General features: G+C 41.3%; 2 protein-coding genes and 1 non-coding gene across 3 annotated transcripts in view; 2 read left to right on the top strand and 1 right to left on the bottom strand.

Moving 5' to 3' along the window:
• PROC (protein C, inactivator of coagulation factors Va and VIIIa) overlaps positions 1–8,498 on the bottom strand; it is a 10,253-nt gene extending 1,755 nt beyond the window's left edge. Inside the window, 8 exon segments of the mRNA XM_040227840.1 lie at positions 50–167; positions 1,085–1,233; positions 3,341–3,568; positions 3,571–3,714; positions 3,833–3,857; positions 5,396–5,562; positions 7,049–7,135; positions 8,423–8,498. Of these exon segments, the coding sequence (XP_040083774.1) occupies positions 50–167; positions 1,085–1,233; positions 3,341–3,568; positions 3,571–3,714; positions 3,833–3,857; positions 5,396–5,562; positions 7,049–7,135; positions 8,423–8,468 (964 nt within the window). The 5' untranslated portion in view covers positions 8,469–8,498.
• Positions 8,499–42,671: 34,173 nt separating this feature from the next.
• MAP3K2 (mitogen-activated protein kinase kinase kinase 2) lies at positions 42,672–141,370 on the top strand. The gene is made up of 17 exons (XM_040227813.1): positions 42,672–43,173; positions 93,908–93,976; positions 98,775–98,893; positions 99,524–99,564; positions 104,048–104,147; positions 108,965–109,078; positions 109,461–109,548; positions 112,765–112,895; positions 114,121–114,200; positions 115,428–115,495; positions 115,665–115,757; positions 116,435–116,641; positions 119,164–119,312; positions 119,688–119,819; positions 123,786–123,915; positions 129,848–130,025; positions 132,488–141,370. The coding sequence occupies exons 2-17, from the start codon at positions 93,970–93,972 to the stop codon at positions 132,711–132,713; spliced, it is 1,863 nt and encodes a 620-aa protein (XP_040083747.1). The 5' UTR covers positions 42,672–43,173; positions 93,908–93,969; the 3' UTR covers positions 132,714–141,370.
• TRNAS-GGA lies at positions 128,166–128,237 on the top strand. Its single transcript has one exon. It is a non-coding gene; the product is annotated as a tRNA-Ser (tRNA).
• Positions 141,371–144,179: the final 2,809 nt, after the last annotated feature.

Genomic DNA, 144,179 nt, shown 5'->3' with positions numbered 1-144,179 from the left:
ACCAGGCTCCCCAAACCCAGCCACCCTCCAGCCTGCTTCCAGCCCGCACCAAGCCTGACGATGAGCTTCTTATGGTTCTCCAAGCAGTGGGCCACCGTCAGCACCCAGGAGATGTGGATTAGCACTGCCCCACACACCAGCTTCTTCTTGGAGTCCAGCAGCACTGCCTGGAAGGGGTGGCGGGGTGGGCAGTGACTTTACAACACAGCTTTCTGACAGCTCCGCTCAGGCCCCCGGGGTCTTGTCACAGCCCTAGGTATGGTTCTCAAGCTCAACGCACTGGCTGCATAAGTAGGGCTTTCCTGGGTTCCCTGGTCACACAGCGTGGACTTTTGGGCACTTTCTCCTCTGCACGTTTGATAAGAGTTTGCCTGTTCCAGGGTGTCTTCCCACGTTTGCCCATGCTCTTCCTGTAATCACCCTCAGCAGCATGCAGAGAGTTCTTCCTACCCTCGATGGCTAAGGCTGGGCCTTGAGTCCTCTGGGTAGCTTTTGAGGCCCCCAACAGCTCTTGGGGGTCCCCCTCCAGGTTTCCTCAGCCACTGTCCTGCCAGCCATCCCAGCCCTGGTCCCGTTGGGTTGCTGTGTGTTTAGGATCCTGACCCTCCTGGGGGTGAGATCCCCAAGACCTACTAGTCCCCAGGTTATTGATCTCTGGGGACCCTAACCCCCAGTGCCTGGGAGTCAGACATCAAGTAAGTGTTAGTTTCCATGGGGAAACTGGAGAGGGACTCAGGGGTCAAACCTCCCTCCTAGCCTTTTGCTATGCAAACACTGTTCCCCTCAGCCAGGCCTCTGCCTGAAACACCACCAGCACAGCATTATCTTTCCAGCTAATTCTTAAAGCTATACTTCTTCCTGCTTGCTCTGCACCCAAGGGTGCTGTAGATACATACAGCTGTGCCCACCCCACCCTGCCCAACCGCTCCTCTCTCATCAGGTTAGCGCTATCTTTCTTTGGGACTTAGCACTGCCTCCCCTACGGCGAGCAAAGGCTCACTTCCCTCCCCACGGATGCCTCCACAACAGGAACTGGGCTCAGCGACTCCTGACCCAGATGGTGATCTGTTGCCTCTCCTCTCACCTGCCAGGGGCTGTCTCCCCATCTAGCCTCCTGTCCACTGACAATCCGTGGATCCAACTGGTCTTTTTGGTCGACTTGGTTTGTGTCACGTTTCAAGGTCTTGCGTTTTTTCTCCATTCGCTTCCCTAGCCTCCCACAAGGGAACGTCACTGAAGGCAGGAGAAAGCAGCTGAGTGCCTGCCAGGCACTGCTCCCAAGACTGCCCCCCATGTCTGTCTACCTCCTGCAAGCAGCCTCATTTACTGCCCTGTAGGATAAATGATGCTTAGACATGTAGTTCTATCAACTTGCAAAGCCCCTCAGGTCAGTCAGTCGGTTAAAAAACAGCGCCACTTAATGGCAAGAGTCAGACCAAGCAGCATCTCTGCCCAGTGGCCTGTCCTTAGGCAGCTTGTTCAAGTTCTAGGAGTTCAGTACACCCCAGGGCTGTTGGGAGTAATCCCTGGGATGTGCAGTGAGCTCTCATGCTGGGATGTTACCAAGCTCCTAACAGAGGTAAGAATTCATGAGTAGGGGGAGATGGGCACTCCTGGAGAGCCTTAAAGTGGCTCTGAGCACAGTTGTGCGGTCCTCTGCCAGGAGGAGAGAGCGCAGAACAGAACTGAGGCCAAGGCCCTTCACACTGGGTTGAGAGATTCAGACTTGCAGGAGCAAGAGGAAGCCATCAGCAGGGAGAACAGTGACAGCAAATGGAGATGAGACAATAGCAACAAAACTCCAGAAGCTGAGGGGCACAGTGACTGACTTGGTCGTCTGAGGAAGCCGAAACCTCAGCCAGTAGCAGGAGCTACAGTAGCAGGCTGCTTCGCCCAGAGATGCCCAGGAGGCCTCCATGTGTGTCTGAGGGAGCTGTGCAGGAAGTATGGCAGGAATGTTGAGAGTTTGTCAGAGAACCTGCCAGAGCCCCAGGCTTCTGTCTCGACCCCTCATCAGTGACTTGACTCCTCTCTGACGCCCGCAGAAGACCCTAGGTGTATGCTCTGAAGAGGGTGAACCAGACACTGTGAGCTCAGGACTCAAGGAGACGCCGCAGGAAAGACCGACACGCTAGGCTGGCCAGAGAAAGTCGCGCAGATACCTGCAGACTGGGCAACAGCCAGCTCCTCTCCCCTGCACCCCCACAAGGGGCTGGAAGCCAGGCTGCGACCACCCAAGCATGAGTGTGGATGACTCCTCTCAGAAAATGGCCTAAAGACCTAAGAATCTGGGCAACAGGGTCCTGTCAGTGACTTGAGCCTTCAGATGGTCTCACAGAAAAGTCCACTGGCCAACAGGCTCAGCAGGTCTTTCTTTGAAACATCCTGTGACTCTCTAATTACTTCAAAAGGAAAAGTTAGATTTTCTGTTTTTTTCAGTAAAAGGACTATAAAAGGACTGGACTAAAGAGTCGTGGTAAGTTCCCCCAAAAGAACACAGAATCAAAGAGATGGAAAACAGAAGGAAGAGATCATAAAACTAGAAAATCAGCCCAGGGGGAAGAGATCTGATTAGAAGACGCAGAAAGGGAGAACAGAGAAAGCAGGAAGGTCAAGCCACCAAGGAAGTAACTAAAGAAATGTTCCTAGAAGTAGATGTGAATTTCCACAAGAAAAAGGTGCCACACAGTGAATGAAAGAAGACCCACCCTGAGGAACGACCTGCTGAAATTCATGGTAAGAGTTGCAAAACTCCGATTGCTGTGCAAGTATATAACTCTGATAGAAATTAAAATGTACAAAAAGGAAAACAGAAAAGAAGCTTGCTCTCTCTCTCTTCAGAGAAGCCAGAGGTAAAGGGAGGTGTAAAGCCATCCAAGACGGTGGCTCAGCTGGTGAAGAATCTGCCTGCCGATGCAGGAGACGCAGGAGACTCGGGTTCAATGCCTGGGTTGGGAAGACCCCCGGGAGAAGGAAATAGCAACTTGCTCCAGGATTCTTGCCTGGAAAACTCCAGGGACAGAGGAGCCTGGTGGGCTACAGTCCATAGGGTCGCAGAGTCAGACACGACTGAGCATGCACACGTTAGATGTGGAGGGTGCTGGAGCCTCTACATCCGCTCATCCGAGGAGACACCTCTGTGCTCCTGCCCCAGGAGGCGTCCCCAAGGTGAGCGGTGGCGCCTGGAGAAAGTTGGGCAAGCGAAGGAAAGCGCGGGCAGGACACTCGCGACACCCGTCGGGGGACCCCCTCCTTCTCCCATCTCCCTTGCCGAGGACTCAGCCCGGTGGCTTGCTCACCGCCCGGGAAATCCCGTGCGGTCCCCGTTGAGGGAGCTCACCCTTGGACTCGCAGAGCTGGTGGTCGTCCTGCAGCCGGTAGCCGGGCGCGCAGCTGCAGTGGCGCCGGCCCTCCTCCTCCAGGCAGTAGTGGGCGCAGCCGCCGTTTTCCACCGAGCAGTTGGAGAAGCGCGCCTCTGGGCAGACACGGAGGGCGCCGCCAGGGCGCCGAGGCTCTACGCGCCCCGCCGGCTACGGGCCCGGGGAGGTCCCCGCCCCGCCGCCCCCGCCCCCTCACCGTGCAAGCAGAAGCGGCCCTCCCAGCCCTCGGCGCAGTCGCAGCGGAAGCTGCCCAGGCCATCGATGCACTTGCCGCGTCCGCAGCACGGGAGGTCGCACGGGCTCCCTGAGGGCCGCTCCTCGCACTGGTCCCCGTCTGCGACGAGGGGTGAAGAGGGCGTCACCCGGGCCGCCGGCCGGCTCCCGCTTCTCCAGCGACCCGGAGCCCCCCGAGGGGCACAGGTATGGCGGCCCGAGGTCTGGAGCGCACTCACCGCTATACTTGGACCAGAAGGCCATCTGCGGAGAGAAGTGGCGGCATCAGGGGCCGTCAGCCCACCTGTGTAAATGGGGAGCCCCTGGGACCCCTCCCCGCGCTGGCCCAGGTCCAGCAGGGCAGCATCTAAACGGGCAGGGGAGCGATTATCCCACACGAGGAGGGGTCAACCCCCTCAGCAGGGGAGGGGCGGGGCGGGGAGGCAGCTGTATCCTGAGAAATGCCAGGCTCCTCCTTGCCTCTCTGGCCATCTCCACATCCCGTACCTGACCCCCGTGCCCTGGAAGCTTGCTCTGGGTGCTGGCTGCCACCAAAGCAGCCGCTGCGGCAGCAGGGACCCAAAAGCTCCCCCACCCCCGGCGTGCCCCGCTCCGTCTCTTTCCAGCCCCTCCGTCCTTTCTCAACCTGTCTGGTCTCCCTGAGCCGGTGCGCTCAGAGCTGAGTGACCAGCAGGACCTTGGAGGTGAGACACAGCTTGCTAGTTCAAGAAGTCTGCTTTTGTAACCAGGTTTGGGCTTCCCTGGTGACTCGGTGAACAATCTGCCAGGAATTCAGGAGACCCGGGTACGATCCCCGGGTCACGAAGATCCCCTAGAGAAGGAAATGGCAAGCCACTCCAGTATTCTTGCCTGGAAAACCCCATGGACAGAGGGAGCCTGGCGGGCTACAGTCCCGGGGGTTGCAAGAGTCGGACACGACTTGGTGACTAGAACCACTGTCCTGGTGGCAGTTCTGCTGCTGGGCTGGGACCACCATTCCCTGAGATCCACTGCTTGATGCCCAGGCCACAAGCCCCCTGCTGGAAACCCAGGTTAGGTGGGTGTGATGTGCCCAGGCCATGCCTGCAGAAAGCCACCTAGGCATCTGCTGAGGAGGCCATTTGAGGAAAGAGTCAAGGTGGTGGAGGAGGGCAAGAGAAAAAGCCATCCAGAGTTCCCCCTTCAGCCCTGAAAGCCCTGAGTGGGAGGGCATGCCTACAGACAGCTTGAGGGGCCCCCAGGTGGTGGCACAGCCCCCAGGTCCCAGAAGCTAAAGTGAGCTCTTGAAGCTGGAGGGGATCCGAGCCTTGTATCAGGAAGCGACCTCCGGGGCCAGAGAGGATAGACCCTTTCCTTAGATGCCCTGAGCAACCAGGTTTCAGCCCTGGAGACTCTGAGGCACAGAGTGAGTGCGTGCAGAGACATCAGAGTCTTGGGTCGCCTGATGAGCAGTCAAGCAGGGGTGCGGCGTGGAAGCAGGGGTGGCCGTTTGGCCACAGGGAGAGAGGAGAGGTGAGGCAGTGGTGGCCAGTTGCAGGTGAACTGGGGCTGAATGCCTCCCGTGGGACTGAGTGGAAACCCAGCCCAAAGCTTCCCAGACTCTTCATGCTCATTGCAGAGCTGTTTCTTGGAGTCCTGTGTGCCCTGACCAAGACCATAGGGCCATTTACTCCGCAGCTGCACCCCAGCAAGCTGGGAGGGCAAGGGGCTGGCGTCCACTGCCCCCCTCCCAAGGGCCCCAGGCTGCTCCTCCAGGTCCCACCCCTGAGCCTCATGCTCTGCACCCAGTTGGGCGGCCTTACTGTGTCTTCCGTGTTTTGGAAAATCTCCCGAGCTTCCTCGAACTCACAGACCTCCTCTGAGCACTCACGCTCCACGCTGCCAGGCCGCAGCTCCTCCAGGAAGGAGTTGGCACGTTTGCGGATCCGCAGCACTTGGTGGGCACGCTGGCTGCTGGAGAACACTGAGTCTGGGGTGGGGATGGGGAGCTGACTTTGGTGGGGGGCCTGCCGCGAGGGGCCCCCACTGGGGAGAGACCCTGGGGAGGTTTGTATCTTGGGTCCCCTCCTCCCCTGCTCTCCTCCTTCTCCCGAAGGAGGTGACAAGTAATCTGAGGACAGGACGCTTGACCATTCAGAGTGCGTGCGCTAAGACCGTCAGACCTTCTGAACCCAACCCAATCTCCATGTGACCTTGAGCCAGCCTTTACCTCTCTTCACTTTGGTTTATTCATCAAAAGACAAGGATGAGATAATCATGTAAAACAAATAGCACAGTGCCAGGCGCAGAAAAGAGCAGCCAGTGACCAGTGCCACACGCTACTGCTATTACTGGGCTTCCCTGGGGGCTCAGCTGGTAAAGAACCCGCCTGCAGCGCAGGAGACCCGGGTTCCATTCCTGGGTCAGGAAGATCCCCTGGAGAAGGGAAAAGCAACCGTTCCAGTATTCTGGCCTGGAGAATTCCATAGACAGAGGAGCCTGGCAGGCTATAGTCCATGGGGTCACAGGGTCTGACGCTATTGAGCGACTTTCACTGCTCTTGGTATTGTTCAACTGCAGAGTTAAATGGGCTTCCCTGGTGGCTCAGAGGTTAAAGCGTCTGCCTCCAATGTGGGAGACCCGGGTTCGATCCCTGGATCGGGAAGATCCCCTGGAGAAGGAAATGGCAACCCACTCCAGTATTCTTGCCTGGAGAATCCCATGGACGGAGGAGCCTGGTAGGCTACCGTCCACGGGATCGCAAAGAGTTGGACACGCTGCCACCCGGGGAGCACCACGATACCCCCAGGCTCTGAAAGGTGTCTGCCTTGGATGCAGGGGGATAGCTGCGGTGGAGGGACCGACTTGGGGAGTGTAAAAGAGAGGCTCGGGGATGCCGTGGCCAGGAAGGGCATCCTCAGGGAACGAAGATGTGCTGGAACTGAGTCTGGCCTTAGGAGCCACACTGACCAGGGTTGGGGGTGGGGAGGAAGACACCCCAGGCAGAGCAGCCTCTCAAGAAGAGGCAGAAATGTAAGAAACAGCCTGTTGTGGCCCCAGGAGGTGGGGGAATGGCCTGCCTAATAAGCCAGGCGGCTCATTTCTCCCACAGGCCTCCCCTCCCCCTGCACTCTGGCCTCCGGTTCTCGGCTGTGTGGATCAGGGAGCAGCTGAACAGGGCAGCAGATGAGCATTTTAGGAGGAGAGGCCGCCCTGGGGTAGTACGGGTGGCAGCTGGGCCTGGAGTTCACACAGCTGAGGGAGGGAGTGGTGGAGAGGGAAAGCCAGGGGTCTGTGTGACCACTCCCCACCGGGGAAGAGGAAGGGCGTGCCCCAGGGGCTCCGGGTCGCCATCTCAGTACCCAGACCCTGCGCACCCTGCTGCTATCTCACCTCACCCTGAGGCTCAGAGGGGATGGCGAAAGGTATGAAGACCCCGAGGGTCCCAGGGAGTGGGGAAGGGGAGAAGGCCTTACCGGGAGGAGCTGGTGTGCTGAAAATTCCCCAGACAGTCACGAACAGTAAGAGGCTTGAAAGCTGCCACATTCTGAAGCTGCAGCCACCTGTCTGAGGAGGACTTCTGAGCTTCCAGCAGCCCCACCAGGCCCCACTCTGCCCACCGCCACCCCCTGCCCCCACCGTGGGAGCTGAGTGAACAAGCCTCCTCTGGGTGTGTGTGTGCTGGTCGCCAGGGCAGAAGCTGGGGTCAGGGGTCCCTCGTCACTATTCCTTCCGCTTCTCTATACAGAGCTAAGGTCACACGCCCTGAGTCTGCAGGGTGACGAGAGGAAGTGGAAGGGGCAGCAACCCAGGGAAGATCAAAGGGGACTCGGCACAGAAGGGTTTGTGCCCTCCCCTGATGAGGGCTTGGGGGTGGCGCCTCTGCCAGTGTACAGACCAGGCCAAGAGTAATAACTAACATTTACTGGACACTCATGGTGCCTTTCGAGCAATTTGTACCTGGTTCAGAGGGCGGGTCACCAAGTCAGAGCGAATCCCAGCTCCAGGACAGGGTTGCTAGGCAAGACCCCTTACTGCTCCTTGGTCTCCTTGTTTGTCAAATGGATGGGAAAACTGTATTTCTGCCTTATCTGGTTCTTGTGAGAATTAAAATGAGTTAATCTACATAAAGCTACTGAATAGGTTTGTGCATAGCAAATGCTCAGTAAGCTCGAGCTACTAGTATCTCAGCTAAGGCTCACCCCCACTCAAGAGGTAGGTATTCACCGTGTCACCCCATTTCACAGAATGGGGATTGAGGCTCACAGGAGAGAAGTCACTCTTCAAACACTCCCAACCAGGAAGTGGAAGAGTTAGTACTCAAGCTCAGGCCCGCGTGGCTCCAGGCCTGGAACTTTGACCCCTGCCCCAAACCACCAGGCAAGCCCCAAGGCCACAGACATAGCACTTCAGGCCAGAAACCTAGGCGCCCCGCTGCCCCCCAGGCTGAGAGGGCGCTGCACCAGGAGCCCCTCTCTGCTGACCTCCCACCTCCCACCTTTGCTGACTCCCTCTGAGGCTAGTTCTGACTTTTATTTAAAGGGTTTAGAAGTAGAGGTGGGGGTGGGGTGGGCACCCCCGGGGCTCCAAGCTGCCTCTGGTGATGGCTCAGATCTGGAGGCCCTCAGCCAACTCCCACCTCCTTCAGAGTCTGGGAAGAAGGCCCCTGGGAACCATGGCACCCAAGCCCGAGGAATGCCAACCAGAGCTTCGGCCTGGCTGCTGGCAGAGCTGCGATTTCCTTACGCCAAGCTCCAGCCAGCTTCTCGAACCCTGGCGAGAAGATCCCACCTTCAGGCCTGCTCCCCTCCTCCCGCCCCTGTCACAGACCTGCCTCGAAGGGGACTTACTGGGGTGGGCCACGGAGAAACTGCAAGGTGGCCCTCCTGCCGCCATGACAGCCTGGAACTCGAGTTAATCCACAACCACAAATATTTGCTTGGCCCTCGGTGCAGAGGCCTCCCTCTCCACAGATAAACAAACAAACTCCCAGCTCAGGACAGCTCTGTTTGCCCCAAGCCCCCTGTGCCCCAGCAGTGGGAGGGAAGCAAGGGCAGGCACCTCCAGGCGTGGCCTCATTGTAGCCTCAGAGCAGCTGGCCAAAGGAGGGACACTGTCCCCTTTTCGCAGATGAGGACATTTTTGCCCAGTGCTATTGCCGTTTGCCTCAGATCAGCACAACTGATAATGTTATTTCACCAAATCTAAGATGCCACTGGGCTTCCCAGGTAGGGCTAGTGGTAAAACACACACACAAACCTGCCGATGCAGGAGATATAAGAGATACGGGTTTGGTCCCCGGGTTGGGAGGATTCCCTGAAGGATGTGGCAACCTACGCCAGTATCCTTGCCTGGAGAATCCCATGGACAGAGGAACCTGGCGGGCTACAGTCCACAGCATCACAAAGAGTCAGACACAACTGAGCGACTTAGCATGCATGCAGGATGCCCTTAGTTACAAGATGCATCTATTTTATGTGTCAGCATAAAAGAAACATTGTTAATTATTCAATGGCCTGCCTTCCTGATAACATCAGGATGTGATGTAAAAACAGGAAAAGATTTGCCTCTCAGGCTGTCTACCGAATGGGTGCCAGTATTCGGCTAAACCCTCAACTACAGCTGCTCCTGTAACTGCCACCCTCTCCCACCACACACAACTGCACACCACTACTTCCATAACCTCAGTTTTTCAGATGAGGACACTCAGAAATCTTTTGTCATTGGACCAAATTCATGGAGCCAGTAAATGGCAGGTCTGGATTAGAACTCAGGTCTTTCCAGCACTTCTGGCACCTCTCACCTACTTTTGTGAGCAAGTGAGAAAAGTCAAGCAGAATTGTGGAAAGTCTGCAGTCAGTTTGTGGCCAGTATGTCAGAAAGGGCAGGAGCAGAAGTAAAGGGTTTGACCTGGATGACCTGGAACCTCGGCCCTGGCACTGCAGTCCATTAGCCCTTATCACGCATCTTCCTTCCTGTCCTAGAAATGCCCCGCTTCTTCCAAACCCCACTCCCTCCTTAGAGGACTTGACCACACTCCTCAGAGTCCCAGCCCTTGCACAGCTCGTGTGACTCTGCCCTGCTGACCTCTGGTGACAGCACCAGGAAGTCCTCTGACCCAGGAGTCAAACAGATTCTCTCCCCTAGCCCGCAGGAGTGGGGCATCAGTGTTACTCCACTGAGCACAGGATTCACAGGGTTTGAAGCCAGAGCCTAGATACGCACGTCTGGCCTTAAAGCAGAGGAGGCTGATGAGAAAAATGTAGACGTACAGAGAAAGGCTGAGACCACGAAGACCTGGAGAGTCTGGGTGAGGCGAGCAGTAACAGCCTACTTCATCATGACTGGGGCACACCCTGTGTTTGGCTTCATTGGGGTCTCCCTGCCCTCGTGGGAAATCCCCTCTTTCCTAAGTCTCCTTGCAACCAGACCCCTCCTCCTGGGGTACAGCACTGTTCCCGGCTGTGGAGTACAGAGCCCTTTTGCTGTCCACACGGCCCACTGGAGAAAACCAGAGGAACAGGGTGAACGTCTAACAAGGTAGGCACACTGTGCAGAGGCCGAGTGGCAGGCACAGATGGTGATGCTTATGAGAGAGAGAGGGAAATCAGCGCAAGTAGGGTGACCAGGGAAGGCCACCTAAAGGAGGCAGGGCTTCAGCTGGACAGCAGAAGGTAGGCAGGACCCAGGTAAGAGAGGAAGGGCCCTCAGGTGGGGAGGAGGAGAAGACAGCGCTTGGGATGGAGCTTCTGGCAAGTGGGGAGTCAGAGGCTGTTGGTAAGTTCTGGGGCTACTGCTTGGAGAAAGGAAGTCATGGTCCTGATGACTTGGGCAGGAAGCATGAAGACCATGTGCCCAACCACACAAGAGGGGCGGCTCTCACAGCCAAGGAACCTATAAAAATGCCCCCTGCACCCCCATGCTAGCTCCAGGGTCCTCCCCCATGAGTCTGCAGCGTCCCTCTACCCCACAGCCTGCTATTCCTCATTTCACCTTCCAAGTGCAAGGCGCTGTGCGTGTTCACAGGGACTCTGCCCGACTTCTCTTCCCTGCCATCTCCCTGCCTCCCGCCTGCTCCCCAGCCTAGCCCAGGAGGTCAGCTCCGTGTGAAGTTTACTTAGGGTCCACCACAAACCCTGACCAAGAATAAGGGACTCTTCCGGAGGCGCCCACCTCCAAACCAGCCGAGATGCCAAAGCATCATCAGCACCTAGAAGAACCAGGGCATCGGCAGTGGGGGTGCCTGCATCACCGCCTCCACGCTGGCTGCCAGCACAAGAGACTCGGGCCACCTCCCTGAAGCAGAGAAGGTCAGTGCCACCAGCTCTTGCCAAGTTCTGCTGACTCTGAAAGGCAGGTATCACCTGGAGTGTCCGGGTGAGTCCAGGTAGGCGGCATCTCTGCTCACTTGCGACAGCCTTCCAGCAGGGGGCGCTTCCCTGGTCCCGCGGAAGGGCTCCGGCCCGGGCTACAATGCGCAGCTTCACGGGGCGTGGTGGACATAGGCGACTGACCTTGTCTGTCTCTGGGGTTGCCCTTCCTACGTGTGAGTCACCCCACATTGGTCCGATTCAGTCAAGTTGAGTCAGATGCTAGAGCAGAACTCAGGCATTCCAGCTAGAGATGGTTGAGAGACGGGAAGGAGTCTGTGTGCAGGGAATTCCCCAAATTTGTGAGGACGCGGGAGAAGGTACGGGAAGCAAAGGTGTGAGGTAAGAAACAAAAGCCAGAATTATCAGGTGGCATCCAGCAGTGGGACGTTCAAAAACCTCCTCTTTGGGATCAGGCTCACGCGGGTTTAAGCCTCATCTTGGTTCCTTCCTGGCTCGGTTGTTTAACTTCCCTGGGTCTCGTTTTCTATTCTGGAAATGAGGCCAAGAAGAGCATCCACCCAGGTGGTTGTTATGGGGATCAAATAGTGTGTGTGTGTATAGATATACGATACATATGTATATAATATATAGATATATATTATATATGTGTGTGTATAGTTTATTTCTGGCTGCACTGGGTCTTTGCTGCTTTGCGCAGGCTTTCTCGAGTTGCAGCCAGCGGGGGCTACTCCTCACTGTGGCGCACGGGCTCCCCCTTGTGGTGACTTTTCTCGTTGTGGAATACTTGGGCTCTAGGGAGAAGGAAATGGCAACCCACTCCAGTGTTCTTGCCTGGAGAATCCCAGACGGGGGAGCCTGGTGGGCTGCCGTCTATGGGGTCGCATAGAGTCGGACACGACTGAAGCGACTTAGCAGCAGCAGCAGCAGGGTACATGGGGGAGAAGGCAATGGCACCCCACTCCAGCACTCTTGTCTGGAAAATCTCATGGATGGAGGAGCCTAGTGGGCTGCAGTCCATAGGGTCGCTGAGAGTTGGACATGACTCAGTGACTTCACTTTCACTTTTCACTTTCATGCATTGGAGAAGGAAATGACAACCCACTCCAGTGTTCTTGCCTGGAGAATCCCAGGGACCGCGGAGCCTGGTGGGCTGCCGTCTATGGGATCGCACAGAGTCGGACACGACTGAAGCGACTTAGCAGCAGCAGCAGCAGCAGCAGGATACATGGGCTTTCAGATCGTTTCTACAAGGTGAACAGGACCTGGGACTTAAGTGATTGATTGAAAAGTCGAAGTGTTAGTCGCTCAGTTGTGTCCCATTCTTTGTGACACCATGGACTGCAGCCCGCCAGGCTCCTCTGTCCATGGAATTCTCCAGGCAAGAATATTGGAGTGAAAAAAAAAAAAAAGAATACTGGAGTGGGTTGGCATTTCCTTCTCCACGGGATCTTCCCGACCCAGGGATCGAACCTGGGTCGCCTGCATTGCAGGCAGATTCTTTACCCTCTGCGCCACCAGGGAAGCCCAGGTGATTGATTAACGGACAAATTTCTCTTCCCTGCTCCCCAAATATCTCGGAGAGAAGGGGAGGATCAAAGCCCAGTGGGAAAATGGGGTCCCCTTTCACAACTGCCTGTGGAGGCGGGGAGGGGGTCCTGCAGCTGCCATCTATGTTGCAGGTTACCAGCCATCAGCTCTGAATGCTGAGTCACCCCAGATCCCTGGGGTCTGGAGGGCATGCCTACCTAGTATCGGGTCAACTCTGGAAACAGGTGTCAGAACCCAACGTGAGTTCAGGTACTGGCCAGAGTGATTAGAGGTGAAGGCTTACGGGGAGCCTCCGCCCTCACCCCCTGCCTCTCCCCTTGCCTGGCGTCCATTCGTGTCTTCTGGCATAGAAGCCAGGCTACTCAGGGCTCACCCTGGGAAGGGTGAAGAGAGGAGACAGTCCTGGATGGGTGGGTTCCCCGTTAAGAAATGGAGATGAGTAGATGCAGTCCAGTGTCAACAGCACAATGGCACATTGATTCTTTTTAATTTTGTATTGGAATATAGTTAATTCACAATGCTGTGTTAGTTTTAGATGTACAGCAAAGTGATTTAGTTACGTTCATATACCTGGCTTCCCTGGTGGCTAAGCTGGTAAAGAGTCTGCCTGCATGCAGGAGACCTGGGTTCAATCGGCAGACCCCCTGGAGAAGGGAACGGCTACCCACTCCAGTATTCTGGCCTGCAGAATTCCATGGACTGTATAGTCCATAGGGTCTCAAAAAGTTGGACACAACTGGGCCAGTACTCTTGCCTGGAAAATCCCATGGATGGAGGAGCCTGGTGGGCTGCAGTCCATGAGGTCGCTAAGCGTCGGACATGACTGAGCGACTTCACTTTCACTTTTCACTTTCATGCATTGGAGAAGGCAATGGCAACCCACCCCAGTGTTCTTGCCTGGAGAATCCCAGGGACGGGGGAGCCTGGTGGGCTGCCGTCTGTGGGGTCGTGGAGAGTCGTGCAGACGACTGAGGCGACTTAGCAGCAGCAGCAGCAGCAGATCTTTTACACATTCATATATCTATGCTTTTCCAGATTCTTTTCCCATATAGGTCATTGCAGAGTACTGAGTGTAACTCCTGTGCTCTACAGGAGGTCCTTGTTGACCTGTTTTCCTTTTAGTAGTGTGCGTGTGCCAGGCCCACCCTCCCAGTTCATCCCTCTCCCACCTTTCTCCCTTGGCAATCATAAGCCTGCCCTCTAAGTCTGGGAGTCTGATTCTGTTCTATAAAAAAGTTAATCTGCACCATTTTTAAAGATTCCACATATAAATGGCATCTTTTGATATTTGTCTTTCTCTGTCTGACCTACTTCACGTAGTATGGTAATCTCTAGGTCCATCAATATTGCTGCAAATGGCATTATTTCATTCCTTTAAAAAACAATAGGTGTGCAGTATAATTTACAAGCAGTAAAATTCACTCATCTTGAATGAACGGTTCTGTTTCGACAAATGTATGTAATAGTGTAACCCCCTGCAGCACAAATATTAAATAGGTCATTTTTAACACCCTCACAAAGTTACCCTGTGTCATCCCCAGCCCCTAGCAGTCACTGATCTGATTTCTGTTATTTTCTATAGAATGATATAAACATGGAATCCTTACAGTATGTAGCCTTTTAAAACTGGCTTTTTCATTCAACATGAAACTTTTCAGATTTATCCATGTTGATGTGTGTAACAGTAGTTTCTTTCTGTTGCCGAGTAGTTTCCATTATACAGAAGTGACACATATTGCTATGTTTGCCTGTTATGGGCTATTATTAAATAAAACTGCTAGCACACTCACACATAGGGTTTTGTGTGGGTATATGTTTTCTTTCCTTGTAGGCAAATATCTAGGAATGGGATTGCTGAGTCATATGGTAAGTACATGTTTACTTAAAAAAAAAAAAGTGAAAGCAAAACTGTTATCAAAAGTGGCTTATACCATCTTGCATTCCCACCACCAACATTTTGTTGTTATTGTTCAGTTGCTAAGTTGTGTCCAACTCTGCAGCCCTGCGGACTGTAGCACGCCAAGCTCCTCTGTTCTCCACTATCTCTTGGACTTTGCTCAAATTCATGTCCATTGAATTGGTGATGCTATCTAACTGCCTCATCCTAACAGAAGCAGAAGAGCTTAAGAAGAGGTGGCAAGAATACACGGAAGAACCACGCAGAAAAGTTCTCAGTGATCTGGACAGCCATGGTGTGGTCACTCACCTAGAGCTGGATGTCCTGGAGTGTGAAGTCAAGTGGGCCTTAGGAGGCATCACTACGAACAAAGCTAGTGGAGGTGATGGCATTCCAGCTGAGCTATTTCAAATCCTAAAAGATGATGCTGTGAAAGTGCTGCGCTCCGTGTGCCAGCAAATTTGGGAGACTCACAACACATCCATGTTCTAATTGCTCTGCAACCTTCCCAGCATCTGGTGTGGCCAGTTCCTTGGGTTTTGTTTTTTAACTTTTAGCTATTCTAGTAGGTATGTTGTAGTATAATGCTGTAGCTTGAATTTTTACTTCCCTAATTACTAATGATGGGAAGCATCTTTTTCATGTGCTTACCTGACATTTATATATCTTCTTTTGGTTATGTGATGGTTTAAATCTTTGACCTATTTTTTATATTGAGTTTTGAGAATTTTTATATATTCTGGCACTAAGTCTTCTGTCACACAAATAAAATTTTCTTTCAGTCAATGGTTTGTCTTTTATTACTTAACAGTGTCTTTCCATGAGCAAATATTTTTAATTTTGATGAAGTCCAATTATCAATATTTTTTTGTGGATTTTTTTTTGTATCCTACCTAAGAAATCTTTGCCTTAGGGTGGGAAGGGGGTTCATGTTTGGGAACGCATGTGCACCCGTGGTGGATTCATGTCAATGTATGGCAAAACCAATACAGAATTGTAAAGTAAAAAAAAAAAAAAAAGAAAAGAAATCTTTGCCTTAGATCATGTAGCTCACAAAGGCTTTCTCTTATGTTTTCTTCTAGAAGCTTTATGGTTTTAGCTTTTGCATTTGGATCTCCAACCCATTTGGAATTTATCAATTTTTATCTATAGTCTGAGGCATAATTAGTGCTTTAATTTTTTTCTCTATATGGATATTGAGTTGTTCCAGCAGCATTTGTGACAAACACTATCATTTTCCAATAGGTGTCATCGCTTGATATTTTGTTAAAAATCAACTAACCATATATACATGTGTCTATATCTGCACTATATTCTACTGTTAAGAAAGATTTTATTTATCTTTGTCTATGCCAGGCCTTTGTTGCTTTGCCTGGGCTTTCTCTAGTTGCGGCAGCTGGCGGCTTCTCTTGTTGCAGAGCACCGACTTCACTTAGTTGCATAGCAGCCCCACAGTACATGGAACCCTTTCACACCAGGGATCGAACCCATGTCCCTTGCCTTGGCAGGCGGATTCTTATCCACTATGCCACCAGGAAAGTCTATATTTTATTCTATTGATCTATCTGTTCCTCCTTATGCCTGCATCATATTGTCTTAATTTCCTGCTCACTGTTGCAAGACTCTACTGAATTATGAAATTAGGTAGTGTATATCCTCCAGCTCTGTTTTTTTTTTCAAAATTATTTTGGCTATTCTAGGTCCTTTGCATTTCTATACACCTTTTAGAATCAGCTTGTCAATTTCTACCTAAAGAATGCTTGCTGGAATTTTGACTGGGGTTGAGTTGACTCTATAGAACAATATGGGCAGAAGAGACATCTCAACACTGAGTCTTCTGATCTATTAGCATGGTATGTCTATTTTTTTTTAAAAGTCTTTGTTAATTTCTCACGAAAGTTTGATAGTTTTCAGTGTGCAGGTCTTAAATACATTCTGTTAAATGTACCCCTACTTAATTCATGTTTAAGATTTATCTATTTTTGGCTGTGCTGGGTCTTTGTTACTATGGGCTTTCCCTAGTTGCCGTGTGTGGGCTTCTCATTGTGGTGGCGTCCCTTGTTGTGGAGCATGGGCTCTAGGGGACCCAGTTTTAATAGTTGTGGCTCATGGGGTTCCCAGGTGGCTCAGACAGTAACAAATCTGCCCGCAATGCAGGAGACCTGAGCTCAATCCCTGGGTTGGGAAGATCCCCTGGAGGAGAGCACTACAACCCACTCCAGTATTCTTGCCTGAAGAATCCCCATGGAGAGGAGCCTGGTGGGCTACAGTCCAAAGGGTGGCAAAGAGTTGGCCACAACAGAGGGACTAAGCACAGCATAGCACGTGGGCTCAGTCATTGTGACACACAGGTTAGCTGCTCTGCAGTGTGTGGGATATTCTTGGACCAGGAATCAAACCCTTATCTCCTGCATCGGCAGGTGGATTCTTAACCACTGGACCACCAGGGAAGCTCTTATGTTTTTAAAATGTTATTATAAGTGGAATTCTAAAGATTACAACTTGGAATTGTTGGTTGCTAGTATATAGAAATCGGAGAAGGCAATGGCACCCCACTCCAGTACTCTTGCCTGGAAAATCCCATGGATGGAGGAGCCTGGTAGGCTGCAGTCCATGGGGTCGCTAAGAGTCGGACACGACTGAACCACTTCACTTTCATTTTCATGCATTGGAGAAGGAAATGGCAACCCGCTCCAGTGTTCTTGCCTGGAGAATCCCAGGGACGGGGGAGCCTGGTGGGTTGCCATCTATGGGGTCGCACAGAGTTGGACATGACTGAAGCAACTTAGCAGCAACAGCAACAGCAGTATATAGAAATACAATTGATTTTTTAATATGGAGACTTTTTTCAGTTTTATTGAGATACAGTTAATTAACATATAACATATTAGTTTAGGGTATACAACATGATCTGACATATATGTACATTACAAAATGACGACCACAATAAGTGTAGTAACCATCTATCACCTTATCTAGTTATAATATTTTTCTTGTGATGAGAACTTTTAAGCTCTAATTTCATTGCAACTTTCATACATGCAGCACAGCATTGTTAACTATAGGTACCCTGCTCTCTACATTACATCCCCAGAACTTATAACTGACCTCCTTCACCCATTTCCACCTCCATCGCTTCTGACCAACCTGTTTCCTTAATCTATGAGTTGTTCTTTTTCAGTTTCACACATTATACAGTATTTACCTTGAAGCTGAGTTCTTGATCCTGCAAGCATTTGCTATCATGAACAACCAACCCAGTTTGTCCGGGATTCTCCCTATTTTAGCAGTAAAAGTCCTACATCAGGTAAACTCTTCCCTGGGATGAGAAAATTCCCAGTTTTCAGTAATGGGCACAGAAGGTTGGGGGAAAGGTACAGCCCCCAAAGGTGACCCCAAAAAGAGAGGCTGAAAGCCATACTGGTTTTAGTACCAAACGGACATGGCACTTTCCCTAGCTTCTACCGCTGCTGATGGCAACCACAATTTGCAGTTCCTGAGAATGGATCATTCATTTTAACCACCCTTCCCGACCCAGGGATTCAACTCGAGTGCACTGTAATCTAAAGCATGAATATCCACTTTGCCTGTGAACTGACTGTTGTGATTTGTGTTGAGACGGTGCTAGTTCAATTTTTAACACGGTGAATACTGTGGCTATGTTTTTTAACAGTTCAGTTAATGAAAATGAGAATGATGACAATACCAATCAGTGCCAGCAGGAACCAGACATGATGATCATTTAGAAGTCTAAACAACTGTAACGTTAAAAAAATGCATTTATTTATTTACTTGGCTGCACTGGGTTCCAGTTGTGCTACATGGGTCCTCTGGTTGCAGTGTGTCGGCTTAGTTGCCCCATGGCATGTGGAATATTAGTTTCCCAATTGGGGATTGAACTCATGTCCCTTGCACTGGAAGATGGACCACCAGGAAAGACCCATAACTGTGTTCCTTTACTGACTACTGGCATAACATATGCAACTGGTTTAGGGAGGTAAATCAAAAAGGGCATGCTTCACAATATGCAGAAAAGAATTTGAGGTTGGGCATGGTTGAGAAGGGCTTCCCAGGTAGCTCAAGGCAACCCACTCCAGTATTCTTGCTCAGAGAATCCCATGGATAGAGAAGCCTGGTGGGATACAGTCCATAGGGTTGCAAAGAGTTGGACACGACTGAAGCAACTAAGCATGCATGCAAGCACATGGTTGAGAAAGGAATGTAAAAGTAGAAACTGATATTCACAACTCTTCAGTGAGATAGCCAAGGGCTTCTAAATTCATCAAAACTGGTTGGTTTTTTGTTTTTTTTTTTTTTGGTGTCCCCCAACCAATTTGCAGTTGAATATAGCAGCCACTGGAGGAAACATGCTAACTTCAGACTATACTACAAACCTACAGTAATCAAAACAGTATGGTCCTGGCACAAATACAGACACAAATCAGTGAAACAGTATAGAGAGCTCAGAAATTAAATCCATTCACTTATGGTCAATTAAGTTCTTACCTGCTGAGTGTCTTGCAAAATTGTCCACAGCACAACTACTGGAGTGTGGGTTGTTTCCTGGGATACTGAGGCTTTCATGATAAAAGGTGTGGTGACTTCTGTTTCCCCCAAACATGCAAAAGCATTTAATAAGCCACTTGAGTATCTAGAAATGGAAGAAGATGATCTCCTGCAGACATATGCCTACAAGACAGCTCTCACTGTGGTCAGTCATAGACCACAGTTAACCTGCCATAGATGTGAACAGGTTTATATAGAATGGATAAACAACAAAGTCCTACTTATAGCATAAGGAACTATATTCAATATCCTGTGATAAACCATAATGGAAAAGAATATGAAAAAGAATATGTATATAAAACGGAGTCACTTTTCTGTAGAGAAGTAATTAATGCAACATTGTAAATCAACTATAATTTTAAAAAAACTTAGCTTTCTACAAAACCATCTTTTCAAAGTGTGGGACAAGAGTAATGACTTTCTCTAACATGGGGATAGACTGAGAATGAGAATGGAGAAAAGGGTTGCAAGCAGAAATTTCTCAGCTGTTCCTCTAAAACTGTTTGATCTTTGAAGAGGCCATACAAACACTAAAAATGGGTGAGCTGACGGCCCCTGACTTGTTCAGTGTGATATGTAGGCAGTAACAAAAACTCATATAATGAAAAATGACTCCGTTTGGGGGAAATAAAACAAACATCACCAGAAAAGGACAGCCATTTTAAGCAGGACTTGATCATGTCTTTACTAAAACTGGAAATTATTTGTCATTCAACTTTAATTTCCCAAGTTCAGATACCATTGTGCTTAAAAACCATTTTTCCTAAGAAATAGAGGTTTAGCTTATGACATCCAGAGAGCATCAACATGTTTAAAAAGAAGGCTATTTTAGACATGGATATCCTACACACTGAATTTATAGATGTAAAGCTCACAAACAGCTGGTCTACCAAAACCAGCCCGTAGTACAAAGTGGATGCACATTTTTGGAGAGCTGGAAACTAATCCCTACCGTCTAAAAACCTGCTCTTATTAGTAAGACCCTAAGTATTCCATGCTCAAATGATTTGGTTGAGAGGATTGTTATCTTGATGCCATTACATTGGACTGATAGCCGGAATCAGTATAAAGTTGGCTTAATAACAGCAGAGGTGCATGTCAAAGAATTTTATGTTTAACCACATTGTTTGATCACTACATAAAGGGAGTGTCCCCTAAAGGCTGCAGGCAAGGAAATAGAGGTTAAAAAGGCCTTTGTATCATAGGACAGAAATATCATTGTTATTTTTTAAATTAAATATTGGTAATGAGTCCTATTATATTTGCTTTCTCTTTTTTAAAAGTCTTATATGTATCTTTTTTTAAATTTATTTTTGTACAGCAGTTTTAGGTTCACAGCAAAATCCAGGGGACCCCCACACATGCATAGCCTCTCCCATTATCTGCATATCTGACATAGTGGTACAGTTGCTACTATGAACCTGCGCGGACACAACCTCATCAGCTAAAGCCCAGAGTTTACACTAAACTCACTGCTGCTGTTGTGCTTCACCTACTCATCCCTGCCACTAGCCCCATCCCCAACCCCTGCAAGCTACTGATCTTTTCATTCTTCTCATAGTTCTGCTTTTCTCCAGAATGTCATAAAGTTGCCATCATACAGTACATAACCTTTCATATATATGTATTTTAATACAAAATTTAAGTAACACGTAATGGATTAAAATAAATTGCCCTATCAGAGGACAGAAACATTCTAAAACTATTTGTATATTTCTTTCTCCTGCATACTAGTTAATTCATCCTACTATGAATTATTGCCATTGTGACTAATCCTATTGTTTAAACAACAGCACTTATGTAACAGAAAAGTAAATACAGAATATATAATTTCAAATAAACACCTATTTTTCATATTTTAATAATGTGTAATTTTAATTGTATCATTTCAAATAAACGTTTTGGTCATTTTCTATATTAATACACAAAGCATAGAATATTTTTACATATTACTAAAGTGAAAGTGAAGTCGATTAGTCGTGTCCGACTCTTTGTGACCCCATGGAGTGTAGCCCACTAGGCTCCTCTGTCCATGGGATTTTCCAGGCAACAGTACAGGAGTAGGGTGACTATGGGTATAAGAACTGCATTTTTCACCTGTTACATTATTATGGTTTGGGCGATCTGGTACGCCTGTCTCAGGTGGGATCCCTAACGTTGGTTGCTCCACTACAAGTCTACCTCCTCCTGTCCCCGAGCGCTGTTTAAACCCCAGGGATGCAGAGCCTCCTGACACCCGGTCGCTGCCTTCCAGGGGCTCACAGTCTGGTGACGAAACCAGACTCGAAGGTGCCAGGAAGGATGCCCTGGCCACCTTGGGGCGGACCCTATCTAGCTCCTAGCAGGCCGGGTGGGAAGGCTGCCAGGAGGAGACCAGCCGGGGCTGGACCCGGGCGGAGAAGGCCGGGGCCGGGGCGTGTGCTCCGGTGGGCGGCGCCGCCGCCCGGGCCTCTGCTCCCCCGGGACCGGCTCCAGTGGACCCGCGCAGCGGGGGTCTCCCTCCGGGTCTCCGCCCGTGCGCGCTCTGGGTGTTACACGCGCCGGAGATGCACCAGGGGGTGTCGTAGTCCCTCCGGGCCTAGCCTCCAGCGTGGCCACTGCGCCCGGCAATGCGGGTTGCCCGGCCCCACAGAGGTCAGGATCCTGCAAAGCTGCTCCTGTGGCGGGACCTGCGCCCGGGCCCGCGCCGCTCCGACTCCGGCGCGGCCGCCGCCACGCCCCTACCTCCGCCGGCCGCGCCGCCCGCCCGGCGCCCCGCTGCCTGGCCGAGGCGTGTGCTGGATGCACGCCCGCAGCTGAGTCAGCCTGTGAGTCAGCGCCCCCTGACCGCTGGCCGCTGCGTCTGGGCTGCAGTTGGGGACCGGCGCGCGGAGCGGAGGAGGTGCGAGGGATGGGGGAGGGGGAGAGAGCGGGAAGGATAGCCGCTTCCAAAGCAAGGGTCTGCAGCCCACGGGCTACGGGCTGAATCCGACTGTTCGTGTTTTTGTTCAACCCAGGAGCTAAAAATGACTTTTACATTTTTAATGGTTTTCAAGTACCAAAAAAAATGATTTATTTTGTGACAAACAAAATTACATAAAATTCAAACCTCAGCGTCCATGAAAAGTTTTATTGGAACAGCAGTGCTCATTTGTTTCTGTATTGTCCGTGGCCGCTTTGCATGACAGCTGCAGAGCTGAGCACCCGTGAGGGGCTGTGTGGCCCCCAGAGCCTAGGCGCTTCACTTTCCGCCCCTTCACAGGAGGCACGCTCAGCCCTGGCTGTTAAGGAGGTCCCTTGGTTTGCAGAGAGCAAGTCCTGGGGTGGGGGTGGGAAGGGCAAACTCAGGCCTGAGGGGGATTACCACCCTGGGAAGCTTTCCAGGCCAGCTGAGCTGCCTCAGGGTTTGTCAGCAGGCGGGAGAGCCCCCAGGCCTCTGAACTTGCTCTGGGATAGAGGGCTCCCGGCTGCAGCCCTGGAAACCAGGTTCGTCCCACAGGACCCCTGGGAGCACTAACTGCGCTGTAGCAGGGGCCCCCACGGGGCCACAGACTCCCAGCTGAGTGGTTTTTGCTCCTGGTTACCCATTAACTGGCTAGTCCTCACGTAAAATTTCAAGGAAGTCAGGCCTGCATGTTTATTGCTAGGTGGATCCCTGGTGACGACCTACCCTATCACTTGCAGTCTGGGGAAAAGCATCTTGGAGAACCTTTATGACAGTTGTGGCTCAAGGCAGTGTTTTTCAAACTTTAAAACAAAAACAAACTCAACCCTCAGTAAGAAACATGTTTTACATGGTAACAAGTTTACCCTTAATATAGTGATGCATTCTTGCCACCGTCAATTCCTTTCTCTCTTCCTTCATCTCTCTTGAAAGACAAGCTTCCTAGGAGATACATTTTTACAGAGACTATTGTGGAAAGTCTCAAACACAGAAAAGTAGAATAATATTTTTCATGTACCCGTCCCTGAGCTTCAAGAGTAAAGTTTTGTCCAACTTGTTTCATCTCTTCCCCTCCTTTTCCCCCCAGAATATCTTTCCTATTTTTCAAAAATTATGATCATGAAAAAAAAAATCATGAAACACTAAATTGATTTTTTGACCTACTAATAGGTTGCAGCCTATTGCATATGTGTGCAAGTCCCTTCAGTCATGTCCAACTGTTTCTTACCGTATGGACTACAGGCCACCAAGCTCTTCTATCCATGGAATTCTCCAGGCAAGAATATTGGAGTGCGTTGCTATGTGTTCCTCCAGGGGATCTTCCCGCACCAGGGATTGACCTCTGTCTCTTACATCTCCTGCATTGCAGGCGGATTCTTTACTGATGAGTCCCAGGGGAAGCCCTGCAACCTATTAGTGCAACATAAATGTGTTTGATGGCATCCAGACATATCTGTCTCTTCTCTTTTCAGTTCAAAGCACAGCAGCAGGAAAGGTCCTCCTTCACTTATTGGAGGAGGCTTCTGGCTCTCAGTCGCCATGACCCTCCCTGACTTCCTTTGACCAAAGTCAGAGCCCCCAGCCTCTACGGGCAATAAATACATGTACTTGTTTGTTATTATCTGATGTGCATTGAATTCTTGGTTAATAAATGTGATAACCTGGGAGGGCAAGGATTCCAGAAATACATTTGCTTCATTGACTATGCTAAAGCCTTTGACTGTGTGGATCACAACAAAATGTGGAAAATTAAAGAGATGAGAATACCAGACCACCTTACCTGCCTCCTGAGAAACCTGTATGCAGGTCAAGAAGCAACAGTTAGAACCGGACTGGTTCCAAATCGTAAAGGAGTATCAAGGTCAAGGCTGTATATTGTCATCCTGCTTATTTAACTTATATGTAGAGTACATCATGCAAAATGCCAGGTTGGGTGAAGCACAAGCCAGATTCAAGATTGCCGGGAGAAATATCAATAACCTCAGATATGCAGATGACACCACCCTTATGGCAGAAAGCAAAGAGGAACTAAAGAACCTTTAGATGAAGGTGAAACAGGAGAGTAAAAAAGCTGGCTTAAAACTCAACATTAAAAAAACGAAGATCTTGGCATCTGGTCCATCCCCTCAGGGCAAATAAATGGGGAAACAATGGAAACAGTGACAGACTTCATAGTCTTGGGCTCCAAAATCACTGCAGATGGTGAGTGCAGCCATGAAATTTAAAGGCGCTTGCTCCTTTAAAGAAAAGCTATGACCAACCTAGACAGCATATTAAAAAGCAGAGACATTAATTTGCCAACAAAGGTCCATCTAGTCAAAGCTATAGTTCTTCCAGTAGTCATGTATGGATGTGAGAGTTGGACTGTAAAGAAAGCTGAGCACTTAAGAATTGATGCTTTTGACCTGTGGTGTTGGAGAAGACTCTTGAGAGTCCCTTGGACTGCAAGGAGATCAAACTGAAACCGCTTACCTCAGATTAGCACGCAAACCCAGCCAAAACCCACGGTACCTGGTTTCAGGACCCAGTGAAGCTCAGATTCTTGATGTCTCATCGCAGAAAGAATTCAGTGAGAGACAAAGTGATAGGTTCAGTTCAGTTCAGTCACTCAGTCCTGTCCAACTTTTTGCAACCCCATAGACTGCAGTAAGCCACCTTCCCTGTCCGTCATCAACTCCTGGAGTTTACTCAAACTCATGTCCATCTGGTTGGTGATGTCATCCAACCATCTCAACCTCTGTTGTCCCATTCTCTTCCCACCTTCAATCTTTCCCAGCATCAGGGTCTTTTCCAATGAGTCAGTTCTTTGTATCAGGTGGCCAAAGTATTGGAGTTTCAGCTTCAACATCAGTACTTCTAATGAATATTCAGGACTGATTTCCTTTAGGATGGATTGGTTGGATCTCCTTGCAGTTCAAGGGACTCTCAAGAGTCTTCTCCAACACCACAGTTCAAAAGCATCAATTCTTAAGTGCTCAGCTTTCTTTATAGTCCACTTTCACATCGATACATGACTACTGGAAAAACCAAAGCTTTGGCTAGATGGACCTTTGTTGGCAAAGTAATGTCTCCTCTTTTGAATATGCTGTCTAGGTTGGTCATAGCTTTTCTTCCAAGGAGGAAGTGTCTTTTAATTTTGTGGCTACAGTCACCATCTGCAGTGATTTTGGAGCCCCCAAAATAAAGTCTCTCACTGTTCTTACAATACACAGAAGTGATAGGTAAGAAGTGGATTTATTCAGATTCAGAGAGAAGCACATTCCACAGACAAAGTGTGGGCATTGCAGAGGGTGAGTATGGCTGCAAAATGTGGCATGGTTAGGTTTCATGAAGTGAAGTGAAGTGAAGTGAAGTCACGTCACTCAGTCATGTCCGACTCTTTGCAACCCCATGGACTGTAGCCTACTGTCCATGGGATTTTCCAGGCAATAGTCCTGGAGTGGATTGCCATTTCCTTCTCCAGGGGATCTTCCCAACCCAGGGATCGAACCCAGGTCTCCTGCATTGTAGACAGACGCTTAACCGTCTGAGCCACCAGGGAAGTCCAATAGACTGACTAATTTCATATGCTAATGAGTGGGAGGATTAGTCCATCTATTTTGGAGAAGGGGTTTGAGATTTCCAGTAATTGGGCCATGGCCCATTGCTTGGTCTTTTGACAGTGCCTCGGAATTGTCTTGGTGCCTCTGGGTGTGTCATTTCCCTTGCTGATTAAGGATCAAGGTCTAGTCTTGTCTGCCATCTTGGTTCCATTTGATTCTAATCCATTTATTACCTTGGGCTATGTCATTCTCTCAAAAGTTGTTTCCCTAAGGTTACAAAGCCAGTCAATCCCTAAAGGATATCAATCCTGAATATTCACTGGAAGGACAGATCCTGAAGCTGAAGCTTCAATACTTGGGCCACCTGGTGCGAAGAGCTGACTCATTTGAAAAGCCCCTGATGGTGGGAAAGATTGAGGGCAGGAGGAGACGGGAGCAACAGAGGTTGAGACGGGTGGGTGGCATCACCAAGTCGATGGACATGGGTTTGGGTAAGCTTCGGCAGCTGGTGAAGGACAGGGAAGCCTGGTGTGCTGCAGTCCATGGGATCGAAAAGAGGTAGACAGGACTGGGTGAATGACACCCTGGGAGGGAGGGCGGGGGGAGGAAGAAGCTGGGGATAGGAAGAAGACTTTTCACTGTTGTGTTCGAATTTTGTCGCATGTATGTTACTTTAAAATTTTTATTTAAAAATATTTCAAACCTACACAAAGGTGCCGGGAACAAATGTAACACCACCAAGCCCACATACTCGGCCTTCCTCCTTTTCTCCCTTCCGTCCCCCTCCCCACAGACAACTCCAGCTAGCCTCTCTACTGCCCAGTGGGAGTGGATGAAGCCAAAGAAATGCCATTCAGGGCAGCCCTGAGCTGAAAGTCATTTGCTATCTTGCAGGCTGCCCCCTCCCAGCACCCGGTCTTTTTATTTTGAAAATCCCACGTGTCATTTGCTTGTCCTGGCTCCTTGGTCTCCTCCCACCTGGGACCGTTCCTTGTCCTTGTCCCTGGGGCAGTTATTTTGTAAGCTGTTCCTCACTTTGGGTTTGTCTGATGGTTTTTTTTTTTTTTTTCATTACTAGATTGAGGTTATGCGTTTTAGGCAAGAATACCACAGAAGTGATGGTGTGCCTGTCTCGGGATGCCACGTGAGGTGTTGTGTCTAATTATTGCTCTTTGCTTTTATTGTACTTCACTTACGTTGCATTTTTTTTAACAGATTGAAGGGTTGTGGCCACCCTGCATCAGGTGCATCTGTTGCACCATTTTTCCAACAGCATTTGCTCACTTTGTGTTTCTGTGTCAGATTTTAGCAGTTCTCACAATAGTCCAACTTTTTCTGTATTATATTTGTTACGGTTGTCTGTGATCAGTGACCTTTCATGTTCCTACTACCTCTCACTGAAGGCCCAGAAGATAGTCAGCACTCTATACAATAAAGTATCTTTAAATTAAGGTATGAACATGGTTTTTTTTAGACATAGTGCTATTGTAAACTTAATAGACTGAGGTATAGTGTAAACATAACTTTTATAGGCACTGGTAAAATAAAGTGTGACTTGCTTTATTGCAATATTGGCTTTGTTGCAGCAGTCTGGAACCCAACCCAAAATATCTCCCATGTGTGCCTGTACTAGTCATGGTAACTTTAACTTTGATCACTTAAATGTGTCCTTGAGATTTCTCCACTGTTACTGTTTTCCTTTGTAATTAATAAACATCCTGTGGGGAGAACCTTTATGACTATGTAAATATCCTGTTTCTCATGCTACTTTTCCCCCTCTAAGTTTAGATTAGATCATACTTGTTTGCAACAGTTATTACTATAGTTTTTACCCAACGGTGGTTTTTCTAAATATTACTATTACTACATTGGTTCATTGGAATTCTGCTGTAAAAAAAAAAGAGCTGTCTCTTTCCCCCATTTATTTATGTATTCCATTATTTCTATATTTGTATGGACTTTTGAGTGTTTTTTTCATTCTATGAGTTATCAGTTCAGTTCAATCACTCAGTAGTGTCCAACTCTTTGTGACCTCATGGACTGCAGCACACCAGGCCTCCCTGTCCATCACCAACTCCCTGAGTTTACTCAAACTCATGTGCGTTGAGTAGGTGATGCCATCCAACCATTTCATTCTCTGTTGTCCCCTTCTCTTGCCTCCAGTATCAGGGTCTTTTCCAATGAGTCAGTTCTTTGAAACAGGCAGCCAAAGTAGTGGAGCTTCAGCTTCAGCATGAGTCCTTCCAATGAATATTCAGGACTGATTTCCTTTAGGATTGACTGGTTGGATCTCCTCGTAGTCCAAGGAACTCTCAAGAGTCTTCTCCAACACCACAGTTCAAAAGAATCAGTTCTCCTGTGCTCAGCTTTCTTTATAGTCCAACTCTCACGTCCATTCATGACTACTGGAAAAACCATAGCTTTGACTAGATGGACCTTTGTCAGCAAAGTAATGTCTCTGCTTTTTAATATGCTGTCTAGGTTGGTCATAGCTTTTCTTCCAAGGAACAAGCGTCTTTTAATTTCATGGCTGCACTCACCTGCAGTGATTTTGGAGCCCCCAAAATAAAGTTTGTCACTGTTTCCATTGTTTCCCCATCTATTTGCCATGAGGTGATGGGACCAGATGCCATGCTCTTAGTTTTCTGAATGTTGAGTTTTAAGCCAACTTTTTCACTCTCCTCTTTCACTTTCATCAAGAAGCTCTTTAGTTCTTCTTTGCTTTCTGCCATAAGGGTGGTGTCATCTGCATATCCGAGGTTATTGCTATTTCTCCCGGCAATCTTGATTCCAGCTTGCGCTTCATCCAGCCCAGTGTTTTTCATGATGTACTCTGCATATGAGTTAAATAAGCAGGGTGACAACATACAGCCTTGATGTACTCCTTTCCCAATTTGGAACCAATCTGCTGTTCCATGTCCAGTTCTAACTGTTGTTTCTTGACCTGCATACAGTTTCTCAAGAGGCAGGTCAGGTGGTCTGGTATTCCTATCTCTTTCAGAATTTTCCAGTTTGTTGTGATCCACACAGTCAAAGGCTTTGGCATAATCAACAAAGCAGAAGTAGATGGTTTTCTGGAACTCTCTTGCTTTTTCTGTGATCCAACAGATGTTGGCAATTTGATCTCTGGTTCCTCTGCCTTTTCTAAAACCAGCTTGAACATCTGGAAGTTCATGGTTCATGTACTGTTGAAGCCTGGCTTGAAGAATTTTGAGCATTTGCTAGCGTGTGAGATGAGTGCAATTGTGCAGTAGTTTGAGCATTCTTTGGCATTGCCTTTCTTTGGGATTGGAATGAAAACTGATTTTTTCCAGTCCTGTGGCCACTGCTGAGTTGTCCAAATTTGCTGGCATCTTGAGTGCAGCACTTTCACAGCATCATCTTTCAGGATTTGAAACAGCTCAACTGGAATTCCATCACCTCCACTAAGTTTGTTTGTAGTGATGCTCCCTAAGGCCCACTTGACTCTACATTCCAGGATGTCTGGCTCTAGGTGAGTGATCACACCATCGTGATTATCTGGGTCATGAAGATCTTTTTTGTATAGTTCCTCTGTGTATTCTTGCCACCTCTTCTTAATATCTTCTGCTTCTGTTAGGTCCATACTATTTCTGTCCTTCTGTCCAAAGCCCATCTTTGCATGAAATGTTCCCTTGGTATCTCTAATTTTCTTGAAGAGATCTCTAATCTTTCCCATTCTGTTGCTTTCCTCTATTTCTTTGCATTGATCTCTGAGGAAGGCTTTCTTATCTCTCCTTGCTATTCTTTGGAATTCTGTATTCAAATGGGTGTATCTTTCCTTTTCTCCTCTGCCTTTCGCTTCTTTGTAAGGCCTACTCAGACAACCATTTTGCCTTTTTGCACTTCTTTTTCTTGGGGATGGTCTTGATCCCTGTCTCCTGTACAATGTCAGGAACCTCCATCCATAGTTCTTCCGGCACTCTATCAGATCTAATCCCTTGAATCTATTTCTCACTTCCACTCTATAATCTATGGATAATAACCCATTACTATCACACCTTTATTTTCGCTCAGGTAGTACCACATTCAGCTATTGGGAACCTCTTCGAGTTGGTCCCTGTGCCTGTGATGTACCCCATCGCCATTTGAGCACTTCTTTATTGTCTGACATAAGATGCTCCAGGCTCATCTTGTACTTCCCCTGTTCCAGCTTTGGGATCAACTCTTTTTCTAGGAGGTCAAGTTTGTTTCACTGGAGAACAATATTTAGAAAGTAAAATCTAGGCAGGAGTCAAATTCAACTTGGTTAAATGACAATGCAGAAACTGGGCTGGCGTTGGGGCAGCTTGGGAAGGAGAGGGGCAAAGTGCAGGGCTGCGGAGAGAGGCAGAGGGACAGAGAGACTGAGAATGAGTCCCAGCTTGGCCCCTCAGTCCTTGGCTGGGAGCACCTGTGGGGCCCTGGCCTCTGAGCAGGTGAAAGGGTAAATTCAGAGCAGCAGTGCCCCTCAGTCCACTGGGCTCCACACAGAGCTTGCCTCTGGGAGTAGAAAGGGAGAGAATGATTTTTCTTTTTCTCCTTTGGCTCAGTACTATGTAAAAATTTTTTTAACCACAGCATCTATTATTTTTAAAGCAGTACAGAAAAGATCTACTATACTTCTTTTTCTTTAACAATGTTTATGTTGTTTCCTTTTCTCAAACTGAGGAACAATGGAGGGGTTCTGGATGGCTGTTACAGCAGGGTTCATCCACCACAAAAAGTGTTTGTGGGTGGTCTACCTGCACTTCAGTTCTGAAGGAGAGGGGCTTTCATACTCTCCTGATTGTCACCCAAAATTAAAAATATATATTACAAAATGTCCTACCATAAAGACACACACTCAATTTAAAATTTCACAACATAATAGTCATGTTTTGTGTGACATTTTCTACCCAATGCAGGTTATTTCCCACTACTTTGATTTCACAGCATACTAGTGAATGCATCAGGACCTGCAGTTTGAAAAATACCCCTCTAGGCCGACTTCTTATTGTGCATGCGGGGAAACGGAGGTCCTAAGAAGGGGAATGAGTGTCCAAATTGCTGTGGCTTTTTAGGATACATTTACTTATAACATTTAAAACTGCTTTTTTACAGCTGTTGGGGAGAAATAGGACTGAATAATAAAACTAGATTTTTTTTAAGTGTCCAGAGCTAGATGAAATTAGGCCAAGGGTCATGAACCAGAGATTTCCTGCCCTTATTCCATAGTCTCAAATTCTTAATGTTGGAGGCTTTTGGCTCTTTAAAATAAATGTTTTGGGACTTTAGTAGACCAGTGGTTACGAATCCACCTGCCAGTGCAGAGGACATGGATTTGACCCCTGGTCCAGGAAGGTTCCTCATGCCACGGAGCAACTAAGCCTGTGCGCCACAACTCCTGAACCTGTGCCCTAGAGCCTGCGAACTGCAGCTACTGAAGCCTGTGGGCCTAGAGCCTGCGCTCTGCAACCTGAGAGGCCACCGCATTGAGAAGCCTGAACACCGCAATGGTGAGAGTAGCCCTGGCTCACTGCAACTAGAGAAAGCCTGCATGCAGCAAATGACTCAGGGCAACCAAAAATAAATATAATTTTTAACAATAAAACAAACATTTTGTCCTTCACCTACCCATGCATCTGCTTACTCAGCAAATATACACAGCTCGTCCTAGGCAGAAACAGGCATGCAAGATGAAGCGGGGGTGCTTTCCCTTGAGGTGCTTTTGGTCTCACTAGGAGGCAGCTGTACAAGCAGCCACAGAAGGCCTTGCAGTGACAGAGATGAATAGGGTGAGAGTGAGACTGTCAGCCTGGCAGGAAGGGCGTGTGACTGTTGAAAAGTCGTCCTTCTGAGCCTCAGTTTCCTCCCCTGTAAAATGGAGCAGTGAAGTCCTGCCTCCTAGAGTTGTAGTGAGCCTGGGAGGGCCTCAGGAGAGCATTGTTGGGAGGCCTGTGGAGGGAGTTGAGGGAGGGGAGGAGGCGTTCAGCAGGGAACCTGCGGGCCTGAGAGGTGGGGCTGGTTGAGGATTTGGGATGAAGGGGTGTTGAGACAGACTGGGACTTGGGACCCTTTGCTGCAGTGCTTCCATCTGGATATATATCTCCTAGAGCAACCAAATGCAAAGAAACTCTAAGGGACTAAAAATAACTATATCCATATGCAGTTGGGACAAATTATGGACAATAAGAAACAAAAAGACCAAAAACCCCAATTGCCACTTCTGAAGAGCTGAGAGCAAAAGCAGGGGTCCGGAGCAAAAGCAGCGTAGAGCACTCAACACCACCAAAGGCGGTGGGCAAACCACGAAAGCCAGCCCTCTGGGCCCACCCTCACCTCCTATAAGGAACCAAGTCACTTGCAAGAGAGCAAGGGAACCCATTACTTGTTCTTGCTCCCTCTTGCTGCAGTAGGGCCCCAATAAGGCTTTCCTGAATTTCTTGTCTGGCCTCTTATCAATTCCTATTGACTAAGGAGGCCAAGAACCCTGGTCTGTTACAGAATGACATGGCCAGATCTGTATCCTTTACACTGACTCAAGAGATTCCTGCAGCTGTAAGGAGCCTGGTCAAAATCTGACATCATACAGCACTTGGAAGATAGCCTGTGGAGGTGAAGCAAGAACAGAAAAGGGAAACTGGTGTTTCCAGTGAGAGGAGACAGGCTGAGGCATGAAGGCAGCCACAGCCTCTCCCAGCCAAGTACAGGGACCATCTGCAAGACTCAGGCCTGGCCCTGATGTCAGAGAGAATTCTCCAGCCCTCCAGCTGTGGGACTGCCCTGGAGAAGTGCTGCAGGCTGAGCCCAGGAGCTCGGTCCCTGAACCCCAGGGGCACCTCAAGTGTGATGTCACAATGAAAAGACAGGGTGCTACACCACAGAGAACCAAGTTGGAATCCTGTTTCCTCCACCTCCAACTTTTAGGTGATTTGAGGAAAGTTAGTTTATTTTGCCCTGGACTAGTTTCCTCATTGTCAAATTCAATAGGGAGATAAGTGTGAATGAGGTAATATGTTTAAAGTCCGTTATAAGCCCCCAGTAAGGAGTCACTCTTAATGTGATCTCATAGGCTTCCTGTCATGATGAGGAGGCTGAGGTCAGAGAGGTTAAGGTTAAGGGACTGTGTAGCCCAAGGCTACACAGCTGGCAAAACCAGGAACCCAGCAGTGGTCTGACTCTCTGTACCTGATGTTCTTGCTGCTCCGGGCTCGGTTCCACAAGAGGAAGCCTGGCCGGCTGCACTCAGCCTGAAACCGCGTGTACCTGGTAACCTCGTCCCAGGGGCCACAGTGCGCAGGAATGAGTCACCGAAACCCACTCCCGCGAGGAGACCCCTGCTCCCCAGCCCGCTTGCGGCCCAGACCTGGTTGCCAAGCAACAAGACACAACACATATAAACACACTGCGATCCCTGGCTGTAACTGTGAGGCTGTCTCCGGCGCTGCTGTCTTTCCCTTGCCCCTCCCCGCCAGCCGGGGCCCTGGAGCAGAAGGTTTGATCCTCGGGCTAAGGGCTTCCAGACTGGAGTGAATGTGTATTCCCTTGTGTGGATGTGGGGCTCTGCCCTAGCGAGGAATGGGCCGACGCTGCACAGGGCAGGGTGCAGGGAGGGGCAGCCGAGGGCGTGGGCGGCGGCAGGCGGCGTGAACTTTCACCATTCCGGCCTGCTGAGGTGGTGCCCAGGCAGGACTTCCTGAGTCTGAACTGGAGGACAGCAGGGTGGCTCCGCAATGAGAGTGCGTGCCCATTTCCCAGGCTCGAGGAGCTTCTGATGCCCCGAGGGCGTTGACACCGTCCTGTGTGGGGCTCCGAACTCCGCAGTCCCTCCTTTAGAATCTGCCACCATGCGCTCTCCTCACTCCACCACTCAGTTCAGTTGCAAACGTCTTGAGAGGGTGGCTCCCCTGGGTAGCCTCTTGCCTACACATTTGCCTGCATGGTCAAAGACTGTGTGCCTGGTTAACAGCTATTATTTTAGATCTGCTGCCCTACTCAGGCACTGAACTCGGGGCTGCATATGTATCATTCTATTAACCCTCACAGTGACATTGTAAAGTAGGTATTTAAAAATCAGTTTTATTAGGCTTACTTTGCAACAAAATCCAGCAATTTAATGTATATAATTTGATGAATTTTGACAAAAGTACACAAGCTTTTCAACACCACCACACCACAATGTTCGTGACATATTAAATAGAATATTCCCATTATCCTTCTGCAGACAAGTCTCCACTTTTGGCTCCTGGCAACCACTGATCACTATAGCTTTACTTTTTCTAGAAAATATATAAATGGAATCAGGCACTGTAGTCTTTCGTCTAGTTTCTTTAGCTTAGCATAGTGCTTTTGAAAGTCATTCAAGGGAGCCCTGGTTTTTTCCTTTCTTTGCTAACCAGTTGATGAATATTTGGGTTGTTTCCAGTTTGGGGCTATCATAAACAAAGCAGCTGTGAACATACATGTGCAAGTCTCTGTGTGGACCTATGTTTTCATTTCTCGTGAGGAAATACTAGGAAGGGAATTGCTGATTCATTCAATAGGTATTATTATTATCATCTCCTTTATGCAGATGAAAGATTGACGCTCAGAGAGGTTAAGCAGCCTGCCTGAACTCACAGTTTGGCAGAAATTCAAAGTCAAGTCTGACCTGTATGCCAAGTGGCCGTCCATAGGAAACAGGTATTTATTGAGTTGAAAGTACTTCCTTGGTCAGTAATCAGTGTAGCAACGTGTGTGTGGCCCAAATTCATCTGCACTCAAGTTCGCAGCTTGACACTGAGCACGAGTTGCTGAGCACAGCATGTACACAGGGACAAAGGTCGCCCCTCGTGGAAGCCTAAGTGGCAGAGCTGCAGGGTATCTGTTTTGTGTGCTAAAGATGGTGTTTGCCAGGTTTCTCCATCATAAAGTTGCTGTTTCCCCTTTGTAATTAATAATTTGAGAAGAGAGACTTTGAAAGTGAGTATTGTATTTCTCATCACGCTTTCACCCACCTGTTTGAATATGCAACGTGAATTACCTAACCCCACCACTCCTTTTACTCATTAGTTGAATTCTTCTGCTGTGGAGGCTTTCCCTTCTTCTTCCTTTGTGTGTCGGTACGACTCATGGGTTATTTTATAATATGGGATGGAATTCACTGTTTCAGTGTTCAACGTGTCCCATATTTGGCCAGCAGCAGTTCCTTTACGCTGACTCCTGGCGCTGTGTAACATGCCTTTATGATCTTCTGAGCACTCCCTTGCTCTCTGAGGTCAGATGGTCCAGGGCCTCGCACGTCTGCACCAATCCTGATCCTGTCCGTGGAGAACGGCATTCAGAAACCCGACCAGGGCGCTGAATATACTCATCATTGCTGGGATGTCTGATCATGGGGCCCCTCGGGCTACTGGATCTTATGGCAGTAGAGTTAGGTGAAAGGCAGGGCACGGAGACTGGACTGGCAAGTGAACGCTCAGCAAAATCGGGCATCGGCCTGTACAGGAATTTATAGTAAAAGCCCGGCTCAGTGCCCGTGGGAACCCAAGCCAGACCAATCACAGTACGGTTTCTCTGCTCAAAAATGTCTCTATAACTTTATAAGCCTCTGGGGGTAACATCTTTCAGCATTTCCTGCTTTGGTGTGAATTACTTCCAGGGCAGAGGACGTGGGAGCCCGGCTCTCAGGGATGGTGGGAGAGGGTAAGGGAGAGTGGGGGAAGGATGGTCTCAGGGGCTCTAGATAGTCGGCTGTGTCTCCCACGGTGCAGAAAGTAGCACAGATTTCTCCTGGCACAGACCCCGTTCTGTGCTGCCAGCTGACTGGCCAGTTGGCTCATCAGGGCCTGAGCATTGGTGTGAACTCCAGGAACTAGAGGTGGTGACTCACAATGTGAGGCCATAACTACACCTTCCGGTTGTGTTGGGTGCCCTCCATTCCGAAGGGCCGGCTGGCTCTGCAGTCTACAGGGAGGGGCAGTGCTGGGCTTCTTGCGGGCAGCAGGTGGGGACACGTGCTGTTTCCCAGTGGCTTTCACATGCCTTACCGCACTGTGTCCACCACAACCCTGGGCCAGGATGCCTTCCTGTCTTCAGATGAGGATGCTGAGTGAAGTGGCCGAGAAGGCAGACACCAGAGTCTGCCAACTCCAGTGTTCTGTATGGTTCAGGCTGGCCCGAGCTACCAGGCAGAATGACTACCATTTGAGGGCACAGGGAGCCCCACTCTCTGAGACTGGTCTGAGCAGTCTGGAGGGCCTGAAGGCTCAGTGGGACACTGAACCCCGCTCTGCTCAGCTTCAGCCAGGCTGGTCTACAGTGTAGACCCAGGTGAAGAAAGGACACCAACCCTTGTGACTTGCCTTGCAGAAACCACTTGTGGAAGGAGCTATGTCACACTGGGTTGAGGCATATGATGAACCTTAAGGAGGGATATGGCTAACTCATCACTCACCTCTGCTAGTGTCAACCCACTTGATGGTCTACCATGGGGGCTGAGGGTCCTGCAAAGCAGATCTGAAATGGGGCTGGGAAGGCTTGGACAGAAGGACCATGGTTTCAGGAATGGTGAGACTGAACCTGGAGAGCAGAGCCCTGGTGCTGGGAGGGGCACAGGGCATTAGGCAAATGGAGGGAGCTGGCATCAAGGAGCCAAGTGAGACATCAGGCACAGAGAGGGCTGGACAGGAAGACTCCAGTTCAGGGCTGCTCCACCAGTCCCAGGGGCCTGGTGCAACCCAACCTTTCTCTGACAGTTTTTCCTCATAGGTAAATGAGGTATTAATTCTGCAACCTACTTCATAGGATGTTTGTGAAAAATAACTAAAATTTGATAAAGGAGACTGAGGTAGAGGTAGAGAGAGAAGGAAAAAGTGGAACGGAAAAGAAATAAGAAGCCAGTATAAATAAAAACAGGAGGAAGGGAAGAAGCAGCCAATCCTTGTTTTGTTGACAAGTCAGAAGGGAGGAGCCCACGGGCAGTGGTTCCATTGGGGGCTGCTGCAGTGGTGGAGGCCACCGGGAAGCCCCAAACAAATAGCCACCTTCTTAAAAAATGATTATTATTGCTCACAATTTGATGTTGTTTTTGAAAAAAATATTTATTTGACTGTGCTGGGTCCCAGCATCTTCAGTCCTCGTTGCGGCATGCGAACTCCTGGTTGCAGCATGCAGGATCTAGTCCCCTGCCTTGGAAGCACAGAATCTTAACCACTGGACCACACTAGGGAAGACCACACAACTTGAGGTTTTAAAAGCGTATCTTGGGGGACTTCCCTGGTGGTCCTGTGATTAACCATCTGCCTTCCAATACAGCGTTCAGTTCAGTTCAGTCACTCAGTCGTGCCTGACTCTTTGCGACCCCATGGACTGCAGCACGCCAGGCTTCCCCGTCCATCACCAACTCCCGGAGCTTGCTCAAACTCATGTCCATCGAGCTGGTAATGTCACCCAACCATCTCATCCTCTGTTGTACTCTTCTCCTTCTCGGTGTACTCAAGTTCAATCCCTGGATGGGGACTTAAGACCCCATACGCCTTGGGGCAACTAAGGCCAGAGTGCACAGCTGCTGCAACTAAGACCCAACACAGCCAAAAATAAATAAAGAAAAATATAGTAAAGGAAAAAAAAAAAACATATCTTAAGACTGCCCTGGTGGTCCTGTGGTTAAGACTCTGAGCTCCTAATGCAGGGGGCTTGGGTTTGATCCCTGGTCAGGGAACTAGATCCCACATGCTACAAGGTATGGCCAAAAAAAAAAAAAAAAAAGGTTATCTTTTAACTAGATAGTGTTAGAATGCACCAACTCATATAAAACATATGATTTAAATACCTCTGGGTCCTTTTCCAAAACAGGATATTCTCCCTCAATGGTAATCCATAATATTCTTTTGACCTTGTAAGCAAAATTCGATCATGCTGTGCAAGGGCTAACGGAATATAAAAGGGACAGTCGTTATCTATATGAGCTTCACTTCTCAGATCTAGCTGAACATTGGGATCTCCTGTGGTTGCTCTCACTGCTCAGACACTAAGCGAAAAAAAAAAAATCTCTAATGTGTCCCATGGCAGCCAAGAAGCCGTCATTGGCTCTACATATATCCATTTTGTGAATATTTTTCATTAAAAAGGTTAGAATAAAGGTAAAACTTTAAGTATATATGCCAGCTGTTCAAATTTGCTTGCAAGTATAAGAGAAAATAAAGACAAACTACTTCTGCTGTGTAAGTGAAAAAAGTAGGACATAAAATTACATGTGCAATTACTTAAAAACTATCTAAAAATGTATCTAAAAGTAAAAAAACACCCCTACCACAAAGCTCCATACATGGAGAAAAGATGGGATGGAAACAGAGCTACAGAACGAATTAGAGGGTTTTTTCCCCTTGTGTTTTCCACATTTTCTATTAATAACAGGAAATATATAACAATTTTAAAGAAATGTACGTATTAGCAACAGATAAATGAAAGAATTGGAGATGATCAGGATCACAGAAAATTCAAGATAATCCCTCTGTTAGAAATCCTTCATATGGCCTTTCACCAAACTCAGAAAACGTCGAGGGCTATTCTAAACAGCAGAAATCCCAGAAATGAGTTTTCTTTGATCGTGGAAGCACTGTTCACTTTTTATCAGATGATTTACCTTGTTAATGTTTTGCTTTTTAAAACAGCAAAGTTGAGTTTTAACCGCAGCTGCCCTGAGGATGACAAGGATAACAGATTTCCCACAGATCATTTACACAGTATAAGATAAGTTTAAGGGGCCCTGCTCTGGCTCTCCACATCCTGACTCTCCAAGCACTTCTCAGGTACACCCCATTGGCTACTACACAACAGCCATCCATTCCTCGACTCCCCTGCAACCTAACCCAGGTTTCTGTCCAGACATGGCCTGGCAGTGTTCCCAGTCCCAGGGGGGGCATCCTGTGGGCTGAACCCATTGTGGTAAACCTGAGTCCTTTGCGGGCACAGACACAAGGCCCAGCTCCTACCAATGAGATGCTTTTATGAGTAGGTTCATCTACTGGTGGCAAGTATTTACTCTTCTCTCTTGTGAAAGTATAGAGCCCTGAGAAGAGGGCTCTCCTTCCAGCTCCACCATTCCTGTTTTTCACTCTCCAAGAAGGCCAGGAGGTATTCCAGGATGGAGGAAGGGATGAAGACGGAGGGGCAAAAGCAGTGGTCTGTTGAGGAAAGATCTCTGAAAGCAGGTACTTGGACTAGACACTTTCATTGATTTCCTTTTAGACAGTACTTAGTCACCCAGCTATGATGAGTAGCAAGTGAGACTGGGAAATTGACTCTTTACTATGGGGCGGGGATGCTATGTACTCAGGTAAAATCTGATGACTTTGGAAAGAAAAGAATGAACTTGGGCCCACCATTGGAAGATCTTGCTGCAAAAACAAGAGGCCGCCTTCTCGGGAGAGCTGATGTGAGGATATCCTCAAAAGAGAATCTCAAATATACTCAGCATCAGATCTTTGTTTCTAATGTCATTCCCCAATAAAAGGAAACAGGGCTCCTTGGAGAAATGGCTGACTCTAGGACTAGGGCAGGAAACAGTCAGGATGAATTGGCTCTGGTAAGGCCAGAAAGCAGGGGAGTGCTCTAAAAGAAAAAACAAAACGAAACAAACATACTCAACATCCCCAAACAGAGCAGTACAAGCAAACATCCCACAGTGACGGGGATATGTCAAAGGGCGACACAAGTCAATGGAAAGAGTTCCTAATGCCCAAACTTGGGGTAACTTGGACAAAATAATGTATTGGATTATTGGTTCAGTTCAGTCGCTCAGTTGTGTCCGACTCTTTGCGACTCCATGGACCGCAGCACGCCAGGCCTCCCTGTCCATCACCAACTCCTGGAGTTTACTCAAACTCATTTCCATCGAGTCGGTGATGCCATCCAACCATCTCATCCTCTGTCGTCCCCTTTTCCTCCCGCCTTCAATCTTTCCCAGCATCAGCATCTTTTCCAATGAGTCAGTTCTTTGCATCAGGAGGCAAAAGTACTGGAGTTTCAGCTTCAGCACCAGTCCTTCCAATGAATATTCAGGACTGATTTCCTTTAGGATGGACTGGTTGGATCTCCTTGCAGTTCAAGGGACTCTCAAGAGTCTTCTCCAACACCACAGTTCAAAAGCATCAATTCTTCTCCACTCAGCTTTCTTTACAGTCCAACTCTCACATCCATACATGACTACTGGAGAAACCATAGCTTTGACTAGACGGACCTTTGTCAGCAAAGTAATGTGTCTGCTTGTTAATATGCTGTCTAGGTTGGTCATAGCTTTCCTTCCAAGGAGCAAGTATCTTTTAGTTTCATGGCTGAAGTCACCATCTGCAGTGATTTTGGAGCCCCAGAAAATAAAGTCTGTCACTGTTTCCATTGTTTCCCCATCTATTTGCCATGAAGTGATGGGACTGGATGCCATGATCTTCGTTTTCTGAATGTTGAGTTTTAAGCCCACTTTTTTCACTCTCCTCTTTCAACAAGAGGTTCTTTAAACCAGAGATAACATAAAACCCATGAGTCCATAGTAACATAAATAAACAATTCCATAAGTAAGTAACTGAGGGAGAAGGGACATATCTCCCACGCAGAAGAATTCCATGGAATTCATGTTGATACTTTGTACTCCAGGGAATGGAGCCTAACTCCCCACTCTCCAGGTGTGAGCAGGGTGATTTCTTTGCAGACAGTACTGCATGGAAAGAAGGCGAAGAAACCTGACAAATAAAACCACAAACAGGCAATCAAGGTCAAGCTCAATAGCTGTAAGTCATGTGGTCAGGAATGTCCTTGATAAGTCTGTGGTGAGAATGACACGTTACCTCAGTGATCTGCATCCCCCAAACCCGCAACCCTGGTCTAATCACCAGAAAAACAGCAGACACACTACAACGAAGGGATATTCCTCAAAGCACCTGACAAGCACTCCTCAGAACTGTCAAGGTCATCAAAAACAAAGGAAGTCATGGCCAAGAGCAGCCTGAGGAGGCACAATGACTAAGTGTAATGTGGTATCCTGGATGGGATTCTGAAACAAGAAAAGGACATTAGGTAAAAACTAAGGAAATCTGAGTCAAGTGTGGACTTCTGTTAATGACATTGTAACAATATTGGTCCCCTGATTGTGACAAATTACCATTTTAATGTAAGATATGAATTAAAGAAGAAACTGGGTGTGGGGTATATAGGAACTCTCTGTACTATCTTCTCAACTTCTCTGTAAATCTAAGACTATTCTAAATTAAAAGTTTATTAGTGAGAAGACATTCTGCCCTTTCCTGAATGGGAGGTCATAATGTCTGAAGCTGAGGCAGTCATATTCTGACTGCAGAGAAGACAATTCACAGCCCTAGCCAATTTTGGGCCCAGTTACTGCATTTTTGTTATGTGAGAAAATAAACTTTACTATTTAAGCTGTTTTGTTCCTTGCAGCTGAAAAAAATATCCCAAGCTCACGAATTTGTAATCATATATCCCCAAATAAGCTGGGATGCCAGAGATTTACAGTCTAAGCAAGTATCTCACCAATGTAAAAGAGACTGGAGAAAAAGAAAAAAAGAGGCTTTTATTAATATACACATGTGGTGGAAAATGGTGGATGAAGTCCCAGTTAGGGTAGGGAGAGAAAAAGTGAGCAGAGGTATGAAGAAAAATCCATCTCCATCTTGAGATTATTTTGTAAACAAGTATTTATTGAGTGACTACTATATGGTCTGGAGAAGGAAATGGCAGCCCACTCCAGTACACTTGCCTGGAACATCCCATGGATGGAGGAGCCTGGCAGGCTTCAGTTCGTGGGGTCACAAAGAGTCGGACACGACTGAGCAATTTCACTGTCACTATATGGTCAGGCTAGGAACCATGGAAAATAATATAAAAGTTTAAGATTTAAATCCTGCCCAAGTATATTGAAATCCTTTATTTTTCTGTGGTATATCAGGCTTAGACGTTAGAACCAAAAGCCATCTTAAAGACCGGTTTTCTGCATACATAAGCTTAAAAGTACTCTACTTTTTAAATTAGTGGCAGCAAAGTGCTTTTCTATTAGGCTTTGTATTTTTGAGGTCCTCCAGCATTTAGCCTTTCTTTGTGGTGGCTGCCTAATTCTCGGCAGAGCAAATGAACCATTATTTATCCGCTCAGTCGGAGTCATTTAGGTTTCCAGGCTTCAGCATTACAAAAACTTGCCAATGAACATCTCTGTTCTTGCTCCTTTGACAACATCGCTAGTGTGTCTGTAATAAAAATTTCACGAAGGGGATCTAGATATTTCATTACAGAACACCCTTTCCCTCAGTCCCTGCCCCACAGGTGCGATCTCCCCTGTTCTTCAGGGCCGCAGGTTGGGCAGCTGCTTACCTCTGGGTGGGCACCACTCTTATTTCAACTGTTTAAGTGGATATGAGGCAGGAAGCAGGTGGGATCCATAACCTACCAAGAAAGAACGCAGATGCTAAAGGAAGAAATGGCGCAGGAAGTTGTAAGGGGTATTTGAGGAAACAAGAGATGGGGCAGGGCAGAGACTCTCTGGATCATAGTAGTTTGGGCTGCAGACAATGCAGAATGCAGGTCAGTCACATGACAGAGACCTCCAAACCTAACGCGATGAATTTGTACTTAGTACTGCGGGGCGACGGGGCGTGAAGAAAAGACTCAGTGAAAGCGACTGGGTTTTAGACTCTGTCACAAGTCCTGGGGGTGGAGTGTCAACTCATCTTCCCGCGCCGAGATTTCCACATTTGTTAACAATTAAAAAGTAATACTTGCTGGGCCGACCTCGAATACATACAAGAAGTAAACAGTGAACTGTAAAACTTAGAAGGCCGATCTCCAGGGTAGTGGTTTACGGTCAGGTGACAAGTCGACAAAAAGTTCTTAAGTCGTTTAGGAAAAAATGCTGAAACCAGATCCAAAGACGAAATCTTTTCGTCTGCAAACGACTTGCTATGGACTCGAAGTGGGTCGCAGCCCCTTCTTGCTCCGCTGCTCTCGCTCTGCCAGAAGCCCGCGCGGGAGACCATTTTCGAGGTTTGTTTTGGCGTCTCGGCGCCAAGGACTCCCGTAGACGCGAGGGAACTGAGGTGCAGGTGTGTGCGTGAGAGCACAGGCCCGGAACCTCCGCACTACTGAGCCGGCGTGTGCCACCGGGCGTGCGTGGGCGCAGCCAGCCACTGCGCAGGCGCGGACACGCTCCCCCTCGGCCTCCGCGCGGCGCTCTGGGCGAGCGCGCGCCCCCGGCGGGTTCCGCTCCCGACAGGCGGAGGGCTGCGTGCGCACGAGAGAGCCGGCCGTGACGTGCGCCGCGCTACGCCCGACGTCACGGGTCCGTGTGTAGTGGCGGCCGGGCTGCCCTCAGCAGCGGCTCACGACGAGGGTGGTGCGGTCGCTGGGTGCAGTGTTCGGGGGTCCTGCGGCCCGCAGCGGCGGCGGCGGCGGCGACGACGACGACGACTACCGGGAGGCCCGGCGCTCCCAGCCGCGGAGTCGTCGCTCCCGCCCCTTCTCCGGCCTCGGCGGCACCCGGCCCGCGGCTTCCTCCTTTTCTGCCCAGCTTCCCGCGGGCCTCGGGGCCGCGGCGGCGAGAAGGAACGAGGGGCGCCGCGAGGCCCCGGCCGGCCGCCACGGTCCACGCGCCCGCCGCAGGCTCCATGTGAAGGAGGGCCGGGCCTGGCCCCCGGCCCGCGCCCGACTCCTCGTGCGCCCCTCCGGTCCGCGGGGGCCCGCAGCCTCCCTCGACCGGGGGGCGCGGTGACAGGCCGCGCGGGGGCGGAGGGGTGGGTCTGCGGCGCCCTACGTCCCCGCGGAGCGGCGGGTAAGTGCGTGCGTGTGTGTGTGTGTGTCTGTGTGCGTGTGTGTGTGTGTGTGTGAGCGCGCGCGCGCGCCCGCACAAGTGTGTGGCGGTGGGGGTGGGGGAGCGGGGAGGGGGCCGGACGTGAGGAGGGGGCCGTTACCGGCCTGGGCGCAGCCCCTGGGGCGGAGATCTGGCTAGATTGTTGCCTCGCTTGGGGTGGGCGGACCTTGGGTCCCTTGCATCCTGTCCTGAAGTCCAGGTCCGAGCGAAGTAGACTGCTGGGCGGTGGAGCTGTCAAGACGCGTACTCCGCCTGGCCTTTGGAAGGAAGATTGCGCCTGGTCCTTGGGAGAGGCAGAAATGGTACATGCAGGAAGCGAGAAAGTGCTTGTTTTTGCCCTGTAGTGCAATAGTGGTTGGGGTTGATGCCCTTTTCTCTTTATGGGCTTTAGCGAGCACTTGTTACGCCTCCGATACTTACCGTGCATTGTCTCACCTCACCTTCGAAGCCCAGTGCGGTGATACTGTCTCTCCATTATACGGTTGAAAACATCGAGGCTCAGATTGAGGAACTTGCCCAAGGTCACGCAGCTTGGTAATCTGGGAAAGCCTTGGTTCGAATATGATGTCTTTTTCTGTAGAAGTGTATTTCTCTAGTTCAGATCTTGCGAAAATAAATATGTGAGGAAAATGAGACAACCTGAAAAGTTTCTTCTTGGGAGTAAAATCTAAATATTTTAAAAAGTAGATCCAGTTTATATGCCCCTATTGTAGGTTGTTCAGTGTGTTTTGCTGCAGCCTAGCCAAATGATTTTCTTGATTCTTTCCCTCAAAAATTACTTTTAAAAGGTGACTCTAGGCACCTTAACCTTTTTCTTTTTTTGAGGTGGAACTGACCGAACAGAAAATATTTCCCCTCTTATCAAAAAGAAGAAATGGATTCAGTTAAACTCCGTATTTCTTGAAAAGTTACAATTTGTGCAATTTATGCTTGATGCATACAGGGAACTCACAGTTGGGTTATTTGCTTGAGATTTCCTTATTGCAAAATTTGCTTCTGGATTATGTGGCAATGACAACATGCTTAGTAATTTGTGCATTAACTTGTGCAATATCTCTGAGTGGAGAGCCAGAATTTAATGTGTAGAGTGTTGTAAAAGTTATCTTTTAATGATGTGATTGTTTTCTTTCCTATGTATGTAGCAAACTAATGAGTATTTATAAACTAACTGAAATCCTCATTTTAGCATTGACCTATACTCTGTTTCTTTGATTATGATTAAAGTTAGATAGCCTTTACATTTCTCTTTGCAGAAGAAAGTGTTGATAAAATTCTCTTGAGTAACTTAAGTTTCATGCATAGTTGTAAATGTTTAAGAAATCTATTGATGCCCCAAATTGTAGTATTTTATAATTTCCTTTAATGTATTATCAGGTTTAAGAAAATTTGTAGTTGAATGTCTTTGTGATGTCTGTAGAGAAAAGGTTGAATTATAGAGTTTAGAAGTGGATGGTTCACAGATTGATTTGTTGTTTGCTTAAAATACAAATGTGTGTTGAGTCTTGTTGAATGTAATATCATTATAGAATGGTTATCTAGTCATGCTCTCCATGAATCTCTCTTGACAGAAATAACTATTAAAGGTTTATTGTAAATAATTTGATGATTACATTGTAGACTCAGTCTTTTAAGTGTTTTAATTGAAACTTTCATCCCTTGTTTACCTTATTGCTACCAGAGGGGTAAACTATATTTAATAGATGCTGTGTTAAAATGAATTGTGTTTGGTTCTAGACAAGTCCCAGCTTTAGTATCAGATTGATTTTATTTTTCTTTGTAGAATTGGAGCTCTCAAAGCTCCCTCCCACCTGCCCCCCAATCCAACCCCAACTTTTTATTAGGACAGTTTTAAGTACACAGGAATTTGGTGATATCAGAATCCATATAGTAATCCTGTAGACTGATCTATTGGCATCTTGCCATAGTGTGTACATTACCTTTGGCCATGCGTGCCTGTGTGCTCACTCAGCCACGGCCCACTCTCTGTGACCCCATGGACCGTAGTCTGCCAGGCTCTGTCCATGGGGTTTTCCAGGCAAGAACATGGGAATAGGCTGCCATTTCCTCCTTCAGGGCATCTTCCCAACCCAGGGATTGAATCACTATCTCCTGCCTGTCTCTTGCTTTGGCAGGCAGCTTCTTTACTACTGAGCCATGTGGGAAGCGTTTTTGGCTATACCATTTGAAAACTAAACTGTGGACACTATGACACTTTACCCCTAAATATGCCAACTTGCATTTCCAAAGATAAGGACATTTTGTTACACAGCCAAAATATCATTATTGTTAACTTTCTAATTAATAGTTTCTTATTGTTAATTTCTTAATGTAATCTACTATCCATGTTTAAATTTCCCCATTTGTGCTGGAAAGATCTTTTATGGCTTTTTATACTTAATCCCACCAAACCAGGATTATTCACTACAAGGTTTATTCACTACATTTGGCTAAGTCTCTTTGATCTCTTCTAGTCTAAAACAATATTACCTCTCCATTTTATTTATTTATTTTTTTATCTTTTGGCCATGCCACACAATATGTGGGATCTTAGTTTCCCAGCCAGGGATTGAGCCTGTGGCCCCTGCTGTGGAAGCACAGTTTTAACCACTGGATGCCTTGGAAGTCCCATCATCTCTCCATTTTATAAAATGGATTTTTTTTTTTAAGTAAAAGAGATCAAGCCAGTTATTTTAAAAAAAAAACCAATCTGGGGTTTTTTTTTTCCCCCCCCCCCCCCCCCAACAGTGTAGTAGTTCCTCTAGCTAACTGTAAGCTAGATTTAAAGAATCGTTAGTTTCAGATTAAATACTTTGGGCAAGAGAAACTACTGAGTGTTTCTGTGTATTTTATATTGCTTCTCATCGGGGTCATATATTGTTAAGTCCTATTATTTGTGATCCTGAGTTCGATATCTTGGTTGTGGGGGTTGTTGTTCAGTTGCTAAGTCATGTCCTTGCAACTCCATGGACTGCAGCACACCAGGCTTCCCTATCCTTTACTGTCTCCCCAAGTTTGCTCAAACTCGTGTCCATTGAGTCAGTGATGCCATCCAACCATCTCATCCTCTGTTGCCCCCTTCTCCTGCCTTCAGTCTTTCCCAGCATCGGGGTCTTTTCCAGTGAGTCAGCTCCTCCCATTAGGTGGCTAAAGTATTGGAGTTTAAGCTTTAGCATCAGTCCTTTGAATGAATATTCAGGGCTGATTTCCTTTAGGGTTTACTGGTTTGCTCTCCTTGCTGTCCAAGGGACTCTCAAGAGTCCTCTGCAGCACCACAGTTTGAAAGCATGAGTTCTTAGGCACTGAGCCTTCTTTATGGTTCAGCTCTCACATCCCTACATGATTACTGGAAAGACCACAGCTTTGACTAGATGGACCTTTGTCAGCAAAGTGATGTCTCTGCTTTTTAATATGCTGTCTAGGTTTGTCATAGCTTTCCTTCCAAGGAGCAAGCATCTTTTAATTTTGTGGCTTGCAGTCACCCTCTGCAGTGATTTTGGAGCCCAAGAAAACAAAATCTGCCACTCTTTCCACTTTTTTCCCATCTGTTTGCCATGAAGTTATGGGACTGGATACCATGATCTTAGTTTTTCGAATGTTGAGTTTTAAACCCGCTCTTTCACTCTCCTCTTCCAGTCAGTTCAGTTGTGTCTGACTCTTTGTGACCCCATGGACTGCAGCACACCAAGCCTCTCTGTCCATCACCAACTCCTGGAGTTTACTCAGACTCATATCCATCCAGTCGGTGATGCCATCCAACCATCTCATCCTCTGTTGTCCCCTTCTCCTCCTGCCTTCCGTCTTTCCCAGCATCAGAGTCTTTTCCACTGAGTCAGCTCTTTGCATCAGGTGGCCAGAGTATTGGAGCTCCAGCTTCAGCTCTCCTCTTTAGGTGAGGTGTATTTTCCCCACTGCAATTGGCATGTGTTCTCCAGTAGTCTTTCAGTTTTCAGTAGATAGTAATATCTATTGCTGCATCTGTTGGCAAGCTAACTTCTGAATTTCAGTGTTAATAATCTTTTGTTGGTCTGTAGACAGCAACAGAATCGCAGGAATTGTAAAAATATTCTGTGTCGCTGTATTAATCAGGTTCTGATTTTGCAGCTGTATTTATCAGGTTCTGATTTGGGGGATTTTAAAATATTTTTAATAATGAACTCAAGGTCATCGCCAGTTATGAATAAAGAGAGACCTGACTTGAGAGAACAGAGGACAATTCAGTTTCTGTCTTTTCCTGTACTCTCTCAAAGACTGTGTGTGTGTGTTGGCTGTACCGTGAGGCTTGTGTGGCTTGTGAGACATTAGTCCTCACTGAACCTTGGTCCTTGGCAGTAAAGTCGAGGGGTCCCTATCACTGGACCATCAGGGAATTCCCTCCATATGTTTCTTTTAAGTCTTAGCCAATATTTGTTGCTCAGAAATAGCTGAAATACAAAGGAGAGTTACTTGACTAAAAAATATTTTGAGAAAACTGTTTTCTGGTGTCATGCAAAGGAGAACTGGATTGAGAATCAGAAGGTCTAAACCCTAGGCCTAATTCAACTGTTCTATGAAGTTCAAGGGTTATAAACTTTTTAATGTCACTCTGTGTTCTCATGTCATAGTGATTGTTAGTAAACATGTTCGTAAACATGTCAGGAGGATAGGAATAAACTCTTCTTTGATGTTCTTCCCATAACTAGCCCACCACCTTTCTTGTAAGTGCTCAAGAATGTTATGCTTGAGAGTCATAGTACTATAAATTTAAAAAGCACTCTGTAGTTGTTAAACTTTGGAAGTTTTTTCTAGGGTAATTTCTCCCCATTTGTATAGTTAGTCATTTAGTATGGACTTTAATAAATTAATAGTGACAAATTAAAAGAGTAGTTTAAGGTACGATTTTATCAGTGTTTTTTCGATAATTCCCAGATTGTGCCTGCTCAGCACCACTGCCTCAGGCAGGCTGCCCCTTGAGCGCTCTGCGCTCGCCTCCGCTGCCCTCGCTGCCCTCTGACTGCACAGCCCGGCGGTTGTCTCTGTTCTCCGCAGAGAAATTAGCTCTTCAAGCACAAGGCAGTGCTGTGTTGATTGTAGTGCCCAACACCTAGCACGATACCTGTTGCCAAATGTTTATTACATGGATAGGTAATTGACAAGAGGCCTCCTTTTACAGTGTTCTCAGATTCTTAAAAGATGGTAGCTACATGAGTGGAACAGGGTGGGGAAGTTCAAGAAAATGTTTCTGTATTCTCAGAGAAAGTCAAGCATTTGTGAACAGCTCTACCACAGAGGCAAGGCTGTGGAAAAGTTTCTAAAAATTAATAGGAATCAGTGGGAGAATGTTAGATAATACTTATTATTTTTGAAAGTCTTTGAGAACAGATCTGCAGTCTAAGCCGAAATTTCAATTCTTTCTGTGCTATTTAGTAATAGTTATATGCTCCCAACTCATATTGTATTTTAGGTTTGTGACTTGAAGATGTTTCATTATTATTATCATTGTTTGATAAGTTTGTCGTTACCCTAAGTTTGACCGACTTAGCTACATGCTTCCCTGGTGGCTCAGACGGTAAAGCGTCTGCCCGCAATGTGGGAGACCTGGGTTTGATCCCTGGGTCAGGAAGGTCCCCTGGAGAAGGAAATGGCAACCCACTCCAGTACTTTTGCCTGGGAAATTCCATGGATGGAGGAGCCTGGTGGGCTACAGTCCATGGGGTCGTAAAGAGTCGGACACAACTGAGCAACTTCACTTCACAATGGTATTTATGGAGTTTTAACTCAAAATATTTTGTTCTTTTGTTTTAATATGAAAGAAACGAGACCAATGTTCTCTGACTAAATTTTGTGGAGAGATTAATGTCATGATTTATATGATTGCTTTAATGCATTTTAAAATCAGTTTAGGCATTTTTAGACCTGTTGACTACTTTGTAAAATTAGTAATAGTTATTATATGGTATGACATAATGTATAAAAACAGTACGTCAAAGAACATTTACAAACTTTATTATTTGGTTAGATATTATAAGGAAATGAAACAAGTAGTAGGTAGCTAGCTCAGCCTTGGTGTTGATAAAGATCTACTTTGAGAGATGGTGTATCATTAACCTCCAGTCTGTTAGCAGTACCTGACTGCATTTGGTTGATTTCAGCCCCAAACCACCATATACCTTCATTATAAATCTTTCCCTATGATTTGAGAAAGAGTAGATTAATTTTGTGTTCTGAGATCATGTAATGTGTATTAATCAGCATCTCAAAGTTTTGTCCCATAGTTATGGACTGTTGCATACTGCCTTAGGGTTAAAAGATTTACTCAGGGATGTACCTGAAGAGTTTTCTTGCCTACAATGTTCCTGAAGTGAATACACAGACTGCAAACTGTATTTCATAGTAGGTAGAAAGCCTGAATTCGGTCTTAAATCTGCCATTAATTAGAAGTTGACTGTGACAAAGTGACTTCAGTAATTTTTTAAAAAACATTATCTTAGCACATAGCAGGTACATGCAGGTCTCTTAGCGCATAGCAGGTACACGCAGGGCTCTTAGCGCATAGCAGGTACACACAGGTCTTTGCTGTGTTATGTGAAATCTTTCTTTGTAGCACACGGACGCTAAGTTGTGGTCCATGGGCTCAGTACTTGCAGTGCTTCGGCTTAGTTGCTCCACACCATGTGGGATCTTAGTCCCCAGACCAGGAATCCACTCTGCACCCCCTGCATTGCAAGGTGGATTCTTAACCACTGGACCACCAGGGAAGTGCCTAGTTCACCATTTCTGAATTTGAAAAAGTTGCCCTAGTTGATTTCTTTTTTAAAAAAGTTTATTTTTTGGCTGTGGTGGGTCTTTTTTGCTGCATGGGGCCTACTCTTCATTGCAGGGCCTGGGCTGCTGCTTGCAGTGGTTTCTCTTGCTGTGGAGAGCACAGCCTCGAGGTTCGTGGGCTCCGCAGTTGTGTGCACAGGCTTAGTCGCTCTGCAGCACCCGGGATCTTCCCTGACCAGGTATCAAATTGATGTCCCTTGCATCACCAGGTGGACTCTTAAACACTGAACCACAAGGGAAGCCGCACCCCGCCCCACCTAGTTGATTTCTTAAGGACCTATATAATCTGTGATTCTGTGAGATCCATAGCATCATAGAAAATAATAGAGTCAAAAGAGATTCAAGTTTTCTTGCTTGGGAGATTATTAAGATGACAACTGTCCAGGGAAGATTTGTTACAGGGCAGCATTTGGAAGATAAATCGCTCTGTTTAAATGTGATTAATTTGTCAGAATGACATCTTTTACTTAAAGATATTTTATAGCCAGGTAGCTTGTGTTGAACTGTGATAATCTATAGTGGGTTCACAGTAAATACTTGTTGAAAGAGTAGATGAATAACTTCAGGACTGATATGATTGAAATCAGAATCACCTGATGATATTTTAGTGATAGAAATCCAGGACAGTAACCATTGAATTCTAGACAAGAACTAAATTATTCTCATGAATGGGCACTAAGACAAGTGAAATACATTTTTTGAGATACTTTAGCCAAAAGTGAGGGAAGATCTTTTTGGAAAAGGAAAAAAAAAAGAGGTATTGGAAAAATTTTACCTGCAGTCTATGCCCACTAGAAATTTTAAAATAATTCTATGGATGAACTGGATAAACCCCAAATGATTAAAAAAAAATTCTTACTTCCCAATGGAAAAAACCATTTGGGGCAAACCATACATCAGCAAAAAAAATTTTAATATATATATTTATTTTTGTGAGGCTCTGTGGAATCTTAGTTCCCTAACAAGGAGTTGAACCTGTGCCCCTTGCATTGGGAATGTGGAGTCTTAACCATTGGATCACAGGGAAGTCCCAGCAAATTTTTTTTTCTCAGAATCTCTCTGCTTCTTTATTCTTCCTTTCTTCCATCTTTGCATCTCTAACCAAAGCATAGAAGTACATTGTGTTCTTAGCTTATTTTGTTCTTAGGTAATAAATTGGTATTGGCATTTGTTAAACTAGAGCTTCCCTTGTGCTCAGATGTTAAAGAAACTACCTGCAATGCTGGAGACCTGGGTTCAATCCCTGGGTCAGGAAGATCCCCTGGAGAAGGGATTGGCAACCCACTCCAGTATTCTTGCCTGGAGAATCCCATGGACAGAGGAGCCTGGTATGCTGCAGTCTGTGGGGTCACAAAGAGTTGGACACGACTGAGCAACTAAAACTTTTGTTAATCTGATACCCACTCTAGTGTTTTCTCTCATATAAATCTTGCTCTTTTGCAGATGGGAGGATCAAGTTTGGATGATATGGCTTCATAGAACGAGGGCTCTTCATCCTGTTTTCAAAGATTGGCAGCTGAGAACTGATAAAAGAAGGCTTGATTGGAGATTATGAAAGGACTAAGTGGCTTAGATTTGGTTATGCAGGAAGATCTCTAAAGGAAAAGTTGCAGAGATCTTGGTCAATAGGTGGAGGGGAGGCTTCAGTGGTTGCATGAGTTAGGGTTCAATCACAGAGGAAGAACAAACTGCTGCGGTATCATGGAATTAAGGAATTTATGAAAGGTAGAAGGCCTTATGGAGTTGTGGGAGAAGCTTGGAAACCAAAGTCTGTAAGGGGGAATTGGCAGATCAGAGAAGTCACTAACCAGCCTTTCTGAGTCAGTGGTGCAGTCGGCAAGTCAGAGTTTGCAGGGGAATGTGAGAAGCTAGTTAGGCCCAGCTACGGAAGTGTGGGCGCACACAGTAGAGCTGGTGGAAAGTATAGAAAGCTGTTGTCTCTACATAGCTACCCCTTCTGTGGTCTTGAGTCAGGCTTTTGATGGTGGGCCTGAGGTTGCTGTTTGGTTGGCAGGGTTGACAATAAGAAAGAGCTACATGCAGTACCGGGGAGAGCAGAGACACAGTGAAATACTCTGTCAGCTCTGCACCCATCTGACCCTAATGCTCAGAGAGCAATGTCCGCGTTTCACCGTCTCTAACCAGGAACCTGGTGGGAAGAGGATTCTGGAAATGTAGTTTGAACTTAAAAGTTGAAATGGTACAAACCGTCACAGAGGGTGAGAATGGAGGGTGGCTGGGAAGTCACAGTGAGGACTGTGATCGCTGTGGCGGTCCACGATGATGTTTCATCTTCTGTGAGGGAGTAAGTTCTTCAAAATCTCCAAGCCTTTCTCTTCCTCTGTGAGATGGGAAGATAATACCTACATTAGAGATTATTGTGAGCATTAAGTGAAATGTTTTGTATTTAGCAGACTGTCAGCACAGTGTAAAATAATAGCTTTTATTATTAGTAGTAATTGTGGTAGTAAAGAAGATGGATTGAGAAATAGGAAGGGTGTATTTTGAAAGAGAGGGGAGAAGTAGAGAAGATGAATGGAGATAAGAGAGAAGTAGAACACGTAGTTCCTGGAATTGAGAATGCAGTAATCCAGCTGCGGAGGACACATGCCAGCGTGTAGCAAGGTTGGGAAGGTGTTAAGTCAGATAACATCCTTTGAGACAAATGACTGCCACGATGAGTGGAGAAACGTCAAGTCCTGTCATTCCAGCGCACTCTTGCTCCATCGTCCACTCAAGTCCAGCTCTTTGCGACCCTGTGGACTATAGCCCACCAGGCTGCTCTATCCATGGGATTTTCCAGGCGAGAATACTGCAGTAGGTTGCCATTTCCTTCTCTAGGGTGCAGTTAAGGTTAAAAGTGGTAATGTGAAACTCCTAGTACACTATCAGTCCTCAGAGGTTATTTTTCACTTCTTATCATTTAGAAAGCTGGACAGATGAAGGGAGTAGGGAAGGCTGAAACTGGGTCCTTGTTTAGACAAGAAGGAAAGGAGGACACATTTCAGATAGCAGAAATAGGAGGAGGCATCCTCCCAGTGTGCACACTTCATAAGACAGGTTGGTGCCTACTGGCTCCTGATCTGTGCTTTTGGTAGCCTGTTTGTAGTTTCTTGATTTTGATTTGAAGGATTGCTTATGCTTGTATCACTGCAAGCAATCAGTACCCAGTAATTGTGTAGCACATAATGATACTTACTGTACAACAAAGCCAGAGTTTTTACCAACTGTGAACCCCTAAAGTTAGGTGTCTCCTTCCTCATCCATGGTCTATACCATGGCGTTTTCTCTTCACACTCAGTAGATTCATAACATTATTTACCTTTAGTGATTTCACTTGCTTACAGTATGAAGTGATGAAGATTGATAAAAAGAGAGATTACATTAAAAAAATAAATAATAAAGAAGAAAAAAGCAAAGCTTAAAAGAAATAGCAGCTCTAATTTATTTCTTTGTGAGTCTCAGGGCTCCTTAAGTGTTTCCTATTTTGGCTTTTCAAATCCAACCTAAGCTAAAATGATGAGATGTGGTAGATGCTGTTACACATACTCACAGTTTCCAAACACCCCAGTAGGGTAAAGACCAAAAGGAAGCAAAACTAAAAGAAGATAAAACAGGAGAGCTTGGTTTGATCCCTGGGTTGGAGAGATCCCCTAGAGAAGGAAATGGCAACCCACTCCAGTATTCTTGCCTGGAGAATTCCATGGAGCAAACACCCTCTTCCAAGAACATAAGAGAAGACTCTGCACATGGACATCACCAGATGGTCAACACCAAAATCACCACTAATTGATTATATTCTTTGCAGCCAAAGGTGGAGAAGCTCTATACAGTCAGCAAAAAGAACACCGGGAGCTGACTGTGGCTCAGATCAGACTTAAATTGAAGAAAGTAGGGAAAACCACTAGAACATTCAGGTATGACCTAAATGAAATCCCTTATGGTTATACAGTGAAAGTGAGAGATAGATTTAAGGGATTATATCTGATAGACAGAGTGCCTGATGAACTATGGACGGAGGTTCGTGACATTATACAGGAGACAGGGATCAAGACCATCCCCAAGAAAAAGAAGTGCAAAAAGGCAAAATGGTTGTCTGAGTAGGCCTTACAAATAGCTGTGAAAAGAAAAGAAGGGAAAGGCAGAGGATAAAAGGAAAGATATACCCATTTGAATGCAGAGTTCCAAAGATAGCAAGGAGAGATAAGAAAGCCTTCCTTAATGATCAGTGCAATGAAGAATAGGAAAACAATAGAATCGGAAAGATTAGAGATCTCTTCAAGAAAATTAGAGATACCAAGGGAACATTTCATGCAAAGAAGGGCTTTGGACAGAAGGACAGAAATGGTATGGACCTAACAGAAGCAGAAGATATTAAGAAGAGGTGGCAAGAATACACAGAAGAACTATACAAAAAAGATCTTCACGACCCAGATAATCATGATGGTGTGATTACTCACTAGAGCCAGACATCCTGGAGTGTGAAGTCAAGTGGGCCTAGGAAGCATCACTACAAACAAAGCTAGTGGAGGTGATGGAATTCCAGTTGAGCTCTTTCAAATCCTGAAAGATGATGCTGTGAAAGTGTTGCATTCAGTATGCCAGCAAATTTGGAAAACTCAGCAGTGGCCACAGGACTGGAAAAGGTCAGTTTTCATTCCAGTCCCAAAGAAAGGCAATGCCAAAGAATGCTCAAACTACCGCACAATTGCACTCATCTCACACGCTAGTAAAGTAATGCTCAAAATTCTCCAAACCAGGCTTCAACAATATGTGAACTGTGAACTTCCATATGTTCAAGCTGGTTTTAGAAAAGGCAGAGGAACCAGAGGTCAAATTGCCAGTATCCACTGGATCATCGAAAAAGCAAGAGTTCCAGAAAAACATCTATTTCTGCTTTATTGACTATGTCAAAGCCTTTGACTGTGTGTATCACAACAAACTGTGGAAAATTCTGAGAGAGATGGGAATACCAGACCACCTAACCTGCCTCTTAAGAAATGTGTATGTAGGTTGGGAAGCAGCCGTTAGAACTGGACATGGAACAACAGAAAGGTTCCAAATAGGAAAAGGAGTACATCAAGGCTGTATGTTGTCACCTGCTTATTTAACTTATATGCAGAGTACATCATGAGAAACGCTGGGCTTGAAGAAGCACAAGCTGGAATCAAGATTGCCGGGAGAAATATCAATAACCTCAGATATGCAGATGACACCACCCTTATGGCAGAAAGTGAAGAGGAACTAAAAAGCCTCTTGATGAAAGTGAAAGAGGAGAGTGAAAAAGTTGACTTAAAACTCAACATCCAGAAAACTAAGATTATGGCATCTGGTCCCATCACTTCATGGGAAATAGATGGGGAAACGGTGGAAACAGTGGCAGAGTTTTTTTGGTGGGGGGCTCCAAAATCACTGCAGATGGTGATTGCAGCCATGAAATTAAAAGACGCTTACTCCTTGGAAGAAAAGTTATGACCAACCTAGATAGCATATTCAAAAGCAGAGACATTACTTTGCCAACAAAGGTCCGTCTAGTCAAGGCTGTGGTTTTTACATTAGTCAGATATGGATGTGAGAGTTGGACTATAAAGAAAGCTGAGGGCCAAAGAATTGATGCTTTTGAACTGTGGTGTTGGAGAAGACTCTTGAGAGTCCCTTGGACTGCACAGAGATCCAGCCAGTCCATCCTAAAGGAGATCAGTCCTGAGCTGAAACTCCAATCCTTTGGCCACTTTATGTGAAGAGCTGACTCATTTGAAAAGACCCTGATGCTGGGAAAGATTGAGGGCGGGAGGAGAAGGGGACGACAGAGGTTGAGATGGTTGGATGGCATCACCAAGTTGATGGACATGAGTTTCAGTAAAGTCTGGGAGTTGGTGATGGACAAGGAGGCCTCCATGGGGTCACAAAGAGTTGGACACGACTGAGCGACTGAACTGAACTGATGGGCTACAGTCCATGGGGTTGCAAAGAGTCAGACATGACTGAAGCAGCTTTCATACTTGTAGTTTCTAAAGACTGTCCATGTTTGCTCCTACTTGGGCCAATTGCGCTCCTCTGGACCATCTGTTTTGGTGAGGGACTACACTGAACTAATTTGGTGACATTTAGTAATCAAGTGGGTGGTTGGAGGTTGTGTTTGTAGAAGGGATAAGCTTCCAGAAGAAGGCCACTAGAGTGAATCATTTAATTCAGTATATTAATTGATTAGTCAATTCAGTATAATCTACCTTGTTATTTTCAAGTTCTTCAAATTAAGCATTTTATTTTAATACAATTAATATGCAAGTTAAGTTTCTTTTTTTCACTTTTTCACCAATTTCTTGCTAGCTTTTGTTCTACTGGAATCACTTTCCTTCTTCATGAAGTATATCCTTTATCCGCGGTCTTTTAAAAAATACTTATTTATTGTGTTCGGTTGCCCGGGGGGCTTTGTTGCTCGCTTTTCTCAAGTGGTGAGTGGGGGCTTCTCTCTCGCTGCGGTGCCCAGCTTCTCACTGCAGTGGCTTCTCTTCTTGAGGAGAGCAGCTCTAGGTGCACGGGCATTAGTAGTCGTGGCATGCAGGCACATAGTTACGGCACATGAACTTAGTCGCTCTGAGGCACGTGGGGGTTTCCCGGGCCAGGGATTGAACCTGGGAAAATTCCACATGCCTCAGAGTGACCAAGTCTATGAGCCACAACTGTTGAGCCTGGGTCCAGGGATCAGACCCAGGGAGGGCATGGCAGCCCACTTCAGTGTTCTTGCCTGGAGAATCCCCATGGACAGAGGAACCTGCTGGCCTACAGCCCAGGGTTGCAGAGTTGGACATGACTGAGAGACTGAGCACAGCACAGGGATGGAACTCATGTACCCTGCATTGGCTGGTGAACTCTTAACCGCTGGACCACCAGGGGAGTCCAAAACCCATGGTCTTTTGTTTGTTTTTAAACTTTTTATTTTGTATTGGTGACAAATTACAGTTTTTGTTTGTTGGGAATCTTTAGCTCTTGTTCTTGAAGATATTTTAGTTGTGAATGAAAGTCTAGATTGGCAGTTATTTTTCCCTCACCATTTTGAAGATATTATTCCATTCTGTTTTCTACTGTATGCTGCTGCTGCTAAGTTGCTTCAGTCGTTTCCGACTCTGTGCGACCCCACAGATGGCAGCCCACCAGGCTCCCCCGTCCCTGGGATTCTCCAGGCAAGAACACTGGAGTGGGTTGCCATTTCCTTCTTCAATCCATGAGAGTGAAAGTGAAAGTGAAATCACTCAGTTGTGCCTGACTCTTAGCGACCCCATGGACTGCAGCCCACCAGGCTCCTCTGTCCTTGGGATTTTCCAGGCAAGAGTACTGGAGTGGGGTGCCATTGCCTTCTCCATTTCTACTGTGTAATCAGACCTAAAAGACTGTATGGATGTTTTTTTTTTTAAGTATTTTTGTTTATTTATTTATTTTTGATTCAGAATTTCTGGTGTAGTATGTCCTTATTCATTTGCCTGCATCAGGTCTCAGTTGCATCGTGTGGGCTCCCCAGTGCGTGGGCGGAGCTGCTGCACAGGATGAGACGTCTTTGGTCCCAGCCAGGGATTGGCCCACACTCCTGGCATGGCAGGGCGGACGCTTACCTGCTGCGCCGCCAGGGAGGCCCCTGCATGTTTCATCAACGAAAACTTCTTACTGTGTTGTTAGAGTATATAATTGATTTTCTTTTAATTTTTGAATTCATTTAATGCTTATTGAAAATATTAGGAATGTCTTAAGAATCAGTAAAATAGCCTTTAATAAGTTTGTTGTTGAGTTTTAATTGTTCGTGGGCACAATTATTACTAAAATGTTTGACTTCCTTCTGTGTGTTGGCACTGAAGATAAATGACTTGGTCGTTGTTTCTGTAATTATAGAACTCCATTCTGATGTGGGAGGGAGACAGACGTGCCCGGCCTCAGAATTTGTTAGGGCTGCCTAGGTGGCTCAGCTGGTAGAGAATCCGCCTGCAACGCAGGAGACCTGGGTTTGATCGCTGGGTTGGGAAGATCCCCTGGAGGAGGGAATGACTACCAACTTCAGTATTTGGCCTGGAGAGTTCCATGGATAGTCCGTGAGGTTACAAAGAGGTGAACACAACTGAGTAACTTTCAGTTTTCAGCCAGGTGGCTCAGTTCAGTTCAGTCGCTCAGTCATGTCCAACTCTTTGCAACCCCATGGACTGTAGCCTACCAGGCTTCTCAGTCCATGGAATTTTCCAGGCAAGAGTGCTGGAGTGGGCTGCCGTTTCCTTCTCCAGGGGATCTTCCTGACCCAGGGATCGAACCCCGGTCTTCCGCACTGCAGGCAGACACTTTACCATCTGAGCCACCGGGGAAGCCCTGGTGCACACAGCCTTTCTGCAAAACTCAAGAGGGACTTTGGGGATCGATTTGATGAACACTGGGTAGTCTTGGGTTTTGTTTTTTGGTTGGTTTTTGGTTTTGTTGAGTCCTCTGCTGCAAGGGCTTTTCTCTAGTTGTGAGGACTGTACGCTCTAGTTTCGGTGTGCAAGCTTCTCAGTTGCAGTTGCTTTTCTTGTTGAGTAACACAACATGCTTTAGGGCGTGTGGGCTTCAGTGGTTGTCGCTCCCGGGCTCAGAGCACAGTCTTATTTGCTCCGCAATGTGAAATTCTCCCAGATCAGGGATCGAACCCTTGTCTCTGGTACTGTCAGGTGATTCTTCACCACTGAGCCACCAGGGAAGCGTGGCCGTAGGGTTTTTTGTTGGAGTTTGAGGTTCCTGGCAATATATACTGACTTAAAGAGTTCTGACTGAGAAGTACTGTATTTCATATTTCTTGGCAGCTTTGATTCATATGACAAGCAATAGAAAGTGTTTGACTCCTGCCAGCAAAATGAGTATGCTCAACATAATCCTATTTTGACTATAACCCTGGCCATCATTTTACTCTACCAGTATAGGGTATACTTGTTTGCATACTTTTTAAGCTTTGGGTAGATTTTAGAATTTTAAAGAGACGTTAATATTTTAGAACTTGGTGTTTTGTTATTTTTTGAATCCAGGAGATTAGCAGGTGGAGCATATTGGTACACAGTAGGCATGGGCTAAGTGTTGGTTGAGCAAATGAGAGGCAATATAGTGTAGCATGTAAGAGTGGATTGCAAATAAGACTGTCTTGAGTTCCAAAGGTGAACTTAATAAATAAGTAAACTTAGCTCTTATTATTTTTTGAGTGTTCACTGTGCTTTGTTATTTTTCAAAGTGCTTTACAAGTAATATTTCATTTATGCTTTATAATATTCACATAAAATAGGTACAGTTACTGTTCCCATTTTATAGATGAGGAATTGGGCACTGAGAGCCATCACTATCATTATTATCAACGAATTTTGAGAGGTATTTTTGGTAAACTAATGATATTTTTTTCTCTCTGGTACCTGATAGAAATATCAGGGAATGACAAATACTTCTTCATCACCCTGCAGTAATTTAAGAGTTTTAATAAAAGCCTAAATTTCTTACGAGTGTTGACTGAAGAGTTACCTCATTCTCCGTTAAGATCCGTTTAATAAAATGTAGAAAAGAATTAAAATGTGTAGACATTTAAATTCCCCTACATGTATATGTAATGCTGAGGCCCTTTGCTGTCCACCTGAAACTATCACAGCATTGTTAATTGGCTATCAGTTTCAGTTTAGTCACTCAGTCGTGTCCGACTCTTTGTGACCCCATGAATCGCAGCACACCAGGCCTCCCTGTTCATCACCAACTCCCGGAGTTCACTCAGACTCACGTCCATCGAGTCTGTGATGCCATCCAGCCATCTCATCCTTGGTCATCCCCTTCTTCTCTTGCCCCCAATCCCTCCCAGCATCAGAGTCTTTTCCAATGAGTCAACTCTTCTCATGAGGTGGCCAAAGTACTGGAGTTTCAGCTTTAGCATCATTCCTTCCAAAGAAATCCCAGGGCTGATCTCTTTCAGAATGGACTGGTTGGATCTCCGTGCAGTCCAAGGGACTCTCCAGAGCCTTCTCCAACACCACAGTTCAAAAGCATCAATTCTTTGGCGCTCAGCCTTCTTCACAGTCCAACTCTCACATCCATACATGACCACAGGAAAAACCATAGCCTTGACTAGATGGACCTTAGTCGGAAATGTAATGTCTCTGCTTTTGAATATGCTATCTAGGTTGGTCATAACTTTTCTTCCAAGGAGTAAGCGTCTTTTAATTTCATGGCTGCAATCACCATCTGCAGTGATTTTGGAGCCCCCCCAAAATAAAGTCTGACACTGTTTCCAGTTTCCCCATCTATTTCCCATGAAGTGATGGGACCAGATGCCATGATCTTAGTTTTCTGAATGTTGAGCTTTAAGCCAACTTTTTCACCCTCCTCTTTCACTTTCATCAAGACGCTTTTTAGCTCCTCTTCACTTTCTGCCATAAGGGTGGTGTCATCTGCATATCTGAGGTTATTGATATTTCTCCCGGCAATCTTGATTCCAGCTTGTGTTTCTTCCAGTCCAGCGTTTCTCATGATGTACTCTGCATATAAGTTAAATAAGCAGGGTGACAACATACAGCCTTGATGTACTCCTTTTCCTATTTGGAACCAGTCTGTTGTTCCATGTCCAGTTCTAACTGTTGTTTCTTGACCTGCATACAGATTTCTCAAGAGGCAGGTTAGGTGGTCTGGTAGTCCCATCTCTTGAAGAATTTTCCACAGTTTATTGTGATCCACACAGTCAAAGGCTTTGGCATAGTCAATGAAGCAGAAATAGATGTTTTTCTGGAACTCTCTTGCTTTTTCCATAATCCAGCGGATGTTGGCAATTACTCCAGTACAAATAAAAAGTTTTTAGAAAGTTAAAAAAAAAAAAAACCCAATATTCTCAGTATGATTTAAGAACTAAGGAAGAGGGGGAAAAAAAAACTTATTAGATATCAACTTACTTTTAACAAATATTTGCATAATTATTACCAATATGCTAGGCCCATTCTAGGCACTTTAAAAACATTAACTTGTTTAATCTCCATGGCAATCTGGTGATGATTATAACTATATAATCATTCTAGGAGGCTATGTATTTTTTGTTACTACTTTTATAAAATTACTTAAAATGTTTTAGGAACACTCATAAAGCCCACGCTCTTTTTTTTCTTGTCTATGCCATGTGGCATGTGGGATCTTAGTTCCCTGACCAGGGATCAGACCCACACCCCTTGCAGTCCCTAAAATTCTCTTTAAATTTGAATTCTATATGGTTTTGAGTAGATAATCTGGTACAAAGTTCAGAAACTATGAATAGATAAACAATGCAGGTCTGCCTCCCCAGCTACCCAGTTCTTCTAACTAGAAGTGACCAGTGTTACTAGGGAAATACTCCCTTGAAATTGTGTTTAGAATTTTTGAATACCTGAAATAGGGATGTGTCTGACAAATGACATTTTATTTTTTAAAGTCAGAATTCATTTATAGTCTGGCAAATAAAGGGGCTACTGCTCTGTGTAATAGTTTTGCAGATCAAAAGCAAGGGATGTCCGTAAGGTAATGAGACTTGTGTAACTTATAAATTGGCTTAAGGTCAGTAGTCACAGTTGCAGTGCTAGTAGCATTATAGAATAAAATTTGTAGCTAGATTGAGATAATCGACAGACTACACATTTAAGGTATGTGATTTGGTAAAATCAGACGTGTATACAAGTGAAACCATAACCTCGTCAAGATAGTGACCATATCCATCACCCCCAGAAGCTTCTTCATGCCCTTCTGTAGTCCCATTACTGTCTTGCCTCCTTTTATTGTCCCGGGCAACCAGTGATCTGCTTTTTGTTATCATAAATTAGCTGCTCACCTGGTAATGGACATTTGAGTCTCCAGTTTGGGGCTGTTACGCAGTAATGCTACGAACATTTGTATACAAGTATTCGTGTGGACAGTCCATGGGGTCGCAAAGAATCAGACACAACTTAGCAACTGAACAACAACAGTGAACAGTTTGTGTGGACTTAAGCTTTCATTTTTCTCGAGTTAAATATCTAGGAGTGGAATGTGTGGGTCATAAGATTTTGCTGAACTGTTTCATAAAGTGCGTGTCCAGTCGTATACCGTTGGACATCTGACGTTCTTACCAGCACTGTGGACATCTTCACTGCACAGCATCCTTGCCAGCACTCCATATGGCCATGCTTTTGGAATCTCATTGTAATTTTCCCCCCTGCCCTCTTTTCCGAAGGTGAAAAGGAGGGAATTTTAAGGGTTTTTTTTTGAGCAGTTTTAGATTTACAGAAAAATTGAGCATAGAGTTCCCATTTACCCTCTCCCTTGCTCCAAGTTTTCCCTATCATTAGCATTTTGCATTAGTGTGATACATTTGTTACCTTTCATGACCCTGTATTGATATATTCTTATTAACTGAAGTTCATAGTTTACATTAGGGTACACTTTTTGTATTATTAATTGTATGAGTTCTGACACATGTTCAATGACATGTGTCTACCATTCTTACAGTATCATGGGGAATAGTCTCACTGCCCAGAAACTCTGTGGTCCTCTTATCCCTCCCTCTCTCCCTCCCTGGGTGCCATGGCAGCCGCAGATCTTTTGATTGTCTCCGTAGTTTTGCCTTATCCAGAGTGTAGTATGGTTGGAGGCACACAATATATAACTCTTTATACACTGGCTTCTTTCACTTTGTAATATGCATTTAAGTTTCCTTTAAGGTCTTTTTCATGGCTTGAGAGCTCATTTCCTTTTAGCGCTGAGTATTCTACTGCTCAAATGTATCAGTTTATTTATCCATCAACTTAAAAAAAATTAATTTTCATCACTGTTTGAGGGTTTGGAGTGAAAACAGGCTGATTAGACGGGAAGGTATTGGAGATAATCCCAGGCAAGAGATAGTATCATGCCTTGGAATGGAATGGTAGTAGTGGAGATGTATTTTTAAAGAAAAGCTAACAGGATTTGCTGATCAGCTGGAATGTAGAAAGAAGGAATAAGAGGACTCAAGCCTGTCCCCAAATTTTTGTCTTGAACGGCTAGAAAAGTAGAGAATTTTTTTGTGTGTGTGATAGTAAAGACTGGGGAGAAATACTAATGTTTATTTTCCCAACTTTGTTAAAAATTTTCTCTTTAGAAATTTTCAGAAGTTGAGGAATTTTTTTTCTTTTCATTTGAGAGTAAATTGCCAGTATGAGGCCCCGTGACCCCAGAGCACTTTAGTTTGTAATTGCTGTCAGCAAGGAAATTTTCTTACATATCTGGAATGAAACCATCAAAATCATGAAGTTAGCATTAATAGAATTAGTATCATCTAATCCACAGAACCCATTCAGGTTTTGTCAGTGGTTTCAGTAGCATCCATTTTAGCAAAATAATTCAGTCTAGGGCTGTATTTTGTTTTTAGTGTCTTTCGTTCTGGAACAGTTCTTTCATGTTTTGTTTTGTTTTGTTTTGTTTTTTCAATTAATTTTTAAATTGAAGGATAATTGCTTTACAGAATTTTGTTGTTTTCTGTCAAACCTCAACGTGAATCAGGCATAGTTATACATATATCTCCTCCCTTTTGAACCTCCCTCCCATCTCCTGCCCCATCCCTCCCCTCTAGATTGATACAGCGCCTGTTTGAGTTTCCTGAGTCATACAGCACATTCCCATTGGCTGTCTATTTTACATATGGTAATGTAAGTTTCCACGTTGCTCTTTCCATACATCTCACCTTCTCCTCCCCTCTCCCCATGTCCGTAGTCTGTTCTTTATGTCTTTTTCTCCACTGCTGCCCTGCATATAAATTCTTCAGTACCATTTTTCTAGATTTCGTATATATGCATTAGAATATGACATTTATCTTACTTTTTCTGACTCACTTCGTTCTGTATAATAGGTTCTAGGTTCATCCACTTCATCAGAACTGACTCAAAGGTGTTCCTATTTATGACTGAGTAATATTCCATTGTGTATATATACCACAGCTTCTTTATCCATTCATCTGTCAAATGGACATCTAGGTTGCTTCCATGTTCTAGCTATTGTAAATAGTGCTGCAGTGAACAATGGGATACACATGTCTTTTTCAATTTTGGTTTCCTCAGGGTATATGCCTAGGAGTGGGATTGCTGGGTCATATGGTGGTTTTATTCCTAGTTTGTTAAGGAATCCCCACACCATCTTCCATATGGCTGTATCAGTTTACATTCCCACCCACAGTGCAAGAGCGTTCCCTTTTCTCCACTCCCTGTCCAGCATTTTTTGTTTGTAGACTTTTTGGTGATGGCTATTCTGACTGGTATGAGGTGATATCTCATTGTAGATTTGATTTGCATTTCTCTAATAATAAACGATGTTGAGCATCTTTTCATGTTTTTGCTAGCCATCTGTATGTCTTCTTTGGAGAAATGTCTGTTTCAGTCTTTGACCCACTTTCTGATTGGTTGGTTCTTTTTCTGGTATTGAGTTGTATGAGCTGCTTGTATATTTTGGAAATTAATCCTTTGTCAATTGTTTCATTTGCTATTATTTTCTCCCATTCTGAGGGTTGTCTTTTCACCTTGCTTATAGTTTCCTTTGTTGTGCAAAAGCTTTTAAGTTTAATCAGGTCCCACTTGCTTACTTTTGTTTTTATTTCCAGTACTCTAGGAGGTGGGTCATAGAGATCTTGCTTTGATTTATGACATCAAGTGTTCTGTCTATGTTTTCCTCTTAAGAGTTTTATAGTTTCTGGTCTTACATTTAGGTCTTTAATCCATTTTCAGTTTATCTTTGTGTGTGTTCTTAGGAAGTGTTCTAATTTCATTCTTTTACATATAGCTTTCCAGTTTTCCCAGCAGCATTTATTGAAGAGGTTGTCTTTGCCCCATTGTATATTCTTGCCGCCTTTGTCAAAAATAAGGTATGCATAGGTGCGTGGGTTTATTTCTGGGCTTTCTGTCTTGTTCCATTGGTCTGTGTTTCTGTTTCTGTGCCAGTACCACACTGTCTTGATGACTGTAGCCTTGTAGTGTAACCTGAGGTCAGGAAGGTCGATCCCTCCAGCCCCATTCTTCTTTCTCAGGACTGCTTTGGCTATTCGGGGTCTTTTGTGTTTCCATATGAATTGTGAAATTTTCTGTTCTAGTTCTGTGGAAAATGCCAGTGCTAATTTGATAGGGATTGCACTGAATCTGTACATTGTGTTTGGCAGTATAGTCATTTTCACAGTATTGATTCTTCCTACCCAGGAACATGGAATATCTCTCCACCTTGGAACAATTCTTTCATGTTTGCCTGACTTTCATGATCTTGACAGTTTTGAAGTTTATAGAATAGTAGACTCTTAAAATATTCCTCAGCTAAGGTTTGTCTTTTGCTTCCCCTGTGATTCAATTTAGGTTGTATATTTTTGGCAGAAGCATTACCTGAGTGATCTGATAGTCTTCTCAGTACATCCTGTCAGGTGCAAATGATTTTACTTTGCCCATTCTTGGTGATCTTGATCACTTAAGCATTCTGCCAGATTTCTACACTAAAAAATACTTTTTTCCTTTATAATTAATAAATATTAGGGGGAAAAGTATTTTGAGACTATTTCATTCCTCATCACTTCACCTGGTAGTTTTAGCAGTTACTGATTTTTATTGGCTGAATTACTATTATTGATGATTGCAAACTATTTTATAATTTCATTAATTATAATTTATTAGTGAACACGCAAATACCCATGCCTTGAATGTCAAAAAAAGATAAAGCTTCTTTCTCTTCTCCTATTTACTGATTCATTTTTACTGTAGACTTGTGGGTTCCCTTTTTTTGTTGTTATTCAGTGGGTTGTAATCTATCATTATTTGTTTTGAAATCCAAATTGTCCCGTATTTGGCCAGTAGGAGCCCGTTTAGAGTGGTTTTTATGTCCTTTTCACATGTCCCATGAATCCTTGTATACTTACATTCTGGCACAGTAAGATGTTCTAGGGTTACCTTGCAGTTACATGGAAATAACCCGTATTTTCTTTTCCTTTTTTTTTTTTTTTAATTTTCTTTTTTTTTTTTTAATAACCCGTATTTTCAAGGAGCCTTATTCCTCTTAGTGGAGACTGATATTTAGAAACTGGTATCTAGCAGTTGTACTCATTGTGAGTAGGATGTCACTGCTTCCAGGTCTCCATAGCCAAAGCTGTGAAACACACATAGGTACAGATGTGTATATTTGTGTACATCAGTTTCTTTACATATTTCAAAACTGTGGTTTCATGATGATACCTTCAATTCCAGTTCCACACCACAGAGTTCATTCTTAACCTTACCCTTCCTATGTTTTCAAGACCCCAAAAGACGTTAGATGGGGCAGCTGTTGCATAGTGGGAGGTGGGCATAATAGCAACCCAGAGTGGTGCTGTAAATTATCCTCTTATCACTTCCTTACCTGTATTTTATATGATTTAACATGTTATATTTTTATTTAGTTGTGTATACTTAAAAATGTGTTGAGACTTTCTCGTTTAGCTGCAGATTATTCTTTACGTATGTTGTTTCACTTCCAAATGTTGGGAGATTTTTCCTGTTGTCTTTCTGTTATTACTTACTGCATTGCTTCCATTATGATCAGAGAACATAGTTTTTATGATTTTAAGTCTTTTAAATGTGTTACAATTTATTTTGTGGCCCAGGACAGGCCCAGGTCTACCTGGGTTAATGTTCCATGGGTGCTTGAAAAGAATGTGTAATCTGCCATTAGCCATTAGTGGGTGGAATGATGTGTGTGTGTGTATGCATGAACTAACTGTATACAGTCAAATGTTTTTTAAGGAGCTTAGGAGGAAAAATGCTAATCTTCGAACTTACTCTTATATTTAATTCTTTTGATTTAAGTATTCTTCATTTTGTCTGCTGGATTTGAGTTCCCTCCTCTAATGTCACTTCTCAGTCTGAAGAACTCCCCTTATTATTTCTTATAAGGCAGTTTTTGCAAAGAATTCTCTGTTTCTGTTTATCTAGGAATATATTTATTTCGTTTTCTGTTTTGAAGGATTGTCTTGTTGAATATGTGATTCTTGCTTGATATTTTTGTTTTGTTTCTCTCGTTACACATGCCATTGCACCTTCTTCTGGCTCAGTTATTTATGCTAGAAGTCAGTAGTTAATTGTATTTTTCACCTGTAGCAAAATGACTTATTTTTCTGCTTTTAAGATTTTATTTATCTTTGGCTTTCTGTAGTTTAACCATGATGTGTATCTAGGTGTGGTTCTCTCTCTCTCTCTCTCTCTTTTTTTTAAGATTTTTCAAATGGTATTTTAAAAGATTTAGGTATAGATCTCTTGATATTTATTGTGTTTAGGGTTTATTGAGCTTCTTGGTTCTTTAGATTCCTGGTTTTCATGAAATTTGGGAACTTTTCAGCCATTGTTTTCTTCAGACATTTTTTCTGTCTACATTTTTGTTTTTTCCTTGTGGGACGCACAGTGAGTGTTGGTCTGCTGTGTCTCACAGGTTTCCAAGACTTTGTTAATTTTCCTTCAGTCTTTTTTCTCTCTGTTCTTCAGATTAGTTGACTACTGCTGATCCTTTTGTGGAGTTTAATTTTTTTTTCTGCCATCTCAGATTTACTATTGATTCCATCTGATACATTTACCTTTGGATATGGTATTTCTTAACTCTAGAATTTGGATTTTTGTTTTTTTAATAGTTTCTATTTATTGATATTTCCTTTTGCGGAGTAATTTTCACCAGATTTTCCTTTAATTCTTTTAAATATATTTGTGATAGCTACTTTGAAGTCTTTAGGCTTCCCAGGTGTCTTAAGATGGTAAAGAATCCACCTGCAGTGTGGGAGACCTGGGTTCAATCCCTGGGTTGGGAAGATCCCCTGGAGGAGGGCATGGCAACCCACCTCAGTATTTTTGCCTGGAGAATCCCCATGGACAGAGGAACCTGGGAGGTGACAGTCCATGGGGTCGCAAAGAATTGGACATGACTGAGCGACTAAGCACAAATTCCAACATCTGGACCTACCCAGAGTTTGTCTCTACTGACAGCTTTTTTAAAAAGTCTTAAGTGTGGGTCCCACTTTACTCTTTGTTTGCTTACCTCATTTTTTTTTTTTTTTTTTTGGAAAATAATGTAGGAATTTTGGATTGGACTCTTTAAAAAAAAAAAAACCAAAAACTTTATTTTTAAAAATTTATTTATTTTAATTGGAGGCTAATTACTTTACAATATTGTCGTGGTTTTGCCGTACATTGACATGAATCAGCCATGGGTGTTCATGTGTTCCCCATCCTGAACCCCCCTCCCGCCTCCCTCCCCATCCCATCCTTCAGGGTCATCCCAGTGCACCAGCCCTGAGCACCCTGTCTCATGCATCGAACCTGGACTGGCGATCCATTTCACATATGATAATACACATGTTTCAGTGCCATTCTCCCAAATCATCCCACCCTCTCCCTCTCCCACAGAGTCCAAAAGACTGTTCTGTACATCTGTGTCTCCTTAGAACCAACTTTAAATTTAACTTAATCTGTGGAATACATCATTGCCCATGCTTGTTGGGCTGTTATTATATTGCTTAGTTATTTTTTGTTTGTTTTTCTGTCTGTATCTTTTAAGCCAGTCTTCCTAGGGGTTACCCTGTAATTGTGTAACTTAGTGGTCAGGCAGTGATTGGGCAGAGGTTGCATTCAGATACCTCAAAGATGACTTCAGCCATCTTCTGGTAGGTGTGTATGAATAGCACAAATTTAAGCCAACAGCCAAGTGGACCTTAGTTTTCATTTTGTACCTGGCCCTTTTGGGTCTATTCGTGTCTTGGGTCTATGCATTCATGTCTATGCGTGCTCATAGTTTCCTACTCAGCTGGAGATTTGTAGAGTCCATCGAGCACTTCTGTGGCTTTCTGATTTTCAAGATCTTCCTGTTAAATTTTTGGCCAGTCTGCCTTTGCCTTCACTTGAGGCACTTTTCTTCCTCCTCCTCCTAATAGAGTTACTGGTTTTCCCCATTCATTTTTACCGTGTTTTTTCCTTTTTTTTTTTGGTGTTGGTATTTAGTGTGACTTTTCATCTTTCACTCCAAATCACGTCAACCCCTCTAGCAAGAGTTGCTGAGTTTCAAAACTGTTGAAAGTTCTTATGTGGACCAAGCTAGGTTAGTGTTGGGAATCTACTGACTCCCACTGCTTTACTGAGGGTCTGGTAGTTTTCCATGAATAAATACTTCTCAATTTGTTGTTTATCTTTTGGTAATTTCCAAATCCCTGAAATAGTTTTTGGCAATTTGTCCAGTTTTATTCTTATTTTTGGAGACGAGGATATGCTGACTTCAGTATTCTGCATTAACTGGAAGTCTGAAATTCTTTTTTTTTAAAATAATTTTATTCATTTATTTTTGGTTGTGGGGAGTCTTGTTGCTGTACAGGCCTTTTCTGTATACCTGTGGTGACCAGGGGCTCCTCTTCGTTGCAGCGTGCAGGCAAGCACAGGCTCTGTGGTGTGTGGACTTCACCAGTTGTGGACTGTGGGCTCTAGAGCACGGGCTCAGTAGTCATGGCGCGTGGGCTTAGTTCCACAGGATGGGGAATCTTCCTGGCTCAGGGATCGAACCCCTGTCTCCTCCACTGGATGGTGGACTCTTTACCACTGAGCCACCGGAGAAGCCCCCCAAGGTCTTTTTACTCTGTCTTCAAAATATGCCTTGAAGCCATCTTTTTTTCTCCATCTTCCCTGCTGCTATATTATTTTAAACATTTTAATGTATAATCATCTCCCTCTGGACCTAAGTAATCTTATAACTAGTTTTTGCTGCTTATGTTCCTTTTACAGTTCATTCTTTAAATAATTTTTTGAGTTTGCAAATGTTCTAGATTTACAGGAAAGTTTTTAAATAGTTAAGAGGGTTCTTGTACTCTGTATCCAGTTTCCCTAGTGTTAGCATCTTATGTATACATCTGTCACAAGTAAGGGAGCAATATTGATTGTTTTTGTTGTTTAGTCGCTAAGTTGTGTCTGACTCTTTGCAACTCCATGGTCTGTAGCCTGCCAGGCTCCTGTTTCCATGGGATTTCCCAGGCAAGAATACTGGAGTGGGTTGCCATTTCCTTCTCCAAGCATTATTGATACATCATTATTAACCTCATACTTTATTAAGATTTCATTGTCCTTTCTCCATTGCAGGATCTCATCGAGGATACAGTGTTGCATTTGGTTTTTATAATGCTTTAATTCCTCTGGATTATGGCAGTTTCTCAAACATTCCTTGTTTTTAATGACCTTGATAGTTTTGAAGAATGTTGATCAGGTGTTTAATTGACTGTCTCTCAAATTTCATTTTGATCAATGTTTTCTTATGTTACTTAGTTTTTGAGTTCTTGGAGGAAGATCACAAAGATAAAGTGCTATTTTTGTCACATTTTATAACATCGTATTAAAGGCTGAGTATGGCATGACTGAATAAATGGACACGGACTTGGGCAAACTCCAGGAGATGAGGAGGGACAGGGAAGCGTGGTGTGCTCCACGGGGTTGCGAAGAGTCAGGCACACTTGGTGACTGAACAACAGCATAAACGTGATTTCCTCACTGTAATGCTGGTACTGGTCACCTAGCTGAGGCAGTATTTATAGTATTTCTGCTCCGTAAAGTTACTCGTTCCCTCTTTTACAGATGAAAACACACTGTAAGGATTCTTTTTTGTTTGCTTTTTTGCTCAACATATGTTTTTAACTTTAAGGATTTTTTGCTCAATATGAATAAATACCCATGTTTTATAACATGTATATGTAATAAAGTAAATGATCAAACTAACATTCAGTGTTTGAATTTATAATGTATCCTGTCTGTGCCTGATACACATTTTGGCTATTTACTGAGCAACCAATGTGACATTTAAGAACAGATGAAAAAACAAACAAAACCCAACCAACCAAACAGGGAAAAACCCTCCGATCAAACGATGTCTTGTCTTTGCTTAAAGCCATCAGCAGCCTCTGCTGCATTACGCACTCTATCTGGGTCCCTTTACGGCCTTCCTTGGCGGCAGCTCTGGCTCAGGTTCAGTCTGTGTATTGCCGCTCCCCCTTTGCTTTGTGAGATGCTGATTCCACAGTTCTTCCTACAGTTCCTGGAGCATGCTGAGCTTTTTGGGCATTTGTGTGTGCTGCTTTCCAGCCTTGAGAGTTTTCCCACTGATCTTCTCAGTTTCAGAGGTTTTACATGTTTTCTCATTCACTGTTCATTTTCTTCATTGGCACTTTGTAGTCACGTTTGTCCTCCTCATTAAAGTGTAAGCCGCAAGAGAACAGCCGCAAGTGTGGCGCATAGTGAGTAGACACTTAATAAAGTGTTTTCTGTTTGTTTGTTTTTTAAGAAACTAGTGAATAGTAGTTCTCAAAAAGTGTTTGAAGTGGAGAAATTTACAGTGTTAGTAGATCATTTGAAACACACAGTAAATTCCTACATTGGAAAAGTAACTGGTTGCATTTGAAGGAAAGGACAGCGTAGGATCATGAGGGTTAGAGTTGAGTCTTGTTGGTATTTTGCAAGAAATAAGAGTTTTGGGGGGTTTTCTTGGTATTTTTAAAAATTGTGGTGGTGGTTTAGTTGCTAAGTCATGTCTGACTCTTGCAACCCCATGAACTGTGTAGCCTGCCAGGCTCCTTAGGCCATGGGATTTCCCAGGCAAGAATACTGGAGCAGGTTGTTTGAAATTGTGGTAAAATACAAATAACTTAAAATTTACCATCTTCACTATTTTTTAAAACTGTATAGTACGGTGACATTAAATATACTAGCATTCTTACATACCACTGCTAGTACATTTCACTGTCACCACCATCCATTTCTAGAACTCTTTCATCTTGCAAAACTGAAACTCTAGATTCATTAAACAAAACTCCTCCTTTTCCTCTGACAACTTTCTTTCTACTTTCTGTGTGAATTTGACTTAAATAAGTAGAATCATACACTATTTATATTTTTGTTGATTGGCTTATTTCATTTAGTAAAATGTCCTTAAAGTTTATCCCTGTTGTAGCATATGTAAAGATCGAATTCCTTTTTAAGGCTGAATAATTCTCCATTATATATATGTTTCTCTGATAGCTCAGTTGGTAAAGAGTCCATCTGCAGTGCAGGAGACCCCAGTTAGATTCCTGGGTCAGGAATATCTGCTAGAGAAGGGATAGGCTACCCACTCCAGTATTCTTGGGCTTCCCTGGTGGCTAAGATGGTAAAGAATCTGCCTGCACCGTGGGAAACCTGGGTTTGATCCCTGAGTTGGGAAGATCCCCTGGAGGAGGGCATGGCAACCCACTCGAGTATTCTCGCCTGGAGAATCCCCACAGAGAGGGGCTTGGTGGGCTACAGTCCGTGGGGTTGCAAATAGTTGGACACAACTGAACGACTAAGCACAGCACAGAATGGTAACTTAGTTTTTAATTTCTGAGGACCCACCATACTGTTTTCCATAGTGACTGCACATTCCTACCAGTAGTATACAGGAGTTCCAAATTTTCCACATTTTGCCAACATTTACTTTCATTTTTCTTAACAGTAGCCATTGTATGGGTGTGAGATGATATTTCATTGTTTTGATTTTGTGTTTGTTTCCCTAATGATTGGTGATATTCTTTGGAGAAATGACTTGAGTCCTTTGTCCATTTTTTAGTCTTGTTTTTTTGTTGAATTGTAAGAGTAACTGATAAATTTGGACATTAACCTCTTATCAGATAAATGATTTGCAAATATTTTCTCCCATTCCATGGATTATCTTTTCACCCTGCTGATTGTGTCCTTTGATGCACAGAAGTTTAAAATTTTTTTAAAGTTTTATTGAGGTGTAACTGGTAAAATAACTGCACATATTTGATGTATACAGTTTTTGAGTTAGTACATAAATGAACACTCAAGATGCCGTTGCCACAATTGGAGTAATAGAAACGTGCAGTGCCTCCCCCAAATTCCTTGTGTCCCTTTCCCTGCTTTCTTTTTTTGGTGGTGGGAAAGGAGTAAGTCAGGGCTATATATTGTCATCCTGCTTATTTAACTTAAATGCAGAGTACATCATGCAAGGGCTGGATGAATCACAGACTGGAATCAAGATTGCAGGGAGAAATATCAACAATCTCAGATATGCAGATGATACCACCCTTATGGCAGAAAACAGAGAGGAGAGCCTCTTGATGGGGGTGAAAGAGGAGAGTGAAAAAACTGGCTTGGAACTCAACATTCAAAAGACAGAAATCATGGTATCTGGTCTCATTACTTCATGGCAAACAGATGTGGGAAAAGTGGAAACAGTGCCAGATTTTATTTTATTTTCTTGGGCTCCAAAATCACTGCAGATGGTAACTACAGCCATGAAATTAAAAGATGCTTTCTCCTTGAAAGAAAAGCTATGACAAACCTGTACAGCATATTAAAAAGCAGAGACATCACTTTACTGACAAAAGTCCATATAGTCAAAGCAATGGTTTTTCCAGTAGTCATGTGCTGATGTGAGTTGGACCAAAAAGAAGGCTGAGTGCCAAAGAATTGATGCTTTCAAACTGTGGTGCTGAAGAAGACTCTTGAGAGATCAAACCAGTCAATTCTTAAAGGAAATCAGTCCTAAATATTCATTGAAAGGACTACTGCTGAAGCTGAAGCTCCAAAACTTTGGCCACCTGATGAGAAGATCCAACTCTTCGGAAAAGACCCCGATGCTGGAAAAGACTGAGGCCAAGAGAGAACGGGGCGGCAGAGGATGAGATGGTTAGATAGCATCACTGACTCAATGGACATGAGTTTGAGCAAGCTCCAGAAGATAGTTGAAAGACAGGGAAGCCTGGTGTGCTGCAGTTTATGGGGTTGCAAAGAGTTGGATATGACTTACAACTGAACAACAACAAGAATACTTCCCATGATATCTACCTTCTTAACAAAATTTGAAGTGCCCAATACCATATTAATAACTTGAGGCAATATGTTTTACAGCAGATCTCTAGAACTTAAATCATCAGCATAACTGAAATTTTACATACATTGAATAAAAATGCTCCATTTTTGCTACCTGACAACCCCCCCCAATCCAACAACCACAGTTTTATTCTGTGCTTCTATAAATTTGACTATTTTAGATACCTCATATAAGTGAAATCATGCATTATTTGCCTTTCTCTACCTGGATTATCTCACTTAACATAATGTCCTCTGGGTTTATCCATCCATTTTAAATTTTGATTAACTCCAGTTTCTCTATTTTTTCTCTTGTTGACTGTGCTTTTGATGTCACATTCAAGAGATTTTTGCAAAAATGGTTTCCCTTTATACTTTGAAGAGTTCTGTTGTTTTAGCTTTTACATTTAGGTTTATGATCCATTTTAAGGCAGTTTTTGTGTCTGGTGTAAAGTACCAGCTACTTTTTTTTTTTTGCATGTGGATATTTTCCAGTTTTACCATCACCATATTATTAAAACACTGTGCTTTCCCTCTTAAATAGTCTTGGCACTCTTGTCAAAAATTATTTGACCAATTATGCAAGGGTATAATCCTGGGCTCTATTCCATTGGTCTTTATTACCAGTACTGTGTTGTTATGATTACTGTAACTTTGGAGTGAGTTTTAAAATCAGAAAGTGTGAGTCCTCTAGTTTTTTTTTTTTTTTTTTCAGGATTGTTTCGATTATTTGGGATCCCTTGAGATTTCATATGAACTTTTGGATGGATTTTTCTGTTTCTGCAAAAAATGTCATTGGGATTTTGATAGGGTTTGCATCAAATCTATTGATCATTTCGTGTAGTATTGGCATCTTAGTATTAAGTCATCTAATTCATGGATATGTTTCATTTATTTGTGTCGTTTTAATTTATTTAGCAGCATTCTGTAGTTTTCATTGTGTAAGTCTTTTAGTACCTTGGTTAATTCGTGAGTACTTTATTCTTTTTGATGCTATTGTAAATGGGATTTTCTTAATTTCATTTTCTGATTGTTCATAGTGTGTAGAAATGTAATTGGTTTTTGTGTGTTGATTTGTAACAATACACACAGTGTTGTTGAATATGTTTATTAGCTTCAGCATCGTGTGTGTGTGTGTGTGTGCATAATCTTTAGGCATTTCTGTATTTGAGGTCATGTCACCTTCACATAGAGATAATTTTGCTTCTTTGATTCTGATTTGGAAGTCTGTCTGTTTTCATGCCCGTTGCTCCTACTAGAACTCCCAACACTGTGCTGAGTAAGAGTGGCCAAGTGGACATCTGAGTCTTGTCCCTGGTCTGGACAGGAAAGGCGTAGGGAGAAGCCTTCAGTGGTTTGCCCTGACTGTGATGTCAGATATAGGCTTTTCTTATATGACCTTCATTATGCTCAGGAATTTCCTTCAGTTGCTAGTTTCCTGAGTGTTTCATCATGAAAGAGTATTAAATTTTGTTAAGTGCTTTCTATGCATCAATGGAGAGAACTGTTTTTTCCCCTTCCTTCCCTTCATGTGATTTATGACATTGATGTTTGCACGTGTTGAGTCATCCTTGCCTTTTAATAAGCCATCCCGCTTGACTGTGACGCATAATCCTTTTGACTTGCTGCTTAGTTTTGCTTCCTAGCACTTTGTTAAGGGTTTCTGCATCAGTGTTCATAGGAGATAACTGGTCTGTAGTTTACCTGTAATGACTTGGTCTGGCTTTGGTATCAGGCTAATGTTGGCCTCATCCAGTGAGTTAGTAGATTTTCCTTCCTCTTCAGTTTTTTGGAAGAATTTCTTCTAATGTACAATATTACCAGTGGAACCGTCTGGACCTAGACTTTTCTTTTTAGGAGGTTTTTGTTTATTCATTTGGGTTTTTTGTTGTTGTTTGTTTTTTTAGCTGTGCCACACGGCATACGGAATCTTGGTTTCCCAATCAGAGATTGAACCTGTGTACCTCCTACAGAGGAAGTGTGGTGTCCTAACCACTGGACTGCTAAGGAGTTTCCTGGTTATTTTTACTTCTGTAATGTAATGTTTCCTCTTTCATTTTTTATCTTAGTTATTTGACTCTTTTCTCTCTTAGTCTAGCTAAAATTTTGCCCATTTTGTTGATCTTTTTTGAAGAATCACCTCTTGGTTTTACTGATTTTTCTTTTATTATTTATCTCTTTATTTTGCTTCTCTCTGCTCTGATCTTTATTATTTCCTTTCTTCTGCTAGCTTTGGGTTTAGTTTGTTCTTTTTCTGGTTCCTTAAGATGTAAAGTTAGGTTGTTGATTTGAAATCTTCTTTTTTAATATGTACATTTACAGATATAAATTCCTCTCTTAGCACTGCTTTCACTTCATGTTAGCTATACATTTTTCTTTTAGCACTGCTTTTACATATGGTGGTGTATATGTTTCCATACTGCTTTCTCCAATCATCCCACCCTCTCCTTCCCAACCCTCACCCCATGTCTGTAAGTCTGTTCTTTATGTGCCTGCATCTCCTCTGCTGCCATGCAGATAGAATCATTAGTACCGTCTTGCTCGATTCCATATATGTGGATTAATATGTGATACTGGTTTTTCTCTTCTGACATACTTCATTCTGGTAATAGTCTCTAGGTCATCCACCTCAGTAGAACTAACTCAAATGCATTCCTTTTTATGGCTGAGTAATATTCCATTGTGTATATGTACCACAGCTTCTCTATCTGTTCATCTTTCGATGCACATCTAGGTTACTTCCATGTCCTAGCTACTGTAGATAGTACTGCAGTGAACATTGTGGTAAATGTATCTTTTTCAGTTACGTTTTTCTCAGGGTATATGCCGAGGAGTGGGGTTTTTGGGTCATGTGGTAGTTTCATTCCTGGTTTTTTAAGGACTGTCCATAGTCTTCCATAGTGGCTGTATTGATTTACATTCCCTCAAAGAGTGGAAGACAGTTCCCCTTTCTTCACGTGTTCTCCAGCATTTATTGTTTGTCAGTTTTTGATGATGGCCATTCTGACCAGTGTGAGGTGTTATCTCCTTGTAGTTTTCATTACTGCGTTTGTCTAATAATAAGCAATGTTGGGCATCTTTTCTTGTGTTTATTAGCCATCTGTATGTTTTCTTTGGAGAAATGTCTGTGTAGGTCTTTTGCCCACTTTTTGATTGGGTTGTTGTTTTTCTGGTTTTAACTTGTATGAGCTGCTTGAATATTTTGGAAATAATCCTTTGTCAGTTGTTTGATTTGCTGTTGTTTTCTCCCATTCTGATGGTTGTCTTTTCACCTTGTTTTTAGTTTCCATTGCTGTGAAAAAGCTTTTAAGTTTAATTAGGTCCCACTTGTTTATTTTTGTTTTTATTTCATTATTCTAGGAGGTGGGTCATAGAGGATCGTGCGGTGATTTATGTCATAAAGTGTTTTGCCTATGTTTCCCTCTAAGAGTTTTATAGTTTCTGGTCTTAAATTTAGGTCTTTAATCCACTTTGAATTTATCTTTGTATATAATGTAAGGAAGTGTTCTAATTTCATTCTTTTACATATAGCTTTCCAGTTTTCCCAGCACCACTTACTGAAGAGGCTGTCTTTTTTCCAGTGTATATTCTTTCCTCCTTTGTCAAAGATAAGGTGCCCATAGGTGCGTGGGTTTATGTCTGGGCTTTCTATCTTGTTCCATTGGTCTGTATGTCTTTTTTTTTTTGTGCCAGTACCATATAGGTTTGATTGCTGTAGTTTTGTGTATAGTCTGAAGTCAGGAAACCTCCAGATCCATTCTTCTTTCTCAAGATTGCTTTGGCTCTTTGGGGTCTTTGGTGTTTCCATATAAATTATGAAATTTTTTGCTGTAGTTCTGGGTTATTTGATGAGGATTGCATTGAATCCGTAGATTGCATTTGGTAGTGAGTCGTCTTCACCGTATTGATTCGTACACGCCAGAAACATGGAATATCTCTGTTTCTGTGATCTTTGATTTCTTTCATGAGTGTCTTACAGTTTTCTGTGTACAGCTCTTTGTCTCCTTAGGGAGATTTATTCCTAGGCATTTTATTCTTTATGTTGCAGTGGTAAATGAGCTTGATTCCTTAATTTCTCTTTCTGATGTCTTATTGTTCATGTATAGGAATGTAAGTGATTTCTGTGTATTGATTTTTGTATCCTGCAACTTTAGTAAATTCACTGATTAGCTCTAGTAATTTTCTGATACTATCTTTAGGGTTTTTTGTGTATAATATTGTGTTGTTTGCAAACAAGAGTTTTACTTCTTTTCCAATCTGGCTTCCTTTTATTTAATTTTCTTCTCTGATTGCCATAGCTAGGACTTCCAAAACTGTGCTGAATAATAGTGGCAAGAGTAGGCACCCTTTTCTTGTTCCTGATCATAGATCTCTTTTAACTTACAATTTATTCATATCAGGATGGAGACTCCTAATCATTAGTCATTTCTTATAAATGTGAAAGTCATTAAAATCTTGTTAGAATGGTTTGATACATTTAGATTGAGTACCACTTTTGCCTGTCATTTTTAGGTGAAACATATGATCTCAATTCATAATCTACTTGTGGATGGGAGATATGCACTTACTCTTAAGTTATTAATAGTTGGAGTATAGTATGGCAGGTACTATCACACAGTGGGCTATTTCTTAACGTGTATTTTAATGACATATCTCTGTTAAAATCCATAATACTACAGCAGTGTCTTTTTCTCTTTTCTTTATTGGTCCATGGGCTTTTTGAGTGTGGAGTACAAAACTGTCTTACTAATGTCTTACTCATTTTCTTAGTATCTGAGCAATTGCGTAGATGTCCCTGCCCCCCCCCAACCCATTCTTTTAGAGTTAGTTTTTTGATCTTTGCAAGATAACTCCTGTCTTCTCTTATTCTCCACCTCCCACTTTTTAAATTTTTCTTTTATTCTGAAATACCCAGCACCTTCTATGAGCCATGCACTGTTCTGTACATCAGAGGTGCAGTGATCAGTCATATCAACAGAGTCTCTGTTCTTAAGGCTCCTGTGTGCCAGTGGGGATGGAGGTGTAATAAATAAATAAACTGACTAAAAGAATTTTTATATGATGATATGTTTTATCAAGAAGCAAAAATAGGATGATGTAAAAAAAGAAAGTGAGTGAGTGAGGGAAATGTTTTATATTAGATGGTCAATAGACCTTAGCAGCCACTTAAAGACTTGGGGGAAAGACTCTTAGATGTAGCAAAAGTGAGTCAGGAGATCCTAAGTTGGCTGTTGTGAATTGAACAAAGTCTAATTGGTTATGCACAATTATTGTGTTATTTTAGGTAAATAAAGTATATAGCAATCAGTGAACTTCAATGAATATCAGCTGCTTTCTTATAATCTATTGGCTTATAGTGAAAGTAAACCTTAGACCAAATCCTTCCAAATATAGTAGACTTTTATTTTGCCATCATTTATTAGCAAGCAAGTTCAAAAATAGTAAGTGCCATCTGCTTTGTAAACATGTGAACTCCTCAGCTTCCTTATCTTTAAGGTACTTCACCCGTACCTTGCATGAAAGATTCAGTTGATGTACAGATGCAGCAAAATTTTAGAGGCAGGAGTTGGTTAATCTTATTGGTGGCATTAAATAACCAGACTCCTCAAAATGAATGACTGGCCTTGGCACTGTCTTTAAGAAGGTAGGCTTTTATAGAAATAAACCACCTACCTACAGTCAGTTAATCTAACAAAGGAGGCAAGAATATACAGTGGGAAAAAGTTAGTCTCTTCAGCAAGTGTGGTGTTGGGAAAACTGGACAGCCACATGAGCATGAGTGAAGTTAGAACACACCTTCACACCATAGACAAAAATAAACTCAAAATGGCTTAGAGACTTAAATATAATACACGATACTGTAAGACTCCTAGAAGAGAACACAAGCAAAACATTCTCTGACTTAAATTGTGCCAGCGTTTCCTTCGGTCAGTCTCCCAAGACAATTGAAGTAAAAGCAAAATTAAGCAAATGGGACCTAATCAAATGTGTAAGCTTTTGCATAGCAAAAGAAACAAAAAACAAAATGGAAAGACAACCTGCGGACTGGGAGAAAATATTTTAAAATGATGTGACCAACCAGGGCTTAATTCCCAAAATGTGCAGACAGCTTGTACATCCCCATAACAGAAAAACAACCCAATCAAAAAATGGGCAGAAGGCCTAAATACACATTTCTCCAAAGACGACATCCAGATGGCCGATAGATGCATGAAGACATGCTCAACATTGCCAGTTACTAGAGAAATGGAAATCAGAACAACCATGAGGTACCACCTCACGCCAATCATAATGTCCACCTTTAAAAAGTCTACAGATAATAGATGCTGGAGAGGATGTGGAGAAAAGGGAATGTAGATTGGCACAGCCACTGTGGAAAACAGTATGGAGGTTCCTTAAAGAACTACAACTAGAGTTGCCGTGTGATCCAGCAATCCCTCTCCTGGGCATATATTGGGAGAAAACTCTAATTTGAAAAGAAAGATGCACCCCAGTGTTCATAGCAGCACAGCTACAATAGCCAGGACATGGAAGCAACTTAAATGTCCATTGACAGGTGTAAGGATAAAGAAAATGTGAGATATATATGTGTGTGTGTGTGTGTGTATACACGCACATACACACATGCAAGATATTACTCAGCCTTAAAAAAAGAATGAAATAATGCCATTTGCAGCAACATGAATTGACCTATAGGTTATCATACTAAGTGAAGTCAGTCATATACAGAAAGAAAAATATCATGTGATATTACTTACATGTGGAATCTAAAATATGATACAGATGAATCTGCTTACAAAACAGAAACAGACTCACAAATATAGAAAAATAGAAAATAAGCTTGTTTAGGGTGGGAGAGGGATAAATTAGGAATTTGGAATTAACTGTTACAAGCTTCTATGTATAAAATTGAAGCTGTAGCTCCAGTACTTTGACCACCTGATATGAAGAGCCAACTCAATTGGAAAAGACCCTGATGCTGGGAAGGATAAAAGACAAAAGGAGAAGAGAGTGACAGAGGATAACATCCTTATCTCAGTGGACATGAATTTGAGCACCCTCTAGGAGATAGTGAAGGACAGGGAAGCCTGATGTGCTGCAGCCCATTGCAAAGAGTCAGACATGATTTAATAGCAACAGCAATGTATAAAATAGGTAAAAAGCAAGGTGTAGTACAGGGAATTCCAGTTGAGCTATTTCAACTCCTAAAAGATTTGTGAAACTCCGAAAAGATGCTGTGAAAGTGCTGTACTCAATATGCCAGCAAATGTGGAAAACTCAGCACTGGCCACAGGACTGGAAAAGGCCAGTTTTCATTCCAGTGCCAAAGAAGGTTCACACTACCGCACAATTGGACTCATCTCACACACTAGCAAAGTAATGCTCAAAATTCTTCAAGCTAGGCTTCAGCACTATGTGAACCGTGAACTTCCAGATGTTCAAACTGGATTTAGAAAAGGCAGAGGAACCAGAGATCAAATTGGCAACATCTGCTGGATCATTGAAAAAGCAAGAGAGTTCCAGAAAAACATCTACTTTTGCTTTATTGACTACGCCAAAGTCTTTGACAGTGTGGATCACAACAAACTGTGGAAAAGAGATGGGAATTCTTCAAGAGATGGGAATACCAGACCACCTGACCTGCCTCCTGAGAAATCCTTATGCAGGTCAAGAAGCAACAGTTAGAACTGGACATGGAACAACAGACTGGTTCCAAATTGGGAAAGGAGTACGTCAAGGCTGTATATTTTCACCCTGCTTATTTAACTTCTATGCAGAGTACATCATGAGAGACGCTGGGCTGGAAGAAGCACAAGCTGGAATCAAGATTGCTGGGAGAAATATCAGTAACCTCAGATATGCAGATGATACCACCCTTATGGCAGAAAGTAAAGAGGAACTAAAAAGCCTCTTGATGAAAGTGAAAGAGGAGATTGAAAAAGTTGGCTTAAAACTCAACATTCAGATGACATCTGGTCCCATCACTTCATGGCAAATAGATGGGGAACCAGTGGAAACAGTGACAGACTTTATTTTTTTGGTCTCTAAAATCACTGCAGATGATGACTGCAGCCATGTAATTAAAAGATGCCTGCTTGGGGCTGGTGCACAGGGATGACCCAGAGAGATGTTATGGGGAGGTAGGTGGGAGGGGGGTTCATGTTTGGGAGCGCATGTACACCCGTGGTGGATTCATGTCAATGTATGGCAAAACCAATACAGTATTGTAAAGTAAAATAAAGTAAAAAAAAAAAAAACAAAAACAAAAAGTGCTCCTTGGAAGAAAAGCTATGACCAACCTAGACAGCGTATTAAAAAGCAGAGACATTACTTTTCCAACAAAGGTCCGTTTAGTCAAAGTTATGGTTTTTCCAGTAGTCGTGTATGGATGTGAGAGTTGGACTATAAAGAAAGCTGTGCGCCGAAGAATTGATGCTTTTGAACTGTGGTGTTGGAGAAGACTCTTGAGAGTCCCTTGGACTGCAAGGAGATCCAACCAGTCCATTCTAAATGAAATTAGTCCTGTATATTCATTGGAAAGACTGATGCTGAAACTGAAACTCCGATACTTTGGCCACCTGATGCGAAGAGCTGACTCATTTGAAAAGACCCTGATGCTGAGAAAGATTGAAGGTGGGAGGAGAAGGGGATGACAGAGGATGAGATGGTTGGATGGCATCACTGATTCGATGGACATGAGTTTGAGTAAGCTCCGGGAGTTGGTGACAGACAGGGAAGCCTGGCATGCTGCAGTCCCTGGGGTCGCAAAGAGTCGGATACGACTGAGCGACTAAACTGAACTGATAGTGTAGGGGACTTTATTCAGTATCTTGTAATAAACTATAATGAGAAAGAATATGAAAAAGAATATGTGTGTAAATGTATAACGGAATCACTTTGCTGTACACCAGAAACTAACACAATGTGGTAAATCAACTATACTTCAGTAAGAAATTTTTTTTAATTAAAAATACAATAAAGAATATAGGCTTTTATATTTTGTTCATGCAGGGTAGCGGAGTGTTTCTCTGGTATTTTAGCCAGCCCATATATTTGAATTCCCACCAGTTTTGTGGATAAAAGCTCATTACTAATATGTCTTTTATGCCAGTTAATAACCACCAGAACCCACATGCACATTTCTATCATAGCGTAAATAAATGTAGGAGGATAGCAGAGACAATAGGAACTGGAATGTAGCCTTTCTGAAGAAATAATTCCTATACATATTCCAGTTTTGTCATTTGACCTGATAATGGCCCATATAGCAGTTTCTCTCTGGTATAGGATCCAATCTAGGTTTAGGAAAGATCAAGTTGCTGTGTTTCTTTACTCTCCTTGAATCTGCAACATTTCCATAGCCCTTCTTTGACTTTTATCTGATTGACATTTTGAGGAATGCAGTCTCTTTGTTTAAATGCAATGTTTCTCATTTTGTCTGAGTTTTCTTTATTTAATTATATTTAGGTTATACAGTCTCAGAAAGCTGGTTAGTTCATGCTGTTTCCTTCTCAGAGTATTAAACCTTGAGACACAGAATGTCCATCTGTCTTTTATATGTGATGCTAATCTTAATCACCTCATTAAGGAGTTGCCCAAATTCTCCACTGTATACTTACTGACTGCATTAGATTTGTTAGAGTGAAGATATCATAAACAAAGTGTAAAGATAAGACATAGACCGTAGACCATAATGAACATATCCAACAGAGTTCTTGTGTTTAAAATTTTTAAATGTGCAAAAGGCTTGTTACATAGTCACTTTACAGAAGAGTGTATCAGAATGGCCAGTAAATGAATGAAAATGGTACTCAACATCATTAATCACCAGATAAGTGTAAATTAAAACTATAGTGATAAATACATTACACAGCCACCAGAATGACTGCTAGGGCTGGTGAGGATGTGGAAGAACTGGAACTCTCTTGCATTACTGATGAGAGTATCTGTGTTTAACACAGTCGCTTTGAAGAAATGTTCCTCCATAACTGCTGAAGGTAATTATATGCATGTCTTGGAGATTTAGCAGTTCCCTCCTTGGATATGTATCCAACAGAAATATGTGTGTATGTTTACCAAAAGGCATGTTCAAGAGGTTCATAGAGCTTTTATGTGTTAGCCAGTAACTGGAGACAGCCTTCATGTCCACCAGTAGTAGAATGGGTGAATTAGTCGAGGTATAAGCTTATAATGGAATATTGCACGGTGATGAAAGTGAATAAAATACTTGTACAGATTATGTTGAAGAATTTCAGAGACATAAAATATCAAGTGAAAATAGATACAGGCAGTTCCGTGGTGGTCCAGTGGTTAGGGCTTCACTGGCTTTCACTGCCGGGGGCATGGGTTCAGTCCCTGGTCGGTAAGCTAAAATCCTGTAAATGGTGCAGCACAACCAAAAACATAAAATAAAAAAGAAAAATACAAAGATATGTCTTGTATGTTTCAATTAGCATGGAATGTTAAAAGGCAAAACTACTCTACGGCAGTAAATGGCAAGATGAAGGTTCCCTTATGGGGAAATGGTGGCTCACATGGGACAGGTACAAGGGAGTCTTCATGGGTCCTGGAAATGTCTATAGTTTTATCTGTTGTGGTTATGTGGGTGAATGCATATGTAAAATGTATATTAAAAATGTGTGCCCTTTAGGTAAGTTCTGCAGGGGGGTAGGTAAAATATGATGTTTATACCTGTGTTCCCTTCTAAGTTTTTATACATTTAGCTTTTCCATTTTGTGTTTGGTCCATGTTGAATTAATTTTTGCATAATGTGTGAGGAAGGGGTCTAACTTCCTGTTTTGGCCTGTGGCTATCTAGTTGTCCAGTACCGTTTGTTGATGATCATTATCTCCCCAGTGTCTTGGCACTCATTCAGCCATAGATGTTTGAGCTCTCACTTCTGTGTCACCAGTTTCTTGCCTTATTTCGGTACCCCCACTGCTTTGATTGCTGTAACTTTGTAGTAATTTTTAAAATCAGAGAGTGTGGGTCCTCCAATTTTATTTTTCTTTTTCAGTATTGTTTTGGCTCTTCAGAGTCTCTTTTAGTTCCATATGCATTTAAGTATCACTTTTTTCATTGCTGTAAAGAAAGGTCATTGGAATTTTGATAGAGATTACATTGAATCTGTAGGTGACTTTGAGAGTTTTACCATCTTAAAAACATTTTCTTCCAATCCATGAACATGGAATGTCTTTCCAGATACTTAGATCTGTTTTAATGTTATTCAGAAGTGTTTTATAGTTTTCAGTGTACAAGACTTGTTGTTGTTAAATATATTCCTAATAATTATATTATTTTGATGGTAATATAAGTGGAATTTATTTCTAAATTTTAGTTCCAAATTGTTCATTGCTTGTGTGTAAAAATACAACTGATTTTTTAAATTAATTTATTTTTTATTGAAGGATAATTGCTTTACAGAATTTTGTTGTTTTCTGTCAGACCTCAACATGAATCAGCCATAGGTATACAACTGATCATTTTAAGTGTTGATCTTGTATCCTGCAACTGTGCTGACCTCTTTCATTAACTCTAATATTGTTTTTGTGAACTTAGATTTTCTGTATACAAGACTGTCATCTGCAAATAGGTATAGTTTTGCTTCTTACTGAGTCTGAATTCCTTTTATCAATATTTCATTTTCTTGCCTCATTTTCTGACTAGGACTCTAGTACAATATTAAATAAGAGTGGCAAGACTGAAATCTGTCTTGATCTTAGTAGGCACATATCCAGTTTTTGCTGTGGATTTTTCATGGTTGCCCTGATCAGCTGCAGAAGTTCCTTTCTCTTCCTAGTCTTCTGAGTAGGCAGTTGGATTTTGGCACTTGCATTTTCTTTGTCTGTTGAGGTGATTATGTATCTTTCTTTTATCTGTGTTTTATTACATTGATGTTGTATGCTGAACCCACCTTGCTTTTGTGGGATATATCCTATAGGTTTCTGGCGTAGAAGCCCTCTTTTTAATGTTCTGGATTAGATTTGTTAGTGTTTTGTTAGTATTTTTCTATATTCACAAAGTTATCAATCTGTAGTTTTCTCTTACAATATCTTTGTCTGATTTGATTATCAGAGTAATACTGGGTAATAAAATATTAATAATGGTGGTAATTCTTCCTTAAATGTGTGAGCCATCTATCTGGGTTAGGACTTTTTATTTGTGAAAAGCTTTAAAATTTCTGATTCAATCACTTTATTTCTTCCAGGTGGTCTTATTCACTGATGTACAATTATTCATAGTATTCCCTTTTCCTTTTTGTTTCTGTAAGGTTGGTAGTAATTCTCTGATTTCTTGGGGAGGGGCATGCTGTGTGGCTTGTGGGATCTTCCTTCACTCACCAGGGGTTGAATTCAACATTGAGAGTGTTGAGTCCTAACCACTGGACTACCAGCAAATTCCCAGCAGTTACAAGTTTATCTCTAAATTATACTTTAGATGCATCCAATACTTTTCAGTATGTTTTAAAATTTTCATTCATTCAAAGCATTTTCTAATTTTCCACGTTACTTCTTTTTTGTCTCATTGGTTCTTTAGGAGTGTGTTTAATTTTCATGTTTGTAAATCCCCCAGATTTCTTTCTGTTACCAATTTCTCATTTCATTGTTGTCAGGGAACATACATCGTATATCTTTTTTCTTTTATTTCTATTCAATTGTATTTTGATTCTGTTGACCAAAATGAGGAAAAATCTGTTTGGCTTTATGGTTTGCCTTTTATGCATATGGTTATCTACAGTTCTATATTCAAAGTTATAAACTTCTACAGTTAGGAAAGTCTTGATAACACTTTGCTTTAATAGATATTTTATAAATATTTATGATCATGGTTTACCAATAGTTTTTTTTTGTTGTTGTTGTTCATGCACATTCATTTACTTATTTTTGGTCTTTTAAGCTTTTTCTTTTATATTGAAGTATAGCCAATTAGGGCCTCCCTGGTGGCTCAGACAGTAAAGAGTCTTCCTGCAATGCAGGAGACCTGGGTTTGATCCCTGGGTTGGGAAGATCCCTTGGAGAAGGGAATGGCTACTCACTGCAGTATTTTTGCCTGGAGAATTCCATAAACAGAGGAGACTGGTGGGCAACAGTCCTTGGGGTCACAAAGAGTTGGACAAGACTAAGTGACACGTTCACTCACTACTATAGCTGATTAACATTTTAGAACAGTTTCAGGTAGACAGCAAAAGGACTCACCTATACATGCACCTTTCTCCCCCAAACTCCTCTCCCATCCAGGCTGCCACATAACATGGGGCAGATTGCCCTGTGCTCCACATTTGGACCTGGTTGTTATCCATTTTAAATACAGCAGTGTGTGCATGTCGATCCAAAACTCCCTAATTATTCCTTTCCCATTTTTTTCACCCCTGGCATCCATAAGTTTGTTCTCTAAGTCTGTGAGTCTATTTCTGTTTTGTAAATAAGTTCATTTGTATCATTTCTTTTTAGATTCTGCATATAAGGGATGTCATGATATTTCACCTTCTCTGTCTGACTTCACTCATTATGACAATCTCTGGGTCCATCCATATTGCTGCAAATGGCATTATTTCATTCTTTTCAATGACTGAGTGATATTCCATTGTATATATGAACCACATCTTCTTTATCCGTTCTTCTGTTGATGGACATTTAGGTTGCTTCTGTGTCTTGACTCTTGTAAACAGTGCTGCAGTGAACATTGGGATGCATGTATCCTTTCAGACTATGTTTTTCTCTGGGGTATATGCCAAGAATATTTCTTAAATCTATTTATACTTACTGAGACAAGTTTTATTGCCTAACATGTGATCTGTCCTGGAAAATGTTCTACATGCATTTGAGAAAAATGTGTATTTTGCTCTTTGGGGGTTGAGTGTACTATAGATATGCTCTTTATCTAAATAGCATTATTTTATCTATATAGCATTTTATAGCATTACTTAAATCTTCATTTTCTCATTGATGTTTCTATTTGTTTATCCTTTAGTGAAAATGAACCATTGAACTCTCTTAACTGTCCTATTTTAATTATTTCATATCTTTTTTCATGTATTTTGAGAGTCTGTTGTTACGGGCATACGTGTTTATAATTATGTATCTTGTTGATAAGTTGGCCATTTTTTCACTATAGATGTCCTTCGTTGCCATTAACAACCATTTTGTAATATATTCCATTTTTTTGCTAATAGTATAGCCTTTTGGCTACTGTTTGCATGGTATATTTTTTACAGTCTTTTAATCTATTTTGTGCTTGAATCTAAAATGTGTCTGTTGTAGACAGCATACAGTTGTCAAGTTTTTTAACCTAGTCTGCTCATTTCTGCCTTTGTTCGTCCTGCTTTTATATGTATATATAAAACTATGCATAAGGGAGGGTTACATCTGCCATTTTTGCCAGGTGTGTTCTGTGTGTTTTATATCTCTTTTTGTTCCTCATTCCTTCATTAGTGCCTTCTTTTTGTTAAATAGATATTTTCTAGTGTGCTGTTTTAATTCTCTTGTTTCTTTTGCCATTTAAATAAATGTGTACTTCAGTAGTTGACCTGGGGATTAAAATCAACATCTCAACCTACAACAATATAGTTTGAGTTAATACCACTTAATTAGAGCGGCATACAAAACTTTCCTTCTAACTCCATCCCTTGTCTGTCTTTTGTGCTACTGTCGTTATATAAATTATATCTACGTAATATACACCGAACAGCATGCTTATAATTATTGATTTATGCAGTTTCTTTAAACTTGTCTATTAATTTTCTCCTGCTGCTTGTGTAGAAAAGAGTTAAGGTAGACCTTGCTCCTTATCCTTGAAATAACCGCTTATGACGCCTGCTCATTGCTGGCATCTGAAAACTTGGATTTCAGGAGGGTTCCTACCTGACTAACTGACATGAATGGCTTACTGTGCCTAAACTGCTTATACAAACAATGTAGTTTATGCTGAAGGGAATCTGGAATTTTGATACGGGTCTAGTTAGTCTGACATTTGGGCTTCTTCAGGGTTGGTTTCTGTTGATTGCTTTTTCTCTGTGTATGGACCAGTGTCTTTGTATGTCTTTTTTTCCTTGAAAACTGGACACTTAAAATATTATAATGCACCACGTCTGGAAATCTGGTTCTTCTACCTCTGTATTTTTTGTTGTTGTTATAATTTGCTTTTTAATGATGTTTCAGAACTCATTTTTTAAAGTCTGTATTCTGTCATATGTGGTCCCTGAAGACTGCTCCTAGTTTAGTTGTCATCTCGTGATTAGACAGATTTCCTTAGACTTGGAACCTTTAAGTCTCACAGTCTTTCGGGGTGCGTGTGTGTGTGTGTGTGTGTGTGTGTGTTGGGGCTGGCCTTTAACATTCTCTCAGGCATTTGCAGTTCTACCACATCTTTTACTTTAGTTCAGTTCAGTCGCTCAGTCGTGTCGACTCTTTGCAACCCCATGAATCGCAGCACGCCAGGCCTCCCTGTTCATCACCAACTCCTGGAGTTCACTCAGACTCACGTCCATAGAGTCAGTGATGCCATCCAGCCATCTCATTCTCTGTTGTCCCTTTCTCCTCCTGCCCGCAATCCCTCCCAACATCAGAGTCTTTTCCAGTGAGTCAACTCTTCGCATGAGGTGGCCAAAGTACTGGAGCTTCAGCTTTAGCATCATTCCTTCCAAAGAAATCCCAGGGCTGATCTCCTTCAGAATGGACTGGTTGGATCTCCTTGCAGTCCAAGGGACTCTCAAGAGTCTTCTCCAACACCACAGTTCAAAAGCATCAATTCTTCGGCATTCAGCTTTCTTCACAGCCCAACTCTCACATCCATACATGACCACAGGAAAAACCATAGCCTTGACTAGACAGACCTTTGTTGGCAAAGTAATGTCTCTGCTTTTGAATATGCTATCTAGGTTGGTCATAACTTTTCTTCCAAGGAGTAAGCATCTTTTAATTTCATGGCTGCAGTCACCATCTGCAGTGATTTTGGAGCCCCCCAAAATAAAGTCTGACACTGTTTCCACTGTTTCCGCATCTATTTCCCATGAAGTGATGGGACCAGATGCCATGATCTTCGTTTTCTGAATGTTGAGCTTTAAGCCAACTTTTTCGCTCTCCATTTTCACTTTCATCAAGAGGCTTTTTAGCTCCTCTTCACTTTCTGCCATAAGGGTGGTGTCATCTGCATATCTGAGGTTATTGATATTAACTCCCGGCAATCTTGATTCCAGCTTGTGCTTCTTCCAGCCCAGCGTCTCTCATGATGTACTCTTCATAGAAGTTAAATATACAGCCTTGACGTACTCCTTTTCCTATTTGGAACCAGTCCGTTGTTCCATGTCCAGTTCTAACTGTTGCTTCCTGACCTGCATACAGATTTCTCAAGAGGCAGGTTAGGTGGTCTGGTATTCCCATCTCTTTCATTTTCCAGTTCATTGTGATCCACACAGTCAAAGGCTTTGGCATAGTCAATGAAGCAGAAATAGATGGTTTTTTTGAACTCTCTTGCTTTTTCGATGATCCAGCGGATGTTGGCAGTTTGATTTCTGGTTCCTATGCCTTTTGGAAAACCGGCTTGAACATCTGGAAGTTCACGGTTCACGTATTGCTGAAGCTTGGCTTGGAGAATTTTGAGCATTACTTTACTAGCATGTGAGATGAGTGCAATTGTGTGGTAGTTTGAGCATTCTTTGGTATTGCCTTTGTTTGGGATTGGAATGAAAACTGATCTTTTCCAGTCCTGTGGCCACTGCTGAGTTTTCCAAATTTGTTGGCATATTGAGTGCAGCACTTTCACAGCATCATCTTTCAGGATTTGAAACAGCTCAACTGGAATTCCATCACCTCCACTAGCTTTGTTTGTAATGATGCTTCCTAAGGCCCACTTGACTTCACATTCCAGGATGTCTGGCTCTAGGTGAATGATCACATCATACGTGATTATCTGGGTTGTGAAGATCTTTTTTGTACAGTTCTTCTATGTATTCTTGCCACCTCTTCTTAATATCTTCTGCTTCTGTTAGGTCCATACCATTTCTGTCCTTTATCGAGCCCCTCTTTGGATGAAATGTTCCCTTGGTTTCTCTAATTTTCTTGAAGAGATCTCTAGTCTTTCTCATTTTGTTGTTTGCCTCTATTTCTTTGCATTGATTGCTGAAGAAGGCTTTCTTATCTCTTCTTGCTATTCTTTGGAACTCTGCATTCAGATGCTTATATCTTTCCTTTTCTCCTTTGCTTTTCACTTCTCTTCTTTTCACAGCTATTTGTAAGGCCTCCCCAGACAGCCATTTTGCTCTTTGCATTTCTTTTCCATGGGGATGGTCTTGATCCCTGTCTACTGTACAATGTCATGAACCTCAGTCCATAGTTCATCAGGCACTCTGTCAGATCTAGGCCCTTAAATCTATTTCTCACTTCCACTGTATAATCATAAGGGGTTTGATTTAGGTCATACCTGAATGGTCTAGCGGTTTTCCCTACTTTCTTCAATTTGAGTCTGAATTTGGTAATAAGGAGTTCATGGTCTGAGCCACAGTCAGCTCCTGGTCTTGTTTTTGTTGACTGTGTAGAGCTTCTCCATCTTTGGCTGGAAAGAATATAATCAATCTGATTTCGGTGTTGACCATCTGGTGATGTCCACGTGTAGAGTCTTCTCTTGTGTTGTTGGAAGAGGGTGTTTGCTATGACCAGTGCATTTTCTTGGCAAAACTCTATTAGTCTTTGCCCTGCTTCATTCCGTATTCCAGGCCTAGTTTCCTTGTTACTCCAGGTGTTTCTTGACTTCCTAATTTTGCATTCCAGTCCCCTGTAATGAAGAGAACATCTTTTTTGGGTGTTAGTTCTAAAAGGTCTTTGTAGGTCTTCATAGAACCGTTCAACCTCAGCTTCTTCAGCATTACTGGTTGGGGCATAGACTTGGATAACTGTGATATTGAATGGTTTGCCTTGGAAATGAACAGAGATCATTCTGTCGTTTTTGAGATTGCATCCAAGTACTGCATTTCGGACTCTTTTGTTGACCATGATGGCTACTCCATTTCTTCTGAGGGATTCCTGCTCGCAGTAGTAGATATAATGGTCATCTGAGTTAAATTCACCCATTCCAGTCCATTTTAGTTCGCTGATTGCTAGAATGTTGACATTCACTCTTGGCATCTCTTGTTTGAGCACTTCCAATTTGCCTTGATTCATGGACCTGACATTCCAGGTTCTTATGCAGTATTGCTCTTTACAGCATTGGACCTGCTTCTGTCACCAGTCGCATCCACAGCTGGGTATTGTTTTTGCTTTGGCTCCATCCCTCATTCTTTCTGGAGTTATTTCTCCACTGATCTCCAGTAGCATATTGGGCACCTACTGACCTGGGGAGTTCCTCTTTCAGTATCCTATCATTTTGCCTTTTCATACTGTTCATGGGGTTCTCAAGGCAAGAATACTGAAGTGGTTTGCCATTCCCTTCTCCAGTGGACCACATTCTGTCAGACCTCTCCACCATAACCCATCCGTCTTGGGTCGCCCCATGGGGGTTTCGTTGATTTAGACAAGGCTGTGGTCCTAGTTGTGATTAGATTGACTAGGTTTCTGTGAGTATGGTTTCAGTGTGTCTGCCCTCTGATGCCCTCTTGCAACACCTACCGTCTTATTTGGGTTTCTCTTACCTTGGACTTAATGTTGCACAAAGCCTTAATGTTAGCCAGAGGTAAAAGCCGAAGGTTTTTTAGGCCTTTCTTGACTGTGCAACAGCCTTGAGAGTTTGCATAACTTCTAGATTTCTAGGAATCTGTTGGAGATTTTCAGAGTTCCCTACAGACATCTCATTCCTCGGCTTTTCTAGAAAATTTTTTTCTTAAAGTATTGCCTGCCCGAAATATTTTATCCCCAACCTCTGACAGTTGAGATATGTAACATTTGTTCTTGATTGATTTTCAGTAAATACCTCAAGCTCTTTGCATTGTAAAAGCTTTAAGTCAGGTTAAATAAAGGCAGCCTTTCAAATGGGGTCTATCAGCAAACCATTAGATAGGTCAAATATGATAGATTTGGGGGAATCCATTCTGCCTTCTCCAGTGGCTGCCAGGCTGCTCATTTTCATGGGGACTTTGGACTTGTCGGGGGTTTTTGTTCTTTGGCCACATTCTAGCATGTGGAGGCTTAGTTCCCAGTTGTATGTATGTGCTCAGTTGTATCTGACTCTTTGTGACCCCACGGACTGAGGCCTGCTAGGCTTCTCTGTTCATAGCATTTTCCAGATAAGAATACTGGAGTGGGTTGCCATTTCCTATTCCAAGGGATCTTCCCAATGCAGCAATCAAACCTGCATCTCTTGAAGTCTCCTGCTTTGGCAAGCGGATTCTTTACCACTGTGCCACCTAGGAATCTCCTTAGTTCCCTGACCAGGGCTCAAACCTGCACTCCTGCATTACAAGTACAGAGTCTTAACCACTGGACTGTCAGGGAAATCTCTGGGCTTGTTGGTTTAAATTGCTAATTTAGAGCTGGGAGTAAAGGGTGGAAAAGATTAAGAATAGGGAAGGTCAAAACACCACAAGGCTTTCTGTTTTTATTGAGACTACAGAATGCTTCCCAGATGGCTGCAAATTTTTGGTTCATTCCTTTGTGTTGATTCTGATAATTTTGTCTTAGATGGAGGAGAGAATTTTTGTAGGCTTTTACTACTTTGTTGATGTCCTCCTTTTGTCTCTAAACATGACCTTTTCCATGCATCTTTATGTGCCCCTGCCTTGTGGGAGCTTGAGTTTATTCAGTTATCTCTTAAGCTTTTTAACTGTCAAAAATTGTTCCATTTTGTTTTGCTTTAGTTTAGATGGACAGAAATCTGAACAATACTGAAATAAATTTAATATAAAGTAATAATGATTTTTTGTTCATTCTCAATAATTGAATATCTGGGGAAAGTAAGGCACTTTCCCCATAAAAATGTGTAAAATATGAATATTGTACATTCTCATTAGTGTTACTTATACTGATTTTTTTCTTTTTATGGCTCCCTCTTCTCTCTCTTCTTACTATTACCATGTTCATTTTTTACCTCCTTAGGCCACAGAGAATGCTGATGGGAGAACTATTTCCCTAATTTCCAAGTAGTCAAGCTGATTGCCATGATGGGTGAGTTCCAACTAAAAGCATTTCTTATCTATAATTAAAGGATAATATGGCGTGAGGGCTTTCTCTCTGTGTGTGATAAGCTTCTTAGGAAGAAATCTTATGATTTAGTAGGTTTATGTAATGTTTTACATTTATTTACTTAATAGAGTTTCGATTAAAGCACTTACTGTGTTGACTTTTACAGTTTTGGGATAACCAGTTTGTGCAGGACATGAGGTGGACATTCAAAAGAAGCTGTTAAGATGGATTGTGATTTTCTTTTTTTTTTCTCCCTCTTTTTTTTATTTATGTCTTTATTTTTTTGGATTGTGATTTTCTTAGAGACTGATGGCCAGATAAAATTCTTGGTAAAGAAACCTGACTTTTAAAGATTGAGTAAATGCTGAGGAATGAATTGTTATATAGTTACTCAACAGTGTAGTAATATAGATCAGTTCAGTTCAGTCGCTCAGTCATGTCCGACTCTTTGCAACCCCATGAATCGCAGCACGCCAGGCCTCCCTGTCCATCACCATCTCCCGGAGTTCACTCAGACTCATGTGCATCGAGTCCGTGATGCCATCCAGTCATCTCATCCTCGGTCGTCCCCTTCTCCTCCTGCCCGCAATCCCTCCCAACATAAGAGTCTTTTCCAGTGAGTCAGCTCTTCGCATGAGGTGGCCAAAGTACTGGAGCTTCAGCTTCGGCATCATTCCTTCCAAAGAAATCCCAGGGTTGATCTTCAGAATGGACTGGTTGGATCTCCTTGCAGTCCAAGGGACTCTCAAGAGTCTTCTCCAACACCACAGTTCAGAAGCATCAATTCTTCGGCGCTCAGCCTTCTTCACAGAAGATCTTCACGACCCAGATAATCATGATGATGTGATCATTAATCTAGAGCCAGACATCTTGGAATGTGAAGTCAAGTGGGCTTTAGAAAGCATCACTACGAACAAAGCTAGTGGAGGTGATGGAATTCCAGTTGAGCTGTTTCAAATCCTGAAAGATGATGCTGTGAAAGTGCTGCACTCAATCTGCCAACAAATTTGGAAAACTCAGCAGTGGCCACAGGACTGGAAAAGGTCAGTTTTCATTCCAATTCCAAAGAAAGGCAATGCCAAAGAATGTTCAAACTACTGCACAGTTGCACTCATCTCACACGCTAGTAAAGTAATGCTCAAAATTCTCCAAGCCAGGCTTCAGCAATACGTGAACTGTGAACCCCCTGATGTTCAAGATGGTTTTAGAAAAGGCAGAGGAACCAGAGATCAAATTGCCAACATCCGCTGGATCATGGAAAAAGCAAGAGAGTTCCAGAAAAACATCTATTTCTGCTTTATTGACTATGCCAAAGCCTTTGAGTGTGTGGATCACAATAAACTGTGGAAAATTCTGAAAGAGATGGGAATACCAGACCACCTGACCTGCCTCTTGAGACATCTGTATGCAGGTCAGGAAGCAACAGTTAGAACTGGACATGGAACAACAGAGTGGTTCCAAATAGGAAAAGTAGTACGTCAAGGCTGTATATTGTCACCCTGCTTATTTAACTTCTATGCAGAGTACATCATGAGAGACGCTGGGCTGGAAGAAACACAAGCTGGAATCAAGATTGCCTGGAGAAATATCAATAACGTCAGATATGCAGATGACACCACCCTTATGGCAGAAAGTGAAGAGGAACTAAAAAGCCTCTTGATGAAAGTGAAAGAGGAGAGTGAAAAAGTTGGCTTAAAGCTCAACATTCAGAAAACGAAGATCATGGTATCCGGTCCTATCACTTCATGGGAAATAGATGGGGAAACAGTGGAAACAGTGTCAGACTTTATTTTTGGGGGCTCCAGAATCACTGCAGATGGTGACTGCAGCCATGAAATTAAAAGATGCTTACTCCTTGGAAGAAAAGTTATGACCAACCTAGATAGCATATTCAAAAGCAGAGACATTACTTTGCCGACTAAGGTCCGTCTAGTCAAGACTATGGTTTTTCCTGTGGTCATGTATGGATGTGAGAGTAATATAGATAGACTAAGGAAAATAGCTGCATAAAAATAATGAATCATGAAACTTTATAACAGAATAGAGGAGTAAATCATTGGTGCTCAAGGAGGATATGTTTTACAACTCTTGTGAGTTTTCTGTGGTGTCATAATGTTAATGGAAAGGAAGGCCAAAGTATGGGAATGGATTGTGGGGGTTAAGTTTATATATCTTTTTGTTTTCTTCTGTACTTTCTTTTTTTCCCTCTCTTTTCTCCTTGGAATTGAGGGTTCCAATGTGAGGCAGGGATTGGACAGGGAAAAACTAGAAAGAAATGGAGCAAATGGCCTATCCCATCCTAATGGGGAAAAACACACAGTGTTTGGAAGCTAAGGTTTTAAACTTAGACCAGTATCTTAGACCGATATCTTAATTCTGACATGTATTTGCCAATGTTTGTCTTTGTCACAGTGTTCCTACCCCTTGCTTAACAAAGATATTATTCACTCTTATATGCATATACATGACAGTAGAGCCAAAGAGCTTAAATCTGTCCATGTGCTTTACTGGAGGGGCCAGCACGCTTAGAGTGTGTCTGTTGTGGCAGATGTGTAGGCACAGCCCCCAGCTTCCTGCTTTTTAAATATCTCCTCTGTCTGTAGCCAGGAGCGCAGCGCCGTCAGGCGGTCCCGGTGCTCCGCTTCAGTCACCTCACCTCCAGCTGTGAATTGGAACTTTTACTGAATTCATACCAGCTTTTCGTTTTTGTTGCTGCCACCATAGTGTGCAAAGAACAGTCATGGCTTAAAAACATTTACAGACGTAGTCTCAGGAAACTATGAATAGTTAAAAGGATGCATCACAGATACTTGAATTTTAGTTGAAGATTTTCTCCTGTAAATAGTTTCTTAAGTGTAATGAATTAACCATAAAAGGTAATAAATTAAGCATTTCTGATAAATCTTTTATTTGAAATTATTACCTCCCAAACATTTTCTGGGTTTGTGCTCAACAACCAAATGTCCTCTTAATGTGTGTCAGAAATCCACTGCTGCTTCTGTGTGGTTCCCGGTCAGACTGTGGGGTCCTCTGAGCAGCCTCTCTGCCATATAGATCAACTCATGATCCTGTGATGTTTATAACCCGTCTAATCTTCCTGGTACCTGTCACTACCATAGAGATTCTTAATAGAGTAAAATGGTCTAAGAATTGTTAGAACAGTGCTTGTAGTGTATGTTCACCGCTTTGCTTGATCCTTTTGGCATTTGTTAGCTTACATCTTATCAAAAGCAAGTTTCCCGTTGGGTATTTATGTAGCATCTGATTCTCCTTCAAACCAGAAAAAAGAAGGAGCTTGGGTGTAATGTTGAACATGAAATATTGTGAAAATGCCTAAATTCACATGCTTAAAGAAGAAAATAATTAGGACATAGATACGTGTAAGTATTAAAAGTTTTCCTCTCCCCAGTGTAGAATTACAGGTCTTACTTTTCATAAGAAAGCTATATCAGATAATTTCATTCCAATTCATAGTATTTTCAGCTTATTTTTCTAAGGAAGGATTATATTTTATCAATAAATGACATAGTCTGGCTTGGACCCATATACAGCACACATGTTGTAATTACGTTAGACCCATTTGGCTCAGTTACTGTTTGGCTAAGCTAATATTATATAGAAATTTTATTTCACAAACAATACTTTTTGAAGGATTAAAATTTTCTCTGGACCTGGAATTTGTTAACAAAACCTTTGGAACCATGATTTTAATTTTAGTATGCAAGTAGTTTCACTATAGAACAGAATATATTGAGTGTTGTAAAAAAATTAAATGTTAGAGAAATAAGCTGTTTGTGTGTTTGAAAGACTGATAAAGCCATTGACTTGCCAAATCCTTTTTAATGATCTCCCTTTACAGGATAAAGCATGTTTTAATTACTACTGCTCTGGAACATAAATTATTGTTACCAAAATGGTTACATTGTAAAATGTAAGCTGTAAAGTCCCTTAGTTCCTTTATTTACCAACTGTTGATTATCATTAGTAGAATTTTTTTACTAGTGAAAAATCAATTAAATTGTCCAGAGGTCATACAATTATCATTACTAGGATGCTCATGCGTATATAGTCTTAGAAATCTTTGGTATATTTGGAAAAGATTAAAAGTTCATGGTTCATGATTGTTTCAGTTTTATGGATTCAGTACTTTTTATAAGAGGTGAATTTTTCTTGCATTGATACCTTTTAAGTTGTTAGTGGTTGAGGTCATTGGTCTGTTAATGTAGTCTTGTTGAACGTTATGGTGAAGGTATTAAAAAAAATCACATCCAAATATCAGTAGGCCGCTTTTCTTTGTTCCTGACTTGAGGTACTGATGAAAGAGAAAAACTCTGAGAGGAATTCTGTATTTTAAACATAAATGCTAAATTATGATAGTATTTAGAGAAAGGTATTTATTTTTTCCCCACTCGTTTTAATTAAGATTTTAGATGTCTTGTTGATGTTTTGTTTAGGAGTCATAGAAAGGAATTTGTTATAACAGGGTTGTTTTGACCCATATCCTAGAATGTTACATCAGGAGAAGAGTCAGAACGACTGTACTTGCCTTATAAATGTCTTGTGTGAACACCTAGTGTGAGGCAGGTGCTTGATATAGTGCAGTTTTAAGTTACTTACGTTCAGTTTTTAAATAACTAAGCTTTTCTTTCACCAAAATAACAAATGCAGGCCTTGAAAGTGTTGTAGATGCATTGTTTTATTATAAATTTTATATTGATGTCTATGATAAATACGTATTGAAATCACAGTTCTCTGTGTGTTTTATTTTAAAAATACCTAGATGATCAGCAAGCTTTGAACTCAATCATGCAAGATTTGGCTGTTCTTCATAAGGCCAGTCGACCAGCATTATCCTTACAGGAAACCAGAAAAACAAAATCTTCATCACCAAAAAAGCAGGTATTTGTCTCAATAATATTTTAATAAACATATAGCTGTTCTGTGAATTATTTTCTTTGAATATCCTAATTGTATAGAGGATTTGTTTGAAGTGACTTGCTTTTATACTTTTGAATCAAGTATTTTGTTGTCATACATTTTTCTGTAAGGGTGTCAGTTTTTTTTTTAAACGATAGTTTCATTTGTGGTAACTTCTCTCTAGAATAGATATCTCATTCAATTCCTAAGGCATGTGACACATGCAAATGGCTTTTATTTAAATAATTGGCTATTCTCTATATTTACAGATGAAGACAATTTTATCCTTATACTTGAAATTTATCTGGAACATCTAACATAGAAAGTGGAAATGTGGTGTTCTGTATTGCTCTCTAAGAGAGTTAGTAAATGTCATGTGCTGGGGATCCATCACTAATAGATCTTGGTGTTCTTTCCTGTTGAGCCCAGATCAAGCAACCGAATTCTCTCAACTCAGCTCTTTGGTAGAAGCTGTCAGTTGATTGGAGTTGATGCTGATTGAAATCTCCTTCCCCCTCTGCTCTATCTTAAATGAGTGACTAAAAAGAAAAGTGATTTAGAAATTCTGGGAATTTTATCTGATCTCTGACATGACTTATCATTTCCTTACAGAATGATGTTCGAGTCAAATTTGAACACAGAGGAGAAAAAAGGTAAGGAAGGAAGCATTATATGTCAGTTCATTGATTTAATCAAATGCATTGCCTACTTAAGATATTAGAGGTTCTTTTTAGATTTTAATGTAGGTTTTCGTGGCTTACAGATTGAGAATGGAATAGTCCTTGTTAGTAACTGTAATGTGTACTTGTACTTAAGACAGAATCTATCAAATTTCAGGCTACAAAGCATCAGAAGTGAATCATGTTTTTAGTTTGCAGTATTAGGAAATAAGTAAGGTCATTGTGTAATGCAGCTTTAACTATTACCTTTTAAAAATATTTTTACTCAGTGGAAATGAAATATTTTTCTCCTTATAGTTCTGTCATCTCTTCAGATACTATACAGATTTTAGGTGTATGGACTTAAATTCACAATTTTGAGTATTCTGAAAAAACCTGAATCATTTGACCTGTATTTAATTAGTAGCATTGAGAAAAGTGTTGGACTGATGACTATAAATTATTTAGCAAAGGTGGAAGACTGCTCTTCAACTGGGCGTTTGTATCTCAGTGGAATGGTGGAAATGGTCGCAGTGGTAGGTGGTTGACAACAGAATTGCTGACAAGACCTCGTACAAGTTAAAGAAGATAGACTGTTATTTCTATTATTAGTGTCTCATTAATTTAATGAAAGATCTATCCGTCTTAAGGATTTTAAAAAGCTCACAGATCATATAACCTGAAGATGTAAAAATGTTTTACACAGAGATTTAAAAATAAAAACAGGAGGAGAGTCTTCCCTGGCAGTCCAGTGGTTAAGACCAAACATGCCGGGACTGTGGATTTGGTCCTGGGCAGGGAGCTAAGATCCTACATGCCTTAGGGCCAAAAAACCAAAACATAAACCGAAGCAGTATTGTAACAAATTCAATAAGGACTTTAAAAGATAAGTGAATAAGTAAACTGAAAGAAAAGAAGGGAGTAGGGGATGCAGACACATTATACAGGTATTGTCCTGCCTGCTTTTTCCCGTTTACAACGTTTATGGGCATATTCTCAATTTTTTTTTTTTGTTCATTGAGCACTGTTTATTGAGTACTCACTATATGCTGGGCTATACAGGGAATAAAGTTAACTGAAATATGCATGATGCCTCCTGTTACAAAACTTACAAGTCTAGTAGATAGTCTCCAAGCTTAGAGGCATGGTCCCTAGGGGCAACAAAGTCAATCCTTTGTGAAATAAGAAAATTCTAGGATTAAAAAATTTTAATTCTTTAAAAATATTTATTTGGGGACATGTATGCTTACGTGATATATATGTGTGTATTTGTGTGTGCATGCACGTGCACTCAGAAATACGGAGTTGATAACAGTTCAGAAATCAAAACTTGGATCCCCAAAGAACGTTGACATTCTAGGAATCAGTGGACTAAAACGGACTGGAATGGGTGAATTTAACTCAGATGACCATTATATCTACTACCGCAGGCAGGAATCCCTCAGAAGAAATGGAGTAGCCATCATGGTCAACAAAAGAGTCCGAAATGCAGTACTTGGATGCAATCTCAAAAACGACAGAATGATCTCTGTTCGTTTCCAAGGCAAACCATTCAATATCACAGTAATCCAAGTCTATGCCCCAACCAGTAATGCTGAAGAAGCTGAAGTTGAACGGTTCTATGAAGACCTACAAGACCTTTTAGAACTAACACCCAAAAAAGATGTCCTTTTCATTATAGGGGACTGGAATGCAAAAGTAGGAAGTCAAGAAACACCTGGAGTAACAGGCAAATTTGGCCTTGGAATGCGGAATGAAGCAGGGCAAAGACTAATAGAGTTTTGCCAAGAAAATGCACTGGTCATAGCAAACACCCTCTTCCAGCAACACAAGAGAAGACTCTACACATGGACATCACCAGATGGTCAACACCGAAATCAGATTGATTATATTCTTTGCAGCCACAGATGGAGAAGCTCTATACAGTCAACAAAAACAAGACCAGGAGCTGACTGTTGCTCAGACCATCAACTCCTTACCAAATTCAAACTTAAATTGAAGAAAGTAGGGAAAACCGCTAGACCATTCAGGTATAACCTAAATCAAATCCCTTATGATTATACAGTGGAAGTGAGAAATAGATTTAAGGGCCTAGATCTGATAGATAGAGTGCCTGATGAACTATGGAATGAGGTTCATGACATTGTACAGGAGACAGGGATCAAGACCATCCCATGGAAAAGAAATGCAAAAAAGCAAAATGGCTGTCTGAGGAGGCCTTACAAATAGCTGTGAAAAGAAGAGAGGCGAAAAGCAAAGGAGAAAAGAAAAGATATAAGCATCTGAATGCAGAGTTCCGAAGAATAGCAAGAAGAGATAAGAACGCCTTCCTCAGCGATTAATGCAAGGAAATGGAGGAAAACAACAGAATGGGAAAGAATAGAGATCTCTTCAAGAAAATTAGAGCTACCAAGGGAACATTTCATGCAAAGAGGGGCTCGATAAAGGACAGAAATGGTATGGACCTAACAGAAGCAGAAGATATTAAGAAGAGGTGGCAAGAATACACAAAAAAACTGTACAAAAAGGATCTTCACAACCCAGATAATCATGATGATGTGATCACTAATCTAGAGCCAGACATCTTGGAATGTGAAGTCAAGTGGGCCTTAGAAAGCATCACTATGAACAAAGCTAGTGGAGGTGATGGAATTCCAGTTGAGCTATTTCAAATCCTGAAAGATGATGCTGTGAAAGTGCTGCACTCAATATGCCAGCAAATTTGGAAAACTCAGCAGTGGCCACAGGACTGGAAAAGGTCAGTTTTCATTCCAATCCCAAAGAAAGGCAATGCCAAAGAATGCTCAAAGTACCGCACAATTGCACTCATCTCACACGCTAGTAAAGTAATGCTCAAAATTCTCCAAGCCAGGCTTCAGCAATACGTGAATCATGAACTCCCTGATGTTCAAGCTGGTTTTAGAAAAGGCAGAGGAACCAGAGATCAAATTGCCAACATCCGCTGGATCATGGAAAAAGCAAGAGAGTTCCAGAAAAACATCTATTTCTGCTTTATTGACTATGCCAAAGCCTTTGAGTGTGTGGATCACAATAAACTGTGGAAAATTCTGAAAGAGATGGGAATACCAGACCACCTGACCTGCCTCTTGAGAAATCTGTATGCAGGTCAGGAAGCAACAGTTAGAACTGGACATGGAACAACAGAGTGGTTCCAAATAGGAAAAGGAGTACGTCAAGGCTGTATATTGTCACCCTGCTTATTTAACTTCTATGCAGAGTACATCATGAGAAACGCTGGACTGGAAGATACACAAGCTGGAATCAAGATTGCCGGGAGAAATATCAATAACCTCAGATATGCAGATGACACCACCCTTATGGCAGAAAGTGAAGAGGAACTGAAAAGCCTCTTGATGAAAGTGAAAGAGGAGAGTGAAAAAGTTGGCTTAAAGCTCAACATTCAGAAAACGAAGATCATGGCATCTGGTCCCATCACTTCATGGGAAATAGATGGGGAAACAGTGGAAACAGTGTCAGACTTGATTTTTTTGGGCTCCAAAATCCCTGTAGATGGTGACTGCAGCCATGAGATTAAAAGACGCTTACTCCTTGGAAGAAAAGTTATGACCAACCTAGATAGTATATTCAAAAGCAGAGACATTACTTTGCCAACAAAGGTCCGTCTAGTCATAGCTATGGTTTTTCCAGTGGTCATGTATGGATGTGAGAGTTGGACTGTGAAGAAGGCTGAGTGCCAAAGAATTGATACTTTCGAACTGTGGTGTTGGAGAAGACTCTTGAGAGTCCCTTGGACTGCAAGGAGATCCAACCAGTCCATTCTGAAGGAGATCAGCCCTGGGATTTCTTTGGAAGGAATGATGTTAAAGCTGAAGCTCCAGTACTTTGGCCACCTGATGCAAAGAGTTGACTCACTGGAAAAGACTCTGATACTGGGAGGGATTAGGGGCAGGAGGAGAAGGGGATGACAGAGGATGAGATGGCTGGATGGCATCATGGACTCGATGGACATGAGTCTGAGTGAACTCTGGGAGATGGTGATGGACAGGGAGGCCTGGCATGCTGCGATTCATGGGGTCACAAAGAGTCGGACACGACTGAGCGACTGAACTGAACTGAACTGAAAGAACAACTTTATTTTTTTAACAGTTTCATCTTATGGCTATGACATAGTTAAGGTTAATCATTTTCCAAAATGAACATTTTACATTGTTATTTAATATTCTTATAAGTAACAGTGCAAATTATATACTGCAGAGTATTTTGAGAATTTCCTTTTTATAATTTTTATTAGGCTAGAAGAGACTTCAGAATTCTTGAACTTTGTGTTAAAATGTTAGTGTACCTGATCAGAAATAAGCCATTGTAATGTTTAAGTAAAGTGAATACTTATATTTTAACTTGATTTTGTATTTCTGTATTCAGGAGATAACTGTTACAAGTAAGTTATTTAACTGTGCATAAGAAAATAAAATATATTAAAATTCTGTTTACATAGAATCCTTCAGTTCCCCAGACCACTTAAACTGGAAGACCTGAGGTCTAAAGCTAAAATTGCCTTTGGACAGTCTATGGATCTGCATTATACCAATAATGAGGTAACCATGTGCACATTAACTTTCAATAATTCTTTTTTTGGAAAAATAGTGTGTTTATTTAAGAGATTGTTTTAGGATGGTTGTGCTTTTGTTTGGGCATTGATAAGGATGTGTTATTTTAGAGGAATAAGATATCAGTAGTAAATTTTAACTCATTAAAATGGATTTTTTGATTGTGGAGTGAACTGAAAGATGCTGCTGTGCAACAATTGAGAATCTGTTAGAGGAGGAAATGCGTATATTGCCTAGAAGTGTGCTGCTTGTTTATGTTCTGTTTTTCTTCTTTGTTCTTTATGAACTCTTTCCTTTTCATACTGTATACTTTTCTACAGAGACAACAGGGCTTTGGTAGTTGGACAGTTTAGTTAAAACTTAAAGGATTGCTTTCATGCTGCTAAGGATGTGAATAGATTGTTAGTTTATGTTTGGGAGTCAGTATGTTATCTCAGGGGCTCACTGTGACGCTAAGGAGCTCTGTGTTCTGGGGAATCCCTTTTGAACCTTCTGTAAAATCTGGATTGCAAATCTCTGAGATTTCTTTCAGATCCTGTGATCTCAGATCAAGATCTTGAGATTTAAAAATTTCTAGGGACAGTTTAGTTAATTGGTTAATTTATTTTCTTTTCCCTCTCAGAAATATCTGTTGAATTTGCAAGGCATGATAGTTATGATTTATGAATTGCAGCCCTAATGGAGTTTATAGACTTGTAGTAGGAGTAGACAGTTAGTAACTGAATTGTTTAAATATGTGAGTTCTCTGAAGGAAATGCATAAAATATTATGATAAAGGATAAAGGCAAGGGCAGTATATGTCTTATTTAGTTGGTACTAAGGAAGAGCCAAATGAGGTCATAGTATTTAATTGTTGAGATTTGAAGTATGAAAAGCCAACCCTACAGAGAATTTGAGTAACATTCATGGTAGAGAGCAGCTTGAGAGCAGAGCATACAGAGATCCTGGGAAGGAAAAGACTTGTGTGTCAGGAATAGAAAAAAATGTCAGTGGTAATGGAGTGACAGTGGGAAGTTTAGTAAAAATTAGAAAACGTGCAAGTACTTTGCAAACGTTAAAGCATTGTGCTAATAAAAATACTTGAAATATTAGATTTTCTAATGAATTATTGTCATTTTTAAAGCAAGAGAACATGCAAATACGGCTTGTCTAAAGATAGTATTTATAAAATGGAAAGTATTTTGAATAAGTAAAAATCCATATCGAAACAAACAATGTTTCTGAACAAAGTGATGAGTACCATTCTATAGTAATACCTTAAAATGTCATTTTTCAAATACTTTTTGGGTTTTTGGTTAGCTATGAACACCTCTTCTTGCCTGGCCCTGTCTTGGCACTTACTTGTGTCTGTGCTGGCCTGATTTCCAACTGGCAGTCCCTGAGATTCTGAGGACTTCTCAGAGATATGACTGTAGGGTGTAAGTTGAAGTATATAAGGGAGGGAATGGGGATTGGTGATAAAACGCTCAAGGATATGGCAGGAGATGGGGATGGATGGGCCCCACTTGCCCACCGTGCTAACTTGTTGGATGTTACACCCTTTATGGACCTCTTCTCTTCCTTGTCTTCCCGATTACCCTACCAGTGTTTCCTAGTATCTTTTATAAACATACTTGAATTTATCTCATGGTACGATTCTGGGGAACCCAGATATATCTTTGTTTTGGTTTTGTTTGGTCTAAAATTGTGTCATGGAAAACTTTTAAATGCCAAGGTACATTGACTACAGTATTGTCTTGACCTATGAGCCTAGTATGTCTGTCAAGAAAAGTTAGGTTAGTTTGGCACGATTTGTTCATATTGTTCCTATCTGAGCTCTTAAAATTGCTGTTTCTTTTTCTGAGTTCTCCCAGTTTGTTACAGACATACCTTGGAGATACTGCAGGTTCAGTCTAGACCTCTACAATAAAGTGACTGTTGCAACAGAACCAGTCACATGAATTGTTTGTTTTCCCAGTGCGGTTACGCTTGTGTTATAGTCTCTTAAGTGTGTGATATTAAAAAATACTTTATAGTTAAAAATGCTAGTCATCATTGTAAGCTTCAGCGAATTATAATTCTCTTGCAATAGTAACATCAAAGATCACTGAGCATAGATCACCATAACAATTATAATAATAATGAAAACATTTGAAGTATTTGGAAGAATTAACAGAAAGTAACATAGAGACACAGGGGAGTAAATGCTGTTGGAAAAATGGTGCCAATAGACTTGAGGCAGGGTTGCCACAAACCTTCACTTTGTGAAAAAACAGTATCTATGAAGAGCATAGGTGATGTGGTCTAAAGCAGGGGGTGCCTGCATATGATATTTTCTAGGGTTTTCTTGAGGATTGACATAGAGCTGATTGACTAGGTTTTAGCAACTTGCTCCCATTTTCCAAAAATTGGGAAATTTCTCCGTATCAGCTTCTTTTTCTCGTGCTTTCTGAGGGATTCTCAGAGTGGTTTTGCTGTTTATATCTGGGTGTCCTCTTGGCAAAAGTATGGCAGAGGAGGCATTAGGGTACAACATTACATTGCTTAACGTTTTCCTGCCACTCTGAGTGTGAGAATCTGTGGTTTCTGAGTTAGCTATGTTTTGATTCAGAGTGACAAGCCTGCTGTGTGTTCTTGGACAGTGGCGGTATTAGGGAGAGACTTACAAAATCCTCTGTTCTAAAAGAATTATTTTGGTTTACCAGAATTGAAACAGAGAAATTTAAGCTGGGATTGGATCTTTATCTTATAAAGTGTCAGGCAGGTATGTATTGTCACAGGGCATAGATGGGGATGTGTAGGCCAAGTGGATTTTCTAAGACTTTCTCCATTTTAGATGGGTAGACGGTGAACCTTTTTATGAACAGTTTTCATGTTTCACTATGTAAAGTTAAAAGATAATTCACTTATTTCAGATTTAGGTTCTATTTAATGAGATTTTAGACTCAATTTTTAGTTTCCTTTCCAGAAATTATTTTTGTTAACATACAACTGATTTACCAGTAATAAGCCTGAGGGAAATAGATTTTATGAATGAGACTGAAGTGAATTAACTGAACAGGAAAATATTGGGTAATTTATTTAGTATAATTTAGAAAAGGTGAAACTTGTTCTCGACTTTTAGTTATTCTTTTAAAATTTGTAACAGGTGCCCTTAGCACATATGAGAGATTACATCAGAGCTATAGACCAGGGTGCCACTTCAGGCTCCTCCAGAATGTCCAGATTTCACTCCAGCAAGCTGCAGAATCATTCATGTTAATATTTTGTTACTGTGATTTAAACTAGAGTCTTTTCCTTGGAGAAGTAAACAATACAATTATAAATAATGTGTAGTTAAAGTAAATATTCAGGTTTTCTCCTTAAGTGAAAAATTGGCAAAACCTTATCATTGCTTTAAAATGTTTTCTAGTGTTTAAAATATAATTTAAAAGCTATTAAAGATGGGAACAAAGGGTTCATAATTGATAGAAAATTGAAAGGAATTTAGTTAAGTAGATCAGATTTGTTTTTTGATATCCGTTAATATTCTGTTGTTGTTGTTTTTTTTAGACAAATTTCTCAGGAAAAAAAAAAAGGGCCTAATAGTAGATAAGTTGTAACAGTATAAAATTTGCTATGAACAGAAATTGGGAATATAATTTCAAGTACTGAGTGAGGGTAAGCAGATTGTATGATGTAATTCACATTAGTCCTGCTTTGTATTTGTGTTTGGCAGCCTTTCTTAAACAAGGAATAGTTTTCATAAAAGAAATCTACAGAGAATGAGTTCACACCATGTCAGCTAGTGGGTTTGAGTACAGATGAAGCTTTGCCCTATGATATTTATTAAACAGTATTTACCAAGAGTTTGTTTTTTGCTGTGCTCTGCCTTCATTGCTAGTTTAGGGAAATCCTTGTCTGCTAGGTGTTTATACTGTACAAGACCCTTAACTAGTTCACTGGGCCTTTACGTTAGAATGGCCTGTATACTGCGTGTGTCAGTGCAGGCTCACAAGTATGGAATATGTATGCTTGTTTTTATTCTGTCCTTTTAATGAAATGGAATGTACTTTGAAGATTATTGACAGAGTTGTCTTAAGCTAGTAAATTTACATTTGAAACAAGTATTTTGTTAAGTAGTATGAATCTTGCTTTTCCCTCACAGACCGTTTAGGTGCTTCTGTCCGTTATAACATCGGACCCCTGAGAGGACTGATGAGTGCAGGTTTCAGCATTCAGGGCTTCTTGCAGGATGGCTCACCTGTTTAGCTTACTTGTTTTAGATGGTGGTGGTCACGCTGCTGTGGTCAGAGCAGTGCAGGGTGGACTGTAGATTGCAGGTGCGTTACTGGTGGCACCCCGCCGTGGCGGCTGTCAGCAGTGCTTATTTGTGTTGTGTATGTTGGTAAGGACACTAGTGAGAATGCATATCTCTGCTTACTATTTTTTTAAAAATAAAAATTTCATCAATGCAGGTGAAAGATAATACTTTTATATAGTTTTGTATATGTTCCTTAATGCTGTTTTGAGGTGAAGAGACTATAACTTAAGTTTAACAATATTATGGAAATACCCTAGAAAATTGATCTTTAATCTTTAAATATGTTTTCTAGAAAAACTTAATGTATAATAAAGCAAAAAATTTATTCATATTCATTTTATGATTTCAGTGATGGTAGGATGAGAAGAAAAAAACCTAGATACATATATTCATTCAGAATTTCATTATACTGACAAAGAACAAAGTATTTTGAGGTTTATAATTCCATAATAATGGAGATACTCTTAGAAGGACTTGACCTGATGAGATGGCTACACAATTCCTTATGTTCCTTTTTGTTTAGTTGGTAATTCCATTAACCACCCAAGATGACTTGGACAAGGCTGTGGAACTGCTGGATCGTAGTATTCATATGAAGAGCCTCAAAATACTACTTGTAATAAATGGAAGTGCACAGGTATGAACTGGGAATTTTTTTGAGTGAGGATTCTAGGATATATGCCTGTAAGAAGTCAATGTATGAAATATAGTTATATTCTATAATCATTGATATATTATCAATATGATTAAATTTAAACTTACACATTGTAATTGCTATAGTTCAGTATCCTTGCTCCTCAAAACTATATAGCCAAAATTACAAATAAGTATAATATACTGTACATATGATGTTAATAGCAACTGAGAACCTGGGAAGAATTACATTAGAATTAAAATTGCAAAGAGTGAATTTGCTAAGACCCAGAGAGAGAATACTTGGGTTGTGTTTGATAGGGGAAGGAGTCTGATTAAAACCCTAAAGGAGAAGAATAACATTAATCTTCCTTTTTTCTCTTTAGGCTACTAATTTAGAGCCATTGCCATCACTAGAAGATTTGGATAACACAGTATTTGGAGCAGAGAGGAAAAAAGGACTTTCTGTAGTAGGTAAGAAAGCTAGTGTCTAAATCATGAAATGGGTTACTTCTCAGTTTCATCTGCATCTTTTAATGTAGGGCAACACCTGTACATAATCCTGATAAATAGTTTATCTCTTTATTCCTTGCAGTTTATTGCAGTTCTGATTCTAGTGTCTGATGTCCCTTGAAAAGTTACGTCGGGTATTAATAGGATTAACAGTCACCAGTTTAAATATTTCCTTTCTTTATATACATAGGGTATTTTGATTTTTAAAAAATTAAAACCTAAAAAATGTTTTAATTGTAAAAATAAAGTGAAGGGAAAAAATCAAAAAGTAATCCCAATATATTAAAGTTAATGGATGGACTAATAAATTTATAGGCCTTTCTCTAAGTTTTAATTATTGCCAAGAATGCTATCAAAATAAAGATTGCTAAGAATTTGCAGATTATGCTTTATAATTACTTCAGTAGTCATTAAAAATACAGTTATAATTAAGCTTATGATAGAAAAATGGATCCTATGTGCAATTTTTTTTTTTAAAGGAGGCTTATTAGAGAGACATAGGCTGGGCAGAGGTGCTTTGAACTCGCCAGTTCTGTGAATCTTCTTCAGTTTGTATAAAACATTGCTATTCTACATCTTTATATGATAAAAACATTATATTGCTCAAAAAACATTGGTATAAATGTTTTTAACAGATAGAGCACTGAATATGAGCATTAAAGGTAGCATGAAAACATGAGAGATGGATTTAAAGAAGGAAGGTAGAAGAAGATGAAAACATGAATAGGGAGAAAGTGGAAGGGAATCTAAGACTGGCGATAGAAGAGGATTGTCAATAATGAAAGAAAAGATTAAATTGGTGTGTGAACAAACCAGAACATTTATGAACTTGTTACTCATCTTCTGTCTTTTTCCCCAAAACTGTTTATGACTTGCTGCTGCGTGTGTGCTCTGTCATGTCTGGCTCTTCACGGCCCCACGCACTGTACCCTGCCAGGCTCCTCTGTCCATGGAATTCTCTAGGCACGAACACTAGGATGGGTAATCATTCCCTCCTCCAGGGGATCTTCCCAGCCCAGGGATCAAACCTGAGTCTCCTACATTGTAGCCGCGCTCCTTACCATCTGAGCCATCAGAGAAGCCCGTTTTATGACTGCGTCCTTCTAAGTGTGTTAAGTCTTACTTTGGGTTTCCAAAGTGTTAGAAATATGAGCAGCAGAGATAATATACAAGTAAACTAATAATATTTGTTTATCTTCATTTGTATTTATTTTTATATAATTTAAATTTTTGATAAAAGAAGTATCTGAGTTCAAATTCTAGCTCTCTAATTAACCAGCAACCAGTGACATTGTCCTCATCTTTAAATCATGGGATTATTGCAGCAGACAGTTGAGAGAACACTTTAAAGTACATTTAGCTTTTCAAACTAGAAAGCATGACTGTTACTAATCATTGATTTCTTTCTGTATTCCCTTTTATCATTATAGTACTTATCATTTTAAAGCAAAAAAATGCCAATTCGCCTTAGTTATATTAGATAGAACAAGTTAAATACATTAGTTAAATTGGCAGTTTTAATTCATTTTCATTTAAAACTTCTGAATGCCTCTCTGCTAATAATTATTCTTATCAGTGCCAGCATAAAAAGAAACGGAAATTGTAAAGTACAAAATTACTAGTCTTTTCTTGGCACCTCTTTAAGCTTGAAGTGGCTTTGATAGGTATGACCATTATCTTTTCCCTTTATTTATTGAAAATTATTTCCTTTAATTATTTTCACAAAAGATAGAGGAAGAACTTCCACAGGAGTAGATGCTGGTGTGGAGGTCTTGACCATTGAAATATGTAGTACTAACAGGTTCAAAAATATAGGTTATCAAGTAAGAAGATAAAGACATTTTCAAAGCCTTTTTTCTTCCCTGTTGTGCTTTGAATAATGAGTGTATTTATTTTCTTTTGTAAATAAGAGCTTATGGAAGGAATGAAAACATTAGGGACATTGTGATCATAGTTGTTACAAAGTCCAAATCAATTCCTGGCTCAGAGGCTTCCTAATAATTTTAGAATCAAGTGTAGAATATTATCTTTTTTATGCATATCTCTTGGTAATCATTTTGTTCTCTTTCTCCCTCTCTCTTCACTAACAATTCCAACATGTGTTTACAGTGACCCCTTTACATAAAGCAAGAGCCTTTTTTGCTTGAAATTTGACCAGAACACAAATGCTTACATAACTTCCTCAAATCTTTTTTTTTTTAATTTCAAAAAATTAGGAGGAAAGCACAGAAACTGTGATAATAAACATAGCACAATGAGATGAGCTATTTTAGTGTCTCTAGTTCTCTAAACTATGAAGAAATTTAAATTCCAGGAATATGGCTTGCCACCAGAAGCCTAATTTTAAGTATCCAAGGATAAAATCCAGCATTCCAAATTGGAAACATTCTAATATTGGCTAAATGACTAAGAAGTAAATCTCACTTTAGATTTCTAAAGATTAAAGAGAGGCAGTGCAAAGAACATCATGTAGACAAATGTGCACAGCATATGTTCATTATGAATAATTTTGCCATCATAGCACCTTTGCAAAGGAAAGATTTAGTCCCATGTTGACAGATGAGGAAACAGGTTCATGGAGATTAGATAGCTCTCCCAAAGACAGAGCTGGTAAATAACTGGAACTGGAATTTAAACCAAGGGTGGACTGTGAAGTTCATATACTTTCCACTAGATCATGGTGCCTTTCATAAATTACATTAAAAGGTAACATATATCAGGGTACCAGTGACCTTTGGAAATGAGGAAGCAGTGGCATTTATCTAAAAATTTTAAGATCCCCTGGAATGGTTTCTCACTCCAATGTCATTGCCTGGAGAATTCCTTATACAGAGGAGCCTGGCGGACTATGTAATGGGGTTGCAAAAGAGTCAGATACGACTGAACGACTTCCTTTTCTTTTTTTTTTTCATTGTGTTATCAACCTCATAATGCAGTTGTCAGCAGGCAGAAAACCATACTACCTAACAAGTATAAATGAATATTATATTAAGGTGGGAGTTTAGAAAAGACTGAAAAACATTTGAAGTTTTACAGACATGAGTGCTCTGATAACTTTTAATTAAAAGTGGAGATTAGTTGCTAAAATCAATCATTAAGTTCTGAGTGTATATTTAATTAAAATAAGAATTGGTCCCCTGATAGAATTTATAAAATCTATAATTTTTCTCTCTTGAGGTCCCACTAGTAGAGATAGAAGCTCCCCTCCCCCTGGATACATTCCAGATGAGTTACACCAGGTTGCCCGGAATGGGTCATTTACCAGTATCAACAGTGAAGGAGAGTTCATCCCAGAGAGCATGGACCAAGTAAGCAAAATTTGAACGTTGTTTTTCATGTCATTTAAAGGGATGTTGTCAGTGGATAGTGTGGTTTGGCAGGTGTATGGAGGAAGGTATTTGTTCTACCTCTTGTCCAGTCCCATATCTTTCTTTGTAAGTGAGCAAAATAGTGGAAATACAGGAAAACACCCACTAATTTACATATGTCTGTATTCATATATAAAGAAAGGTGGTATAAGGCTTATTTTCTTATGTTCATAAATTAATGAATGCATTTGTTTATAATCCTGATATTAACATTCAATTTAATAAATATTTAACTTTGTGAAGCTGAGGTTTGTCTACTCCCTAAAACATTAAAAAAATTTTTTTTAATCTTTTTAAAAAGATTTATTTTTTTAATTTGTGTCTTTGTTTTTGGCTGCACTGGGTCTGAGTTGCCGCAGACTGTCTCTCGTTGCTGCTAGCAGGGGCTGTGCTTTGTTGTGATGCATGGGCTTCCCGTTGCAGTGGTTCTTTTGCTGCAGAGCACAGGCTCTAGAGCATGCACGCTTCAGTAGTTGTGGCTCGCAGGCTCAGCAGCTTTCGGGTTGAGTGGTTGTAGCACATGGGCTGAGTTGCCCTGTGGCCTATGGGATCTTCCTGGACCAGGGCTTGAACCCCTGTCTTCTGCATTAGTGGGTGGATTCTTAACCACTAGACCACATGGAAGCCCTTAAAATGTTTTTTTAGTTTTGTAGTATTGAAGTATTTTTATGGAGTTGCTGTTGTTTTCTTATCATTACATTGGCTGCTTATATTACAGGAGTTTACATTTTCTACTAATATAGCAGTCATGGTGTCATTTATTTCAGTTTGGGTGGTGCTGTTGTTCAGTTTTCAGTAAACAAAATTTAGTGAAGTGTTTAGCTTTTAATTATTTAGATGATAATCCAAAGCGGAAGATACAGAAAATTCCTATTTTTTAATTAGTAAATTTTGCAGTTATAGTCCACCTACAGGGGACAGCTACTTTTAAAACATTTAAATAGGGTGGCTGCTATTGGATATGGAGTTTCTTTTTTGGGTACTGAAAGTGTTCTGCGATTTTGGTGAGAGTTACACATTCTGCTATTAACCACTGAATTGCATTGTATGCTCTAAAATGGGTGAATTTTATGATACATGAATTGTATCTCAACAAAGCTATTTTTAAAAACAGTAACTTCAGTTATATTCATGTAGAATCAAGGTGGACTTTTTATTTTTCTAGATGCTGGACCCATTATCTTTAAGCAGCCCTGAAAATTCTGGCTCAGGAAGTTGTCCATCACTTGATAGCCCTTTGGATGGGTAATGTTGATTGTAGTTGTTATTTTTTAATATATGTGGGTAAATATGCATATGTATTAATAGCATGTTGAATTATCAACTCTTTTGTGCTACATTCAGAGGAATGTCGATCATACTCATATATACTTAATGGCAAATTGATTTTTCCAGTCATCGGGCTCAGTATCTTTTTTACTTAAAATGATTTCTGATTATAGTATTTTGAGTTTCCTGCTTGGTAAATTTTGTGTTTGAAACTAAAGGCAAACTTTGAATTTATGTACGTTTACTTTTAAACCTGTGTTGGTGAAACTGCTGTCAAATTTTTCATAATAGGTTTAATTTTGGAGATTCTTTAATTTCTGTTGTTCAGGATTATTTTTATTCTGGTACCAAATTATAAGTACTGTACATTCTTGGTAATTATGTCCCAGTTTTGGTTGTCAGTTAAAATTTAAGTACTTTTTGTGAGGAATATACTTTTGTTCAGGAATATAAGCATGGTCAAGTTGCATCTGTGAATTTTTGTTACAAGTGCTCCCTCTCTCCTGGGCTCAGTAGGCCTGTTTTCACCTGTAGCATGCAGAGTCAGTACCTATTTACTGTCCTCTGAGACTGCTTTTGAAAGTAACTGCTGAAAATGTAACTACTATTGTATGGAAATATACATTTAATTTTCTATTATTCATGTATATGAAACCATTGTCTGTGCCCATGTCCGTCTCAAGAGAGATATTTAAAACATTTAAGGAATTCAGGGGAATAGTGATGTGAAAGCTACGTATTGAGTACTTAGTATTTGAAAGACAGTGTCCTGAGATAGACAAGTATAAAATTACTGAGTTAGTATTATCTCCTTGTTATAAATGTGGAAATCATTTCACAAAGATGGTTTGCCAGGGTTGCAATGACTAGTTTAAGTAGCAGAGCTAGGACTGAAACACAGGTGTTTCCATGTATCCATAATGCCAAAATGTATCTTTCTTAACCACTGTACTCTGTAGGTCAGTTTCAAAAGCCAGGCTTTTTGTGTGCATGTATCAAATAAGTGTTTGAAAAAAGTTTCCTTTTTTCAGTTAATGTTTCAGAGTGAGTGCTGTATCTGTGTATGCATATGTTATATATATATAAAATATGTATATTTGTATGTTTGTATATCTGCACATACATATTGATATTGCATAAAGATTTTTTTTTAATATCTTAAATACTTTCTCTTAAAATAATGACACTTTTTCTACTTTTTAGAGAGAGCTATCCAAAATCAAGAATGCCTAGGGCACAGAGCTACCCAGATAATCATCAGGAATTTTCAGGTTAGACTGTTCACATTCTAAATGTTTAAATATTTATGTCATTGAATAATATTTTGGCTGGGTGGGAGAGAGACTTTTTTTTAAAAATCAAAAATGTGTAAATGTGTTTTTCATGATTAGAAATATTTGATTTTTTTTAAATATATAACTTTCTTATGTGTCTTAATAGACTATGATAACCCTATCTTTGAAAAATTTGGAAAAGGAGGAACATATCCAAGAAGGTATCATATTTCGTATCACCATCAAGACTATAATGATGGTAAGTTTATTCGATCAACAACAGTTGTTAAAAATCTCGAAAACAATAAAAATAAGTTTGTTCCTATATGACTTAGTTTTCTACTTAAAACTTTTTTAAAAGACTTTGGATCGTAACTACAATAGCGTTTTAGCTTTATGCCAGCTTACCTCTTGAGACATGTCTTTCCTTAGAAAAGAAGTAGTTAAAAATGACACTAATTAAAAATTACTCCTTTAGTGATGAAATGCATACTGTATTCTTTTTTTTGGTATTGTCCTTCTAAGGAGAAAAAGCACTTCCTATTAACTTTGCAGTTTTTGTTTATATTTTAAATCATTATTGAAAATGAAATAAAATACATTTTTCTCCTTTTTATACAAACTGAGGGAGTTCTGTCTGTGCTTTTATGAATGTGTGAGTGTGTTAGCACAAAAGTTACTTGAACTTATATTCAGATTCTGTTTCTTTTTTCCCCATTTTTCATTTCTGCTTATACCTTTTTGTGTGTGTGATTCAGTGTTAGCTAGGGTGTTTCCTTGAACTCTTAAAAATATGTAAAATCAAATAATCATTGCTGTTTTAGCTTCTTATCCTAGTCACAGAACAAATTCTGTTCCTTATGCTACAAATTTTAAATACTTTGAATTACAATATATTATTAAAAGTTGCAGGGTAATTCTGTTTTCATTTTGTAGGTCGTAAAACTTTTCCAAGAGCTAGAAGGACCCAGGGGACCAGCTTCCGATCTCCTGTGAGTTTCAGTCCTACTGACCACTCCTTAAGCACTAGTAGTGGAAGCAGTATCTTTACCCCGGAGTACGATGAGAGTCGAATAAGAAGAAGGGGAAGTGACATAGACAATCCTACTTTGACTGTAATGGACATTAGCCCACCCAGCCGCTGTGAGTAATAGAAATTGGCATAGTGAAATGTGTGGCAGAACCTTGGCAGAATTTTATAATATTAATAATAGGAATAAATATAATGAAGCCAGACCTCAGGGTGAGATCAGGTTTTCAAAAGAGGTAAAAATGGTATTTCTAATGGTGTTTATAATGTTGGGTAAAAGCATGGTATTACTGCTAATTACTTTAAATGATTTACTATCTTTTGCTTTTTTTAGGAAAATTGTTACCAGTTACTCACTCATTCATTCCACATATCTTTATTGAATGCTTAGCTCTGAGAAATTTCAGATATGACCTTCCAGATGTAATCTAATGGGGAGAATGATGTGTGGCGAAATAATTATAGTATACTGTCTAATCAAGACCTTTAATGTGAGGAGGAATTCACTAGTTAAATAGGTGACATACACAGGAGGCCGTGATATATTCTGGGCTTCCCTGGTAGCTCAGCTGGTAAAGAATCCGCCTGCAATTCAGGAGACCCTGGTTCAATTCCTGGGTCGGGAAGATCCCCTGGAGAAGGGATAGGCTACCCTCTCCAGCATTCTTGGGCTTCCCTGGTGGCTCAGATGGTAAAGAATCCGCCTGCAACGTGGGAGACCTGGGTTCGATCCCTCGTTGGGAAGATCCCCTGGAGGAGGGCAACCCACTGGAGTATTCTTGCCTGGAGAATCCCCGTGGACAGAGGAGCCTGGCGGGCTACGGGGTCTCAGAGCTGGGCGTGACTGAGTGACTAGGCGCCCATGACATATTCTGAAAGCGAGAGATGGTTATTTGTTGGCTGAGGTGGGGGACATCTTACTTGAGGCAGCAGAAATAGAGCTAGAACGGTAACTAAGGCCAGATTGTGAATTATGTGACCTTTATCTTGTAAGCAATATATAAAAGATTCATGCTCAAGGATATTTTTTGCAACAATATTTGTATATCCTTGCTTTTGTGCTACTGTTGTCTTTTTTACTTTTATACCTGCAACTTGCATTACATTGCTGCTATTTTTGGCTTAGACAACTATATTTTAAAGTGATTAAAATAAGAGATGAATGTCTTTTATATATACCTCCAGCTTATTTTTATAGATCTTTATTTATATTGATCCAGGATTCTGTTAGGTATCGTATCCCTTTTGCCTGAAGAATTGTTTTTAACCTTTTCTTCTTTCTTTTTTTTAATATAATTTATTTTTTTTACTTTACAATTCTGTATTGGTTTTGGCATACATTGACATGAATCCACCACGGGTGTACATGCGTTCCCAAACATGAACCCGCCTCCCACCCCCCTCCCCACAACATCTCTCTGGGTCATCCCCACGTACCAGCCCCACGTGTGCCATATCCTGCATTGGACATAGACTGGCAATTCGATTCTTACATGATATTATATATGTTTCAATGTCATTCTCCCAAAGACATATGGATGGCTAACAAACACATGAAAAGATGCTCAACATCACTCATTATTAGAGAAATGCAAATCAAAACCACAATGAGGTACCACTTCACACCAGTCAGAATGTCTGTGATCCAAAAATCTGCAAGCAATAAATGCTGGAGAGGGTGTGGAGAGAAGGGAACCCTGCTACACTGTTGGTGGGAATGCAAACTAATACAGCCACTATGGAGAACAGTGTGGAGATTCCTTAAAAAATTGCAAATAGAACTGCCTTATGACCCAGCAATCCCACTGCTGGGCATACACACGGAGGAAACCAGAATTGAAAGAGACACATGTACCCCAATGTTCATCGAAGCACTGTTTATAATAGCCAGGACATGGAAACAACCTAGATGTCCATCAGCAGATGAATGGATAAGAAAGCTGTGGTACATATACACAATGGAGTATTACTCAGCTGTTAAAAAGAATACATTCGAACCTTTTCTTCTAATATGAGTCTACTGGTAACAAATTCTTTCAACTTTTGTTTGAAAAACTTTATTTATTTTTGAGAGATACATATATTTTTCTGGGTATAGAATTCTGGACATTTTAATGTTTTTCGTTCAGCACTTAGTTTCTCCGTTGTCTTCTGGCTTGTATGCTTTCTGAGAAGTCTGCTGTATTTCTTACCTTTGTTCCCTTGTATGTAATGTACTTTTTTTCTCCCATTGGCTGCTTTAAGGATTTCCTCTTATTAGAATGAGAGTGATGGTCTTCCAGCTTTCTACATTGTAGGCAGATGGAAAAACTTATTACAAATATTACTGCAATAAAGATTTGAAATAGCACATCTTACATAATCAGTGGCATTTTAAATTGAGTGAAAGATGCTATTATATTTATAATCAGGTAAAAAAAACACCTCGTCGGAAAAAATCAGTCCTAGGAAACTGAACCTTGTTTGGATTTACAATTCTTACAGTTTTCAAAGACGATGATCATTATGAATTTGGATGAACGTGATTTTCTCTTAATACCCAAGCATATTCAATTAAAGATATCACCAGTGCAATAGTCCTTAACCATTGTGTGCCATTGGGCTACTCCCATTTTAAGAAAATGTTCTTTTTTAGCACCTCGTGCTCCAACCAACTGGAGATTGGGCAAATTACTTGGCCAGGGAGCCTTTGGCAGGGTCTACCTCTGTTACGATGTTGATACAGGAAGAGAATTGGCTGTTAAGCAAGTTCAGTTTGACCCAGACAGTCCTGAGACCAGCAAGGTAAGAATCATTGAACAAGCTACTTTGTCACACTATGAGAACCATTTTTACGGAAATAAATATAACACACCGTAGAATTTTTTTGTTTTTCCTCAATGCAAATTATTTGAAAAAAATAGATAATAGATATGTTTATTTAGTGTGTACTCTGGATTTTCTGTTTTAGTACTCAGTTGTATTCCTAATCTGATTTAGTGTTGGTTTAGCATACCATCAAGGACTGTTACAGAATTATTGCTTAGAGACTTTAAAATGTTTATTCTTTGGGAAGTGGAAATTTCAGAATGAAATTACCTTGATGGTCTGTGATGTTTGCATTTTTTTTGCTTTTACTAGCAATGCTATAAAGACTTAACAGTGAGTTCTGTCTTTCAGGAAGTAAATGCACTTGAGTGTGAAATTCAGTTGTTGAAAAACTTGCTGCATGAGCGAATTGTTCAGTATTATGGCTGTTTGAGGGATCCCCAAGAAAAAACACTTTCCATATTTATGGAATATATGCCAGGGGTAAGTTAGTACATTCTTTGAAATTAGAGATACTCTATTTAAAGTCTTAGTTGAGGATAAAGAAAAACAACAACTTTGATTATAAAATGTTACAGACATTTTGGAAGAGTTTTAAATTTAATATAATTTTATTTTTCTATCTTCTTCACTTAACCTTTGTATTTTTTAATACTAAAGTATACTAAAATAGGTTATAAACATCATAGCAGTCTATACTCAGGTTTCCCTAAGTGCCCTAAAAATAACACACAATAACTGGTTTATCCAAACCAGGATTCAGCCCAGGACCACACATTACATTTTGCTACTATGTCTCTTACTCCTCTTTTAACAAAAAACAATTTTTAGGTGACATAGATTTGACAGAGAGACCAAGCTAGTTGTTCTGTTGACAGTCTCATCTTATCGATTTCTCTGATCACATCCTCATGGTAGTATTTAGTTTGTTCCTTTGTCCCTGTATTTCCTATAAACTCCAAGTTAGATCTAAAATCTAAATTATATTCAAATTCAGCTTTTACTAGCATGCATCCCAGATGATGCTGTGCATCCCATTAGAAGACATACAGTTTTTCTGGTGGTTCTGATAGTGATGTTAAGATCAACGGCTTGATTAGGGTGATTGACATCCTGTTTTCTCCATTGTAAAGTTTTGTTTTCTGAAGACCAGAAAGTAATCTGAGCTGTAGCAGTGGCACATGGGAATATCCAGTTCCTTTTCAGTCATCCACCTAAATGTTTTTAACACAGATTGATGATAATTGCCTGAGTCATTTCATTAGGAGGTGAAAGTGTGATTTGCAAAAAACTCTTTCATTCTACATTATTTTTAGTATCTGTAGAGTACATTCTAATACTAATGATTTTCAAGATGGTATATTTACTCACTTAAAAATACATTCATTCTCATAATAGGTGATATATGTTAGAAAAAGATTTGTGGATCTTTAAGGAAAGAGCTTATTAGAATTGTATGTAAAATAAAATATACATACTACAGCTTAATCTTATGGAACAACAAAACCGTGGACCAGTATCTGATAGTACAGTTGTCCCTTGGTATCCCCAGGGAATAGTCCAGGACCTCCCACAGATATCAGAATCCAAATATGCTCACGTCCCTTATCTAAGGGTATAGTATTTGCATATAACCTACACACATCCTTCCATATACATTGTCATCTCTAAATTATTTATACCTAATACACTGTAAAATGCTATATAAATAGTTGCCAGTGCAGCAAATTCAAGTTTTGCTTTATGGAAATTTTTTTTCCAAATATTTTCAGTGAGTAGTTGGTTGAATCTGCAGATGTGGAGTCCGAGAATACAGAAAACTGATTGTAATGGTTTTAACCATCCTCAGTCTTAGAAGAGCAACAGTAAACTTTATTTTGATTTTTATCTTCATGAATAATTGTTTATAGTGACATCATTGTTATTCATCATTGCTGCTGTTTTATTTTCAAAGATTATGTTGGCAGTGTAAAAATTGTTCTTTAAAATTTAGTCTACACAAATAATTCAAAAGAAGAAGAAAGTTGTGTACCTTTATTTTAGTACTGTCTGTAATAGGAAAAGTGGAAATATCAGTTCACTCAGTGGGAGTAAATTATGATGACATTGTACAAGAGAATATGTATTTAAAATTGTGAAAACCAAGTAACAAAGTTGGAGGAAGTAGGAAGTACTTTGAGAGCGGAAAAGAATATAAAATGCTTTTTATTATTGGTAATGGTATTTTAGAAGTATCTGTATTTGAAAAATAACAGAAGAAACTAAAAAAATGAAAGTGTATTATGTTGGTGTTGTGATTGATTTTTCTCTTATTCAGATTTCCATTACTGTTTGTGCAGTAAATATGTAAATTAAATACCTATGAATAAATGTGACTAGTGATGGAGACTATTGAATATAAAGTTAATTAAATTCGTTTGTTGGCTAGAACCAATTTATGTCACAAATAGAGATGTAAGTAATCTTTATATATTTAGCAATCTTAAGACTAGGACTATTCAGGAAAAGGTATTAGATCATATTTCTGATTAGATTTTATAAAGATAGCTATCTTTTCAAAGTATAGGTTATCAGTCCTTGAATTTGAAAAGCATGTTACTAGATTAATTATAGTTCTTGTATGATAAACCCATGGCATATATGGACTGGACATAAATGTTCCTAGACTTTGTTGAATCTCCAGGTCTGTGAATTCTGTATAATTTCCTTGAGTAGATTTGGTATAATGGACCCCTTTATGCCCCTAGATTCAAGCTTTGCCAGAAACGTCATTCTTCAATTTTCCCAAATATAGCATTCCATTTTTTAGTTAATCTAGAACTATTTTCATATCAGAACTGTACGTTTCTTTTATCTCCAGTGCCTGGATTAGCAGTTGACTTCTGTTACTCTTACACACACAGTTTATCTGGCACAGTGCTTTCCAGCCCACTCCAGTTGTTCACACTGAAGAAGGTAACATTTTCATGTTACATAGCAGTACACAGACTACACTGAGAGAGCTGTTAGCACCATGGGCCACTGGCCTAGCTGCCTGAGGACCCAGAGGATGCAAAAGTCTGACAGTCATTTGCAGCCTACAAGTATTTGGGGGCTTATGATTTGGAAAGCTCAGTCTTAGCTGTGTTATTTTGTGCATTACTACAATAGAGACATAGTAAGTTGACTGAACAATAAGCCACATTGAGTTATAGGTATGCCTGGTTGCCTGGCTTGACTCACTGTCTAAGGCTTTCAATACATGTCTGCAAGTCAGGGTTAGCAGAACAGCATCTTGCTGTCCCTTCAGGGATTGCTCAGAATAGTGGGAACAACATATGGCTAAGTCTGCAGAATCCAAGGATCTGTTTTTATATGACAGAGTATACAGTTTACAAGAATTGAAAGAAGAACAGGAACATTTCGATATATTTTTTCTTTAAAGGAAAAGATTTTGTCCCTCAGGAAGCATTTTATTTCTATCTTTTAAAGTGGTGGTTATCAAATTTGCACATTGGAATTATCAGAGAAGCTTTTTCAAAATTCAGATGCCTATGTCTTACCTCAGATTGATTCCCTGTTCTCAGAAATAGCACCTGCCTAAAAAGACTTCAGAAAATTAGAAATTCCTTTTAAATACATTTTTCTCATGTTTTGAGCTAAAATGGTGAGTATATAAAAGAAAAACTTTAAAATCTTATATGTGTTCTGATCTTCTAATCATACCCATTCTTTCCCCTGAGAAGTAAATTTTCAGATATCAATAAAACAGTGTTTTAAAAACAAAGCAAGAACAAAATAAATTTAAAGTAGGACATACATAGAAGAGCAAGTAGGAAAATTAAAAAATGTATTCAGGGCAAAAACAAGCAAGACAAAGGTACTGGAGAAGTTTAAGGATTGTAGTAACTGCAAGAGAACAGGAGATAGAACCAGCGCAGTCACAGAAACAAGGGTATCAGTCAGAAGTAATTTAAAGGCTTTCTTCAGCTATGCCACTTACTCTTTCACAGTTCTAGTCCAGAAATACAGTAGGGTTTTGTGTTAAATTAATGGCATATAATGTCCTTCCGAAGAATTCCTGTGTTCTTCAATTAGAGCCTTCTAGTCATTGACTAGGATTCTCTAAATTAAAACGTCTAGTTTTAAATAGTCATGGGATGTAATATATAGCATAAGGAATATAGTCAAATAATACTGTAATGACTTTGTGCAGAGGTAGATGGTTACCAGGAATGATCACAGTGGTGATTATTTTGTAATGTAATTAAATGTTGAGTCATTATGTTATATACCTGAAACTAACATGACATCGTATGTCAACTAAGCTTCAAGTAAGTAAAATAAAGAGCACTTCATTCAGTCAATAAGAATAACAGATAAGTATAGGTACACAGATCTTAAAAATATTTACCAGTACTTTTCCTTTCAAACCATACTATAGTTTTCTTTTGTTTTCTTCTTTCCTAGGGCTCCATTAAGGACCAATTAAAAGCATATGGAGCTCTTACTGAGAATGTGACCCGGAAATACACCCGTCAGATTCTTGAGGGAGTTCATTATTTGCACAGTAATATGATTGTTCATAGAGATATAAAAGGTAAGTAGTAAGGTGTTTTTTAAGTAATCAGTTTTTTTTTTTTTTAATGAAGATGTGCTATGGTTAAGAAATTTAACATTTAAATCAATTCACCTACCTCTGCAATGCCATAGGAAAACAATTCCAGGTAGTCCTGTTGTTCAGGTTTCTAAAAGAGGGAAGCTCTCCTGTGGAGATTCACAGAGTCAGTAAAGTTCAAATGAGCATAACAGTGAGACATATTTTCATACACAGTGCACAGGCTTAGAACATAGTGGTTAGGAATAGGGGTAAGGAGAGGGTGGGACAAACTGAGAAAGGAGCATTGAAACATACACATTATCAGGTGTAAAACAGATAGCCGGTAGGGAGCTGCAGCGTAACACAGTGATCACAGCCTGGAGCTCTGTGACGACATAGAGGGCATGTGGGAAGGGGTATGAGTATAGTTATGGCTGACTTAAGAGTGTGGTATGGCAGAGACCAACACAGATTGTAAAACATCCTCCAATTAAAAATAAATTAGGAAAAAAAAATTGGGGCTCAGATTTGACCCAGTTCACATTCAGGCTTTATCCATCATCACGTGTAACCTTGGACAAGACACTTAGTCTCTGCCTCGGCTCCTCAGTTTTTTAAAATCAGTTTGGCTGATCTGGACTTTCCTTGCTGCGCTCGCACTTCCTCTAGTTGTGGCAAGCAGGGGCTGCTCCCGGTGGTGGCTTCCCTTGTTTTGGAGGATGGGTTCTCGGTCCACAGACTCAGCAGTTGTGGCGCATGGGCTTAGTTGCTGAGGTGTGTGGAGTCTTCCCTGATTGGAGATTGAATCCATGTCCCCTGAACTGGCAGGTGAATTTTTATCCAGTGTATCACCAGGGAAATCCCCAGCTTCTCATTTTTAAGGAGGGTGATAACAGTATACAGATCACAGAGTTCTTACAAGGATTAAATTAGTTAATGTGTGTAGCATCCTTAAAATCATGCCTGATATCTAGAAAGCACTCAAAAGTTAGTTACAGTGATGATGTATGTTGAGATTGTATTTAAAGCTATGGGAAATGGACCTCATTACTTAAGAGAATAAGAGAGCCTAAGACTGAGCTTTGATAAGCAAGTTCTTAAAGTTTTTCATCAGTCTTTCTGGGGGCTTTTACGAGCTACCAGGAAGTTACTTCTTTCCTGTGGTGTGTCACACCCCGAATATGGCCATAGTCAGACTAAGGAGAATATTCGTAACCAGCGTTGGTCATGGAGTAGAGTCTGCTGTAGAATGCTGGAGCTGGGTCACATGTGCAGAATGGACCTGCCTAGTGACTCTAAGAGGATGGCAATGTGACTCATGATCTGAAAGAAATAGGAGCCTGTTGTTCACCTCATGATTTTCCCTGCTTAGGCAGACCTCAGATGTCAAGTTCCAAACCTGAAAGCCAAGAACTGCATAAGGTGGTCACCATCTTATAATGTGTAGAAGTATTGAATTGCAGCATTGTACGCCATGGAACTAACATACTGTTGTAGGTCAAGTATACTTCAATTAAGTATACGCCCTATACTTTGTAGGGAAATGATTTGTAAGTTATTCTATTAGTAATAATCTCTATTCAAGCCAGTTTCTCTTTAGCCTTCATAATAAGATAAGATAAAGGAACTGAGGGGGCTACCTGTTCAAGTGGATCCTCTTCTGACCTTGCCAGTAACATGAGGAAGTTGGAAGCAAGCTGATTTAAAAACATTATAGGGGCTGTTTTGCTGTGCATGACATGAGACAAGATGGTCGCTGTGGGTGTCATCAAAGCAGTGGACAAGAAGGCAGCTGGAGCTGGCAAAGTCACCAGGTCTGCCCAGAAAGCTCAGAAGGCTAAATGAATATTATCCCCAATACCTGCCACCCCAGTTTTAATCAGTGGTGGAAGAACGGTCTCGGAGCTGTTTGTCTCAATTGGCCATTTAAGTAATAGTCCAAGACTGGTTGATGATAACAGTGCATCATAAAACCTTCCAAAGGAAAAGAGAATGTTTTTGTGGATCATATGTTTTGTGTGTGGCAGTGTATTAGTTTTAAAAATCAGTACTTGTTAATGAAAACGACTTGAACAAAAATCTGTCACAGGATTTGAGACCCCTTAAAAAAAAGCTTAAAGAGAAAAGCACAAAGACAGAAAAACATAGGGCAAATATATTGATAAGAAAAATGTAAGATATAAAATTGAATATGCAGTATGATTTCAAGTTTATAAAATTAAAGTATGGCGTAGAACAATTTTCACATGACTAATGGTGGTTATTTTCAAGTAGCAGGATGAGTGGTAATTGTTTATTTCCTTCATATTTTTTTTACTTTTTATGTATTTTCTAAACTTTTTTAAAACTTTTTTCTAATTAAAGAGAAACCTTTTATTATTTATTTATTTATTTATTTTTGGCTGCTCTTGGTCTTCATTGCTTTGCGTGGGCTTTCCCTAGTGGCAGTGAGTAGAGGCTCCTCTTCATGGTGGTGTCCAGGGCTTCTCATTGCTGGGGCTTCTCTTGTTGCAGGGAACAAGCTCCAGGTGCTCAGGCGTCAGTAGCTGCAGCACACGGGCTCAGTAGGTGTGCACGGGGCTTAGTTGCTCTGCTACATATGAAATCTTCCCAGGCCAGGGATCAAACCCATGTCCCCTACATTGGCAGGCAAATTGTTACTCGCTGCACCCCCAGGGAAGTCCCATAATGAGCAGTGTTTAAATGGCAAGGGAAAAGGAAAGCTAGTTGCATCCTTTTAATTTAGACTCATGAGTTCATAATGAAAAGTAGGGGCCAGCTCATTATTTCATAATAGGGTTTCTTTATTTGACCTTTCTTTTATGAACTGTACTACTGAGGACTAAATAGAGGGTGACCTTTATAAAAATATTTTGGCTAACAAAGAGGGAAAATGACATAATAGTACCATTTTACAGCTGCTAATGGGATTAATAGATATATGCACTAAACATTAATGGTTGCTAACATCACCTCACAGAGACAGTCTATCATCGCATACTTCCTATTTGTAGACTATGTCTACAAAGCAGTTTCCTAGCCGGGGGGGGCGGGGAGGTCTTTTTGAACCTGAGTCTGATCAAGCCTCTAGATTCAGCTACCAAATTGTAAAATTATGGAACGTTTATAAAGAACAGATCAGCATGTTAAATGACTCCTTAGGATGGGCTCGGCAAAACCTAGACAATAAGAAAGCTGTAGGCAGACAACTTAGATTCTTCATAAACTGCAAAGAATAAAAAAAGGATTGGAAGGAACTTTAGGAAAGACTTAAAAGATGTATCAGTGATTCTCAACATAAGGTCCTTGTTTGGATTCGGATTTTTTTTTGAGGGGAAAAAAAAAAAACAGGAAAACCACTGAGTATATATTTAATAATATCAAGGAATTATTGCCTGTTGTCTTATGTGTGATAAGAGTCCTTGTCTTTTAAAGATATGTACTGAACTGTTTATTGATCATGATGCCTTTAATTCTATTCAGGTAATATGAGGGAAGGAGTGGCTGGTAGTGTGGTTAGAAGAGTTGCCCAGGTGATTGCTGGGATTGGGTGAGAGGGTCGTGCAGTGTTCTATCTGCTTTTATGTGTCTTTGAAAAGTCTTCTTAACAGTTTACTTTTAACATATCCAAAGTAAGTTTTTAAAAAGGTAGGTAACTGTATTGGGAACCTACTATATACATTTTTTCCTCAGCCCTTTGTAAGGATGGGCATTGATTCAGCATTGGTGATGACTCCCCAGCGATAGCTCTTCTCGTGTACCTACCTGGGACTGTTTCTGCCCAGGTGGTAACCGTTAAAAACTGGCTTGTTGGTTGTCCTCCCCCAGCTTAAATATTTTAGACACAGTGGTGTGGTTTTTTTTGACAGAGTCCTTCTTTAAGTATTGGACAGCAAGAGGTGTCAAAAAGGCAGTGCTGTTTTAGAGAATCACTAGTACCAAGGCATACTTTGGCTTATGCATGCAGAGAACGAATCCTTGACTCTCCCCTCAAGACAGGCCTTAATTGACTAGACTGGGAAATTTGCTGGAGAACAGAAGACAGGGCCAGAAGTTCATGGTAGGGATGGACAGTTTGCATTCTCTGCAGTCTATAGTATAGGTTTTTCTCCACTATTCACATTCCTTCTTAGAGGCTGTGTTAAAAAACAAAAAACAAACAAAAAAAAAAAACAAGACAGATAAGGAATCTTTTTTTTAATCTAAAATATGCTGAAGGTTAGGAAGATTTTAGGTAAAGACTAAGGGCTTCCCTGGTGGCTCAGAGGTTAAAGCATCTGCCTGGAATGCAGGAGACCCAGGTTCGATCCCTGGGTCGGGAAGATACCCTGGAGAAGGAAATGGCAACCCACTCCAGTATTCTTGCCTGGAGAATCCCATGGAGTGAGGAGCCTGATGGGCTGCAGTCCATGGGGTCGCAAAGAGTTGGACACAACTGAGCGACTTCACTTAGAAGCTAAAATTAGATAAGTCAATAAAATAAATTGCTTGTTTAAAAACAGCAACTTAGCTGGAACAACATGAGCCAAAAAAAAAAAAAAAAAAAAGATAGTAAAGTCATTGGTTTATAACCAAAGTGCAAAATAAATATCCATGTATTAACACTAGTAGAAATAGATGGTTGAATAAGTAGGAAAAAAGAGACAAATCTCCCACGCAGAATAATTCCAAATAATATATGTAGCTACTAAAAGTAGTTTTTTAGAAATTTATATATGAAGAAACTAAACTTATAATTCTAGAAAAAAGGTTCAGTTTAAAGAATGGTAAAGGGGAAAATAGAGAATAAAAATAAATGAACCTAGCTCCTAGATTGTTGGTTTCTGATACCATTCTCCACTAAAGGAACTGGTGTCCGTTGGGGAAACGGTGGACTGTAGACTTGGTGCAGGAGGTGCAGAGTAAGCATGGAGCGTCTTCTAGTTCCAGAACGTAAGGCAGTGCTGACACACACAGTCCAGAAATCCAACCAAGTGAGAGCATGATGACTGAGTTATGGCAGAGGGACACAGGAGCCAACAGAGAGGGCTCCCAGTGGACAGAGCCGTAAACAACATGAGCAAAAACAAAACAACAGCAATAATAATAAAGTCATTGGTTTATAACCCAAAGTACAAAATAAATATCCACATATTCAGATTGGTAGAAATGGATGGTCAAATAGGAACGAAGAGACAGATCTCTCATGCAGAATAATTCCAAATAATATATGTAACTACTAAGGCTAGAGCATAATTTCTCACTCACTTATACATAGTGGACTTCCAGAGAGCTTAGTATGGAAAGCAGGAAAGAGTAACTTTACAGTGGAGGACTCTGTAAACACTTTCTCAGCTAAGCAATCATGGTCAGTTTATAATAAATAAAGTTAAATGTTTGTTATAGAAGCAAATGAAATTTTAAGACAGAAACCTTGAAGCTTGCTTAGAATAGATTTAAAATGTGCTATATAGAAATTGAGAAGGAGAAATTTTGATTATGGAGGTTCCTGAGGAGAGGCTAGGTTCACAGGGAAATAATCTTGTATGGGCTTCTTGCTTTATAAGAGAGGCTGGGGCCAAGAGCCTGCTATTGCTTTCATCATCCTTCTCTGAACTTCCATTCCTTTTTGTTTGAACTTCCCATTCTTAGTCCTTTCCCCTTTCTCTTCTTCTGCGTCCTTGCCTCCCACTTGCACCAGCCCTTTTCAGTGGGGGAACCTTTTCTTAGGTCCTGAAGCACATACAGCGACACTAAATTGTCATTGTTGCGTGTAAGAAATCTTTAATACACAGACCTTACGCCTGGCATTAACCAGGTACTATTCAGGGGTGCAAAGCAGCCTGATCCTGGAGACAGATTGAAGAGTCTAAGTAATTTTCTGCCGTTTTCTTTTATGTTATATTCCAGATTGCCAATAAAAATAATGAAATGAGGGTATTTCTTGTTTTAGGTGCAAATATTCTGAGAGATTCAACAGGCAACGTCAAACTAGGAGATTTTGGGGCCAGCAAACGGCTTCAAACCATCTGTCTTTCAGGGACGGGAATGAAGTCTGTCACAGGCACACCATATTGGATGAGCCCTGAAGTGATTAGTGGAGAAGGCTATGGCAGAAAAGCAGATATCTGGTAGGTTTTGATGTGGGATTTGCCTGAAAACACATACCTTATTAACATTTCCACTCAGGATGGAAATTACTGAAATGAACTTAAATTCTTTTTGTACTTTTGAAATAGGATGTCAGGATTACAAGGATTAATATCATTTTAATTATGCCCTTTGAGGCTTAATAACTGACCAAATAAATAGAGCTTTCAAACCATTTTTTCATTCTTTGAAGAATTTCATCTTAAGCAAATTTCAGCATTAGAAAGCTGTCTTCATTTTATTTCCCAGATGAACTTTTAAAGTAATTTTTATTGTTAGTCTTATAATTCAGTTAACCTTTAATTGCTTAATAATTTTAAGATAGAACATAAAATGGTCATTTCCTACTTCGCACTGAGAAAAGTGGTTTTTTTCCTTTGGTGTTTATTGGTATTTATTGAAGTTGCGAAGAGAAGGTTTCTCTCTGTGACCGCTGCAGAGCTAGGAAGTGAGGGGAGTCTCTGTTCCTCCTTTTGCCGTTCACTAAAGGTCACTCTGGTTCCTCCTTAACCAAGTTCTCACTGCCCGCCAGCTCCTGAGCCTGAGGTTGGGCACCCTAAGAGGGTGTCAGCAGTTCTCTAAACCCTTTCCACTGTGCAGCTCTGGAGTCTCTGCTGCCTGCTTCCCAGCCCCAGCTACTTACATGAGCTCTTTTGAGTAAAGTTCTTAATAGATAGTCATTTTAGGCACCTAAAGACAAAGAATTTCTAATGTTTCTATTCTTTGTAAAATAAAGACAAAAAAACACTTACATTCAGTGGTAGGCTAGAGAATTATATGGAGCAAAACTTATGAATAATATTCTTTGCCTAACAAATTTGAGAGCTTAAATTGTAGTTTGTTTTCATTGATTCTTATGTTTAAAGTTCAGGTTTGGGTTTTTGTTTTTAGCTCAAACATAAGCTGCTTATTTTTTTTACAAGATAATAACGCAGTAATTTAGTTGTAACAAAGCCATCAACAGAGCCATATAGAAACAAAACTAAAGATATTGCTTTAAATTGATTATCTCCCTTAAATAGGAAAAATTTAACCTGTTAGTCTAGTGGTTCTCAAACCTATCCACACATTTGAGAAATGGAGGGAAGGAGGAGGATTGGTACTTAAAAATGAGCTACACCCAGAGCTCATCTCAGAACAATTATATATGAGTATCTCAAGAGTGGGGCCCAGGCAAAGAATTCTGAAGTGTTGTCAGGTTTGAGAAGCACAGCTCTAAAGTAATAAGCAATAGAAATTATGCCTTCAAAGCCATTCAAAAACACAAAGTTAAAAAAATAAATATGGTAAATTTCTTTTCTCTTACCATAGCAAAAGGAGGAGGGAAGCACCAGTTCATTTCTCATTATTTTTATCCATTTTTGATTGCCCAGAGTGGAGTTTAACAAACATTAAATATTGAAAGTTATACAAATGTATTATATGCTACAGTTTTCACTACTTTACATTTGGAAAGCTCTTTTAAGACAGTCCAGCTTTCAGAAATAAAAACACTTTTTAAAGTTTGCATAGATGTTTCAGTTGGCTGTTGGTTCAACTAAGAGTCAATATCATGCACTAAAAGGCATTTTATTAGTAACAGTTATTATAAAACAATTCATTTCATGTGCCACAAATTTAACTTTTTGGTGCAACAAGAATAATATTTGAGTGTTTCCCATTTATTTCTACAGCTGTCAGAATTCATTGAAATGCAGACTCAAAACATAAATTTTTCTTCGAGACTGCATACATAAACTACTTTTCCTATAACTGCACTATATCCCTGACAGATCCCTACAGGGGAGTTCAGTAGTGACTACAGGCATATTTATCTTTAAAACAACTTTTTTCTCATTGTTTGGGGTTGGGATTGATACCAAGTTTGGAAAAAGATGTTTCTTTAAGGTTATACAAATGGCTTAAAAATGTCTCCTCAAATTTAAAACACTGTTTTCTTCAGCTCCTTCTGTCCGGTCTCTGTGTCAGTCTATCTAAACTACATCATTCTTGCCCTGAAGTGCTCTTCTCTCAGCTTGTCTTCATGTGTACCTTCCGTGGATTCTCCTCCAGCGCTGGGAGGGGGGCCTGGTGCCTGGGAGCAGGTGTCCTGGCCATCCGCTGTTGGCCGGGCCAACCGAGGCCTCAGTCACCCCTGTGTCTTTCTGGCACTTCACAGGGGCTCCAAGACCGCTCAGGGCTGCTGGGGGTACGGATGGTCTGGAGCAGGAGCCCTTCAGAGGCGTGTAGAATGTCAACCTCGGAGCCCAGCGGCTCCATGAGGGCGCCGAGGGCTGTGACCTCAATTCCAGTTGTCCATGGTAACAGCCTTGTAATGAAGTTTTACACTTGAAACCCAGTCATGTTCAAATGTATATGAACTTCACACATTTCTCATTTCGTGGGTAGTTAACTGACTTTCATGATGATGATGTTGGTGTAAGGTGTTTTTTTCCCCCCTTAGGAGCGTGGGCTGTACTGTGGTAGAAATGCTAACTGAAAAGCCTCCCTGGGCCGAGTTTGAAGCGATGGCTGCCATCTTTAAAATCGCCACTCAACCAACGAACCCAAAGCTACCACCTCATGTCTCCGACTATACTCGAGACTTCCTCAAACGGATTTTTGTGGAGGCCAAACTGAGGCCGCCCGCTGACGACCTTCTGAGGCACACGTTTGTGCACTGCCACTAGCGGCCGGGAGCCTCCCCTGCACCTCTGCCCAGCTCCCTCCTGTCCATGCACCTTCTCTCTGACTGCACTTTTCCTTTTTTATAGAAAAGAGAGATGCGGAGGAGAAAAGACAAGAGGGAAAAGTGCTTCTCTTGATTCTTGGTTAAATTTGATTATTAATAATAATAGTAACCTAAATTTTTTATATTTAATCTTCTTTTCCCTTACAAGAACTTGAAGCTTTTTTTTTTTTTTTTTAATTTTTATAATGTACTGATGTGGTTCAGAGACATACAGCACTTTAGTACATAGTCACTCTTTTTAGTACAAAAAAATTATTGGAAAACCTTAAGATTGTAGAGTCTTTCCCTGTGTCACTGACAGATTGGCGGTGATTGGGAGACATGGAAAACAAGAAGAAAAAAATGATGTATAATTTGTAGTTTTTAGTGATAGTATTTAAAATAGATTCTCGTTTGTGAGGTTGAGCCCTAAACTTGAGTTTAGGATAGGTACTCAACTGAAAGAATATAGGTTCCTTCTTGTATCTGTATTCTTTAGATCCTAACCTCTGTCTACCAAGCTTTTTGCTCAGTAGGAATCTTGATAGAAAATATGAATCTCTAGAGGTATCTTTATTTGTTAATCCTAACCAGTATAATAAGCAAATACACTATAATAGATCCATATTACTGGAATCTATAAACCTTGAGGGATAGCTTTCTGCTTAAAAAAGATACTGTTTTATTTTAAAGCAGATATGTGAAGTCAATAAACAAATTCAAATTAAAAGATAGAAGACTGCTCTAATTAAATGTCTGAGAGTAGAAGAGGCCACATTTGCCAGTCAGCAGAAATCCTGAAAAGAACCAAGTGTGGTTTGGTGCATTTTAGACTGTGTTCTTTACCTGAGGGGGAAGCCCCAACATTAAGGGGCAGGAGAAGTAAAATCATGCATACTGTATCTTTCCAATTCTAGCTCCTGATTCCCCACAGGTAAACATTCTTTAGGAACTGAGAGTTTAACCTGGAGTATCCGTGTCTTAAAAGCTAATGTCATGAGAGAAAACCTTTGTTCTTTGGATCACAGAGGACTAAAGTACCTCAGAAAACAGTTACCATGTAAAACAGTGGTTTCCATGGCTGGGGTGGGGATAATTTTACCTGGCATTTGGCAATGCCTGGAGACATTCTTGGTTGTCATAAAAAAGAGGATGCTAGAGGCATCTAGTGGTTAGAGGCCAGGGGTGCTACTAAAGAAACTAAAATACACAAGAATAGCAGCTCCCTTTCCCCATCAAAGAATTATCCTCCCCAAATATTAAAAGTGCTGAAGTTGAGAATCCCTGAGATAAATACTAGCCCTAGTTATAAACTGAAAATGGTACAAAGTAGGTTCCTTGAAAAAGTAAATTTCAGAGAGTGATATAGTACATAATGAGGGTTTTACAAGAGCAGAGATCGCTACTTCAAGGGTGAATGATCTGTACAAACAGCAAGGAGCAACCCTTTTCTTACCAGCTGCATATTGCACCCAAATCAGTAACTTTCATTTTGGAAATAAAATTAACTTAAACATGGAGCCTATTGAACTCAGCCATCTGTATGTATTTATTCTTTCCTCGGAAGTCAGTTCATTCATAATTGTGGGAAAAGAAAGGCATATTAAAACAAAGTATTAACTACTTTAAACGAAGGTTAAAAACTGCCAGATATTTCTAGCATAACAGCCAAGGACATTAAGCAGAAAGAGACTACTGGGAAACTCCCACTATCTCTGATGGACTTGTGCTGCTGAAAAACATGAATGATATCAATGCTTTGGCCACTTGCAATGTTTTCAGCACATTAAAGCAAGGGCTAAGTACTTTAAGGGTCTAGAAAATAGTATCCTTCCTGGAGGCCCTCAATGTGATGCCTTTCATGGGGTTCATAAGAGACTTGGGTATTTTATTTTCTGCTAAAAGGTATGCTTGTTTAGGAACTGTTTTAAAATACTTTGCTTCTGAAGTTAAGTAGATGTTGGTTTACTGTATCAAGGTCCTATCTGGCATTCCCTGTAGGAATATTTGAAATTCCACTAGCTAGTCTGAGAAGAAGTCAAAGCACAAATAACAGCTGTTAAAGCTTCTCCTATTCCCGTATAATGAAAGGAAGCAGCTTGCAAGGAAGAACATGAATTAATAGCCTACCTCCCACCCCCCAGAAAATCAACTGCCAAATCTTGTGCTATAAACATAGTCCCCAAGGATGTGGATCTATTATAATTTCTTCATCTTTTATGAGTGAAGGCATCTCTTCTACTTGAGCAAGACCGTGGTATCTGGACCAGTGGGCTTTTCCTTCCCTTGTGTTGTGTGCTTGTGATTTTCTTTTGGCTCAATTTTGGTCTGTCAGGGTAATCAGCAGTGCAGAATATGAGACAAGTGCTCTTTAAAGAGAAACTTTTGGAGACTGTGAAACCCAAAGCAAAATGTTTGCTTTTTTCAGTCTCTTCTCTCTTTCCAAACTGCTATTGAAAATAAAATCACCTGAAAAGAAACTATGTTAACACTGCTGTGTAAGACCTTTGTTTTATACGAAAAATATTATTAGCTATGGAAAAGTATTGTTCTTTATGTAAAGACTTAAGAATAGACTAATAGTTTACAGAGTTATATAAAAATGTGATGTGAATTTATTTCATACAAGTTGTTAAAGGTACCAAAAACCACAAAAAATTTAATATATAGAAAAACTACTAGAATGAAAAAGCTTAATGTGGGGTGAGGTATGGAAGATCAAAATTAAATTTAAAAAAGAAAATTTTGAAAGGAAACACATCTATCAGGGACTGTTAAATATAACACTCCATTTTTTTTTCCTTTCTAAGAATGATACGGATCAACAAATGAAATTTGAACTTTTTAGGACGACTATAAATGTGTTTTGCTTTTTAAATGCACAGCCTGATTCTTCTATACTGTAATGTTTCTTTGCTGAGGCTGGAAAATGACCAGACTGCTAACTTTGTGCCTTTAAAATGTGTTCTGCTTTGGTAGTGGCAGACTTTCTGGTGCTGGAGAAGATTCACTAGCAGTCTCTTATGCGCTTTTCAGGATACACCTTTCTACTTAGGCCCTGAGAGAGTCAAGATGGCATGACTTAGGCTTGGACCAAATACGAGATCTTTTACATTGCACATAAATTATATTGAATACAAGGGTTGAAAATGTCATAACGACTAATAGAAATTTTGATGATAATTCTTTAAAATGTATTTTAAAATATACACTTTGAAAGTTTCAATATGATGATCCTTAATTTTCCTCATTTACAAAACATGTTTCTAACCTGAGAAACAGTTGAAGACTACTGCCTTAGAAAGTTTTCAAAGGCATGACCACCTTACATAATTCATATGAATTGAAGTGTTAATGCCCAGGCTGAACTATAAAAGAAAAATTAAAACTTATTTCATAGTAAATTGAATTGGCTTTGAAGTCTTTATCTTATTTCAAATAGAAGCTACATTTAAAAGGTGAAATTATTTCTTTAGAGAGCTTTCTCTGCTACTTCAGTTCTGGTATATGTCAGGTCTGGTGTGTAATATTTCTGAGATGGAAGTATAATAAGGTACATGAAATTACTGAGAAAATAAAATTTGAACAGTTTATAGGGACAACCAAGCTTGGGAGCAAAAGCAAATACATTTGCTAGATGCAGACTCTTTGGCCCACAGCAGAATTCTTTGTCAGTGATTTCATTTGGGACCAATAGTTCGATATAAAATCACCTAGTGTCAGCCAAGTATAGGGATCTATCAATTTTTTTATCATGGTGAGTCTTTTTCATTTACTTATTCAATATTGTGACTTACTGTGTCAGGTATTAAATTAACTTGTCTGTAAGGAGTTCACAGTCTAGGAGGAAAAAATGGGCAAACAATTGTTTTTTTGACATATCCTAACTCTGAAAAGTTCATCAGTGATGTTTTAAACTGTCATTACGTATGAGGTGAGGGGAAAGCGATTTTGGGTGGCCATTGGCCGTGATAAACTGAACGACAGACAGTAGAAGCACCCCAGTTGGAGAGAGGTGCACAGGTCAGGCCGCCTCTCGATCAGGACTCCCTCTGAAACCCAGCCTCTGTTGAGACAGTTCCAGTGATGGGGGCATTTATTCCATTACATAGTATTTTTTTCCCCTGCTTTTTTCTTTTAAAGAAAATATTTTCTTTTGGTCTGAATTATTAAAATACCCAAAACATTTGATAGAAACTGAATTCTGCCAACAGTGTTATTTATACTAAGATCAGGAAAATTTCTTGAGATCTTACTGTTTTATATGAAGTTTGGCCTTTGTTACAAATGTAATGTTCATATTTATTTGAATCTTAAGATTGGTTAAAATGTTAACGAAAAGCAGTTTAATTGTTAATTTTTCGTAGTGCCTTTTTCTCTGTATGCCTTAATTTTGTTTTCTATCAATAATAATTCCCATTACCCACCACAATGAAAGTTTCTCTAAAATCAGTAGACTTCAGGAGTTCCTTTGGCCTTAGACTGTGTACTGGCCATTAAACTTTTCTTAATGCCTGCTTCCTCCTACCCTTTTCTACCTCTTTTTTGAAAAATATGTTAAAAACATTAACATTGTTTTGTGATAGACACATTGCAGTTTTACTAGACACAAATTTCTAAGATAAGGATAGAAAGAGATATTTTAATTCTAAAGAGACATAGTAAATTACTTTCCAGGTTGATTAGTTGATTTTTCAATCACATTGGCACTGTTCAAATTCTTGTCATGTTTCAGTTAACGATTTTCAGAGAAGAACTGGAATGGTGGGTTTTGTCCTAAAGAGGTCATTTAAATGGTTTACAAATGTGTTAAGGCAGTGAGACTTAGGGCAATGAGCAAGAAATCCAGGGATAGCAAATTCTAATCCTTACTTTTAAGCTAGCATTTTGACTAAGACTCTAGCTTTTCTGTGAATTGTGTGTGTGTGTGTGTGTGTGTGTGTGTATGTGTGGAGTTGGGGCAGGGGTGGGAAGGAAGGAAAGATGTGAATGTCCAATTAGATTAGTCTCTGTTATTGGAAGAACAATTTAAATATGTATAACCTACTGATGTTGGAATGCCAGCACATTTTCCACAATTAGCTAGTACAAACAGTTGTTTAATAAAGGTATTTATTGTAAATTGCCAAGCTCTTGGTTGCTAAAAGTAGATTAAAATTGAATTTGTATGTGTGTATAATAGCTTATATATAATTCCTAAATAGAAAGTAATTGGTTTTGCGTAGTTCTTCCTGAGCTCTTTGGAATAGAAATTCTGCCAGACATTATCAAAACAAGCATCCTTAGCTTACCAAGTGTTCAAAAGGAAGTTGTTTTTTACCTCTTTCTGGTTGGCTAGGGAAGCGTGCTGTGAAGCTACTGTTCCTACTTGACAGTCATCTTTGGCTTTGCTTTGGCTTCTGCCGCAACCTGGACAGGATGCTGTAATAGGGGTGGAAGTATCATGCCTACTGACTCTCTGCTTTCAGCTTTCAGAGCTGTAGCGGGCAGTGCACTCATAGGGGAGTTTAGAGAACCTTCTCTCGCTTATAGTGAGAGTGGACATGGCTTAGTTTCAGAAAGTTGGGGGAGGAGTCATAGCTATAAATTTTATCTTTGCTTGTATTACAGTCTCGTAATTCTTCATACTTTTCAAAATTGTACATTTTAATTGACAGTAATGCTATTTTTGTTAATAACAGAAAAGGCGTTAAATCAGTGATTACTATTATTCCCTATGCCTAATGACTTCTTGTTTGTATTTACAATCTGTATTATCAGAATCACTTTAAACCAAAGCTTTTATATTCTCTGCACACATAGCCAAAATGATTAGCACTGTTACTTCTGCCCAATTGTAAGCTTCTAGTATAAAAATGATAAAACAGGTACTAGTAGAATTTGTATCTCAGTCTATCCTTCAAGTTAAAGGACAGGTGCTCGGTGTTTGCATTTAGACATGCAGAATTTACTACAACTATTATGGAACTATATAGACATTACAAACTTGAGCTTGTACACGTGCCAATCTTATTAATGTCACTTGACCACAGATGCATATACATACACATTGACACATGATGCCTCAGGTTGGTGGCGTACTTTCTTCCTAGAGTGTCTTGACATTTATGAACTTGTGTTTGACTTGAGGGGCATTTCAGGAAAGTTTTGCAGAAAAGTAGGTTATGGACTTGTTGTGCCATAGACATTTTGGAAGATAAGGACAAGTCTGCTCTCCAGCATACCTGCAGAATTTGTCCCCAAGTAGGATTTCTGAGTCCCTTAATGCCAGTTGAGGACAGTAAAGTTTGTGACTATACTGAAAAGCACTTTTGTCTTCACTTATTTGTGTAATAACTGTTGGTGATTTAGCATTAGCATTGCTTGGAGGGGAGAGATAAGTAACAAAATTACGTCTAACCCTGTTAGACACTTAGGCTTCAAAATAGATTCGTCCTGTTCTCATTTTTCCAAAAACTTTTTTTCCACCTGGAATAAGAAAGAACTAGTGGAAACATTTGAGCTGGAAAGGTTTATGGGCAAAAGAAAGTAGGCCAAACCCTTGCAATATACCCCGTTCAAGTGAAAGTGCAGTGTCTAACGATAAGAATACTTCTTTAAAAACAAACACTTGTTTTTAATACAGTCTTAGTAAGTAAAAGGTTTACATTTTTTCTATTGCTGTTGGTTTTAAAATTTGCTACCCTGCATTCTGAAATATTATAAAAGAGTTAATACCAAAAATACTTTTAATGTCTGACATCTCTTACATTTCACATGGTTCTTTTTATTCAGATATCATTGTAAATAAAAGTGAACTTGGATAAATATGAGAATAAACTTTTAATTGTTGCAAATTCTGATTATCAATTTGTAAATTTACCCTTTGACCTAATGTACATTTTTAAATGTAGCCATTAAATTCTCTATATTTAATCTATTAGTTTCTCTCTGTAAATGTTTTTAATCTCAGTTAAATGCTGGGCAGTTTATGTACAGAGGTGTTCTTTTCCTATCAAGGTTGACTTTTTTGCACATTTTTGGAAATGTTTAATTTGTACACTGATTTACTACTCTGACCAATAATTGTTGATGGGTGTGTGAGCATCGTGAATGCGTGCATTGAACTACTGTCTGTGTCTCTACATTTAAACTTCTTTCAAGATGTAGCCATCAGTAACTGCATTGCTATTACTGATTTAGATGGACTTTCATGCTTTTACAAAGTATACTTATCTATGGTTCTATCTTTGTTGAGAACTCAGGAGTTCAACATCACTTTCTGATTTTATATGTATTCTATAATTCATGACTAAGTTGAAAGTATGCTTGTAACTCTGTGTATTGGGGGATGTGTGTGTGGAGATGTCTTTTTCTGTCTGTAGGTACGTGTATATATCCCAGTAATTTCTTATTTTCATTTCTACATTTTTATGAACTTGTTTTATAAGGGTACTGTTTAGTTAGAATAATTAAATATATATAAAGCTTTCTGAGAGATTATTTACTATATGAATATATTTTCAGCTGGCTGATCAAAACTATTTTCTTAATTTTGTTTTTACCATTCAAAATGTATTTGTATTTCCACAGTTGACTGCAGATTTACTTAGATATCTATCAATTAAAATACTCTTGCAGAGAACATTGAATTCTCATTGAGAATTCTATGAAATGCCAATTAAGAGAAAAAAATAGGTTTTAAGCAGTAGCAAAAACACTGTCCACTAAAACAGCCTTTGAGTTCTCAGAGCTATGAAAAAATGTGAGGAACTAAATTATCTTGCAGAGATGTCAAGGCTTTTATGTCTCCAGTTGCTGTTGGCCTGTCCTACTGTTTTTGAATATTTGCTTTATTCTACCCCAAAGATTTCAACTTTCAGTTTTCTTCTTACTGGGCAAGGTCAGACCTCACTCATAAAACAATATATTGAAAAATTGTGATTCTCTGTGATTAAATTGGTTTAGAAATGTCCAAACATACATTATTGTGTCTTTACACCATATTTTGTATTTTAAGTAACTGGCAGAAAACGAATTGGGAATTAAGTTTCCAATCTGATAATGTTGTTGTACTTAAGGAAAACCTTGTTTTTAATATGCGGTATCATGTGAAATTACTTATGTTAGGAATAGAGTCCACTGTTGAAGTTGAATGTCACTAAGCTTATGTTATAAGGAGCAGATATGATTAGAAAAACCTACCAGAAGCCAGATACAGTGTGGTTTGTGCCACATTTCATGCACATTTGACTTTGTGTTCATTCAAAATTGTGCTTGTAAAAATGTATAAAATTTCTGAGTTTTACAGTTTTTATGTACTTGTTTTTTCTTGCTGGTAAATAGCTTTTTTTTTTTTTAATCTAATGTGAAAGAAACCATGTTTATATTTTGTTAGTGATCAATGACTTTGTTTATATGGAAATTTGTATATTGTTGGCACACATCTTTGTTTAGATTTATTGTGCATGAAGGCCTGCAATAATTAGCACAATGAAAATTGCTTTTTCTTACATGTTCATTTTTTGAAAGATTGTGGTGCAAAGGTTTACTCTAAGTAACCTTCTGGACTATGGAATGAATATAAATGAATGGCACTTTGAGTGTTAATAAAGCTGATATTTATTTCCACTGTGATTGCTTTGTCCACAGCTCTTCTTGGACACACTGTTGTCTCTCCTCTGCCTGCTTTGATCACTTTCTAGGAGACAGCCTAGAAACATTGCAACTAAATCTTCCCAAGATACAAGTTTGTAATATTCTCCTCAGCGTGCTCTGGCATGTTTCTCTAGATACTTCGATTACCCAAATCAGAAATTAACGGTGACTAAAAACAAAAAGACTACTATCAGAAGGTAAAGAACGGACACTCCCACAGTACTGGAGATCATTTAAGTTAACACTGTCATATAGAGGGCAGCTTAGCAACACCAAGTCAAAAGCCTTAGGGTCTTGTATATCCTCTGACTCAACAGTTTTGTGTGTAGGAATATGATTGCAGATGTGCTAAAATATATCTATAAAAGCCCCAAATTGAGTTCTACATGTTCAATACTGGGGACTATTGTAACAAAGCCAGCAAACTGGCTGGGTTGTTTTAGCCGTAGAGGCTATAAGGTCAAAGTTAAGGTGGGTTTCTCAGGTTGCTCAGTGGTGAAGAATCTACCTGCAGTGCAGAAGACATGAGTTTGATTCCTGGGTCCAGAAGATCCCCTGAAGGAGGAAACGGCAACCCACTCCAGTATTCTTGCAGGAAAAACCCATGGACAGAGGAGCCTGGGGGCGTGGGGGAGTCTACAGTCTGTGGGGACATGACTGAGCATAACACACACAAGGCACCATCAGGGCCGTGCTCCCCCTTAAACCTGTAGGGGAGCCTGTCTGTCGCCCCTTTTGACCTTCTGGTAGCCCCAGGCATTCTTGGCATGTGGCTATAACTCCTGTCTCTGCCTCCTGTCTTCATGTGGTGGCCTCCCTCTGTTTCTTTTTTTAAATAAGGACACCAGTCATGTAGTATCAGGGCCCACTGTAATGACCTCGTTTTAACTTGATTACTTCTAAAGACTGTATTTCCAAATAAGGCCACATTCTGAGGTACTGGAGATTAGGATTTCAAAATATCTTTTTGTGGGAAACACAAACATACTGCAGTCTGCCCTGTGGCTCCTGAAAATTCATATTTTTCCCAGGTACCAAATACTTTCACCTCATCCCAACTTCCAACTTTCACCCCATCCCAACATCCCCCAAAGTCTTATTCTAACATCAACTCTAAGTCCATATATGTTACTAAACTTCAGTCAGTTCAGTCACTCAGTCACATCTGACTCTTTGCGACCCCACAGACTGAAAAACACCAGGCTTCCCTGTCCATCACCAACTCCCAGAGCTTGCTCAAATTCATGTCCATCCAGTTGGTGATGCCATCCAACCAACTCATCCCCAGGAAAATTAACCAGGTTTGGCAGTTAGAGATTAAATGCTGTATATTCAAGACCATTTTTTTCTTTGGCTGCTCCACACGGCTTGTGGGATCTTGGTTCCCCAACCAGGGATCAAACCCAGGCCCTCCACAGTGGAAGTGCAGAGTCATAACCACTGGACCATCAGGGAGCTCCCAAGCCATTATTTCTGTTTACCAAAATTTGTCTTAAGTTCAAGATGCAGTTAAAGATTAATATCTGACAATACTCTACAGAGCTATTTACAATAGGGTAAGTTAGAACTGGTCATGGAACAACAGACTGGTTCCAAATAAGAAAAGGAGTACATCAAGGTTGTATATTGTCACCCTGCTTATTTAACTTCTATGCAGAGTCCAACATGAGAAACGCTGGGCTGGAAGAAGCACAAGCTGGGATCAAGATTGCCAGGAGAAATATCAATAACCTCAGATGTGCAGATGACACCACCCTTATGGCAGAAAGTGAAGAGGAACTAAAAAGCCTCTTGATGAAAGTGAAAGAAGAAAGTGAAAAGGTTGGCTTAAAGCTCAACATTCAAAAAACTAAAATTATGGCATCTGGTCCCATCACTTCATGGGAAATAGAGGAGGAAATAGTGTCAGACTTGATTTTTGGGGGCTCCAAAATCACCGCAGATGGTGATTGCAGCCATGAAATTAAAAGATGCTTAATCCTTGGAAGGAAAGTTATGACCAACCTTAGATAGCATATTCAAAAGCAGAGATAAATTACTTTGCTAACAAAGGTCCGTCTAGTTTTTTAAAGGTTATGGTTTTTCCAGTGGTCACGTATGGATGTGAGAATTGGACTGTGAAGAAAGTTGAGCGCTGAAGAATTGATGCTTTTGAACTGTGGTGTTGGAGAAGACTCTTGAGAGTCCCTTGGACTGCAAGGAGATCTAACCAGTCCATTCTAAAAGAGACCAGTCCTGGATGTTCATTGGAAGGACTGATGCTGAGGCTGAAACTCCAATACTTTGGCCACCTCATGCGAAGAGTTGACTCATTGGAAAAGACTCTGATGCTGGGAGGGATTGGGGGCAGGAGGAGAAGGGGACGACCGAGGATGAGATGGCTGGATGGCATCACTGACTTGATGGACATGAGTTTGAATGAACTCCAGGAGTTGGTGATGGACAGGGAGACCCGGTGTGCTGTGATTCATGGGGTCACAGAGTTGGACACTGAGCAACTGAACTGAACTGAACTTGGAACTAACTATTCCAATGCTCCCAAATTAAGGTTTGACTAAAATTATGACTCTTGTTTTTCAGTTGCCAAGTCATGTCCAACTCTGCGACCCGATGGACTGCAGCAGGCTGGGCTTTCTTGTCCTTCACTATCTCCCAGAGTTTGCTCAAACTCAGGTCCATCTAATTGGTGATGCCATCCAACCATCTCATCCTCTTTCATTGCCTTCTGCTCCTGCCTTTCTCAGCATCAGGGTCTTTTCCAATGAGTCAGCTCTTCTCATCAGGTGGC

The sequence above is a fragment of the Oryx dammah genome, unplaced genomic scaffold (genome assembly GCF_014754425.2).
Source record: "Oryx dammah isolate SB20612 unplaced genomic scaffold, SCBI_Odam_1.1 HiC_scaffold_27, whole genome shotgun sequence".
Taxonomy (NCBI): domain Eukaryota; kingdom Metazoa; phylum Chordata; class Mammalia; order Artiodactyla; family Bovidae; genus Oryx; species Oryx dammah.
Note: the sequence above shows the minus strand (reverse complement) of the source record. Positions and strands in the feature narration are given on the sequence as shown.

Bases quoted from the DNA above. Each gene is read 5' to 3' on its own strand.
- MAP3K2 (XM_040227813.1), top strand. The intron at 112,896-114,120 runs GTAAGCAAAATT...TTATTTTTCTAG, and splicing joins TCCCAGAGAGCATGGACCAA to ATGCTGGACCCATTATCTTT. The intron at 115,496-115,664 runs GTTAGACTGTTC...GTGTCTTAATAG, and splicing joins TAATCATCAGGAATTTTCAG to ACTATGATAACCCTATCTTT.